Source organism: Pelmatolapia mariae, linkage group LG23, assembly GCF_036321145.2.
Source record: "Pelmatolapia mariae isolate MD_Pm_ZW linkage group LG23, Pm_UMD_F_2, whole genome shotgun sequence".
Lineage (NCBI taxonomy): Eukaryota > Metazoa > Chordata > Actinopteri > Cichliformes > Cichlidae > Pelmatolapia > Pelmatolapia mariae.
In genome coordinates, this window is record NC_086246.1 from 44,673,655 (window position 1) to 44,815,080 (window position 141,426).

Here is a 141,426-nt window from a genome sequence, read left to right on the forward strand (position 1 = left end):
CAAGCCTTTTGGCACAACTTCAGCCTGCTTGCATGGTGCATGGGGGAGAGGCGAAACTCTCAAGGAGCCAAAACTCAACGGCAACATCCTGGATGAAGACCACAGACAAATGTGTTGCACAAGCAATAAAAGTTGCTCTTCATGCTACAAGTGTTGCAAACTTTGACCTTTAAAGACAGCTGACTAACGGACACATTTACCCCCCAGTACCAGTAAACGTATGACGCAACACCTCCACATTCTTGTTGTTTGAGCAAAAACTATTTTTATTATGAAAGTTTTTTTTTTTTTTCTTGGAAGACAGACCACATAAAAAGGGATTATTTTAAATCATTTTATTTGAATAATTAGGAGGCCTGAGAAGTAAAAAACAAAACACCCCCCCCCCCCCCCAAAAAAAAAACATTTAAACTGTACCCAACAGACAAAACACCTTTAACTGTTAAAAGTACAAACAAAATAGTTAATACTTTATGTATGACTAACACCTCAGTGCGTTATTAGTAATGCAAAGCCAACATCTATAGTGTAGTGGATCTGACTGTAACCTAGCAATGATTAAGAAAGTGTAATAAGAATAAAAAATAACCAACACAGAATAACTGGAGTGCTCTGATTTTGTTTTTCGATATTTTGTTAGACTTAAAAATCTAGATTGCTTTAAAAAATATATGTTGGCATCACTACTACGAAGAAGCCATACTACTAGACATTGTGCTCATCACCAGTTCCAGATTTTTTTTACTTTATTTTTTTAAAAAGGAGAAGGGAGGAGTGGGTGGAATTGTCAAATAGCACTGTGACATGTAATACGACCAAGACTCACATTCACCTGCACAAATCTGTGCTTCATTTCACAGTCACACACAACCTTCAACAGAACGACAAGCATAAAATTGACGTGAAGTTTAAAAAAAACCCCAAAAAGTGTTTATTGTTACTTAGTCTTCACACTAGGCAGCGCATCACTCAGAGAGGTCATAGCACTGGCCACAGACATGATGCAGGCAGAGACGAGACACACACAGAGCTAGGTAAAGGGTGAAGGTAATTTATACATCACCCCCATCAGCTTTGACGACTTAAAATGCAGGCTGCCGTCGCTGCCGTCCTCGGTAAATGCTGAATGAATGCCTGGCTGGTGCACGTGAGGCACCGATTCACATTGAATACACTTCTCCAGCCAACCGAAAGAATAAACATCCTCCCATCGAACCCTCCATCTCGACAACGAGACCATTAAAAAGACTGATCTAGAATGAGCTTTGCCCGGAACAGTTAATACAGGGCAAGTTGTGCATGTGCAGACAGTATGGTCAGTTTTAAGGAAACACAAGCTCGTAATGCAGACACGAAAATGTTCAAGCATGGCATCAAATTTCTTCATAAAAACCTAAAAAGATTATCTTAAAGGGAGCGTGGCTATATTACACTCTCCAAAAACAGACGTAGTAGTGGTTGATCTTGAAATCCAACTCTAAATTAAACACCTGTTTCCATTACTTTGACCATATGCTGAACACTGAAAAAAAAACAACAACAACCAAAAAACATGTAAACTCAGATTACAGTGAGGAAAACCACACAAAAGAAAAAAAATGCCTGACATAATTTGGGTTGCTCTCAAAGAGATTATTGTACCCAGATTAATTTAAAAAAAAAAAAAAATCTGTTCTGATGTCCACAGTTACATTTGTCTTTTTCTTCCACCATTCTCATTTAACATCAGATAAAGCTAATACAAAGAAAAGAAACGTTTGACGGGGTCGCTGGCCATCAAGACGGGCTTTGTTTAACATCTCTGCATTTTCTCCTTTTGCACAGACCACAGCTTTAATTCTTCCATAGTTGCACAAACTTATTTGACGCACTGCAAATGACATACTGTCTGGATGTGTCAGTTAAGACAGAGTAACCAGCATCTTTAGACAAACACAGGTAAATCGTCTCTCAGCCACCCGTCCTGCGTCTCACATTTCATCCATTTAATTCACAGACCTCTTTTGTCCCTTTGGCCAACCAGCAGTACTCAAACATCAGTTAGCCTCCACAGTAAGTCACTCTGGGATTTTGCTGCTCCACAAAGTCTCTCCTCAGCGCGTAGCTCCAGCAACAGCGGACACAGATGAGTTCCACTTCCTCTCTCCTTGTGAGTCACCTTTTCTTCAGAATTTCGGCACAGCACAAGTTAGTGTGGAGCTTTTGCGTGAACTGGAAGTTAGCCACACACGATTAGGTAGCTGGTTAACCCCACTGCTCAGCAGTGATGGCAGCCTCAAGGGATTGCCTAATCTGGCTTGAATTACAATGTTATTATAAAAATAGAGACGTATGCACAGACACACATATGCGCACGCATACTTTAAGTCACCGTCACATTACACAGGCCTGTTTTTGGCTCCCTCATTCATTCTTCCACAGGTTTATCCACTACAACGTCTCCTTTAACAAAAAGAACTGAAACTCAATGAACCGGACATTAGCCTGGAGAAGAAGAAAAACCCATTAGAAAGCCGTTAGTATGGAACGTGTCCACCCCATTATCCTTCATCAACAGCCTGAAACCTCCTCCGAGTTTAACACACCCCACTAATAGATAGAACAACGGTAGGCTTCCTATTAAATACAGTATGTGCGGTGAAGGGATTGTGAAACTGGGCATAGGATTGTGTAAACATACAGTGTAAACAGCTATCAAAAAGGAAAAATTTGATGTTTGACTATTACTGAGCAAAAAAGCACCTCACTGTTGTGTACACCACCATCACTCCGCTCGTGTTTTTGCAAAAACCGCAAAAGTCAGCCTGTGGCATACTGACATATACGGGATGTACAGCGGAAAATGTAAATCCCCGGTTTTTCCCAACTGAAACATACCAGTAACTACACGTAATTGCACTGCAGCTCTGTCTTTCATTTCATAAAGCAGTAGAAAAACGTTGGTGGCGATGTCGCTTTGTACTACTTATAACCTCGGTGCTTATGCCATTTCCAAAAATTCTGAAGGCGGGCTTGGATACGAAGATAAGGTCAAAAATATACAAACTAAAATTCACATGTACTTAAAAATATTCAAAATAAATGCAAAAAAAAAAAAAAAAAAAAAAAAAGACATTCAAATGTAACAGAAACAATGTTGCTGTGCAATCATCTACTACATGGTAATACTGTGAACTGCACCATCCCGCACAAGAGAAAAAAAACAAAAAACAAAACAACCCAAAACATAATAAACAAAGATTTAAAATAGACTCTGTATGGCTCCAGGTAGCTTTGAGTGTCTACTCTAAACCAGAGGAGATAAAATCATGTATCACAAGTTTCTGTTGCTCTCTTTCTTTGACTCTTTCACAGTTTCGAGTCTTTAGTGTTTATGTGTATGTGTGTGTCTGGTGGACAAAGCATCGCCTTTCTGAGCGGATGTCAGGCGGCAGCGAGCAGACAGCACTGGAGGAAAAGGAGCAACTCTCATCTACCCGACCGTGAACGCGTCTTAGCTTAGATTCTGGGATTATCGTACCTCTGTGGAAAACAGACAAGACTCCTCTGATTAAAGTGAACCTCCCACTCATTGCTGTTATACCACCGCATACTAAACAGTGATAAAAACTAGACACATTCAGGAAGTGTAGGAATTGTTTCTGCTGGAATTGATTGCGAATAAGAGCCCTTACGTTTGCAACGATGCAATCAAATACGTTTGTTTGTGTGTGTATGTGTGCACATGGTAAATATAAATAACCATGTGACTTTGAGCCAATGCAAGTGATTGAAGTGACCAACAATTTAAAGTGTGAATCAAGTAAGTAAAAATAAGTCTAAAGTCCGGTGAGTTAGTCTGACAAAGTGTGTTTGTTTGTGTGATTGTGTATCCACCTGAATAAAAAGATGGAAAACTTGCTTTCAAGCATGGGGGGTGGATAGTTCACCCAGTGAAAAGGAGGTGGGGGGGACCACAAAAAAAAAAGGGGGGGTCTGTCCTCCCCCCAAAAAACAACAACAACAACAACAAAAAAAAAAAGAAATTGTCAGTCTGTCAGCAAGGAGAAGTCAAATGGCTCCAGTGAAGGTGCTGAACAGAAGACACCGAAAGCCAACGGGAGACATGAGCAGTGGTGCAGGTCCTTGTTCAGTAGTTAATAAATCCAAAACAGTCATTTTCATCCACACGGATTCGCATTCACTGTCAAATACAAACACACACACAGGGTACTCTGGTTAAGGCAGTGGTGGCAGGTGAGGCTGCAGCGAGGCCAGGGCAAAGAATCGGAGAATCGGTGGTCAGGGCTGATGGCAGTGAAAGCTCCCATTACTGAGTCGGCACTCCTTCCCCATCGTCCTCGTCTGTCTCCTTATCCCTCTCTCCTTTGCTCAGCCGCACTTCTAATCACAAGTCACTCAAATGACATCAGATTGGCTGGCACCTGTGAAAAAAGTCAGATTTTACAAAATGCATGTGTTAATCAGCCTCATGCATGTCTGTGTGTGCATATTCGTGTCTTCATACCTGTTGCCTATTGCTCTGACAGGCAGCACTCAGATGTTTGTACCAGAGCAAAGCATTCATTCTGTTCCCTGCCTGGTACTTGTAGGTGTTACCTAGGCAATGGAGACAAACAGAGTGAGGTGCCAGGTCTCGTTTCCACCTGTTCTCTCAACAAGCTGGGAAGATGGTTAAAAGCCTCACTTGACTTTGGTCTGCCCAATAAATTCAAAGCAAAGTCATGTGAAAAAATCTATGACAAAGTCAGATGATTTGTGTGTGTAAATGCACATTATTAACACCTGTGTATGAACATTAAGGATGTCAAGTATGACCAATCTGCAGGGCTTAAAGTCACAGGTTATAGCAAAAACAAATAAACATTTTTCCTCCCCCCTTTAGAGATATGTACTAATCTGGATAATCTGGATGTCAACTGCTCGATTTTGCATAATGGCTTTGGAAAATTACTTCCTTCTCTTGAATATAATGAAGCTGGATGGCACTTGACTTGCATGCCCAAAAGATACATCTAAAAAACTCTGCAGGTAAGTGCACTCTCAGGAATGTACAAACCTTTCTGTAAGCACTTTCAAGTGTTTAGTGCATGCAATTTTTCATGTGGGACTATTTTCTTCCAAACTACAAAACACGCTGAAAGCTTAACAGATGCAGCTCAGTCACAAGCTGGACGGATGTAGTTTGGAAGAAAGAAAATTCCCGCTCAGGTTTTCAAACTTGTTCTTTGAGGACTGCGAGGTGAATGTCCCCTTTAGTTCACAGAGAGCCTCACTGTTCAGCAACATTGTGGACACCACCCACATGTTTGCGTGCATTGGTGCAAAATTTTGATCAAAATGACTGAAGAAAAAAAAAAAAATTGTTACCACCTGAATTTCACAATGAGATTGTGACATTTCTTATCTTAGCTTTGGATCAGTTGGCAGGACATCTTGTATTCAATATGGTTAAGCAACTGTCATTACTGTATGAGTGTTATCTGATTATTTAGATTCCTTCAAGTTAAATTTATAGTCATTCAGAGCATTACAGTCATTCAGTGCATGAAGGTGAGCAAGAATAACAGATAAAGACTCAGAAGAACTAGGCCCCTCATGAAAACGACAATAAAATTGACAAAAACAAACAGTTTAACAAAACACAAACTTATTTTGGTCTGGTTTTTCACCTTCTGTATTGTGAGCATGAAGAGATGCCAAAAATAATAACTGACAAGCTTCAGCTTCAATTTAAACCTCCTGACCCACTTCACAATTTTAATGCATCCTTTTCACACATAGACTGTTCATTGTATTAATCATTTCCTCTTTGCTTTCTCCCTCTGGCGTGTTCAAGTCTCACCATGCTCAGAGTCGGTCAGCAAGAAGACGTCAGGGTGCTCAGGATCGTCAGCCATCATAGCCATCAGACCGACCACACACACGATCTTGCTGGACGTGGACTTGAACTGGTAAGAAGCAAAGCCAAAACATAATCAACCTTCTCTGTTTACACGCGGAAACGGAAGAAGTATTGACACAAGCATTGTGTGCATGTGTGTGAAATCCCAGCATTGCAATTGCACTCCACAAGGTTCTCATTAGCCTGAGTGACACACAGGACTGCGAGTGATGTCACTGGCCTCATTATTCAATGAGTGCTACCATCTGTCCGTCTGTACCCCCGCTGCACCACGGTCCAAAAAACTTCCTTGCACACTCAAACTCACACTCCCTGCATTTCCTTCTGCTTCTCTGCCTCTTTTGAGTTTCTGTAAAGTTTCAGTAAATGCTTTTGACCAACTGATGCTATACACCAAAACGAACACACTCACACACCCCAAGCCTACTTGTTTTTGAATAATGTCGTGTCGACATGGCATGAAAAATGTACATCTCTCTGTTTTCATTTCCCTTTTCCCCTCCCTGTGCATACCAAGTACAAAGCACATGAAAAAGAATCATTAAGTGTTTTTCTCAGACTTCATTTTGTAATTAAACTTTTTAAGACTGAGTAAGTAATGGCTATCATATGTCGTCTCCTTATAAAACAGTGTGTTTTGGGGTCATTTGGTACGCCGACTCTCACTTCTATCAACACCTGCAGTTTGCACGGTGGACATCTAAAACGTTTGGACGTCTCAGTGTCGTTACATTACGTTCCATCTGTTGTCCTCACCTGCTCGAAGAAAACACCACCTCTATAGCACCTGTTGCAAAAATGCTGCCCATGCATGCATCACCAGAGTGTTAAAGAGTCTGTATGTGTGTGCGCTTGCGTGTCTTACATGTTTTCTCTCAGTGGCCTTCAAGGATTTGGCAGGGTAGTAGTAGAGTTGGGTTCCACACAGAGCAACCCAGTATTTGGTCCAAGATGCCACCTAGAGGCACAAATTGAAATCTGATCACACACTCTAATTCAACCACATTAAGTCAATGAAAAACTACATAGAGTGACACTAACGTGGTAATAGACTCTATATTAAAGCCACAGGCAAGAAAGCAAATGACACTTATCATCTTTTACAATGTAATCTGATGCTTGCCATTCACACAGACTTGAACGAAGAAGCTAAAAAACTCTTATAAACTAATCATACCTCCAAAATGGCAACAACCTCTGCTAGCTGGACAATACACAGGAATGGCTCATGAAAAACGATACAGAGCCAAAAGGCACAGACCCAACCTCTCCAAGTCTCCAGATCCCAAATACTGGGAATGGACATTAGACTCGTGGAAATCTGGAGTTTGGCCCAAGAGGTTCAGATTTTAGACTTTTGGGTCCAGCTGTTAGCTTTTTGTGAGATGCAGAGAAGGGGGAATGGATGGCATTTCCATGTGTGGTTCCCACTGTGAAGAACTGATGAGCAGCTTTGATGGTGTTGATAGGTGGGTTGGGGGCTTTTCTGGTGAGTCAAAACATACCTTTGGGCTTTGTAAGGGTTACATTCACCCACGAATGCCAAACTGGGATGAGATGGACTGCAAAAGGAAAAGCAGCTGACAAGTGCTCAGCATATGTGGGAACTCCTTGAACAAGCATTTCAGGTGATGACCTCATGACGCTGGTAAAGATGTTGCCAATATTGTGCAACGCTGTTATCAAAGCTAACAGAACCTTAAAATATAAAACATATTTTAATAAAAAATAAAAAAAATCCTTTCTTGTGCTTGTGAAAGACTCAACATGCAATCTAAGGATCTTGTTCTGCAAACTACAAGAAGACTTAAAATTAATAGAAACGAGATAAAGAGAAAACGCATGAAAGAAAATGGGATCAAGTGAAGCCATTAATTAACACGGCAGGACTTTAAACCATCATCACTACCTATGACAGTCTTTAGTTATTTTAAGTTCATATAAAGCTCCACATTTATTTCCAGCCGAAACAGAAGGGGGTAATCTCAGTGTCACAGGGTCGGGAGGGTGAGGTTAATGAGAAAACATGTGGAACAGACAGAGAAAGATATTCTGCAGGTTAAGAAGCCTCTGAGGTCCGATCTGTGATTGACAGTATATATTTCCCATGTGCTCCTGCTTAGGAGTACATGAAGGTATGGGCAGCACATGAAGGCACGTGCGTGTCTGGTTATCTAGACAAATGTGTGAGTGTGTATTCTCACAGTTGGTTTCTTGCCCTCCTTGAGCACAGTCTTTCGCCTTAACACTCCTTGCACTGTGACTGCTCCAGGGTACAAGTGAACTGCAAGTTCCTCTGACTCAGCTGAGCTGCAATGGGACAAAGACAAACATTACCCCTTAAATATAAAAACATGCATACAAGAAAAAGAACATGCATATTTCCATGCACACCATACCATATAGATTTAGAGATAAACTAATAGTACAGCCAGATGCAATCTGCAAAGCTACCTTTACCCCTGCTTTCTGCCTATGTAGCCCCCTTTAAAAGAAAAAAAAACATATGTTTGTCTGTCTTGTTTTGAGAAAAATGAATTTCATAGATATAAATCTCAACACTGCTATCACAAAAAAGAAGAGCAAAGATGGGAAAAGTGGTGTGCAGATTGTGTCTGTCTGGAGGATCAGAGCAGGAAGCTCAGTGCAGGAGTCTAGCGAAGCCTGGTAGGGGGGGGGGGGGGGGGGGAAGAGAGAGAGACAGAGAGAGAGCGAGCGCATCCCTAACCACAAGAGATGCCTAATATGCAATGTCCATGACAACTGGACTAATGCTCCTGAATAGTCTGCTCCTCTCGACTATAGGAATGAGGATTTAACAGTTTATTTCCAGCAACAGCACTGTGACTGTGACTTTGGAAATTTGCTTTTACCTCCAAGCTGTGAAATACTTTGGAAACTAATCACAAAAAGAAGTCTAGGTTGACTATAATCTCAGGATCTGGAAAGATGATATCTGAAGCATATGGTAATATAGATTTTTTTAAAGGTTTTAATAAGGTGCAGCAAAATTCATCCTCAGACTTCTTGTCTGTTAAGTCAACGCTTTTAGCTTTAGCTGGCTGACGTGCAGACTCCAATACCTAGACCTAGACTTCAACCTCAATAAGTCTGAGAATGAGACAGGCATGCAAGAAATTCGAGAAGGCAGCAAAAGATAAAGAACCATAAGAATCCTTTTCCCTTCACCAGATATGTGATTTCACCAGCACATACACTCTTATGTCAAACTACAAGATTACCCCAGCAGTACACACACTAAGCACCAGCACACAGCAGCCCCTGGCAGGGACTCAAGGGTGGAAAGTGAGGGCAAGAGAGGCTTTGGCTCAGATCAAGTTTGTTCCGGTCGAGATGGGTGTACCTGCTGGGCCTCAAGACGCCTTTGTAGGGGATGCGGGCCACACGGGTCACTGGGCCCAGAGAGTGATAGAACCGAGTCCTGTTCAGAATAGCATAAGATAGGATAGGACAAAATAGGGGGCACGGGATACTGTTAAGGCTGTGTGGCTCTCTTTTTCCCCACTTTTTTTTTTTGTTGCCTTATTTAAATAGCATGGATTAGGGAAAGATGAGGAGCAGTTATTTGGTTAGAGGAGTTATCGATAGATGTGTTTTTTTGGGTTACTCAAAACTTTAAAAAAGGAACAGTGCTTTAAAAGAGGTTAAGATGATTTTCAAGCAAGTAGATTCTTCAGCTGAGCATTTTTTCCTCATAGTTTTGCTCCAGACACAGGTTGGCACGGGGGCTGCTAGACTTAAATGTTAAAGCAGTTAATACATTTCAGGCTGCTGGAGAAGCAGAAGCATCTTTACATCTTTGCTAAAGGCAAAGCGCAGCAGTGGACGGATGAGGCATGACTGCCGTGGCTGCAAGGCTAAAAGCATGGCGCGTGTGAGAGGGTTTCAATGGCAGATCGTTTTGCATAAATGTGCCTTGAAGCCAGAGCTTTAAAATTTAGATGATCACATCCAGGCTGGGGATTTTTTTTTTCCTTCAATCTGATTTTTGCATGTGGTTATGATGAAAAAACAGTGAAGACATGGATACATTAGCTTTACCTCTCAAAAGCTGGCCAAGACATCTCTTCACTGAGCTCCGAGCCCTCACTGCTCCCTGTATACATATAAAAAACATCACAAAAACATCCACTGAACATAAAAACTCTACTTCATAACTGTAGAGGTGTAAGTATTACCAAGTGAAATGCCACTGGACAGAGTCGAGCTCTCTGCTTGTCCCCTGGTAGGACTGTGGCTTTCCATCACGCTGTCATCCAACAGATGGCGAGAGCCAGCATTGGGAAATGTAGCACTTTTAAACTCTACTGTATTTGTCTTATGGATAAAGCTGTGGAGACACAACAAAGCAGACAGAGAGACATAGCAGAGTAGCACCAGTGTGTATATGTGTGTGTGTGTGTGTGTGTGTGTGTATATATATTTTTTAAACTATAGGACATACATATGAAAATGATTTCTTATAAAAGATAACAATAGAAACTGACTTGTAGCCCAGACTGTGACACTTCCTGTGTCCGTAGGGCAGAAGGTTCCTGGGGGATGGAGGTGTTGCTGGGACTTTGGTTCCGTCTGGTGCTACCGCACATTTACGTCCACAGAGAGGAGATGCTGACGCTTCCTGACCTGTAAACAGAGTAAAACCACAACAGAAGAATAGAGATGTCATGTACATGGTGTGTACAGAAAAAGACAAGTTAATTCTTTATTATTCTTATTCTTTTAAAGAACTTTTAAATTCCACTTGAAGTGAAAAAATGTAGGACATTGAAATGCACATTGAAAGTGAAAACATAATCTTTGCAGATAAAGACATTAATGACAGCTTAACAGGATCAATCAATTAAAACATGTTACTTTTTAACAACATTGGACAAATGTGCCATTTAATTTGAAAACAAAACAAAAACTATCATTTTTGTTATAACTGATATACTAATGTCCAAATTTGAAACTACTTGGACATTCAGTTCAGTTTAAGCGAGACTAAGCAGTCGCTGTGTATACAGGTAATTCTACATTTGAAGATCTGCATTCAAACTCACCGGCAAGATCCTCTTTGGAGGCGTTGGCTCGTGGTGTGCTGGTGCCCGGCTCAATCTTCTGTGACAATCTAAAGAAAAAAATGCAGCATAAATCAATTGAAAAATCAATTTCAGTACCCTATAATATGCTTCTGTAAATTCATCATGATGAAAAGAAACAGAGATGTTGTTTTGGGGGGGTGACAGAGAAAAGCAAGCAGTACAATTAGCAGGACAGTCATCGCTCTTTTTCACCTTGGCAAGGAATCATAACTATAATGCAAAAGCTTTGTTTGTTTGCTTCTTACTTGTAATTGTCATCCTCCACAAACTTTTGCAGCTCCTCAATATACCTGACTGAGTTGAGATACTTCTGTATATGAGGCAACACTGGTATATCTGAGAAAGAGAAGATACAGGCAGACATGAAATTAAAAACACATGTGTACATGTGAGCCTGTGTAACACAAGCTGCCAGCATACTTTACGTTGGCTAGAATAAGGGTCTGGAAAAAGGATAACATTAGTACTTTAAACCAAACACAGCTCCAGAGCAGCAGCCGCCTGAGTGTAGCTAGGAAATAGCTGTGTCTTAGTTTTAAGTACTTAAATGACCAACACCTATTTGAAACATCTGCATATTTTTAGAGAAGATGAAAAACAACCGTTTTCCAGTAAGCTGTGGTTGTGTGCTGGAGGACTTTTAAACCCGCTGTATGTAGAATCTTCCTCGAAGGGTATTAGCCAATTTTAAGCAAATATTTGTCCTAATTCAAATGACTCACTTCCTGCTTCACTTTTAGTGAATAACAGTTTGAATAAAGCCTTATGTGGGATTTTTGGTGCTGCAAATGTGCCGGTCCACATACGCGTTTCTGGTTGGACGGGGTTTTCACCTATCCCAGACACGCTTGGGGATGGGAATTCAGATTGCGCATCGCTTAAAGTGGATGACGTAAGCGTGTGCCGAATGTTAATTGGTTGACAAGAGGGCTGGAGAGAGGGAAGAGCGAAGTTCACTGCGAAAAAAACCCTTCAAAGATCAAAAACTACAGTATGAACAGCTCAGCCAGTGGCTGCAGTGGACGCTTTTCATGGTTTTTAACAATCAGTTTCACTTCAGCTCTTCGTACGTTATAACTTTTTTGCTTTCTGCGGCTGGCTGATGGACCAACAACAGCACAAGCAAGAGTGGCATGTACCAGACACTTTGTACACTGCCTCCATCTGACAACAGCGCCCTCTGCAGGCAGACAAACAGTCACCAGATGGGACAAACCCTACCCATGCCAGACAAGTCTTGCTTTATTTATCCAACGCTGGGTCTTGATGCAACCACCCCAAATGTAACCACAGTGAGAAACAATCTGCTTTAACCCTTCTCTCTCTATATATATATATATACTCATAAATATACATACTACACCAGCATAGGCATGTATCTGTTGAAGTCTCACCGTAGGTACAGGATCTCTGCAGGTCCGATATGATTCTGAGAATGTTATTCATCAGGTTTGATCTCTGTTCGTTCTCCAGTATGCTGCCCGTGGAGGGGTAGGCTGAATCTATATATGTCAGATCAGAAAGGTACATTCCTGAAAAGGGAGAAAAAAAGCAGATAGAAAGAGATGTCTGTTAAATTAAGAGAATCACAGCACAACTCCCTCATGCACTCATCCTTCAGCAATCCAAGAGCCCCCTGCAAGCCAAATGAGGACAGCGTCCATCTGTTGGAGGTGTTATTTTAACCCTCAGTGGAGAACACAGGGAGTTTTCCTGACCGAACGCAGAGCTCAGCTCATTAGAAAGCAAACATGTAGACACAAACAAGGCTGGACACTGCAACAGAGCCAGATTTCCTTGGGTGCATGATGCAAGTGTCATGCAGCTGTGGGGTTCTTGGAGTCAAATTCAGCTGGTAATTGCACACTGCTTGTTTGATATGGCAAAAACAGACAGGAATAAAAACCCTGCAAAACCTAATTTGCATATACTTTGCTCAAGCTTCAAAAAGACTTTTTCCCTCTGATTTTTTCCCAGTGGATCTGAACGAGTGCTCCAAGTAGATCTTCTCTTTAGCCTTTCCAACTCATGGCCATCTCTCCCCCCTAACTCTCAGTGCCTATTTCTGGCAGATTTGGAGAAAAGCTGAGACTCTTATTCTCATTAAATAAATATTAACATTAAAAGACAAACCCAGAAGCAGCTTGCCATCATTCTGAAGAGAGTTATTAACAAGTTGAACTGATGGTGCGCATTTCCTTACAGTCCCCTCTTCTTTTCATTTTTCTTGCAGAATGTTTTTTTTTTGACACGCCAGGGTCGAGATTGGGTGCAGATGTAAGAAAACTTATCACACAGCAGACTACATGACACCCACAACCCTCCCCTCCATGGAAAATGGTGTAATACACACAGCACTGCTGACACAGAGCCTAAACACACAACGGCAGGAGGAGATCCAACAGATAAAGGAGGTCACACTTTGTTTTTGGGAAATCACACACACACACACACACACACACACAGCTGATTAGAATTAGAGGGAAAGGGTGAGAACAGAAGAAAAAGTTTACAAGCGCTTTGCAACTCAGCAGTGAGTTGGGGAGAAGAGGAGGAAGAGAGAAATCCTAAAGGCTTAACCGCTATAGCTTCTTGTATGAGAGTATGTCTGGGATAACGGCGGTTAGTCATGCACAAATCCATACTGCCTGGAACACGCAGACAGAAGCATGAGTAGAGAAGCTGTGGTTTGGATGCACGGGCACTTTGTATACGTTTACTTGTAGCAAAACTTGTATGAGATGGAAATAAATAAATAATCATGGCAAGAAGGAAGAAATTCAATCACAAATCAGGGAGAAAATTCTTCCAAAATGGTTCAAGTAAGATCTTTTAAACATTACAGCTTAAACATGTATAAATAACACAATCAAGTAAATCACAATGGTGATAATAAACTTAAAGTAAACTTAGAGTAAACCTGGAGTGACCATTTGCACCAGTAGTGCCACGAATCATTTCTATCTGCCTGCTTTGGTCTCTGACTCTCACATCCAGCTGTTCTCTACAGGAAGAAGCTCCGAAACCCCAGCAGCATTACAATCAGCTTTTCTCGTTGCTACAGGGAAAAGCAAAAGGAGGGGAACTTCAAGTTGTAATTGAGGATGAAGAGGTCAAAGCAGTCCTGGACTCAGCGAAACACCTGAATTCAAACAGGCCTTGTCTCTTTTCTCCCTTATACAAAAACCACACAGGTCATTGTTAAGGATGGGACATTTAATCAGCAGCTCTGCCATTCTCTTTTTTGGTCTTTTTTTTCTTTATCACTATGACATCAGAGGTAGGCTGGGTAACTAAAAAAAATAAATAAATAAATAAAATGAAGGAGGGAAAAAAAAAAAAAAAAAAAAAGCAATCTTCAACACCCACACCCTCATCCCCCTTCTCCTCCCTTCTCTTCCTCCTTCCCCTCCCTCTTCTAGTCTCCCCCATGCTTTGTGAAAAACTCAAGGCATCAGTGGTGAGAGCTCAGTCTGTTGAAGTGGCCGGCTTTTGAACCATACCCCAGTCTGAGCACCAGGAAAGCTAAGTCCACAGGGAGAAGTGCAGCTTTGGGAAGCAGGGCCTTGACTAAAGCCTTGCATTGTGATTTATTGCTACAGAACAGGAGGAGTGAGTAGAGGAGAGAACCTCTGAAGACTTGGACAAAGAGAGAGACAGAGACATGAGTCCTGCGCACTGCAGCCCGGTGAAGACAGAATATAATATACACGTGAAACCATAACTGCAGGAAAACATCCATCTCACTACTGGTAACAAAAAGGTAAACGCTGCCCGAGTTTTATTCTGTTTTCAATTTTGATTTTGGAATCGGTGAGTGTGTGTGTCTGTCAGCAAGATGGTGTTTTGTGTGTGTCTGGGCAGCTGTGAGAGTTCTGGCTGAGAGGTTGGAGAGGTTAGGACGTTTCGTGACTGGAGGTTACATCTGCAGACAGAAACATTTAGCAACGCTTCTTTGGCTATCCCCTGGAGTCTGACTGAGATATACTGTGTACAGCATACTGAGAAGTGTATCGTGTATACATTTAACATATGTAATGTATATGAGGCCAAGAAAGAAATCTGGAGAGAATTTATGATCCTAGTTGTATTAAGGAAGGGCAAAAACAACTGAATTCAGAAAGTACAACTATTTCTGGTGTGCAGGGCCATGATTTACATCAGTTATGTAAAACGATTTAAAAAAATATACAGTCAATGAGTTGTTTCATCTAGATGTGAGAATGGAGAAACATCCAAGATTAAACTTGCTCTGAAAATGACATTAAACCTTACCTGAGGAGAAAGAAAAAGCCAGAGAGAAGACAAAAAAAAGAAAACTGGGACATTCCAGCAAAACACTTGAGGGAGAGTGATCAGCTCAGATGGACAGATTTGAGCTCTGCTCCTAGGCCTGTTTATTTTTTCTTGGCTTTTGGTTTCCTAATACAGTCTGAACCTGGCTGCTAACAGGGGTACAGGGATGTAGCCGAGTTAACCTGGTGGAAATCGGGGTTAGGCCAATAAGTTCCATCTGTACATTCAGACGTGGTGACATCTCATCTCATCTCACAGCCCCTTTTGGAAGGCTTAAAAGTGAGCAGATTGTTTCTATGGCAGTTTATAAGCTCCCCTTTCAGGGTCGTGTTAAGGGAAAAGATAAAATGCAGTGTAAGCCAACCTTAACCACATCCTCTATCAAATACACCCCATGGACATAAGACACTTCAGTCCCAAACTTGTCATGATGGCAAAAGCTTTGAACACTAACAACATCAATATGGTGCTCTTCCATATCAACAACTCACAATTATCTTCAAATGTTTTTGCTTACGTCCTGGTCTGTTGGTGGTATCTGTGGAAACATTCTGCTCGCTACAAAGCCACATCTGTGAATGCTGTAAAGGTCCGTGAGAGACACGCAGACCTTCAAAAAGCCAGTGTTTGAAGTAAAAGGCAAAATGAGCGATGGCGAAAAGGCTAAGAAAACACTGCACGAGCATGCTCATTTTTCCGCTTAGAGTAATAAATCATAATATCGATACCTCTAATAATTCAGGCTGGAAAAATAAGGGGGAGAAAAAAAAGATAAAAAGATAAAGGGGAGGCAGGAACAGCTGTCTGAGAAATATCCAGAACATTCCGTGCTGAAGCACCAGCATTCGGCTCTACCTGAACCGTGACTGCACAAAGGACAGGCTTTAAAAACGGGTCATTACTTACAATCCACGCATAAACCAACCATTCTCTTAGCCTTCACCTTAAGAGTTTTAAATCACAGCAGAAAATCTGTTTGATGTCTTTTCTATTTAAAGTTTGCAAAAGTCCCACGACAAGCCAGTCAGGCAGTGCGTGGCCTACCAGAGTCAGTTACCTGCAGCCCTCCCCACCAGTCCCTTTATAGACTATGCTGTAACTCAGCACGAGACTCATAGCTCACCCAGCCAGCACCAACAAACAGCTGCGGTGTTTGGGCAGCAGGCATGCATCCAATCGTATCTTGCATTTTTAACCCGTGTCAATGCTAGTCTCAACTGATTTTATCTGCAAAACGCAGCCAATTAGAGAAGCGGACAAAGATAACATCCTGGATAAAGTCTTATCCAAAAACACTGCTCCTGCACTACTGTGTGCACATGTTAAACCCAACCACAGAACAACAACTCTGACACATTACACATCTCTTAAAACTCAAACCGACATTATGAGCCACACAAACCTTTAGACTTTATAAGGACATACAAAAACTAGTGGGGAGGATAAAGTCAAGGATAGTCACAGGAAAGTTTGTTTGAACTGTGAAGCTCATTAATGAGAGCTTGGACACAGCTGAACAGACTGGTCACCGTAGGGAGGAAGAGGTCAGCCAGGAGGTCAGGGTAAATAGACGGGTGAAGTGGAGGCATGTAACTAAGTAGAGCCAGTGGACAACAAGCGTGTAATGCAGTGTGCAAATTTATGTGTTCTTCCTTGTTGATTTAGCTAATAGAAAGCATGTGTAGTCTGAGGTATGAGTTTAAGGCTAGGTGTGACTCAGAAGAGAAATAAAAACCAAGGAAAAGTATGCACGAGTGGCCAAAGAATGTACTAAATCAGAAATTTTAAACCATCCAGCCAAACAAACATTCATATAAATTCTTTTTTTTAAAAAATATTTTCCCCCTCCTTGCTCTCCTGGATCGCCTGACCTTCCTGAAAGTAATTTTTGCTGCACAAAACCTGAAGCAGCAATCCAGATATTCATTTATTTATCAGTTATCAACCAAAGAGTACGCCAACCAGGACAGGTGAAGCTACAGCTAATCTATCAACCTAGCTGGATGACGGGTGGGAAATTAATTTTCACCAAGAAACTGGGACTGTTGTGGAGGGTTACATCAATAAACATATAAAAGACACAAAATTAATACCAACCTATCGGTGGAGCACACACAGAACAGTTCCAGTTTCTCACGTGACCCATTGAGAAGACAAATTAGCCACGTCTGAATGAGAAAATACACTATATAAAGGAAGATGCAAGTTTATGGTATCATCAGTTGGTTTTTTCATGCACAAGAATGAATAATGCCAAAGATGTGTGTGTGCGTCGTCTATTCTATAGCAGGGGAAGCAAGAGGAAGAGTGTCATGTAATAATGACAATGTAATGACTGAGATTTCCAACACTAAGCACAGCACAGACAAAAGGATGACCCTGAGTTTCTGTGCATTTAAGTGCATGTTATGAACGCAGAGTAAGACGGGGAACCCGCTTTCCACAAAGACCAATTGATTTCAGGGCGGATGAGTGGGTGGGAGCAAAGTAGAGGAAGGGTGGGACTGTACCCTAATCTACAAATAGACCTCTGACCCCAACAACAGTCTCAGCCCACATGTTTATAGAGTTTCCTCTACAGAAGAAGGAAAACAGATGGGGGGCCCATAGGGCCTCAGGGTGGTTTTGGGGGATCACGCCTCACTAACATAGCATCATCAAGGACGACAGTTTAGTAGCTAGAAAAGCAGGAGGTTGAAATAACTTGTTGGTAAGGGTTGGTTTTATTACAAATACAGGCCACCATCAACTTAATATTCAAGTTATAACGTTTAGTGGATTGACTTAAGTTCCAGTAAAAACCTCCAGTATCCGTTTGTGGCTCAGGTTTTCTAATAAAAAGAAAATCCTACTGTAATTCTTTGCATCTGCCCTCATTTCCCTTTTAGTTTTACACCATGAACTGATATAAAACATTCCCATTACTTACTGTACCGCAATGTAATTTGTATTCCATTTTAGAAGCGGCATTTAAAGTTTCTTCAGTTTTGATGAGGCTTTTACGAGTTTTCCGTGTTTTTAGCACTCCTGTGTGAATGCTGGTTTTTTTTGGTTTGTTTTTCTTCTCATTAACTGCTTCATAATGTCAGCGCTTTTACTACATCCCCGCTCATGCTGAGTTATCCTCCCAAAGCCATTTATTTACTCACATTTTCATTCTATCCTTCATCAAAAGCAAGTTAGATCGTTTCTTTGTTGGCTGTTCTGCGTACGCTTCTGTAACCTATTGTTTCAGCAAGCGCAGGAAAAGTTTGACTTCTCATGTAACTCAGCTCTGTCTGATGTCATGAACAGAAAAAAAGCTGCTGCTGCTGTTTCCACGTTGTTCCTTGAATGAGAATAAACTTCTTTCCTTCACTCATCCCTATTTTCCCTATTTTGTTTTCACGTTCCCTTCTTTTTGTAACCAGTGATGAGGTGTTTGGAGGTATTTTGGACTTATTGTGGGAAAGTCTGAGGACCAGATGAGGGAGTGGAAGCAGAGGATTTTGGAGGCTGGGAAAAACATTGACTTTGAAAATATAAATAAATTCTATCCAAGTCATTCTCTCCCACTGGCTGGACTGCAATCCATCAAGTGAGAGACTGACACATTAGAAACCCACCATGGGCGCTGAAACAAACATGCTGCAGACTGATATTATACACATGTACAGGAGGTTACAAACTGAAGCAAAAACAAATATAAAGTTTCTCAGTAAGGTATTAAGCTCCCATGTGCCACCAACACAGCTTTAAAGGCACCAAAGATTTTATTCTCCAACTCTATGGAACATTAAATTAGGGATAAACATCATTATCTTCATAGTTATCCCCTTGTATAGAGTTTTAATACCGCTGCGTAACATGTTGGCTCATAATGTTCTATAAGCTTCAAATCTAGTGACCTCAAAGGCCACAGCATGGTTTACATCAATCTCATACTCATACTTACTTACATACATACTTTGGCGCTCTAAGGAAACAAGTAAACCCAAACTATGACATCTCCTCACTGCAGGGTTCAAGCACTTAGGCCTATACTTTTCTCCTGGTTTATGGAACATGTACTTCTCCACTAGCTGAGACTACAGTTAAACTGCTTATGTAACCACTTGAGCAGACATCTGGATCAGTTCCGCCATCTTCACATGAAATCACAATCAACTGGCTCTTCTCAGAATTTCTGGACATAATATAGAGCAAGACTGTGTGTAAACAGCCTAACAAACAGCACACTTGTAATTACACATCTAAGTTTCTCCACGCAGTTGTTCAGATTTTTCTTTTAATTTATCACTTGTCTGTTTGGCATTCCTTCTAAAGCACACACTTCATTCACCTGTAACCAGACACCTACAGGTGTATGACAATCTCCATGCAAGCAGTTTATAGTAAATATTTGTAATAGTTTTCTTTAGGTGACAAATGAATATATGTTTGTTGCAATTATGCACAGTGAAACCCAAGGTTAAGAGTGCCTGCCATATGGCCATCTCTGTGAAGTCAGCCTCAACAATCATTATGCTGTCTATCCGAATATTACAAGCTAATTTTTCCCTGCCAGGAGCAAAGTAAACAGATGTCTTACTTAATGACTTCTCTGGTCATTTCCTCTCTTACAATCATAATATAACTATAACAGCAGCCTCTACATGAACAATCTAAAAGGTAGACGAAAGCCAGTTTCTCTCCAGAGGAAACTGGCTGTCATTGTGCAGTCATTGTAAATATAGTACGCCAAGACCAATTTGAAATGCAGTTAATTCAGCATGGCGCCAATTCTCATTTTGTAATTCGTAATTTTGTTTTTGTATAGTTTTTGTTTTTTCATATGTGGGCAAGTGCGGTGAACCCCTTTATGTTTTTTTTTGATCATTTACAAAGTGACTAAAAAACAAAACAAAATATAGAGCAACTACAGCTGAAGTGCAGAATTTGCATTTATAATAGTGTAATGGTTCATACAGTGGAATGACTGTGGATTGAAAATAAATTAACCCAAAGCACAGACAGGGGCATACAAAAAGAGACATGCAGACAGGGGAGGGCGGACAATTAAAGAGATACTGTAAGATAGATAAGGAAGTGCATACCCTGCAGTGCATGACAGAGGTGCATGAGATCATACTACTGCCAAAAAGATGGAGGAAAAAGGCATGCAGGGGTGACCGTTTCAAATCCTTTGTCAGTCCTTCACTGGTTTCAAATGGACTACACATGATTTTTTGCTAGTAAGGCAGCACCAACAAAAAAATAACAATCCTATTCATATTAAAGTAGAAAATTGGTTTAAATTTTTCTTATTTGGTATACTACTTACAGTCTAGTTCTCCCATGTGCTTTTAGTTAACTGTAACTGAAAAGGGTGGAAGAAGCACTAAACAGAGGGAGCAAAGAGGAAGAAAAGCAATGAAAAAAAAAAGGGGGGGGGGGGGGGGGGGGGGGGGGGGGAGTCAAGAGGATGGGCCATTCACGTTGAAAGAAAGTGCCAGAGAATTCTGTTAAGAATAAAAAGGAATGAGAGTAGTTTATGTATGAGAGGATTTGCCTCAGGTTATGTTCACGATGACTGACCTGAAAGGCAAAAAGGGCCATGACCCATTTTCTACCACCATTACTTTCTTCCATCTTTAACCTCCTACTGTCTCTCAACCACCTGACAATACATTCTAAGTGAAATAATACTTGCAGCCTATAACTTGCACATCAAGTTCGTGACCTTAAGCTAACTTGGTACTACACATTCTTGCTTTCTGACTCCAAAAACACAATGGTAATGTCCTGATGGCTGCATCCATCTTTTATACACAATGCAGCCTGAGGAGAAACAATCAAGCAGTGTGAACTCATGCATATCTGGACAGATGTGTACTACTGCACAAGTATAAAAAGATACGTTACCAGATGTTCTTTAAACACAGGTGAGCTTTGTGTTTTTCTTTTAACAACCCTTACAGGCCTGAACCAATTTAGATGTTTTTTTTTCTTCTTACTCAAAGGGCACTCTGCTTGTTCTGGTGAAACACTGTCAATGTTGTACCTTTACAACACACTACTGACCTCTCAGTATCTCCTGGAATGTCTTTGATATGCTACGTTTCCATGAAAAGAGACTAGGCCCCTCATACTCAGAACCACATCACAGAAGGAAATAAAATGAAGGTAGGAGCTGAGAGGGCGAAGGGAGAGAGGAAAGGGACTGTAGGTAGGCGGTAAGGCAGGCAATAATTGATCGATGAGCTGTGATGTTACAGTTCTGTTAATGCCCCGTAAGCTTTATGAATATGAAGACTTTGTGGAACTGATAAGTGTAAAAAGTCAGCCACAGTTTAGGAGAGAAGACACTTGAGGACTGATAGTGCTGATGCTGCTGGTAAAGTCATTAGCAGCTCTCACCAAGGTCAGCAAGGATACAGTACCTGGTTACGCTGTCAGACACACAGGCTGCTGGAAAAACATACAACCATGAAAATGAATAACATCTCTGAGTAGTCATGCACACAGAGTATTCAATCATACAGACAGACACACGAACTTAAACATACCATTAAAAAGGTACACGCACACATATGCATACACCCTGCAGATCTACAGTACTAACTGTAATTCTGCCCTCTTTCAACATTGTTCCAAGTGACATAATTGCCAGAATTCCTGAAGAACCACAATGGCGTCATGTGGGAGACACACAGCGCCTGAGTTTCAGGGTGGAGGGTAGGCCTTAATGATGTGGCATAGAGAAAAGACTGACTGTGAAGAGTGATGGAGTGGATTAGGAGGGATAGACAGTCTTGGCCTTGCATAGGACCAGGTCGGGTGTTAGATTGAGCAGTATATGAGACTGTGAGAGCGCTTTTTGTGTTTGTATGCTGATGAGAAACAGAACAAAACAAAACAAAACAAAAAAAAAATAATCACAAGGGGAAACAGCTTTGCACATATTATTGATTGATTTCTGACTTAATCTCACATCCATTAGTGACTGTCCTTGGAAAATATAATTTAAATAAAATATAAATAGTACCTCTTACCCAACACCTGTGCTGGCATGTTTAACTGTGTCAAAGGAAACTGCATTAGGATCAGTTTGTGGTTGGTGTGTTTCAGGTGAGGCCAGTGCGAGTAGCCAACTTAGTTACAAAGGACAGTAACATATCTAAGCTGTGGACCCTGTGGACAATTAAGAAAAAAAAAATCCTCAAGTAGTAAGTCAGAAGCCAGGTATTTATATTTTAATGTCATGGTGGAGCAACGTGGAATAGACTTTATATCTAAAAAAACAAAAAAACAAAACAAAACTATACAGCCAAGTGGCACTGAATTTCCTACTGAGGTGCATGGCCACAACATATCTTTTACACCCTCTTAAGGCTGAAGTACTCCCTCAATTGTATGCAAAAGGTTTTTACGCTATGCTAAAAAATGCCAGCAGCTTAGTGAGGTGCTTTTTAGCAGCCTGTGCTGCATGCTAACCACCATTTCCTGTTGCTAAGAACTGAAAAATGCTCAGCTACGGATAAAATCTGTCTCATTACTGTCACTTTACAATCACACTGGAGGACAGGTGAGACAAATACGGTAACGATACGATAACAATGGAGCAGATTATACTGCTCTGTTCTCAAACTACCCATGTCTGTAGCAGATGACATCCCCAGCATGGCACATTATTGTTAAAAAGCTTGTTGATACATTTAGCTTGATGTGGGTCTGCCATGTAAGCATCGATCAACAAGAATCAGGTAACTGTAACACATTAGGTTGCCATTTTGTGTCATATCAATAAAAGTATCTGTTGCGGGGAAAAAGAAACTAAGAAGAGACTGTGCTTTGCAAGCCCCAACGTAAAAATAAATGAAGTTACCATCCATTTTCTGCTGCTTGCTCCAGTATCTACAGTACAATCCAGAAACTGGAAGATGATTCCTGTGGTCAACTTGAGAAGTACCGTAATTTCTAAAAAGTGTTCCTGATTCCTACAGTTGGGAGGAAAAAAACAAAACAAAAAACAACTTTAAGTAGGATCTTATAGAAGCCGGGAGGATGGGAGTTTGCCAAGTCTCTGTCCTAGACTAAAGAAGACAAACTAAATTCAAGGGAAGGATGAAGATAAAGATAAATCAGCAACAGTTAGATATCATACCTCCTTAATAGGGGGAAACCAAGAGAACCTCTGAAAAATGGGGTGTCTGTCAGCAGGGGAACTAACTAAGACAGAAAGCAGACGTAAGCCAGTTGGCTGGACAGAAAATGTGTTCTCTCTTTCACTATTTCCACACAAATAACAGTCTGTGGGAGCAGTACGTGACAAATTCTCGACTGGATACTTTCCTAAACAATTACAGATTGTCTGCTGATTTTTTTTTTTTAAGAAAAAAAAAAAGCTTCAAATACTATTTCATCAAAATTCTATAACCCTCTGCTCTGGAAAAGCAAATAATTAACAGTCCTGGTATTTTTATTCATTGTACACAAAGAAAAAGTTGTTTCCTTAACTCCTAAGGTCTTGTGTTCTTTCAGGGAGGCCTGGAGGGAGTACCAGTAGCTGCCCATCTATCCATTCAGTCAGCCAGCAGCAATGCAAGGGCTGATGTGGAGTCTGTGCGCCTTGCTCTGCCTCTCCCTCTGGCAGGAAAGTTACTGCAGGAGCTCCAGGGAAGCCCGGAGGACCAAAGAGCCTTCTCTCCACAGGAGTAAAAGAGCTCCTCTGGATCCTGATGCCAAAAAATGCTCTTATACCTTCCTTGTACCTGAGCAGAGAATCACAGGTAGAAAAGATGATATTTTTTGAAAAGTACCCCTAGTACAATATGGTTGAACTAGTCTCTCTTTTGCTTTCCATTACATCAAAACAGCTTCTTATTAATCTCTTAAATCATATCTGTCATCAGGTCCAATCTGTGCCAGCACCACAGGCCCAGAGCCAGACAAGGAAAGAGTGACCCGTATGGAGATTGCAGATGTGCGGGAAGTGCTCAACAAACAGCGCCGTGAGATTGAGACGCTGCAGCTGGTGGTAGATGTGGATGGTAACTTGGTGAATGAGATGAAGCTGCTGCGGAAAGAGAGCAGGAACATGAACTCCAGGGTGACCCAACTATATATGCAGCTGCTACATGAGATCATCAGGAAGAGAGACAACTCCTTGGAGCTCGCCCAGCTGGAGAACCGTGTCCTCAATGTGACCTCAGAGATGATGCGACTGGCTTCAAGGTATAGGGAGCTAGAGGCCCGTTTTGCCACAATGGCCGGAGTGGTCAACAACCAGTCCATTCTCATATCTGCACTGGAGGAGCAGTGTATGAGGACGCTGGGACGCAGTGAGTTGCCTGCAGTTCCCCCTCTGGTGCAGGTGGTACCGCAGAATATACCAGTCAACAACCGTTTCACCAATGAGATACAGAGGGACAATAACAACAGGGAGTTCTCCCGTGGACCACGCATCAACCCACCTACAATAAGCCCTTTTGGGATTGACCCTCCACCACCGCAAGGAACGCTTACCTCTGATGGTAAGTACAAATTTAAAATGGCAGGCAAAGACTGAGGAATAACTGAGGACTGTAAAACAGTCAGGAATCTAATGACTTTTAGTAGGCTGACACTGAGCAAAAGTAAGATGTCTTAAGTAACTGTCAGAAACTGTGCTAATTGTACACACAACTACTAAAGTATAATTAGCTAGGGATCGCAATTCAAAACCTAATTTCTCGCAACAGTTGGTACTGTTGAGGCACAGTTGGCTCATGCTTGGCATGCTACAGAGGCAGTGAAATCATACATTCCTATGATCCCACTTGGCTGCTTGTATTGGCAGCATGACACCGAGCATATGCACTAAATTAGTGGGATGGGGATTAGGCCTCTTTTAACAGCATTAAGAAGACTTGGTATAATGGGAAAAGATATATCTTCAATTGGATAAGTAAAGGGGCAGGGTATAGTTAAAGTACCCATCCACTGGATTTGCCCAACAAGTCTGAGAACCCTGCACTAAAACAACTAATCAGATAAAATCCTCTAAATAGACAATGCTCCTTTGTTCTTTTCTTCCAAAAAAAAGTTGACCAATCCTGACATCTGAGAAAGATAATCGCCAATGTGAAACTAATTTGCAAGGTAGACTGCTACTTGGAAACGGCTCCTAAAACTTGGTCCGCGCGCTTGTATTTTGACTGGCGATTAAAGTATGGGGAAGAATGTTGAAAGGGGTTATACAATCCCTGAAACGGTGAAACAGACAAAGGGGAAAGCAAAACAAAGCCTGTCTGAAAAATGATGGGTCAGAAGCAGACAAATTTAAGGGCCAAGATAAACGTATTTTTGACAGGGTCACAGTTTAACTACATTATCGTCATCATCATATTATCAAGTTTAAACCAATACATTTCACAGCTTATTTGTAAGTTACCCTTTACTTTCAGTCATTTGGTATGCATGTCTATGACGAATTATAATCTCTCTCTCTCTCTCTCTCTCTCTCTTTCAAACTATAGTAAACAATAGAGTCTGAACATCCTCGGCTGGACAAACTGTATGAAAGCACCATTAAGCACCATAACCCCCCCCAGAATGGGGGGAAAAACAAACAAACAAAAAACCCCAAACAAACACATTTTTATATCAGGAAATATTTCAGAAAACATGCACCAATACCATAAAACTGCATCTCTGATATGGCAAAGTATCACCTATTCTGGGCTTTACATATGGCAGAGTTAAATAATGACATAAAATACAGGTGCATACCATTTTGGAAATAATTAAGTCAGTTTTTCTGTTTATGATCATTCGGGCGGCATAGTTAGACCTTAGCATTATGATATTTTTGCTTTGTTTTAAAAAGGCATCAGCTTACAGTCACTGCCCTGTCATTGCAAAAAAGAAAAAAAAAGGAAAGAATTAAAGTCTATACAAGAGTTAATGCCTATACAGTCATTTTAAATGTGCGTTAATCCCAAGTGTCTGGTTTCTCACAAAAGCCCACATCAATCAGTGAAACACCGTTCTTCTTAAATCACCGACCTGTCGCCACCTCCACTGACATTCAAATAATGACATGCTTCTTTTAAGCTCAAAGAGCAGAGGAGTATATTTTAAAAGCCTCCACATAGAAAAAAAAATCTCCAAGAAACACAAAGGTAGAAGACGGCATGAGGTGAGGAAGTGCTTGTGGGAGGTAAAATTGCAGAGACTGAACTTGTAAATGACAAGAAGACCGAGTATCCTTTTAACTACCTCTAGCTCCTCATCTACCTTACCAAGCTGTAACTGTCTGATTAGTTATCAGCCGAATAAAGTGTATTTGAACTGACAGACATACTACAAACAACATTCTGACCATATCCTTACTGACCTTATCCATCAGCTGCTGTTTTCACAGACTCTATTAGTGCTGCTCCTTCATGATCGAGATAAAAAGTTATAATAAGATTTAATTTTGTTTTTTCTATAGAGTTTTTATGGATGAGTTTTTCCAGCAGACAGGATAGATCTAAAACAAGGAGGAAAAAGTGTAAAACAGAAAGCCACCACAGGTCCTAGCAGGCCCTCTCCCATGTAGGTTCCATACAAGTATAAATACGCACCGCTTCACCACAGTTTGGTCTAGATGAACCAACTACTATGCATTATGCTGGGTACCTATGTGCTTTTAGAGAGTCTACCACAGGCCTCTAGGCTAGACAGACAGACCCAGCTTGTGTTGATACTGGTTTAATAAATATTCACAGAGAGAAAGAAGAAATGTAGCGGGTTTAGCTTCAGCTGCTTCAGCTCAGCTCTGGTGCAGCGCCACCTCATAGCTTTGACTGAAGGTGGAATCTAGGTGAATATTAAATAACAGCTTTGGTGTGCAGATGAAAGCTTATGTAACTTCAGACTGTGGGATGTTTGGGTGGTCTGAGCAAAGATGTTAATTCCCAACTTTGTCTTCCCTTTTAATCTAGTTTATAATGACTTCTGTATGTGAACTACAAAGAGTGACATTTAAATCAGGACATAGTCTGGTCTAATTATTCAGAAGTTTCCAACTGTGTGCAAGTCAGATAATTTGTGTTGTTTAAAAAATAAATAAAGAAAAATCAAGATTCTGTAAGTTCGTCAAAGATATGGTAATACATGGCTTTTCAGTGCAAGTTACGGCTCATCTTAGTATCATGCGTACCCTTGACCTCAAAATTATCACCTATTAAAATCACCACTTGGGTTTCTCAATATTAACAATATAATTTATATGCAGATTAAAATATCACAAATGAGTGTTCATCAATATTAATGTTTAAATAAGAACCGCTCATTTATCTTCCTCTTCTACATCATTTACAACACCAGGTCCCTTCAAGGACTGCTACCAGGTGCGAAAGGCAGGCTACACCACCAGTGGCATGTACCTTCTTAAGGCAAACAGCAGTGACCGACTGATCCAAGCCTGGTGCGAGCATGGCCTCGACAATGGAGGATGGACAGTTTTGCAAAGGAGGAAAGATGGCTCTGTTAACTTCTTCCGTAACTGGGAGAACTACAAGGTAAGTTTACTGAAAAGGAGTTTAATGAAGTAACAGCAGGTCTAACAGGACATGTGATAAGAATTTGGCATTTCCTTCTTAAGGACACAAATGTACAATAAGGGTAGGTTTAGGGCCACTAGCCAAGAATATGTAGCTTACCCAGCAGATGATCATAACATATATACTGAACCTATGTGTGGCTAGTTGCTTATGCCAATGGCCCAAAAATAAAGTGACACATAAAGAGACTCTGTATCACTCTTTTCACAAGTCCCACCTTCAAGAGAGCAATGCCAACAAAATTAGTAAGTGTGTGCAGCCCACCCCCTTCCTTAGCAGCCCAGTCTCTGTGGTTCATTTTAAGGTCACTAAGCAAGCACTTGTTCAAACAGTGTAAATAGCTTAGTGGTGGATTTCCTCACACTGAAACTGCAGCCAAGAACTGAATCCAGGAACAAATGTATGCAATAAGAGAGCCCCAAGGGCTGAGAGGGAAACGCAGCTCTCCTCTCAACCCCACTGGAAATGACCCCTGTGTCTTTACTTCCCATGTCTCAGCCTTATGAGAGAAGATGACTTTTTTTCCCTGTGTCATTTCTATCAAAATGCCTGACCTCTGTTTTCTCTGTATGTGATGAAGGCAAATTGCAGGAGTTCTCCTTGAGTCATAAAATTTGGATTCATGTATTAATAAGGTCATGGTGATTGGATTAGGGACAGAAAACACTCTTGCAGTTCTCCACTTGCTGAATTCAACTCTCCATCTAAAACACTGCCAAATCATCGCTGGCTTTGCTGTTCAACAAATTTGTTGAGTGAGAAACCGCAGATCACAACCTTAACACATTATCATTTCAATGGGAAACAGATTTGATTTCAATTCACTTGATTGCAAGGAGAAAACTCTTATAAACATAGCTCCCTGGCAAGAAATCTTAATAACCTCACTCCATTTTAATGTTTGTGTTCTTTGGAAACGATTTGCCTTCACTGACCACAGAAGCAAAAGATCTATTCATTCACCATTTAGCTAAACCGCAGTATCCAGCTTACGTAAATTAGTACTACACGTACAAAAGTAGTGACATTGAAATCACAAGTGAAACTGTCGTACCGTCATAATGTGGTGCCTGTACCCTGCAGAAAGGCTTCGGTAACATAGATGGCGAACACTGGCTCGGACTGGAAAACATCTACAATCTTACGAAACAGGGTGATTACAAGCTGATGATAGAGCTGGAAGACTGGACAGGAAAGAAGGTGTATGCCGAGTACAGCAGCTTTCATCTGGAGTCTGAGAAGGAGGGCTACCGGCTGAGGCTAGGCACCTACCAGGGCAATGCTGGTGACTCCTTTAGCAGTCACAACGGCAAACAGTTCACTACGCTCGATCGTGACAAGGACTCCTTCTCTGGTAGGGGAACATATTGGTTACATTAGTCTGAAATAATTCATGCATTACCATTACTCTGATCTTATTTTCTGAGCCTGGGTTCTTCTCTTCATTAGGTAACTGCGCCCACTTCCACAAGGGCGGCTGGTGGTACAATGCCTGCGGACAGACCAATCTGAATGGGGTGTGGTACAGCGGGGGAGTTTACCGCAGCAAGTTTCAGGATGGAATCTTCTGGGCAGACTACGGGGGCGGTTTCTACTCCCTAAAATCAGTCCGCCTCATGATGCGGCCAATTGACTAAGACCATGAACTGTGGGTCTTTCAGATGCATCTCAGTCTCCATCCTTATCTTTCTCTACCCATAAATAAATAAATACTGTAAAGGCAGAAGTAGGAATCTCTGCCACAGCTGAGGAAGAGGTAGTGACATGTTTATGGCCAACAGTCCACTCTGTGGCTAGTTAACTGTTATGCTGACATGAAGACTGATACCACTGCCTTCCCCAAGTAACTACTCTCCACCTCCTATCAGTGTGGACAGTCCATGAAGTTCCCTGAGGCCTTTTAGTATGACTATGTCCTATTTTACTCACTCTTCTTGAGATTAAGTATGTTATAAAGGGAAATTATTATTTACTACAGTGATGAGATTTCTTCTGAGCAGCTAATGGTGACTTATTGAAAGTAGTGTTCCCCATAGGATGGGGCATTGAATAAACTGCGATGTTTAATCGTGGTAGCATGGAAATTAATGCAATCTAAAGTAGTGCTGAGAAGACCTGACAAACAGTGAGAGGAAATAAATAGTTCACCTACTGTCTACTGTTTCTACTGGATTTTCTGGACTTCTGGGGCAACAACCGACCCCCAGCACCAAACCCACAAACCCACCGACCGAACAGAAACAGAACCTGTGCAACAATGTGCTTGTTCAATGTGCATATGGCTGAGACGGCTTTAGTATGTAAATATCTTTGGCTTTATTTGTGAAAGTTAATTTAAAAAGGTTGTGATTCTACTCAGGCCAAATGTTCACAATGTCATCACTCTGCCGTTCTTTGTTATTTATCAGTATTTATATTTAATATAGTCATGGCATTGTTATATCTAGCCCTGTAACAATACAATTCTTTACACTTTTCTTATATAGTGTAGAAATACATTAGTAGCACTTCAACACACACACACACACACGACAAAACTAACCTGGAGTGGATATCTAGTTGACTTTAGGATGGACAAGTTGTGACATGAACTACCAGCCATCAGAGAGGAATTAAATTCTTTCATAAACAATAAAATGTCTCACTTTTCACTAAGCTTCTTGTTCTAATAAATAGCAAGAGTTTCATAAAATCATTTCCCACACGAATACAACTGCAAGTCTCACTGTGTAAAATATTAGCACAGCAATTTTATTTATAAAGGATGACAGCATCGCCTAAAATAAGCCACTTTATTGGATCTGATTTAGTTGCAATCCAAGCTGTCATAGCACTGAATAAGATCAGGGAGACTTCCAAATTAAAGGAAGCGAACAGAACGGAAATTAGCTCTGACCACACACGGGGACTGCATTTACAAATTTACAGTAGGTCAGATGTGAGACAAGAATTGTCATTTATGTCCCCCTGTTTAGCCGGAGATACAAAGCCATCTCAAGCTTTTCAGAAAACTTAATAAAGCAACATAAACTGCCATAATTAAACATCTTCCAATTTGGAGACAAGTCAACAAACTAGTATTGACCAGTCATCTTAAATTATGCCTCCACTAGACTCTTCTTTAAGAAGAACTGTAAGTCAGAGCAGACCGAAGCTATGCACTCTAAAGGTCCGGGGCAGATGAGGACTAGCCGTACTAGAGCCTGACACAGAGGACTGTAGGTTACAGGAATTGGTTATGAAAACCTCCCGGCCCCAACCCCGCTGGCAGGATTTTTGATGTGAGATATTTGACACTTTAAACCTGCTGTTTTCCATTACATTAGTTATTCCAAACGCTGATGCTCGTGTCCCACAGCTACCACTACTCAGCAACAGCAAGCTGGAGTTGGAGCACCACTGAGCTTAATTCTGGCATTCTGTAAAAATCTCTCTCCCCTAACAAGAGGCCAAAAACAGAAAATACATGCTACAGCATCGCATTAATAAAATTACACTGGGACTATCATAAATATTAACAAGCTCTTGATCAGTGACATCCTGTTCAGAGAAGTGTAGCACCAAGTTACGCGAACACAAAGGATATTTTTAATCCGTTTGTGCAACCAAGCAGATCGCGGCCAGCAGCTGTTGGTTCAATTGTGTAATTGAAATTGAAAATTTTATTATTTTTAGCATTTAAAATTAGATGCAAATCAAATAGGTTTTATTTTCTTCCATGTGTACAGTACCTATGATCCTGTATTAGATATTAGATCACTTGTCGAGGAGTGTTTAGCAACACCAAAGACACTGGTGGCAAAGTTTTGCTAATGATGTACTGCTTTTGGTAGACAAGGTGAAGGTGAAAGGACAGGAAATATTTTAAACTGCATGTATGGCTTTATTCCTAGAGTTAACCCATATGTTTCTATGGGCTCTTTGTCCCTACGTGATTTGCTAGAGATCAAGGATGTGAGCTTAGACAGGAGGCAGCAGTGTCTGCCAAACCTAATAGTAGGTCAGAGATCAGACTGTTGTGCATATACACAGTTCAGCACAAATGTGTCACTGTAGAGCCAACACATGGCTCTTTCTCCAGACCGTTTATTGCCAGTGATAGGCATCACACCCAAAAATAATGGAAATTGAGCACAGTCACAAACATGTCGAGAAGCCGTTCAAATAAAGTTTAGAAAACGAAACCTTTTGGTAAGGAAAAAAAACAACATGGTAATTTCAGCCCTCTGTTCTAAGTTGGGACTTTAATTTACAGCAACACCCAAATTCAGCAGGTACTGTGTTTAGACACCAGAGAGGTCAATATGCGAACATCAAGAGAAACCAAACACAAATTTATTCCTTAAACACACCCAACACTTAGCTGGGAGTGATGCTCTGGAACAAGCACTGCGACTTTCAGTCTCCTGCTCATTCATTCCCGTTTTCTCCACCCTGGAGGAATCGGGAGAATTTACGATTAAGGGAAATGTGCAGGAGCAAGAAAGTGGCAATTTCTCTTTCTCTTGAGTGCCAGGTTGGCTCGATCCAGTCCTGAGGCAGCCAGTTGGTCACACATCCACAAGCATCATAGACAAGTTTATACTGTAAGGAAAGACCATGCAACTCCCACATATATGCCCTAGAAAACTCCACCCCAAGACAGAGCAACAAATGACGAATGACAAAAGCTTACCGAAAAGTACGTTTCCTTCTGATTAACATATACACAATGACGACACAGTTTAGATGTGCATTTGTCTTATTGTTTTACAGACATCCATGATGGAGCACAGTGTGGGAAAATGGGTCACCTAAACTTTCTTTAATGGCAAACAGACTCTTGCGCGCTGCGTATTTCCTTGTGTCTGTTTGTTTGTGCATACTTGAGTGTCCAAGTCTGAATCACACAGAGGTAGCTATGATACAAGGCTGATTGAAAGGGGGGGGACTGCGGTAGGTTAAAAAAAAGTTATTTAGCCAACCTGAAGTCAAAACAAGAACAAACAGTTCAGCTATAAAACCACACACGCGCATGAACGTTTTCCTTGCAACTCGTAAGGGATTCCTGTGTGATGTCATGCTGTGGAGCCAGAGGGAGAAAGGAATATGAATATTCAAGGAAAGGAAAAAAAACAAAAACTTTTTAACGTGTCCTACTGATTCATGTGTTTGTTCCTGCTAAAGGGAACTTTGATGTTTCATAAGAGAGCAGAACATTTATGCTCAACATTCACTATTAAGCCAAAGGGAGGGGGGGGGGGGGGATAAATGATGTGTTACAAAGATGCGAAAGCTTCTGAGGAAACAGACAGCTTACTGAAACAGGCGGGGAAGAGAAGTAGAGCAAAAACACCAACAATAAATGCAACTGCTTAACAGACTGACAAATGATTGTCGTAGTGACGTAAAGACAAACGCAGGCAGGAAGTTTGGCTTTTCAAACCCAGACGCTTATCATTAAAGTAACCTTTAGCCCATAAAGATAAGAAGCTGAGTGCAAGGCATCTTAATGGATACTAAAAGTAAACTAGGGATTATTTATTTTTGTTTATTTTAGTGTTTTCCATTGAAATTTTTATAGACGATGATAAAAATCCCAAATATGTGAGTCACTAGAACCATTACAGCTACTTCTGCAGAGAAGGGCTAAATTATTGAGCAAGTTCAAAGCTATTTAGAAATGCATCTTCAATCATTTTGGTTATATGGTACACATTGTGTCAAACAGAGGTGATTAAAAAATACTATTGCTAAATAAAAAGTCTTTAAAATGCACAACATCTAGTCTCCCATGGGGTAACAAACTATTGAGATATACAAGGTTTGAGGTTACTCAAGAACATTACTCACACTCAAATGTTGGAATAAACCACCTTGCACCTGTTGTACAAGCAAATACAATAACTTTCTAGTCACCCATTTATTCCTCGCTTTATATCTACATGAATCAATTTTTAATTTACAGCATATGAGCAATTTGGATAAAACATGTGGTGTTGTGTTGAGTCAGCAAAATTGCTAAAATGGAAATCTGGACTTCCAACTGCCTTGTTTTTTAATCCAAAGTTTATGGTTGGAAATAAAAGTGCTTTCAAAGCAAAAATCCTACATTGCATCAGCTTCTCTAGCTTAAACCAGACCAACATTAACTTTTATTTTATCTTTTGCCATTGTTGATTTCTAGAAATCAAAATCAGGCAAAAGTGCTAAGCCTCATCATTTCTTTATATTTTGAAAGGAAAATTGGAAATGGGTGTAGTGATTTCTTAAAATGAGCAAACATAAGTGGAAATACAGTATAAAAAGACAAAGAGGGTTTGTCTTCAAAAATCAGTATTTGGTATGACCAGTTTTATTCTTCAACACAGTCTGAACTCTTTTAGCTCAGCTTTCTGGTAATTTGTTTAAGTAGTCTTCAGGGATAGTTCTCCAGGCTTCCTAAAGGACTGTTGTACGTCTTGCCTGACCCCGTCGTACATACCGCAGATGATCTGAATGAAAGCTTTCAAGTTTGGATTCATCACTCCATCAGACCTGTTGCCACTGATTTTCAGTCCAGTTCATGTGTAATTTGGCATGCGTCAGGCGTTTCTCCCTGTTTCTCTTTCTTAAGAATGGCTTCTTGACAGCCACCCATCCACTGAGACCACTACTAATGAGGCTTTGGCAAACAGTAAATGGATCAACTGAAGGGCCAGATGTACTTCACAGGTCCTGTGTCAGGTCTTTGCTGGATTTGTATTTCCTCATTTCATGACTTTCAAATACTGTTCATCTGCGATATGCGTTTGACTAATAGCTCTTTGGATATCAGCTTTGGTGCAAAAAATACTGTCAAATTGTTATCTTTAAGCACTTTTCTACAGGCAGTGTGTCACAGCAACACAAAATGTGTCCCCATCTCTTTAGATGAAAATGTTCAGTTATGTATAGACAATATTTGTCCACCCCTTGGGTTGGATGCCTTTTTGTGCTTACAGAATTCATAGCTCATTGGTTTAACCGGGGGAAAAAAGAGAAGAAGAAAAAAAAATCCATCTGAACATAGTCTGATAACAATTTAACTAATTTTTCCTCCAACTACCATTTCTTCCTCAACACTACTAAAAGAAAAAGCTTTATTTCTTGGAAGTAAAATATAAAGAAATGAGGGGGGGTGCAAGCTTTTTTGCACAGACCTATATTAGACTAAAACTTCACCTTTCGTAAGACGGGTGGGGGTCGCAGTAGTTACCCGCTATGCATGCATGTAGATTTGTGTCTGTTACCTAGGTATGGTATACAAGAAACCATGCTCTGGCTGCTGATGTAGTCTCTCAGGCGTTTATAGTTGTCTTCTTTGGACATCAGGTAATCAAGCCGGTCAAACGTTGCCTTGTCCTTACGATTAAGTAACTACACACGAAGACAGGGACAAGGAGGGAACAAATTAGGGCTAAGATGTACAAGTGGAAAGATTTTACCATAAAAATATTTTTAAAAGAACCTCCTGTGGTTTTGCAGACCAGAGTTCAAGAAATTTCCAGCATTACATCACAACATCATTATGTTATTATGTAACTTCTACATCTTCACTGAGAACACTGACAGACATGTTTGTAAAACAGACACCGATTTAAAATTGAATAATGAATTCAAAATGTTCACCATCCATAAAGATCGTGTCAAGTTCGTGTACAGATACTTGGCATTTCACTGAGACGCTGACATCTTTCTAAAAGTAATCAGAGTTCAAGGGAAGTGTATTTGTTAATGTCTCATTTTCCTTGTGAAATTAAAGTTTCTGAAAGTTTTAACCCTTTTATTCATTATGCCATGTCACTTGTGCTACTTTGTTTTATTATTCTCCGTTTATGTGTCCAGTGTTTTGGTACAGGCTTTGGGGAAATTCCTGCTTATTGACAGCACTCTACTAATAAACTTGTGACTTCAAAGCACAGCAAATATTACTCACCGCCCAAGTTTTGGTTAGCCTGAAGATGGGAGCACTTTGTAACGCTGACACCACTGCCATTACCGCATGGAGGTTGTTCATGTCACACAGTTTCTGTGAGTAGTAGTAGAGTACATCAAACATACATTAAGTTGAATTTGTACTGCAAACATTCGTGTGGATAAAACAAAGTCATGTCCTGGGTGGACTTGTGTACCTTGGCAGTGCGAATATACAGACTCAGCACCTCGGCTCTGATCTTCAACGTCTGGGCATGGAGGATCTCTCGTACCACCCAGAAACTTGTCTAGGAAAAAAAACATAAATAATACTCACAAACAAGGACTACAAATGACCAAGTATTACAGAAAATCCCTTTGAAGTAAGGACAAAGGGTAGTTCTGCTTCACAAAATCTCCTGATTTTGAATCGAGAGCCAAGACTTGAAGACCTGTGTGACAACTCTTAATTAAAACAGTTATAAAGCTGAGCAGCAGAGCGCATGGCAAACTGCAGAAACGCTACATTAGTCAATTGGAAATTAGCTCTAGAGTAAAAGAAAGACCTTCAGAGAAAAATCCAGCTGATACACAAGAGATACGCACAACAACTCCTGATACTTCAGCTAAGAAAGCAGGAGGAAACAGGGAATACGTGTGTTTAGAGTAGTTGGCTAGACCGAGAATGATGTCGGAAACCTGTCTCTTTAGGGAGAGCGCTGGCAAACCAGAGCTCTGATTACACATGCACACAGACAGACAAGTCAGTGAATCAATCAGTGTTTAAGCTCCTGGGAGAAGAAGAGAATGGAAAAAGGAAAAGGCAGAAGAGTAAAAGAAGAAGAGGGGTAATGGGAGGGGAAGTTAGCTTCAACGCCACAGGGCTCTAAGGGCTTCAAAGCCAACAGCTGTCTGCACATTGTGTTCTGATAAGAGACGAAGACTGACCATCCCTACTGTTTCTTCTAACACAAACAAAACTCTTTATCTCTTTCAGTTTCTGAATTACTTTCTGGCTTTTCCACTTGCACATTAACTGGCTTTGCCTATGTGGTCAACATTCCTCTTTGTGTGTGTCCATCTACAAATTCAGTGTGTGTGTGCGCCAGCTTCACTGTGCTTTTAAACAGCCAGGCTGTGCATAAATCCTAACCTATAGCTGTCTCTGCAGACTTTTTCCTGGAAACAGCACTGAGACTTTGTTTTTGTTTCAGAGGTGAGGTGAGGAGCTCAGGAGTGAACAGATAAATTCATTCTCCCTCACCCTGTCCTGTCTTATAAACACATATTACTATGAGGTAGGATTGACAGGAAACAGAGCCATGTGCTTTTAATTTTCACCGTTTCAAATTAAGCTTTATGGAAAAGGATGATGAAAATGGACAGAAGACACACAGCACAGATGGTGGACCCCGACTCCACTGGCGTCCACTTTAATATTCATCTACTGCTTTGAGGAAATGACCTCCCATAAAGAAGCAGCTCCCACTTTCAAAATTAAAAAAAAAACTGAAATCCTGTTACATTTAACTTTCGCCTCATCTGTGCAGTAGAAAAGACTTTCCAGTAAATGACTAAATTTGATTCCAATCTGGGAGCAAAGCATGCTGTAGCTTCACATTTAGGTTCCTCAGCGGTCTAACTTGATATCTGAGGTCAATCTGGACGGAGCATGGCTCCAAAAATCACGATCCCTTTGGGGTTCATTACAGAGCATGTGCCTGTGTCTGCTTCGGCCTCAAAAACTGTGCAATGATGAGATCACTCATGACAACAGCGCTCTAGATAGTTGCATTCACAAAGTGCTCAAGTGTGCCTGAGAGAGGGCTTCCCAGACAGGGTCGTGTCTGTAAGGGGTATGCCTTGAAACAACGATGATGTTTTTGGGACTGTGTTTATGACCGTATCAATGCCTCCAGATGGAGCTACAAGGCCCCAAGATCTCAATAATCATAAATAAGAGGAAGCAGACAGATCCAAACATGAGCTGATATGTGGAGTGACCAACTAATGACCCGAGGAGAGAAAAATAAAGGATCGCGACGAAGATTTGGCTAACGATGGGAACTGCAGCTGATGATGGTAGGATCCAGTCACTGATGTGCTGCTAACGTCTGTTACATAGTAAAGATGAGTTGAGTTAGGGAGGGGGGAAAAAAAAAATAAAAAAATCACAACAATTCTAATTTGTTTAGGTTCATCTTTATTAACCATCTGATTCCTTGTTTATTCAATAAAAACGTCCCAATTTGTCTCTACAGAAAACTAAAGACCGATTAAAGTGCACTCATCATATTGTATCAAATGAGCTGGCCAATTCTTTTCTGCTTCACTGGCTCCGAAAGCAGTGTGCCAACAAAACAAAGACCGGAGGACAGAGAATATGGCTTTAGCTCAAGCAAAGGGGCTTTCTGGGACTCTCTGTCCTCCCAGTCCAGGTCCCATTATCCAAAAAGCTCATTTTCCTTGGCTGCCGGCAGCTGTGTGTGTTCAGCTAACATCTTGAATCCCCGTTTGGGGTGTGCTATACATGGAGAAGTTTCCACAGCAACGCATTCCAGTTAGATAATCTCATATTTGTACTGGAGGGCAGTAAAGAGGGTCCCAGAAGAATTTGGCAAAAACACTGGAAGTGGATTAAAGGGCACTGCTACCCCTTGAAGCATTACCAACAACTTCCTGTTTGATGATGTCACGGGGCACTGAGGGATCAAACCAGACGCACTCCTACAAGCACACATGCAAAACCCCATGAATGCCAGAAAGAAGGAAAAACCAAGGACAAGAAAAAATGAAGGGGAAAAAAAAAGCTACTTTTCCTCAAAGCAGCATCACCTGGGGACCATTTATGATATATATAACTCTGTCACTAGCAGGGAGGTGACATAAGGGACTATAAAGAGCTGCCATGACAAACAGTTTAAAACAACCACCTCTGGGAAAGCAAGGTTGATGATTTGGTACATGGAAGAATGAAAGCAGGGGATGTGATGGAAAGAAGAACTTTATTCCCTCCATTCCTGGATAGCCAAGACACATAAATCTATAAACTTAGAGCAGGACTGTTTCTCATCCTTTTTTTTTTTCCCCCTTCTTTTTCTGTTGAGGCTTTAGAATGACTTGAACTAAAAGGGCAGTAAGTGTAAATGGTGTTCCCCGTCTCACCTGGTTGAACCTGCAGGTAAAGGCCACAACATTTGGAGCAGAGCTGTGCTTCTCCTTCTTGTTCCAGCCACAACTTGACAGCTCCTGAAATCACAGAATCGGGGAAATAAAGATTATGTAGCGAGTCACAGATCTTTTTTTGCATACGCCAGCATTTTACTCAATGTATTAAACAGTCTAGTCAGGGTCACACTGTGGGGAGAGTACCAGAGGTAGGGAGCACAACGTAACAGGAGAGAAACACAGACGAGAACGGGAAAACCGCTGAAGACAAGATCGAGGCAAAGGTTCGGACAGATTAATGAACTGCTGCCCAAAACAACATGTTCTTCATCGGTAAAGTCTGCGCTTTCCACTGATACGCTTTTTCATCTAGACGAGGAGTAATTGTTGTTGGAATTTCCCCCGCAGAGAAAACAGCTGGCTGAATCCTCAACAAAATCAACCAGATCTTCAAAAATAATTAGTCTCCTGAACAATAAATTGATGGATACAAATGACCTGCTGGTAAGCTTATCCATGTTCTAAACTCACCACTTTCGATAACAGACAAACAACACCTCAAGGAAGGTATTAGCAACAAGCATGCAAGGATCCAGTGAAGAATGAGGCCAGAACACTGTAAACAATTGCCTTTGACAACAAATGAGTGTAAAATTAATAACGTCAACTTTTCTTTAAACTGATGCAAAATGTGTGCCTCTCAATCCAGACAAATATTATCAAAGACTTAAAAGGATTCTTTGTAAAGGGGTGCAAAGACAGTCAGGACTAGACACAAGAAAACAAAGTAGCAAAACAGAAAAAACTTGAGTGTTAGATTCTAATCATTATTTTTCTAGTCATTATTCCTCTTTTTGTGCCATTAAAAATAAATCTGACGCTCACTTCAACCAACTGATGGCAGTTGTGCCGTGGCAAAACCAAAGCACAGAACAATGGTAACAATTTAAACTAAGACATTTAGGTGCAAAGGTGCCTTTATTGCACAATGGGGATTTAAATAAGTGCAAGCAATGCATTTTGCTGAGCTTAAAAACAGAAAGACATTAAAATGTAAAAGTACTGATGTAAAGAACATTGAGTTAAAGAAAAAAAAAAGAAAAAATACCAGGACACACATGTAAGAGGATGTAATTGGCACTGGAATGGCTTTTGTCATCGTGGATAATTTTAATGTGGGCAACTGAAATGCCTGCTCATTGATTTTCTGTCAAAACTTTCTAAATGAATCACTTCAGCACAAAGAGGAGCAGCAGCTTCAGCTGCTTTGGAAAATAATTAGAGTACACGTTATCGAAAGAAAAAAAAAGTGATTTTTGGAAGGTAAACAAAGAAAATCCCTTCCTAAAAGACTAATTTCTTTCTGAATACCAGGCCAGAGTGAGTGTGGCTTTCAGCTGATGTCCTCAGTGATTAGGTAAAGCTGGAGACCACACACTGCACTGCAACAGGAACCCGGGCCCTCGTATGGCCCCTGCAGGTTGTCCACAATCCAGGGACACTGACATAACAGTAGGAAAAATGTTGTGCAAGCTCTCCCGCTAATCCCTGCCAGCATGGCTGACTTAGGCTACAATATAAGCAGCTGAATGAGACTGCTGCTCCCCCACACAATACCCCCTGTGAGGCAGTCAGACTGTCTGGAAGTAGCAATCTCCACCCAACTACTCGCAGCTCCCTGAACTGGACCGTATCACCGTGTCTACTTCTAAAGAGAAGCTGTGCTCATTCAACGGTGAGTCTCCAAGCTGAAGCCGCCAGTGGGAGCAAAGATACAACATATCAAATACAGATGTTAAAAGCAGACACTCGTGCGTGGGCGAGGTGATGCTTGGGATCCATTTTGCCTGAGTCAGGATGAGGATACGAGTAAAGGAAAAAGGAGTGCAATGGAGCGAAGATGCAGGCACAGCAGTGAGGCTGTAAAATAAAACACTGCAGAAACCCTAACACAGCATCTTCCCACAAGGTTTTATTAGACCACGCGGGGACTCCGGTGTGTTTAACTGTGCCGTCCCCGTCACAGGATACAGCTAAAATAGTGCCCTAATTGTTTATTTTACATCAGTCCTTTTCAAATAATTGCTTCCTTGTGTCCTGACATAATGCCAATCATTTTTCTCTCCTTCACTTCCACATCACTTTGGTGATGACTCCTAAAACAAACACACAGTTAGGAAGTGGTAGCGTTAGTGTGCTCAAACCACCACTTGCCCACCCAGGTAGGCTGAACACCTGAAAAGGGGCATACGGACAGATGTTGGTGTTTTGTCGTCACTCAGGAAGGCTACAAAATTTAAACAACTTGTACTAAACCTTCATCACTAAACCACCTGGGCCAGTCTTCTAATTTAACCACCCATCCATGTTTGAAATCATTTAAGTCCAGTTTCCTCATGTGAGACCATTAGGCCATTAGGATTTTATTTCCTTTATTTTTCCTAGGTCCTTTATAGCCTCATTTCACACTAAGGTACCACAAACTCTGACAACAGTTGAGTGTTTGGAGAAGGGCTTTCACAAAGCAGTTCTGGTAAAGAGAGGGTTTAAAATTCTGCAGTAAAAGAGTGCAGTAAAAGAAAAAGAAAAAAAAACGTCTGCTACGCCAAGCCACAGACAGCCTGTCGTTTCCACATGCTGGTCTGGCTGAGCAGCATTTTCATTAAAGCACAGTCCCGTGGGGCTGATAGGAGCCGGATACATTTACATTGTTGGGTCTGTACACTTAAAGTAAGAGCTGTTAAAGAAATCTGATGTGACCTCTGGCTGAACGATTGATTATATGACCTACAAGTGACAAACAATAGCCGAGGTGGTTTAAAGGGTATTCATTAACCAAAGACATTAAAATAAATGAGGCACCATCATCAGCCACAACAAAACTTTACACAATCTTAAAACTTCTTAAAAAACGGACCATATACATCTTCATAATCACCAAAGTTTGACTTGGTTTGTTTAGCAAAAGCTAAATAAAACGATAAGCTGCAGCTTGGCCACCATTTGCGATGAGCTCGTGTGAGCCATCACAGCACTTCCTTTTTTAAAAATTTTTATCTACTCTGTTAATGGAAACCTGTGTCGAGATGCAAGGAAACAGTCAAAGCCCACAGGCCAAGAAAGGAAGAGCTGATGAAGATGAGAAACAGAACGGAAAGAGAAGTAAGATGAGAAAGGGGAGGCAGTGAAACTGAAATGAAGCTTGATAAAAGTAGAGAGGAGACTGTCGAGATAAGAGTTTAAGTGACAGGAGGGCCGATACTGGACTCTGGTTGTCTGTGCGCCAATCGGGAGTTTAGAATCTATTGATTTATTGATTTGCTATTTTGTTTCTGTTGTCTTAAGACAAACACTTAAAAAAAAAAATACATTCATCTCAGACAGTCATGAACTATAGACTTGGCAGGAACTCAAGCCAGCAGCAGCAGCAGCCCCCATTACCTGGCTATGCACACACCATGGAAAGAATTACTTTTCTAAAAGTACTTTTATTTATGTAATTCAGTACACGCATTTTATGCTTTATTATACTCAAACCAGAAGAAGCCGTGTTGCTATAAAGAAGACATCAAACTGTATTTGTTAAAGATGATATATGCTTACACAAAAATCAAATATAATTAAGACCATATTGCAGTGAAACTGGACTAAATCATCTCTGACAATGGAAAATTTGTCCATGTGGTTTTTCTGTCTCTACTACCAAAGCATTATTTTCTCCAGCTTTCACTGTGATCAACATGTCCAGATCATCATGCTGACAGGCTGCAGTGTAAGAAAGATTTCCCCCGGCGTTTGTTGTGCAGCAATTAAAGTTTAATCTCTACATTAGTCCTGTGCAGATCTACAGGGACCTACAGAAACCTTTATGTGATGCTTCTGTTATAGTTGTAACTGTATGGACAGCAAAAGGGGGGAAAAAGGTTTTAGAAAATGTTTCTTTATCTGACATCCAGTGCTGGAAGAGACTAAGCCAAGATAGGCCTGAGAAAGACAAACATTACTTGCGTCCAACTACAAGTCAGCCTGTTCTGAGGATTTCTGCTCTGGGTTCTCAGACGTGAGGATCTGACATACTTTTCAGCGGTACGTAAAATGCAATCTGATAGTTCCCTGAGAGTTGGAGCAAAACCTGCCAGCCAAAGCCACAAAATTACGTACTTGGCTGTTGTCATGACTGTGTGTTAAAAACAAAAAGGCAACCCTCTCCCTCTCAATCCCCTCTGCATCACTCAACTACTTTTTCCCCCGCAGCTTTTATTTCATAATATCCAGCTGGAGATCTGATTATGAAATTAGAAATACCCTGCTGGGATTGAAAAACTGAGAAAAGGAAGGGTGAAAAAGTCAGCCACTGTCGTTTTATTTCACCTAAATTCATCTATAATTTACCTTTTTTATTTTACTTTTTCCCCTTTTGTCAGCTGATCAACCATACTATAGCAAGCAGCTATACATTCCAGTTCAAACAATAAACACCAGCCAGTGCTGAAATCCATTAGTAGTCAATACTTGTTCAAATGAGAGAAAAAGATTTGCAACAAGACCCCCACATCCATTCCTCCCGCTCTCTCTGTGATCCATCTTGTCATTTTAATGGCAAACCAACAGCCAAGGAACATAACAGAAATTCATTTGGGGGTTGTAGCTCAGTCTGGTCTGCAGTATAGATTATTTTACCATCAAAAAAATAAATATCTTCTGGTGTTTCCATTATTTATACCTGTGCTCCAAACTGAGCACAAAGACACTGACAATGCTCTCAAGCTCTGTTAATTTCTCTTTGCACTTTCCAGTTTAAAAAAAATAAATGCCATTGCACTGATGAGGGTCCATTACGTAGTGGAAGTAAATTACAACAACCCTCAGGTCTGGCAGAGGTTTATGAGCTGTCACTTACGCATCATAAGAAGCAGATGTGTTTAGATTCTGTGTTTGTCTCTAAAGTCTGCTGTGAAGGACAGACATGTTATACTCTGATCTCTTAAACCTGACGCTCACGCTGCTTTTCCAATCAAAAGATAAATAGAATAAACTATGTTTCCTGTTTAAAGGGGCTGGCCAGACATTATAGCATCTCTCCACACCATTTTTGCTGTATATATCCACGGGTCCCGTGTAATCTTTTATAGCTATTGTGACAGACTTATCTTTTCTTCTTCATCCAGATGACTTGGCTAGACCTCTCAGGCTCCTCTCCATACATATGCTTCAAGTCATGACCGAAATACTCAAATTACTGAGAAGCTCTGTTCTACTATAATATTGTCATGCCAGAATATCTGCTTGTGTGTCATGTATGCATGAAAGTTCTCTCTGCGGCCTACTGTCTCACACAAGCTCTCACATTATTATGTTAAGACAGTTATGATGTGTTTATGGAGAGAGGAAAGCGAAAAAGCTAGAACACAAACACCAAAAGGTCAAGTCACAGCTACTTTATGGTCATTTCAGCCATTTCATGTAGTTAGGGAAGTTATTAGTTAATTAAGTGCAGGACTGGAAGAACAGAGCAGCTCAACCTTGAAACTGCTATTGGACAAGCTTGGATTATCTAATGTAAAACTGCCATAAAGACATCTATAGGAAATTAAATAAAAAAATTTAAATCAAAGCAGTTTTCTTTAAATGCACCATTCAAAGTAATTTCCTTCTGCACATCAATACGACTTCAGATGCTTCTGCTAGGTTTAATTCTCTCCCTTGAACCTAATCATCACCAAGTGCACATTTCCATTGAACTTGCCCAAAGAGAAAACATCAAGTTAAAGGGAGGGCTGGGTCAAACTGACCCACTGAGAATCACTTGTGATGACGGATGATGAGATAAGAGAGCTGGGTCTGTGGTTATGAACCAGAATGTAAACAGCTGTTTTCGGAATCTACATCCTGAGACGTTTCAGGTAGAACCTTTACTCCAAATTACTGGAATTGTGGCATAGGTCATTAAGCCGTCATGCACTGGCACACAGTACTGAGTCATCGCTCACCAAATTTGGCTCTTTGCAACTCTGTCCTGTTCCTCAAAAGGAAAGTTAAGTTTAAGGGCAGATGAGATCCAGCAATTAGTGCAGACGGGCATGTACAGCATGCCAGTGCCCTGCTAGAGGTCATTTTGTAGAGCTCATCCTATTCCTCATTGAACAAAGGAGCAGATACCGTCCCACTGATGGGTTTTGACCTTCTACAGCCCTGTCCAGCTCTCCTAGAGTAACTGCCTCTCTCCATGCTCTTGAGACCGTGCTAGGAGACACGGCAAACCTTCTGGCGATAGACCGAATATTGACGTGCCGTCCTGGGGGGCTGGAGTACCTGAGCGCCTCGTGACACTGACTTTAGCCAAATGTAAAACTAGTCAACACTCAGAATAGATGAGAAAGGAAAAAAATGATAGTGGCCTGCACCCTTAAAGCCATTCCTTTTTTGGGTGTTGTGTGTAGTGGACCTGTTGTTAATTTCATTAACACTAAAACAGTTGAAACAGATTAACAACCCCCTCTGCTACTTAACTGACCAGATCAATATCCCAGATGTTTAATAGAGTTCATGCTATACATCGATTAAAAAGTTCTCCTTTTATTTTTTGAGGCGCGTAGGTTTTGTGTGTGTGTGTGTGTGTGTGGGGGGGGGGGGGGCAAGATTACACAACTTAAGAAAAAAAGTAATTTAACAGTTTCCTATTTGGCCAGTGAACAGAGCGAATTGGCAGGAGTGCCTGAACACACACGCTTGTTTTTTTTCCTCCATCATGTGTCTGTGAGGAGGGGAAGGAAGGTTGACAGCACTGGAAACTCTCAGTTCTGTTCAGGCTTGGACATGTACATTTATTTTTTTCAGCAAGTTTCCTGAAACAAAAGCACAGTGAGAGCATAAAAAGCCTTACCAGTCCACTCTACCACCTGCCAAGATCCTGCTGGGTCACTCTACATATGGTACACTACGGCATTCATCACCCTCTCAGCACGCCCCTTCAATCAGGGCAGTGGCTCCTTTCCAAATGCCCCCTCTAGTTCACTTCCCCTTCGCTCCCACTTCACGTCAGTCTGCAAGGTACTTCACAACAAACCAAACAAGACAGACAAAGCCTGCTGCTACTAAGGAACTTCCGTCTCTGTTCTTTTCCCTTTTTCCACTGCTCAAACACAAACTATTTGCGAGACTCAAAAGAGCATGCTGTACTATATGAAGCCTAATTCATTAAAACGTGGCTTGATATCAGGCCAGAAAGGTTATGAGCTGTTAGAAATGCAAATGTTGCACATATGCCGCAGCAGGAGTCAGACTAAGCCACACTACAATGTGCTTGTGGTCTGTATGCAGTTTTTATAAGATCACTGCGGTCAACCTTAAACATAGGTTATCCATGCTTGCTGTCATGAAAGAGCCTGACAGCCAACAGGGGCAAATCATGAGGTCGAACATTCACAACAGAAATGGTGTGCAAGAATAGGTGAGATACAGATGGCTTTTTTTCGCATAACTGACATATGACAAAGCGTGGGAGCTGTGATCACAGTGGCTAACTAATCTCAAAACATGACAGTTAGACATAAACCACATGTACCCTATGTATGAAAGGGAAAAGAGAAAACATGGCAAGGGGGAATTCCTAATGTATAATGTGGTTTAAAAGTCTGGGGGCACCAATGGAGAAATTTACCTTGGCCACCACTGCAATTTTCCTACGTTCATTTTTAATTTATTAATCAGTTTATCATAACAAATAATAAGCTTTTAAATGTTTCTAAAAATGTATACCGAGTTTAGATTTGCTCTGTCCCCTTCTCCTTGATGACAGTTTGTACTTGAACTTACATGGATTCAAGTTTGCACAAAACCTAATAACCCATGTTATCCCAGCATGATCTGACCATGACCCAAAGCACTTGGCAGTCTGAGTTTAAGTGCTCCATAAAATTTCAACAAGTTTGTGGTCAGGCAACTGTGGAGGAAAGCCCATGACAATCAGCACTCCCTGGATCTATTTTGTAGAGAGGGACTGATATTGCAACAGGCCAGTGACCCCAAACAACATGAAAATGCAAACCAGAGGCAGGAGCATGACTGATGACAGGAATACTGCTGCTCCTTGGAATACACTGACTGCACACTGGCCAAGTGTCCAACTCCAAATTAGGCAAAAAATATCGACAAATTTGAATATTATGACTAGCCTTTTTATCACGGGTTTAATAAATAGTCTTTTTCTTTATCTCAGTCATCTCTTTATACACACCCTTCAGTTCATGGCAAGAATCTCTTGGATTTGTTAGTAGACTACTTTTTTCCAGTCATCCACTAGAAATACTGGTTAAATACCGGCCTCTCTCCCTAAGAAGCGGTTAAGAGGTCACTACTACAGGGTTTTTAACTCACCGAGCTCTATCTATCTGTGATGAAGTAATATTTCTATCTTTCAGTGAATAAAATTAGCACATTATAAAAGCCAAGTAAACCTGACGCTTAACCCAAGTTAGCCAACATGCTCAGTGCCACAAATTTGCTTAAATTAAATTGCTGACAGAGAGTGCAGTCTTACATTTTCAACAATATATATGTGAAAACATGTGTTTTTAAAGATTTCAAATGCCCCAAAGGACTGAAAGTTGCTCATCAGTAAAGTAAAAAGCTCCCTTGAGTCCTCCCACTCAGTTTAAATAATTGTCATTCCGTTAACATCGTTTTTCCTCTCCACATTAACTGCTCACCTCTGGCTGGATGGCTTTGAACACAGGAGCATCCATGAGTGTAATCTGGCCCTGAAGGAGAGCAAAAAGGCACCTGTTAGATATACTTTGCTCAAATTGAAATATTTATACAAACTAACGTTTGTCACAATTCCTCTAAGTTCCATGTTGCCATAAAGAAGGTTGATGTAAAAACAATTCAACAACTGAAATGCTGCTTTTTTTTTTTTTAAATTGGGCTTGTGATAATGCACAACCCATTACTCCTAAGACTCCTTTACTTACCTGACACCACCTTGAAAGACATTAATATATCAGGGATTGATTAAATAAGACCAAGAGTGACCTCTTGTGGTGGAATGGGACACAACAAGACACAAGCGCAAGTATTTAAAAAAGAAAAAGCTCGCAGACGTTCAAAAGATTATGTTCTTTTCATGTGAAAATCCTGTAAGGTAAAGCTAGTTCGACAAAAATGTGACATTGTTCTGAGTTTCTTTTTTTTACTATTATTATTATTTTTCCAAAGATGACACTGAAAAGTCACTGAAAATGGGGCAGAGGCAGCTAAGGGAACTGTCAGCAGCTGCTTGCCACTGCCAGACATCATCAATTATTACTGATGCAAACTCTGACCCCATTTCCCCCTCCATCACCCCATCTCCTCCTGTCTTAAGTCAGCACATCGTATTTTTGTTTATATGCACGTTTATAACCCCTCATTTATGCAGGTTAATCAGAAAAGAAGAGACTGTAACAGAAACACAGAAAATTCACTTACTGCATATTCCTCAGGAGTGACCTTCAGCACATCGAACACAACTGCATCAAAACTCTTCTTCAGCTCTGAAGATGCCTTATCACTGAGAGATTCTGAGCTGCTGCTCTTCTGGAAGTCACACACACAGAAACACACACACAAACTGATGGCTGGGCTTCTGAGAATTGGATTACCAAATGAAAAAGAGTGGTGATGTTGGTAAGGTTTTGAGATTTGTAAAATGAACACCAAGAAAAACTAAACATAATATATTAAAATGTTATTATTTAATATGTCAACTGACTAATACTAATATATAATAATTATACACGAAAACCTTTCATAGTTAAGGTATACACAGGCTGCATTTTAAAACACTGACGTGGATGAGGCCTTACCTCAGAGACTGTGGCAGCACTGGTGGAGATACTGGATTGGCCATTAGGGAGGTCCATCATTCCCGCACCATCTAGCTCTAATGCAGGAGACCATTCATCATCCTCAGCTACAGCAAAGCCCGCCCGGCCCTCTGACAGAAAACACATACAAAATGTATGACAGTGAGTAAATTGCGCACGATATCCTGATCATTAATAGCAGCATTCAAATTGCTCATCTTGCAAACAGAGCACCATCTACTGGTTGAAATGGGTTGATTTAGACATACTGTCGCAACTACAAGGAAAAATGTACCCTCTCGAAATTAGTTATGATGTAAAGAAATGCTGGTTAAATGGTTGTGAGGTTCAGCTATTGGTCCAGAATGCCTGTGCACACCATATGGATGTGCACATTTATAGTCTGCCTTTACTACGCTTGAGGAAAGACGGGACAGAAGGAGCTTAAGGTGAGCATTAGGAAAAGATCTTCTGTGAAAGGGGCTTGTGGTCCGTGAGTGTAAACAGCTTACCCGACCAATTCACTGGCTCCCATCCAGGCCAGATTTGCTACCAAACATTTGTCTTTGCTGTTGTTTTCTCTATACATTGTTCTAAAGTCTTAAATCCATTCTACACTTTTATTTTCAACCTACATAGAACTATGTAAACGTGTGTGTGTGTGTGTATGTGTGTGTGTGTATGCGCACGCGTGCGCGCGCATATGTGTAAAGGGGTTATTTAAACGTTTAATAATAATATGAATTGTAAATATTAAACTGGAGACAATCTAATCCTCGTACATCACTGAGTGATATCGTATTAATATTCTAGCACAATTTAATATTCTTGTCTGCTCAGCACTCAAAACACCTTGGAGACCATTATTAGCCAAAAGCACACTGAGAAGCAATAATGAAAAATAAGGAGCTGCTCAGAATACTGAAGGCCAGCAGAGGCCTGCAGGTATGTGAGCGCCTGACTGCCTACTTGTTTGTCTTTTCATCAAGTGGCCTGTTCCATTAACTTCCTTATACAGTTCTGCCAAGACAAGACAGATATACCGGCAAACGCCAGCATATCATGTAAACTATCCTCACATTGTTTGACAAAGTGCATAATCCTACAGGAAGCAATAGCTGGCCTGTGTTTACAAGTCCGAGTCTGCTGTATATAAAAATACTACATCTGTAATTATCTTATTTCCTGGCCCAATACCGATGTGTGTGTTGTCCTTTTATCTAGGTTCAAATTAGACATTTATTAAAAATATCACTTGTGAGGTTAAGCATCAATCTATGTTTTCATAGACTTAATAAAATAAAAAATTAAGTTCATCCTCAGTCAACTTAAAAAGCGAGACATTCTTTAAAGAAAAAAAAGGCCACACTTACCAGATGGGTGTCAGATGTACATAATGCTTTAAGTGAAGTTAGGCTGTTGTTCTGTTTTCGTCTGTCTATCGAGTTTTATCGTTCTCCAAGGCTGGTCTCTGCTGTCTGTGTGTGAATGAAAGGAACAAAAGAAATAAGGGGGAAAAGAACAAAAAGCAACATGATTGTTCTGAACATGAGTAAAAACCCACACAGTGGAAATCCTGTCTCCCTCTGTGCCTCCAGACTCTTTCCATAACTCACATCAGCCAGTAGGTGTCTCACTACGATAAGGAATAAAAGCTTGTGCTAGACTGGAGCATGGTATATCTCCTATTCCCTCCAGGTTATAATGATAGTCAGTATTTCTGTTTGTTACCTTTCCCTAACACTACATTAAGATTTCCACAATCCAAAATAAACTTCAGACTTTGGCTAACATAAGCCTATAAAGACATGACCTCAAATAAATACATAAAATCAAATAAATAAGACAATGAATGTTTGTCTCACTTGGGTTTTGTTTTTTCCCCCCTGCTTCAGCAGCCCGTTTAAAAAAAAAAAAAAAAAATACATACAAACATCTCTGTGCTAGGAAGACAGAAATAGCATCTGTGTACACAGCTTTAACAAGCGCTCACATCTGTCCTCGGCGTGTTATAGTCAAAGTGTTATCAACCCAGAGCAGTGTAAACAGCCTCTGATAACAGCAGGTTTCTGCTCATCTGCTGTCACTCATTTTGTTCTGTTAGAACTCCTTAACCATAACCATCCTAGCTAGTTTACATCTAGTTTTACAGCTTCTTCCGACATCCACACCTCCCGCTATTAACAATCACTTCTGACTCATTGCCTTACCCTATCCAATCCCAACTAGCTGGTGCTCCTGATTTAAATGTCCTTGTGTCTGACACACCTGACAGTCAGCTGAGCTGAAATATGCTGTGTTTGGTGACATAACTCCACATAGGCGTGTCATAATGCTGGGCTTTCTGAGGTTCAAGCCCAGGGAATGTTTATAATGTCAGCTGGCAGAAAAACATGTGCGCACTAATAAGGTACAGGTGTGTGTCTGGGAACAAGATGGGCTGACGTCTCAACATCACAAGTATAAGCCTTGCAGAGGGCACGACTGGAATAAGAAGAGGAAGAGAGCAATAACAGAGGAAGAGTGACAGAAAGTAGAACTACTCATGTTGGAGCTTGTAGGAGAGGACGTGTCGTTAAGCTAAACGTGACTCATAAGACTGCATAGCAAGTGGCGTTCAATCAGACTTCGCTCTGTGACTTGGCTGCCTCTCCCTCCTTGTATTCACTGAATTCCAGACTACCTTCTGACATTCACATACTGCAGTTCACACACAAAAGGCCCAGGCTGCCTCAGTACTGAAGGGCATAATGCGTATTAGCAAGTGTTTTTGTGTGTGTTGTTGTCATGCACATGCCAGCGTATCTGTGCACGTGACAACGCATTCCACATCGTGCACTGACCTTTTACATTCCTACCTCCAGCAGCCATGAAAACAGGTCTTCCATGACCTCGATTTGACATGTCCTAGGTCCTCCTTAAACTGCTCATTTCCTGTCCTTTTAATCCTCACCTCAACCTTATTTTATGGCAGCATTATATCTTCAAGCTGGAAGCCCTGATTAGTAAGAAATGCAAACATACTCTAAGATAAATAAATCTGAGGGTTTGCGCTGCACGTGATAGTTTGTGGGAGTGGAGTGAGAAATGAAAATTTATCAACTATTGATAATCAGATTTAGTCATTCATTCGTTAGAAGCATGGAAAGTTCCACGTCTTAATCTGGCAAAAATATGATATATACATAGGGGTGGCTGTAACTCTGCTACAGTACCCATACACCCATGGAACCGCTCTAGATGTAAGATGTTTTGTGTAAGACACCCATGACAAATCTGTAGCAGTGCATCCCAGATGGCCCAGCATCATGGAAACAGTAAACACCTTTGTGTGCTTTGACTCACATATGTGTGTGTTACTTTTGTCGTATGTTGTATGTCTGCTTACAATAATAAGAAGAAAGTAAGGTGCAAACTATCATAGGAACGGGGCTAAAAAGGCTCGTTTCAGACGACGGATAAACTGGGGGGGGGGGGGGGGGGGGGGGGGGCACTCAAGGTAAGATTTAAATAAAAAATAAAAAAAAAACAAAGTTCTTTAGAACAATCATGTAAAGCTACTCTAGTGAAGTGCAAGAACAAAAAGAGAGAGTTGGAAATGAGCACAATGGGTATGTACAGGACCAACACAGATCTGTGTGATCGAGGAAAGGTCACAAGCTGTGAGACTGAATAAAGGATCACACGAGACTTGTGTAGCATTTAGTGTTAACAGAAACGCTGAGCCAACCCTGCCAGTCCCCGTCTAAAGAACTAAAGGCCTTTTCTTTGACACCCAACAGTCCTGCAAGCCAAGCATCGCTTCTCAATCTGTTCTCACTATTAAACATTAAGTGTGTGTGTGTGTGTGTCTGTCTCTCTCTCTCTCTCTCTCTCTCTCTCTCTCTCTAAGGGAGGTCTTGTTAGCAAGCAAACAATAATGGAAGCATTTCCTCCTTAAGCGCACAATCATTTGAAAACAAGTCTTTTTCTCCTCCGCCGTGCTTTATGATAAAAACTGCAGTACCTCTTCTTCGTCACGGTCTACATGCTCAGTACAGACATGTGCTTTCTGCTCTGCCTAGCAGAAGTGGGGCTTGATGCGTTTGAAAAGCATGCCGCAGATGCGCCAAAGTCAGAGAGCCAAAGTGGGTCAGTGTGTTGAGGTGTGCACTGAGGGATGTGACAGCCCATTAAGCTGTGCTGCTGTCTCCTTCTCTTTAGTACACAGTACGCATACATACCATTCACGCCGTCCAAGTCTAAACTCTAAGGCAAATTATCCCACCACCATTCAAATATTGTCATAGGCCTCTTTACCATATGAAAAGAAAACGTTCCGAGTGGGTAAATCTGTAGATGAAACACTTCACTGCACATTCAAATTTTAAGATATAAAAACGCAGGACCTACTACCTGTATTTTTAAATTCACTCAAATAATCTAAACATTAAAAAGAAGCTACAAAAAGCAGATAATATGGTCTTAACAACAGGGCAAATTATACAAAAGTAAATATGCTTTGACAAATAACAGAGTAACATAACAATTACTCAAAATTACAGCAGCACTTAGCAATGGAAGTTATATAAATTATTACATGAAATAGCTCTATATGGCTGAGTTCTTGCTGCAGTATAGTTTTAAAATATTATAAGTAATATCTTGTCAGCCTCACTCCTCAAAAACCCATATAAACTCCTATTGCAGACCATCTGCAGCCAAGCACACACATCAAGTGCAAACCTTGTCTTCCGTCTTGCCTCCAGACTTCTTACATGACTGTATTTCCTGTTCACTACTGCTTTACAGAAACAGAGAAAGTGTTACTTTTAATTTTGCTCATGCATTATGTGAAGCTTGCTAATCACCAGAGAGCTTGTTGGTGGCATTTCATTTAATGTAATGCCATGGAAGACTGAGTCGAGGTTGTTCTCGCTTTCTCTGGGCTCTCATCAAGCCTCCTGGGGGACAGCAGGACAGTATTGATCTGGAGCTAAGAGAAGCCCGGACGATCTCTCTCTCTCTCACTCACACACACTCTCGCACACGCATTACAGCAGCGTGTCGCCATGGATCGATATACACCGCTTTCACTCAGCAGGTTGGCTGTATAAGCAGAAGTTGGTGACAATGCCTGCGGAGGGACGATAATGTCTGTGTGTGTTGTCGAGGGAACACGACTAACAGCCCCTTCACATGATCACTTAACATGCCAGTGATGTTCAGCCCTTCATGAAGGTCAATAACGGGACAGTGGTAACTCCATGGAAGTTTAGACCAGCAGAAGTGGATAAGGGAAAACATTTATAGGAACAGGAGGACTGAAAGCAAAAACTGTCATAGCACTACAATTACACTTTGGTGTGAACATAAAAGCAATGTTCTCCATCCACTCAAATTTTAAACACCAGTCAGGGGTGCAGGGAGTTTCTGCATTTTATGACAGACACACACACACAGGCTATACTTTTGAGTAATTCCCCAGTTTGCTATTACAGCATGCACAGCATGTGGTATTCCCGTTGCTCGGTCGATACAGTTTTTATTAAGTTCGCACAAGAGGAAGCGAGAAGATAATTCTATACCCCAAATACAGCCACTCTTCCAGACAAGACGCTTGCATGTATCTAATTTATTAGAGCAACATAATGCAAACAAAAAGAAAATAGTTTAATGGTGCCGTATCATCTAACAAAAGTACGTTTTTTGGGTTTTTTTTTTCCTTCTTCAGAAAATCAATAGGCAACGAACCCAGTGACACCACAGATTTTCCACAGACAGTGAATTAACAGCAATGTACCATCTACCATAGTGGGCCATCATTTTATGAGCATCTGGCTCTATTTGTGACGGGAAATTACTGTGATGTAGTGGAAAGATAGACAGCCGAGGACAAAGAGGATCTTAAAAAGGTAGGACATGAAGCACAAAAAAGTGATGATCAATTTTACACTTGTAAATACACCTGCACTTTTTCAAAACATTTAACTTTTAACCTTATTTGAGTCAAATCCCCCCCTCCAATCAGTGTGTAGTGTCTGAATTTTAAAAAAGGCCAATATAGTTTCATCAGCAACAACACAAAATGTGTATTTTATATCAGGTAACAAAAGGTATTCAAGACAACTGTCCATATAAAATTATTTCTGAATTATAATGAATGCATCACAATATAAAGTAATTACTTTCTGTACGTACAATTAAATGCCTTCAACAAGTCTTTCGGTTGTCTAAACATTTTTATGGCCGTCAGCTGATTGTGATTCTGCTCAGCTGATCGAGTTTTTTGCTTTTTTTTTTTTTGGGGGGGGGGGGGGGGGGTGTACATGTCACACATCTAAACCTAATTCTAAGCCAGTGTTGATGTTTTTCTTAAAAAAAAAAAAAATGTTTTAGATAAACTTTCCTCCCTTGCTCTTTCACCCCTGCTTGCTTGATCTCTACAGCTTTGAGGGGGATAATTAGAGCTCACGCTTTAAAGACAGGGTGTCTTCTGTCTTTTCTCATCGCACATCCCCCAGTGACACAGGCAGGCTCTGTAGGTACAATGCTCACAGACAGAGATAACACCTACAGTTAACATTTTACAGTGACCTAGCTTTTACCTACAGCTATAAGCAACCTCTGAAATAATGAAATACTACAAAACCTCAGCTGCCAAAAGCAAATACAAGGCCCAACTGGTCTTTATAACTGTATCTGACTATCCATCAAATGAACTGAAAAGAGGATACAGTGCCAAGCTTGTGAGTAGCGGCATGTGGCAGGGCCTCAGAGCGGCAGGCTGTCACGTGTGGGCAGGGAAAGGGCCTACAGTTTGAGTGTATCTGTGTGTGTGCTGACTTCAGCCTGATTTGTGGCCCAAATGGGAGCAGGCAGGCTGCCCGGGACCAAGTTCAACTCTGCTGCTGAGGCCTGGGCGACCTGAGCATGGTGACAGTTGAGTGGGGGGAAAAAAAGTAGGAGAGGAGGGAGAGGAAGCGAGAAGCTGGCAGCAGTACTGTTGTCTGTGGTCATTCCCTGCATGGACTATTAACAAGGAAAGGACATGGTAACAATATAGGGCAACAGAGCAGTCAGACAGAGCAGTAATGCTTAGAGGAAACTGATATGATCTCTATGTCTTCCTCTATGAGTCTCTGAGGGCTGGCACAAGAGTGAAACCTCTTGTTGGACACCAAGTAAAGACGCAAGTGCTGAGTGAAATCGTTATATTATGCACAGTGTTGGGGAGTAACGGAATACATGTACCGCCGTTACGTATTTAGAATACAAAATATGAGTAACTGTATTCCGTTACAGTTACCGTTTAAAAAGGTGGTATTCAGAATACAGTTACTTTGGTGAAATAAATGGATTACACGGCGGTACTTTCCTGTTTCATATTGTCGCGGGTCAGGACTGTTTGGGTTTGTTTGACAGCTACGCTCTGTTGTTCCAGGAAGCAGCGTTACGGTTGCCATGGTTACAGAGTGACGCTCTCTCTCTCTCTGCGTGTTTCCTGGGTGAGAGAGCGCCTTTTTCGTTGTTGTTGTTGTGCTGAGCTAAAAGGCAGAATGCTACAGGCATGGCCCTAAAGAATGTAGCCTCATGGGCAGTGTAGTCCGTGCTGCAGGGAGAATGGACTACCATACACGTTATGTGTCTGTGAGCGAGGGAGGGAGAGAAAGGAAAAGTCCGAGCTGTCACGGAGCAAAAACGGGAGCTGGAAGCATGTAAATATAATAATAACCACTGCAGCCAAGAAGAGTGCCTGACGAGCCCATTTGTAAGTAAGCTATTAGGACTCAACTGTACACCGTGTTCGTGTTTTCCTCCGGAAAAAATAAGTTCCGTTGGAGCAGCCTTTCAACGCCTCTCTCTGTCTCTCGCTAGCAAAGTTGACCCAGACAACAAAGTAAAGCTAGTTTTCAGCTACGAGCCCGACACGGAACCCGACGTATTAGCCAGATGTCCCTTTACTACGGTTCGGAGCCGCGGACCTTCAGTAACAGTAATAAATCACAGCAATAGTACATTCACGTAGTTGTAAAAAGCATGATAATATATTAAGTAATCCAAAGTATTCAGAATACGTTACTCTCATTGAGTAACGTAACGGAATACGTTACAGAATACATTTTGGGGCATGTATTCGGTATTCTGTAATGGAATACATTTTAAAAGTAACCTTCCCAACACTGATTATGCAGTATACACATTAGTGTTACTGATATTAAAAAGGGGGGGGGTTAAAAATGGTGTGATTTAATGCTATTCGATACAGTTATCTTCACTTTTTTCAACAATGGTCCTCTTAGCTTCTGTAACTACAGTCTGCTAAATCATATATAAATAAGGTTAGCCACTTTCTACTCTCATCAGTAACAACATGGACAAAAAAAGCAAAACAAAAAAAAACACACTGATAGCTGTATGAACAAATTTTCAGTCAGTATGAAAGCCTCACAGGTTAGGCATTTATTATTAATCAATCAATCACACCTTAGTGACAGACCCTGGTGCATCACAATGAGCGGCATTCCACCACAGATTCTTGCTTAAGGACATGATGACACATCAGTGGGCTGAGCGGAGATGACGTGTGGGTGGTGGCAGTCTCAGAGCTGAATAAAATCATGTGGCTAATAAACTGCTTTTGCAGAAAGGAACCATCTGTCTGGAGCCAACATGTAGTGATAAGTTGGCTTGATCAACTTTGCCATCTGAACTGCATAATGCAGAGGCATTTTAGTGACAGATCATGAAAAGACACTTTGGGGCTAAGGCGATATTTCATCATGTATGCAGAAGAAAAAAGATGATGCAGTCTCTTATATAAAGTCATAATCTATCAGTGTGTGGTAACTGGTTTGTGTAAATATGTAAACAAGAGACACATGAGCAGGGCCCAAACTCCAGCACAGCAAGCCACTGCACCTGTAATGTTGCACGTGTAATTTTTGACCAAATTTTCAGAAGATGGGTGATTATCCAACTTCTTATTTTTTTTAAAAAAAAAAAGAAGCACAAATTCTTCATTCTCAAACTTGGGAGCTCTAAGGTTAAGATAAAATAAAGAGGCACTATAGATCACAGGATAGTGATCATTAGGCATTAGGGCTGGGCCATATCATACCATTCACGGTAATACCGGTATAATGTTGGGCAACGATAAGAGAATGAAATATCGCGATAGAATATGGGTAAAACGCGCATGCATGTTTTCATACGCACATGGCGGAAAAAGCATGGCGGCGACAGAGAACGAGAAGGGCGAAAGCGGATCGTCGAATGGAACAGATGAACCAGAATTGGTTTGTAAAAATGCTGCAACTTCAGTGGTGTGGAACTGGTTTAGCTTTCATCCGTCAGATACACAATAAAGCACTATTTTTGGTAGAGCATGCTAGCGGGCCGTCGTTATTACCATGTTTTTTGGAAAATACGGCACACTTAAAATCAATCCTTTGATTTTTCTGAAAATCGACAGTGCCCCTTATAATCCCGTGTGCCTTATGTATGAATTCTGGTTGTGTTTACTAACCTCGAAACGATTTTATGTGGTACACGGCGCTCGAAAATCTGTCAAATGTTTTAGTACGACTTTGCTAAGCTACGAACCCCCACCGCTTGATGGATTGTCGGAGTATTACGGCTATCGTAGGTAGGAGCCCCGCGGAGTGATACGTACTGTGCTTCAACATAATATTACCGTATTGTGTGTGTGTGTGTGTGTGTGTGTGTATAACCTCTTTATAAGTTTTGTGGATATTATACATGGTTATGCTCAGGATATGTCGGCCAATTTCCACTGGAAATGCCTTTTGGTTAAACTGTCAGCAAGGAATTTGCATTTGCACTATTACATTTTTATATAACTTCCATGCACAATGTCATATCGCCCTGCTCTATTAGGCATATGTTGTGCCCACAAGAAAAAGATTTTAACCACTGCAAAAAGCAGCTTCTATGCCATCAGACATGTTGTCAATCCTTTAAATTAAGGCACATCTGTGGGAATCTGGATCTGTATTTTCTCTTGTTTATAGTCCAGTAGAATAAAAAGGACCCCCGTATCATCTTCTCAGACAGTTTCACACAGTTAAAAGGAAAAGAAAAGGTCTTGCTACCTCCACTTCAGGTCCCATGCTCTTTTAAAATGGCCTGAGCGTTTTCTCAATGTGAAAGAAATGCTTGGTTTCCAAGTACCTGTTCAAAGTGGTACTGCACGAGTATTAGCCAACTTCTCCTGTCAGATGATGCAAACAGACTGAGGGCTGTTGATGTCGCCAATAAAGCAGAAGCAATGAGGAAAGTAGCAGTTTCAATAGTTTCCACTGACTTTTTCCTTTTTCCTTATTCCCAGGTATTTTATTTGTATTGGTGGTTTGCAACGCTAATCGTTTCATTTCCCCTTCACAAAGGTTGCTATTCCCCTTGCTATCATTTAGGGCCAATGACGCATCACGTTGGAAACAATAAAATAAAATTTCCATCATCCGGAGATTGTTAATGCTAACCCCACTTCCGAACTGACTCAAGTTCACATTCAAAGAAGGTAATTGTAGATTACAATCATATTGACAGTTGGACAAAAAAAGTGCTTTGGAAACCATTACTTTAGGATGCAAGGTGTGGCAGGTTTTCCTCTTGCCCCTTTTTCTGTTCTTTTTTTGTTTTGTTTTTTTATATCTTTATTAACCACATAAAGATCTCATAAAGTCTTTGGTTCACAAGTTTATTAGGTAGCTTTGCTTTATCACTGTATTCTCTGTTTGTGTACATGAGGGAGTTTGGGAACCTGCTGCATTAAGAGAAAATAAGAACCATTTCAAATACAAGTAGGAACATATATTCTATTATTATAGACTAATTTCATGCCGTTAATGTTTCTCAGTTGTTCCATGAAATGTAAAGTAACAGGCTGAAAGACTGGAGAAAGAATTCTAATCACATGATAAAAAATGAATCATTTACCTTCAGGTGCACAAGCTTTCAGTCCAGCCTGACGTGAGCACTAAATTTGAAACTACAAAAAGAAATCATCTCCTTCTCTTAGCATCTGTTTTGCCTATGCACAGCTTTAAGTCAGTGCTGTAAATATGTCATCTGAAATTTTAGTCACAGGAGTTTAGTGTAGAGTTTTTTCCTCTCCCTCTCAGTCCATGGCTCCTATCTGTTGTTTTTTTAAAAAGGCCCTGAAAGTTTACTTAACAAAAGAACAAAAACCTGCAAAAGGAACAAAACTGTAAGCTTTGTGGGCGCTTTACTGATGACAAAGCAAAACTTACTGTGGCCGATCTTGAGAGCAAAACTTGAGCAAAATTGCTTGGCTTTTATTCTGATGCCCAGATAAAAACCTGGGTAATAGTTCCTGCCTGAGTTTGAATGATTTCAGTCAAACTTTTTCCTAAAGGTCACCTGGTGTTAGGGCTGCTCAATTAATCGAATTTTAATCTAAATTACGATCTTGGCTTTCAACGATCATTAAAAATGACTGAGCCGATTATTAGCACCTCCCTCGTGCTTTACTCTCGCGCTGCTCCGTGTGGTAAATCGAGCGCACCTCTCTGCATTTCGAACACCCGTCACAACAATTAAGAGGACCCGAGGGAAACTCGGAAAGCTAAGCAGAAGTTATTTGGAGAGGAGAGGATGATGGCTGCTGAAGAAAGAATGCCGTTGGTTGAAAAGAGAGGTAAAACGACTTCAGTGGTGTGGAAACATTATGGGTTCGCGGAGTCAGACGTGGATTAAGTAGACATAGTGTGTAAACTTTGCTACGGTGTCGTAGCTGCACCACAGAGCAACACTACAAATTTATTCAATCATCTGAAGACCGCTCACAAAGTGACATACGATCAAACAATGAAGGAGCAGCAACTTTAGTTGCCATACCTCAATGTCAGTTTGATGCAATTGTGCATTGTGTGGCTACACAGCTTGCCTTGATATTTGGTTATTTGTATGCATAAATATTATGCAGTATTTTGAAGTTCACTAAACATTAATGTTTACATTTTTCATTATTTTCTTATATTGCAAACATTTGCTCTGTTATCAGTATTTGCACACTATTTTATATTATTTTTTGACAATCTTTAAAGCCATTATTCAATACATTGTTATTGTTAAATAAATATCGTCAAATAATCGAGATCTCAATTTCAGTGAAAATAATCATGATTATCATTTTTGCCATAATCGAGCAGCCCTACCTGGTGTTTGAAACATTAAGTGAACTACTGTTAAACTGTAAGAAAAACTTGCAACCCAGATGCTGAATCTACGATTGTGAGGATTTAATGAAAATCAGTTTCAAATCACACACTAATTCCCATCTTTACAACTTGTTAACCCAGTCTACGATGTTAGTATTAAATATGTGAACATATTTTCCTTCTTTAAGTTGAAATGACCACATATCAATGGTGGAGCAACAAAGAAATGGTCCATGCACAAAAATGAGACTCTGCCACATCTACACTGATGGTACCACAAAAAGAAAAACACAGCCTTTCCCAGGACTGGATACCGGGTGGGCCCTCACAGCTAAAAGACACTGCATGCTGCAACCTGACAAACCATACAATTATGTCAGCGCAGGAATACACACAAACTCCCACAGTGCTGGTACAACAAAACCTCCTTTTAGACATGCCAAACTCTATATCCCTGCACAGGAAGCTGGTCAGGAGGGGACACATCTCCAAACCATAAATGCAGAATCATAGTTGCATTTAAAGAAAAAAAAAGGGCACAAGGTCTTAATGCTTCTCCATCAACAACTGTTATAATTTGAATTTAATTTGTGCACACGCGCCAACCATCAGCTTTTGGTGCCAGTTTTTTTGGCACAAGTATGGCTTTATAAGTGACTGAAATTTTAAATTAATTAGAATTATCCATGAAGGATAAAACTATTATTTTTCTGCATTGCCTTTTTCAACACTGCTCTCATGTTGTCTTTTGTTTTTGTCTTTACAGCAAGCACCAAGAAACACTAATACTATTTTTCTATTAATTTCAACAAATGCATATTTAGAAAGACGCAAAAGAAACCATTCATCAACAAACAAGCGTTGTATTTTTGGCCCTAAGCAAGCAGGCCTACCTCATAGCCAAACTTTAACCACAAAAAAAAAAAGTGCCTTTATGAGGCAGGATGAGATCAAAGATCAAATCAGTGAGCTTCTTTACTGAGAGCGTAAGAAGGATATTCTCCTTCAGTGTACTGTATAATCCACTAAATAAGACATTCCAAACAAACAGAAGATTTCAGCATCCCTGCAACAATGAGCTCATCTTCCTCCTACAACCCCGTCCTCTTTTAGTTGTTCCTTATCTGTGCACACTATTGACACAAAAGAGCTGCTCCGAGCCAAAACTTAACGTCAGATTCAGCAGGCTTTTCGAAAACAAACACTCTGCAGGCTAGCTATTGTCAGAGTTACATCCTGTGTGTGTATAAGTCTGCAAAGCCAAGTGTTCAGTATGACAAAAGAGGAAAGGGCTTTGGCTTTAAACACAGACCTTAAGTTTCAGTTTTTATCTACAATTCAAGTCACTTTGAACTTGCTTAACTGAGCAAGACTGAGGTAGCGGGCTTCCCATACAGATTAACATGTACTCACACAGAGTGCTGCATGCATGACTTCCCCTTAACATGGCACTGCCCTATCTCCAGGGCCTGATAAAACGAGTAATTACAACTTAAAAACGCACAAAAAAGGGATTGCTGCTGAGAGAGAGAGGCCGAGGGAGAAACTAACAAGTGTGCCTGTGAACACATACACAGCTGTTCGCTCTAAGTCACTAGGTCAGAGGTCACAGGGGAGACTAAAATATGACACCCACACACTGGCCAAGGGGGAGAAAAATGAGGCAATAGAGGACGAGAATAACCAGAAAAAGAAATAAATAAATATCAAACTGAACCCATCTGAATCATTTGCAGAGACGGAGACTCAAGCAGCAGAGGCAGATTTTTCCAAATCTGGTCATTGCTGTCTCTCATACTAATTTGGAAAGTACTCTGTATTCCCATCTGATAGCAGCTATGAAAGATTGATTATTTTATCTTTTACTCACAAGACAGAACAATGCAGCGCTGTGCTTCTAGTTAGCTTGTGTTTGAAAGGGGAAAAGCAAGCCTGTATCAAATGGAAGAAGAGCAACAGCTGAGACTCAAAAAACAGCTGTATCTCTTCAGTCCCCTCCCCCCTCCGTCCCCTCATCTCCGCTCTCCCTGAATGAGCCCCTCACACCACTTTTCTGATCCTCCTCTCTCTCACACAAACGCAGAGAGAGGCATGGCCAGGGGCTAGCTGCACACACACAAATTATAATATGAAGTGCCTGAGTTACACCGGCACTGTTGGTTCGAGCCGCTGTTCTCTCAGAGGACAAGTACAGACAGGATCCATGTGGTACTAAACATTCATCTATTGACTATAAATAGGAATGACATTGTTTCCAGCGGCAATGTCACCCTCCCTCTTCTCTTGTAAATCCTTACAACTCTCCCACCTTCATGTGATTCCAGCTGTAGCACAAAAGACATCCAAATAAACATTCAAGTTAGCGTTTCACATGAAAAACAGAATCAAACACAGGTCTGTCCATCGAGGCAGCAACCACTACTGTCATAAGAGCCAGTTGTGAGGGAAAGAAAAATCTGTATGCCTTAAAAGGATGGTGACGCATCTTATTACATATAAATGAGTCTGGCATTGCTCACAGGTGTAAATAATTACAAAACAGAACAATTGTGAAGGGGAGGAAAGCTGTATATAGGTTTGGGCCTTCTTTGAAACACAGTACCATTCGGCACTTTTTCGGACAAAAGTTGTTCTCTTAGTGGGTGCTTTTTTGTAATTTTGAAAATTACAGTCTAATTCAAGTCTACTTTGATAATACATGACATACAGCAGCCTTGTGGTGTTTAAAATAGTAAAAAGCAAATAAAATAGACTAATTTCATATTTTGAGTGAAGTCCAGCTGTAGATCAAGCATCGCAGCAAATCAGCATGCTTGGACCCGTAAATTCTCAATTTTCCTTTCTTTAGATTTTGATCAATTTTGTAAATCCTGGTTTATGATAAATGATTATCTAGAGGATGTTCACTGGCTTGTGAGTGCCAAGTCGTTAGCCAATGGGCATGTGTGTTTCACAATTAGCCCCTTTTCTCAGCATATCTCACTCCAAAACCCTGAGATGGTGATTGGGAAAATCCTTTCCTGGAGGCTTCACAGTAGTAACATCCATCTTTTATATCGTCTATGGATGTGAAGCATATGTAGTTGAAGAGATTTTTTTAAAAAGGAAGAAAGAAAATAAACTTTCTTATGTTCATATTTGTCTATTCTATCCATTTGTGTCAAATAAACTCCTTGTGACATTAAGGTTTACCATTTTGTCAGTTTGCCTTTTAAAAGTATTCAAGTTTATCACTTTAGATATTAAGCACATTTCTTATTTAGTTAAATTCCACCATTTGCTCTCAGAGTGGAAATGTTAAATGTTTTCATAAAAACCTAAATAAAATAAATAAATAAAAAAATCCATTAATCTCAACACCTGCAACAATTTCGCATACATACAAAAAGGCTGCATAGAATGAATTAATACCCAGACTGACAGTTGGTGATGCAAGATGTGCAACTTCAGGCATGTGCAAGCAAGTCTGTGTGCAAGCCTAGACCCAACTTGTGGGAAACCTGACAAAGGCGACAGGAAAGAGATCATTCTCAGTACCACAAATCTAAATGGATTCTTTGAAATGATAGAGAAACACATCTGCCTGGGATATGAATCATCTCTACTCATTTATCAAAGAGGTGCTGGAGAGTTAAAAAGGAAAAAAGAAAATAACAGGTGGGGAGGATACAGCACCTTATTTTCATAGTGTGCTTGAGGTCAAAAAGCCCACCTGCTGACTATCAGATGAGGAGGAAAGAGTAGAAATGAAAACATTGGGAGCAGAATAAAGCGAAAGGAAGATGGAACAAAACACAGAGCTAGAATCGTGTTTGTCTGTATCTGATCTATTGTCTTTGGCCGGGTTCAAGACCAAGTTCACAAGTTTCCATGACATAGCTGTGGCTCAGCTCTCAGTTTTGCACCCAAAGCCAAAAACACTCAAGGTTCAGACAGATGGATGAGGCTCTGTTGTGAGACCACAAAGACTTGTCTTCAGCGCCGATATAGACCGGTGGATCAGGACAATATGCAGGGGGAAGTGGAAGGGTGAGGCATCTGTCTGTTTATGTTCAATACAGCCTGAGGGGTAGTACATCACAGTCCTGTTTTTTTAATTTGGAGAACCAAACATCACAAGTCTGTTTACACTCTTTATTCCAAAAAACCCGAGTATACATAATGATCCAGTTTAGTGTGGAGTTTATAGCTGTGGGAATTTTAAAAGACAGTATAAACTAAATAAGTAAGTTTTATTATTACACAAAATCAGCGGCAATACATTTTGCTAGACACATACTTTCTACAAGTAGTTTAAACTAAAATCAGCGACCTCAATCTCAACTCCAATTGTGCCCACCATTCCCTTACCTTTGGTGGTTAAATTAATCCTCTAATAACAACATTATCTCGCTTTAAACACTGCTCAAGTGCATCCAGTTGGTCTTCCTGGTTTTGAATAAGCGTTTTAAACTTTTGCAGATCTCCACGCAACTCCTCTGAAATCCCTGCCATTAGGGCTGGGCTATATCATACCGTTCACGGTAATACCGGTGTAATGTTGGGCAACGATAAGAAAATGAAATATCACGATAGAATATGGGTAAAACATGCGCATGCGCAGTGCTTTTGTTTACATACGCACATGGCGGCGACGCAGAATGAGAAGAGGGAAAGTGGATCGTCGAATGAAACGGATGAACCAGAATCGGTTTGTAAAAATGCTGCAACTTCAGTGGTGTGGAACTGGTTTGGCTTTCATCCGTCAGATACACAACAAAGCACTAGTTTAAGTAGAGCATGCTAGCGGGCCGTCGTTATTACCGTGTTTTTTGAAAAAATACGGCACACTTAAAATCAATCCTTTGATTTTTCTGAAAATCGACAGTGCCCCTTATAATCCCCGTGTGCCTTATGTATGAATTCTGGTTGTGTTTACTGACCTCGAAACGATTTTGTGGTACACGGCGCTCGAAAATCTGTCAAATGTTTTAGTACGACTTTGCTAAGCTACGAACCCCCACCGCTTGATGGATTGTCGGAGTATTACGGCTATCGTAGGCAGGCGCCTCGCGGAGTGATACGTACTGTGCTTCAACATAATATTACCGTATTGTGTGTGTGTGTGTGTGTATATAACCTCTTTTTAAGTTTTGTGGATATTATACATGGTTATGCTCAGGATATATTGGGCAATTTCCACTGGAAATGCCTTTTGGTTAAACTGTCAGCAAGGAATTTGCATTTGCACTGTTAATTTTTTATATAACTTTAATGCACTTAAAAAAGCTGCTTGTTTAAGTGAAAATACATTGATGTTTTTGGGGTTTTTTGCACTAATAAAGTTGAGGAGTTGTAAAGTATTTTGTCTAGGGTCAATTATATCGTCAGTTATATTGTTATCGCAAATTTTCAAATGTATATCGTGATAAATATTTTTGGTCATATCACCCTGCTCTACCTGCCATTATTGCCACAAAACCTTTCAGAATATCTTCAAAGATCTCTCACTTCCTCGTTTCTGAGCAGGAACACGTGCCAATCCTCGTCCACTAACTCAGCAATTTTTCAACTAATATTCTGTCTTATTAACATTGGAATCCTCAGGCTCAGCAAGCGTTGCAAACCTGTTACTCCGCCCTGCCACCATCTTGACACTATGGTAGCTAATCCTATTTGTGAAACATGCCTATAATTAAAGTAATTCTGAATATTTTATCCTACAGAATCATATTAACAGAAAACCCTGCTAATTGAAAGCTTTTGAAGAGCCAGATTATTTCCTTCAGGGTTACTCAAATGTAACCTAATTCCCAAATCATAAGATTGCCAAAGAAATCTTCACATAATTCTTTAAGCAGATCAAGGCTGCATTGCATTTCATTTTGCATTTAGTCCTCAATTTAGTCAGCCTTTAAGACTAAGGCTTTTTATTATAGGATGTCCCTGAACTCAGTTCAAGAGTTTATGACTCCAAATGCCTATAACCTGACACACAAACCAAGACCAACACCCACGAGTTTTGAAATAATACTGGTCATGGAATAAAGAAATAAAAAGGAAAATAAGTTCAGTGAAATTAATTGCATAACTTTTGTGAACAATTAAGCTTTAATTCTTTTTTTCTTTTTTTTAAATCTTGTTCTAAGTCTACCAGGCCTCTTTCCTTTACAGCGGTGCATTTTTGCCTCTTCTCAATAGCTCAAAGTCACTTGCCGTTCAACATAATTTTGTGACTAACCAGCTGTTAAACTCCAACTAACATAAAATTTAAGGTTTTCACATCTGTGTTTTTCCATTTTTTCTGAAGTTTGATTATTTTTTGGCATTCAGAATGGATGATTTTTAGTTTAATACTGTCCACGATAATAGTACTATAAATGTTTACACAGTACAAAAATGTCATATCACTGATATTGCGAATGCAAGACCATGCGTTCATGTTCCCCAGTGCATGCAACAATGAAACAAGCCAAGGTGTGTCTCTGAGCCACAAGTTAGTACCTAAAAAGGGAGTTACTTCATCAACTTGCAACAAAGTATGATTTGCAAAAAAATAAAAATAATTACTGTTCCCACTTAAGTTGGAAACAGAAAAAACGTGTTTTATCACTTAAGGCAAAATCACTATGAAGTACAACCAGGGCCTGAACGGGGAGATGCTAGGTGCTAGTGATGTGCAACCCAAATGTAAACAAATGAGTCAACCGAGAACCACTAGCTGCACTCACTTGCTGAGCTTTGTATGACAGGAAGAACAAACAGTGGATGGAAATTACTGATGCAGTTACATAGTGGAGGTGCAGGGCTTTAAGCAATTGGTTATTATTACAAGCTACCTTTGTTTTATGCTGCATGCACTATAATACTGGAGCTGATACTGGCACCCTGTTTCAATAGATTCACACTTCAAATTAGGAAGTGTGTCATCAGTGACAACAGCTCTCTGCAAAACACACTTGCTAATTTTGCTGACTACAAGCATCAATAAAATGTTCCGTTTTTGGTTTTTTTTGTATACTCAGAAATATCATTATTGCAAATTCTATTCAATTAAAATTCTGTGATAATGCTGAGGCTATATGCACAGCGTATACTCTCAGTAATTAGCGTTTATAACTGTTTAGTGGCAGGTATAAAAGGAAAAAAAATTGAAATTTTCCTCAGTTTTAAATAAATAACTATTTAACCGTCGTCCCCACTGCAAATGGAGCCATCTCAATTGGAAAAACTTATTGGAAGGGTTACGGAACAAAAATGAGAAGGGCCCTAGTCTTTTCAGTCAATGTGAGTTCTACTGTAGGCCGGAGAAGTGACCGTATAGTGTGTGCAGAGCCGGAGAAACTGGCACATAGAGTAGTATGGATAGCACACTGAACATATTGATTAAAACTGACACAGTGTATGCCCAGATTTTAAGGCTTGTCCTGCTAGTTTGGTATATGATGGACAACAACTATTGTACTAACAAAGTGTCTCAGGTGGCATTTGAACTCTAAATTTTTGTTCCTGTTCCTCCTATTTAGCTTATAGGAGCTAAAGCATTAATACATCCCTTATATTTATGGAAGTATATTCACACAGATCAAGAGATAGACAAAAGGCACTGAAAACTTACCTCAAAAAGCAAAAGCCTGTCTGATTGTTGATTCAACAGGTTGCACCTCATATTTCTTATATTGTATTCCAACTGGCAACAGCTAACTGGAAATACTGAAAAAGGCAACATCTTCAAAACTTTAAGCTGATAATTCAACACCTGCAGCACTTACTTTGATGATTTCAGCTTTAGGGTGACTTACTAAAAATACGATCAACATACTCAAAGCATAGCAAAAGAGAGATGAAAGCATCTCAGCTCAGTCCCATACTAGAATGGTTTACGAGAACTAATATTGTGCCGTTATATTGCTAAATCAATAGTCTGTGCCTCAAGAAAGGCCAGAATGAGTCTACATCCACATATGCACCGGTATTTTGCTCAACATTGCTTTTTCAGTGCATTTTGGCCTTTCATCCACATATAAAGAGCATATAGGATTAGTGAAAACTAAGCTTTTGGAAAACTCCTGCCAGGATAAAGACCTTTGGAAATGTGCACTTTTTTTAACATTAAAAAAAACAAACAAACAAAAAAACGTTGTACGTATGGATGTACCCTTAAATATCCATGCAGTGCAAGACAGCACAAACAAATAGGACGATCATCAGTTTAACATATTCAACACCAAATGCTGTGTCACAGCTGCAGTGATGCAGCAATCACAACGGGCAAGTCTCGACACTCTGGTGAAAATTTCTTTTACTGCAAAAAACTAATAAAGAAAAAAAAAAAAAAAAAGATTACCCGATTTCCTAAAAGTCCAAAGTTTAAAATGAGAGTTGTCTTTAATAATTTATTCCAGGTTACTTAAGAATTTATAATCATTATAGTCAAGTAACGGGTTAAAAATGTTAGTACTTAGCAGCACCGTCAGTAAGACTCCAGCCGATTAGCAGCAGGGCTAGTTTCAACTTTTTGTGGCCTGTTAAGTCTTATCTTCATAGCATAATATTTATTCATAGAAGGAAAAGGGATGAGCTCATTGTTTACTCAATTTCTAGCAATGTAAGGAGGCATACTGTAAGCAACAGTCAGAGTGCACTCCAGTGGACAAGCTATGGGATTTTTACATTACCAAGTGTCCACTTACGCCCTATGTTCTGTTTAAAACAAACAAACAAATAAATCTCCATATGATATACTCTGATACAGTTATATCTACGACAGGCCGGTAAAATCAAAATCAATAAAATGAGTCACACTCAACAACAATGGATGATAAGTGATAGACATGTTTACGAGCTTCATATTTAGAAGAAGACATAAGCAAGCAGGAAGTGGAGGTGGTGGGGGTAGATAAATGAAAGTAATACAACATACAAGGTACTGTAAGTCTTGCTGCCTGATAACTGGAAGAATGAAATACAGGCTGACGGGGCAGAACTAAAATAGCGTCATGTCCACTCAAAACATGAAAGCATAGTGAAAGAGAAAGTGAGCAAAGTTACACAACTAAGAAGCAAGGCACTAGTAGTGTTGAGAGAGGGGTGGACACCAGCCTAGTCTTTCATGTGTGAGCCACTCCCATGAGTGGTTAAATCTCAAGGCCTCTAGCAGCTGCTCGGCCTATGTACCGTGTGTTTAGCGGGGTGTGTATGTGAGAGATACAACCACCAGCCAGTTTCCGTTTCAATACTGCCTGTGTCCGGCGGCCCCCAGTGGCCTCTACTTCTCCTAAACAAGAGCTGTGATTACAACAGAGCAGGAACCACATGGCAAACACACTCATAACAATAAGAGACACTTTTACATGACTTCCTCAAAATTTGTTCGGTATACAGCAAAGGGAGAAAATATAAAGTCACGTTGCTCAATCCTACGCAGTGAAACACGGTGCCTGCCTCTGAGATTCTGCATGCATTATCCTCGTCTCTTATCTTCTTCTCGCGCCGTGATGTACGCAGGCAACTAGGCAGGCTCTAGCCAAGCTCATATCTACAACACCCACTTCATCAACTAACTGCCAGTAACATTCGAATCACCTCATGCATATAAAAGTTTATCAAAAACACAATATATTATTATCAGTGTTCCAAAACTCCTTGTCAAGCACAACGACCTGTTGTATAACTCCCAGTAGTAGCACAGATCTTTGGCAGCTTTGTGGCGTCTGCATGCAATGCAGAAAATGAACACGCACATAACCAAATTTGTACTTGCAGTGACGGTGCCAGGGCTGGGGAGGCATCAGAGGAAGAGTGTGACGACATGTGACTTCGCAGTTCCATCTGCGCTGAATGGATGTGCCAGACACATGCATAAAGTTACCCTGGCAACTGAGCAACGGCGCTGGTTGGAGGTCAGAGAGAGAAAAGGAGAGATGCAGACCAAAACGCTCCTAGAATATGTAGAAGGAGCCCACAAACCGACTGCTTATTCACTCAGAAAGCTGCACTTTGCGTTTTCTTACACAGACGCATGCAGGCTGCGTCTAGGAACGTTACACATAAACAGCAGCCAACGTGACGCAATGTAGAGCAGAGACACACAATCTGAGAAAGACCAGGGGTTACACTTGATGACGCAAAAGCTCTACAATGCTTATCCCTTTCTCCTGTAAACACACAGCTCCGATTCTGAGAGGGGAGTTTTATTTCACTCACACAGATGTAATCTCCGACTAATCACATTTGCAAGCCTTGGACGGAGCAGTTACGCTGCAGTGCTGAACAGATGGGCCCACGTAGATGAAGCATTTCTGGGATTAGCCTGGCCCAGACGGCGGAGGTGGCATGTAGAGTTACCAAGGGACAGTTTCTAAAAAATAGCTGGGGCTCAAATTACATTACAGAGAGTCGCTGAATATCAGTGATTGGAAATGGAAGTGTATGTGATGATGTTAAAAGTATATCCTCAGTATAACTGATTTTCTCGCTCAGACTATAAAGGCACTTTGTTTAAATTTTTGGCATACAGCTTGCTAATGCACAAGATTAAGTGGAATATATAAACTGAAACAAACACGATATTTTTGTATACAGACAGGAAGACACAAAGAATCAGATTAACCACTGAAAAAAAGAAAAGAAAGAAAAACTCCCAATAATCATTAAATACAGCATTTATAAATAGGGTTGCAGATGGGAGTTGTGTTCCTCTGGACCAATGCAAAGCTCCATGTAAGGTAGAATAGTAGAGCAACTATATTTTATTGGATTACATTCCTAAGCCCTAGGGATGCACTGATTGTGAAATTCTGGACTGACACCAGTGATTAAAACATTTCAGCCGTTAGGCTGTGCAGATACAGATTTTGTTAGTTTGCATTGTTTTTGTAATGATTTATTCTGACTTCTTGTGCCAAAGAAATTTATCTTTGTTATAAAATTAAATAAATAACTGTCAGGCCTTGATTACATTATCTTGGATCAATTCATTTAAATTTATTAAACTGGACCCCAGATACAAACAAAAGAAGAACACGAGCCACTGTCATCAGTGAATGTAATCTCGGGGTGTTTACTACATATATAACATTTTTTTTAAAAGAAAAAAAAAAATCTCTCCCCGTCACAGAGAATTTGCCCTTCAACTAAAGGGAAAATCACCAGGTCTATAATAATAATAATAATAATAGTAAAAATAATAATAATAATTTATTGGTTAGAAATATTTTAAGTTTTATGTTGAGTTGACTCAACATTAAAATACATTTAAGGTTGTCAAATGGTTAAAAAAAAAAAAAAAAAAAAAAAAAAAAACCACAACAACAACCAGGAAATACTTAGATTTCTGTTAAGGTGACGGACTTTTTGCATACAAAATCATGCTCACACACATAGCCAGCTGCCCCCCACCCCCACTCCAAAAGGGCTGGTTTGAGCCATGAAAATCCCTTTTACTTATAGGCCGATGGCAGTCAAGACAAACACAATCCTACTAAGCCCAACATTTAAGAGGAGCTGACTAAATGATTCAGATGCACCCTTTAAACACACAGACTACTGTCTTGAAGACTAAACTTTCACTGTTCTCAATGCTTCCCCTTTCTTTACTTTGAATTAAAATGAAGTCAAAAACCAAAAAGAATTCCAAGCAGTTTCTTTCTTTGGCATTTGGAAGTCTGAGGATCTCTGGCATTTGGAAGGAAATAGTTTTCCAAATGCCAAAGTTTTCTCTTCCTTTAGGCTCAACATTAACTGTAAGTACTCAATGACTATGGTCTTGGAACTGGCATGACTGCCACAGTAATACTACCCAATGGATAAAAAACCTTCTGCATATATTTAACTGTTACAAAGGGCTAAGGCAAACAGGACTGTCAGTCATTTCTCCATAATGCGACACTGCAGCACTGTAAAGGCATGCTAGTCATGTGCATGAACCAGTAACCTCTGGGTCATATGTTAAGTGTTGGGAACAGCAGCCTCACACAGCCACACCAAATATCATATGGAACATTCCTTAGAGTCCTTTAAAACAGGGCGAAAGAGGCGAGCAACAGCAAAGGGTCACAGAGGACGCTCACAAAGACTGTGCTGCACAGGAGGACTGAGCAGAGGGAGGCTTTATTTAATAGTGACTCGTGCGTGGATTCTATTCTTATCTCTGGATATTCCCAATCTCTCAAATGAAAGAAGACTGAAATATAAAAATCAAGCATGCTGGGCAGCTCTCAATCTTACCTTTCAACATTTCAGCTGTGAGCCAAATCTACACACTAAATTTTGGCGTACCATAGCTGAAGCCTGTCACTGCCACACAGACAGCCTTGATCCACAACCACTTTACATTAACGGAGCTAGACAGTTACTTGGAACATACAAAGCAGCTGGCTGATTTTCAGTGTAGAAGATAAGATGTAACTGCTTGATTTAAACCTCCTACCAACTGCACTTCCAAAGTTTCCTATCAGTGAGGTTGAGAACCCCTGGTGGCCCCCTTTTCTCAGACTCCAAATAACCTCCCTGTTCTTCTTTTGTGGTTATTCTTAAACTAAGACATGCTTTAGAAAAGACAAGATAGACGTTGCTTGTGCACTGTATTGTTCGTGGGTGAACCCACACCACACCCAAAGCACTCCCCAGAGGGGTGCTTTGCAGGGGGTTCACCGCCAATGAGCCATCCCGAGCAGAGAGCCTGCAATGGCCCGTGGCTGCTCAGTAAGCTGTGCTGGTTTAGCAGCACAAACGGGTCGACATAAACTCCCTGCCCCGACACAGAAAGTCAGATACACTAATCGCTAACTACCTAGCTCTCCCCACTCTTCTCAAAGGTTTCCATGTGAATTAGCATGATGCATTTACTGTCAACTAGCTTGCACGTTGATCTATTGTTAGCCTCACATTAAACCCCTTGGTACTGCTTCTTGATGTGTGTATTTATGTGTACGGTGGGGCGACCTGTACATTCACGTGAGTGGATGAGATAAGAATATAATAGCTAAAATACAATACTGCACCCAGCTACAGAGTCTGCGTTACAAAAAAAGACGACCAGCCTCACTCGCGTTTTGCTCCAGTATCTCCGCGTCCGCTCCTCGCAATGGATGCCGATTTACTTTGATAAGCATCCTGCATTTTTAAAACAAACACACCCAAACCGCTCGTCAGGCTTGACGCTACGTTAGCTAGCTATCTCGACGGATGGGAAGGGATTTCTTTGCAATTGTGTCGCTAACGATGGCAAACTTGTCCCGTCGTGTTCTGTAACTGTAACTCACCGAAGTGCGCCGTTTTGCTCTTTCTTCTTCTGGTATTCCAGCGGGCACATCAGCTGAAAGCAGGCTGCTAACCGTTTTTGTTAGGCTAACACTCCCGGACACGACGATGCGCCTCGCAACAGCTGTGTTCTGTTTTGAATGAGGGCTGAGGAGGAGAGGAGACGCCGCTAACGGGCGGAGCTTCCCGGGTGCACAGCGGGCCGATCTGCCCTTTATCCTCTGCAGTAGCTCTTAATGTACGGAGACCTTTTGCTACTGTTTATATCATCCGCAGGTTGTCAATGCACTTCCAGTTAAAGGCTTGGCAGATGGGATTCGCACAGCCCGCCCTCTATTGTAGTGCCGGACTTCTGTTTGAAGGGCTGGTTGGCTTCAAAAGGGCTAAAAGTTCATGGGTTCTCCTCTGACTCCCTCTTGTGGACAAGACACCATTGTGCTTTTCAAAATTGTTGAGAAGACTATTTTTTTCACCCTAGTTATAGTGTTTGTGTCCCCACAGTGGAGATGGCGCATTTTATGCGATACAACTGGAGTTAGTGATGACTTCTCAGCAGTTTTCACACTTTGCGATGGCATCTGGGCAGGTGGGGCAGTTTTGGCCCAGGCCACATGTTTGACGTCTCTGCTTAGAATAGTATAAGCTTAATATAAAATCTTCAAAGCAACACAAAACTAGGTGTGAAATAACAAAAAAAAATAGACTTTAGGGGAAAAGGAGAACTAATTGAAATGATATTAATGATATAACTAAAGTAAAGGTTTTTTTTATCTGATGGGTATATTTGTTTCAAACTTCTAACTTTATAGGCTCATGTGTAGTCATTTATACACCATAAATCACAGAAACATGGGGAAAAAAATCAACACTTGCACAGAAATGAGATGAATGTACCATTTTTATTTTTATGCAAATGTTTTGAATGTACTGATGCACTTAATCATGTTTTTAAAAATAATATATATTATCTTCAATCTTTGAACCCTGTGAACGAGGTGGGTTTATTTGAACAAACTATCTAACAAATAATCTAAACCAAAACAACGATAATTCAACAAAAGTGTGCTACTCCCCAAACTTAAGCTGCCTTTCCTTTTGTAAACCATGCAGCTCCCTTGCTCGATTTTTCAGCTCCTCTGCTTTCTTTTCATCCTTTTCTGTACCATCCCCAAGTTTGTACATGCGACTTGCATTGGCACAGCCCCACACGTGTCCCAGCTCACAAGCCCTGTTAGCGTATTTTAGAGCGAGAGCCATATCTGATGCCAGCCCTTTGGAATTGCCCTGAATGAACAAAGCGCTGAGGTTAAAGCAGGAAGGAGCGAATCCACCTGCGCACGCCTTCTCATAGTACTGCCGAGCTGCTTTCAGGTCAGGTCCTCCTTCCATAGCTTGTCCGTCATGGGCTAAAAGACCAACATTATGGCAAGCGTCTACAGACTTCTTTCCTCCAGAATTGCAGGAGTGCAGAAAACAAGAGTAGGCTGCTTTTAGACACTGGGTGACTCCACCTGGTGGAGAAAAAAAAAAAGAGTAGGGGACTGACTTAGAATTTTGTAATGACATTACTTAAGTAGAAGTAACCTTAGAGGTCATTCATGCTAGTAACAAGCTGCAAAATGTATTAAAGGATCAAAATTACAAGTAGTACTTAAATGACTGGTGATGATATGTGCACTATATTATGCACAGTTGCTTTAATAGGTCATCACTTCAGAAGCTTATCCTGGAAACTTTTCAGCTTTTACAGTTGTGCTGACACAAAATACTGTGACAGCTAAAGGAACCACGGACCAGTTAGGCTTAGTGGTTGCCCTTTCATGAGCATTTCTTATAAAATATTAATTTGAATAAAATAAAATGGCACAATATTTCGATTTCACATTGAAATGTAGTAGGGTAGATATAAAAGTCTAACAGAAACTCAAACCCTTCAGTATAGTGTTTAGTATTTAACACTTCAGAAAAGATAAATAAGGAGGTTAAATATCCACCTTTGCCGGTGACATGGTAAGCACCGAGTTTATAGCAGCTCTCTCCATGCCCATGCGTCTCACAGTTATGTTTGAGCACTTGTGCTGCCGAATCGTAGTTCTTCTTGACCCCTTCCAAGTAGTCAGCGAGCCTTTGGCACCCTAAAAGCATGAAACAGGGGGCAAAGAGTGAGGAAAACAGAACTGCATAACTACCATGTGTTTCAGCACCACAGATCTGTGAACAGCTCAGAAACTTTTACCTTCAGGATCTTTCTCCTTGTAGCACTGGAAGCTGTACTCCACGCCTAAATTATCCAAAAACTGCTTCACTTCCTTCTCGTCTTCAAAATTTATAAGTCCAGCCATTTCTCCGCTTTACTTGAACTAGTTTCGCCTCTGCAACAATCACATGTGCTCAGCTCCTCACGGCATCCACCGCTGCTGCTTGACCTTGATGACTGACTTTGATATGCGATGCTGAAAAAGTTCTTCCCAAAACGCAAAGGTCTATTTGGCTGCTTACCGCTAAATGTGAAGTCATTATATGAGCAAAGTGTGCTTAATGGTATAATAGTGTCCCTTTGAAAAGCAGAAGGACTCGGTCACGCTTGTCTTCAGCTCATCGCTTCCTGGTTTTGTAACCCTTCCTTGCGGGCTTCCGTAGTCCAGCCCCTTTCGTTAATGTACTTCCGGTGCTATGACCTTTGTTTACTGTCTGTCTAGTCGGTCTAGTTAAAAATAGATCCAACTGCTCACAGTGGAAACTACATGCCAAACAGGTTTCTAGGTTCAGTCTTTCGGTCGCTTCAGCAGTTGGTCGACATGAATTCCCCCGCATCTGTAAGCTTTCGACGTTTTTGCTCGCGGGGTGATTTTCTACCACCGAGACAACAAGTGAGCTAGCTAGCTGGCTCTCCGTTAAGCTCCGTTGTGTTCGTGCGTCGTCACGTTCTCCTGGTACCTCTCAGAGTGATCAGCAGCTCCTCAGACTCTCACACAGGTGGACACTGTAAACTGAAAGGGAAAGAGGTGTCCGAGACGACGAGCAGGCTGGTTATATAATCACAAGTCTCGGTTGCACAAGCTAAAAATATATTTTCTTTTAAAGCCTTTGCCATGGCCTGCAGTTTCCTAAACACGGTAAGTCTCAGGTGATTTATTTGCTTTGACAGTTGTAGAAAATTGTACTCGGTGCATCCACATCAACACACCTCTTGGTTTTCAGGATGAGGCGTCTCCAGCGGCTCTGACAGACCTGTGCCTCACCTATGTGAGCCAAAACCTGGAGTGTTTCTGCGTGAAACGCCCTGATGGCTCCTTCTGTTTCAGGGAGGCTGTACTCTTCCCGCAGGAGCTGGCAGACCAGCTGCTGGCCAAAATGGCCACTGAAGGTAAACCTTTAAAGACGTTTACGAATAGTCAAGAGTATTGCTGCAGCTTAGCGCTCTAGTTTCTACATACATACATTATTCATTGGATCATAAAAGGTCACCATGATACTCATGAGGATGAAAAATCTTAACTTGCACTTGGGGGAAATATTTGAAGTGAAAGCCACTTCAAACTGATGGCCAGTAAACTAAATCCTTGCCCTGGGTAAAAAGCCATTGTTGTGTAAGGTTGTGCTTGATTCCGAAAGATAAATTCACTCTGCTATAGGTCTGCTGAACGACAGCACAGTGGGTGTGTTTCGGAACTGTGAATACTTGCGGTTGAGACGGGCCTGCATCCGTACAGCACGGATCTCTGCAGAAGCCTTCCAGAAAGCCCTGTGCCCTCACAGATTGCTGGAGTTGGATGCTGCCCGGGTCAATGCAGACCTTACCATTCCTGATATCCTGCAGGGGCTGGCCACTAATAAATATTGTCAGGTAATATGAGAGTGTGTCAATTTTTTGTGGATAACTGCCCTTTCTTTCCACAGTATGAAAGTAATTTAAACTTTCTCCCTGCAGGAGTCCCTCCAGCGACTTGTCCTTACAGGCCTCACCATGTCCTCTCTGGAGGAACCAATCTGGTATCGCTTCAGTGCCCTCCAGGGCTTGCGTTCCCTCTCTCTAGCTAATGTAGACTTCTACGACTCTGGGCTAGGCGATGTGTGTTCCCTGCCTCGGCTGGAGAGTCTCGATCTTTCTAATACTTCAGTCACAAACCTGAGCCCGCTGCTGGGCCTGAAGGAGCGGCTGCGCTCACTGACACTGCATCAGTTGAAAAGGCTGGAGATGAGCACTGCTCAGCTGCTGGGAGTCATAGGCCAGTTGAATGTATTGCAGGTTAGTGGTTTCATTGTGTGTCTAGTATTAAACCTGTTTCTCTGTTTTTGTTTTGTTTTTTCAAAAACATTTTAAGAAAACTCCATCGCTGAGGTTTCATAAGCCATGCCTGTTTGTGTGTGTGTAAACCTTTGCACATGCAGCACCTGGACATTAGTGATGATAAACAGTTTACCTCTGACGTGGCTCGTCAACTTCTCGGACAGCCGGGGATTCTGCCCGCCCTTGTTTCCCTAGATGTCTCAGGGAGGAAACAGGTGTGTTCATCTGCTTTAATATTTTTATTTGTTTCTTGGTTAAACCGCAGTCAAAGCACACATATTTTAAAGTCGAGTAATTTCTTATATCTGTGAATGTTACAGGTGACAGATGCAGCTGTTAAGGCATTTGTTGAAGAGAGGCCAGGAATGACCTTTGTGGGACTTCTGGCCACAGATGCTGGTTTTTCAGACTTCCTATCAGGAGAAGGAAATCTAAAGGTAGGTATAGAATAATCATTAATAGGCACTAAACAAAAAGTGAAAACATCAGGTTTGCTGAAGTATCTTCTGTGTGCCATCAGGTGACTGGAGAAGCTAATGAGACTCAGATCTGTGAGGCACTGCGGCGCTACAGTGAGAGAGAAGGTTTTGTGAGAGAAGCTCTCTTTCATCTGTTTAGCCTCACTCATGTCATGGAGAAGCCAAGGCCTGACATCCTAAAGGTAAACACATTATCATTGAACCTCTTATGTTATTATTTTACTTAATCCTTAAAAGAAATTATAGCATCATATTATGCTTAAGTGGTGCCTTTGTCAGCCACAGATATCCTCCTCAAGTGAAAAAGCACTATACCACCATTGTATCTCTGCACAGTTTAGTTACTCCTCATTCTCGACTTCCTGTTTCTTTAATTTTTTTTCTTCCTCTTTCTGCTTTTTTTCATAGCTGGTAGTTTTGGGAATGAAGAATCACCCGTCCACTCTGAATGTCCAGCTAGCCGCGAGCGCCTGTGTGTTCAACCTGACGAAGCAGGACCTGGCAGCAGGGATGCCAGTTCGACTGTTGAGCACCGTCACTCAGCTTCTACTGGAAGCCATGAGGACTTTCCCCAACCACCAGCAGGTAGCTTCATGCCTGGCTGCTTTTGCTCATTCCCAATAAACAGTTGGTTTATAACATAGATTTTATTTAGCAGGTTGCAATTGGCTGATACAGTTTACCTGCACAGGGAACTTTTCTTTCTTCTTCTTCTTCTCTTTTTTTGTCCATTATGTCACAGTTTCTCAGAAAATGGCTCTTTGCATGTTATAATGGCATTCACTGAAACAATTTTCCTTTCACACATTAGTGGATTTCTTGATTTTAAATGTGTGGGTTTTGTAACTCGTAACATAAAGGATGAAATGGTCATTTACAAAAAAAATAACAGCTAATAAGGATAAATTGGAAATTATAATTATAGATTATGAATCTTTTTAAAGGGCACCAAGTTTTTCCATTTTAAAAGCATCAAGATTGCCGTTGCTCTACATGGATTTTATAGCCAAGTTTTTTTCTTTTTGTTGCCTGTTTATACAGTAGACATTATTACATTCACTCTCACAACCTGCTTCTGCATACATTAATAATAAATCAAACTTGGTCAACTAAGTTGCCAGATAGATGTGCTAAACAAAAGTAAGAAATCAAGTTTAAAGGTGAGCACAGTTTTAGTCCAATATTCTTGAGGGTAGTGGCGGCAGCGTGTCAGCTTTGGAGAACACTGTGTTAGCTGGGTCGTTTGGTAACACCTGTGAGTGTTGCGACAATATGAAATTTAGAAAGATTTGAGGAACTTCCCACAACCACAATAAGTAGTTTCCCTTTTTTTCACAAAACACACGTAAATAGTGCACTGTGTAATGTTACGTTTGTTTGTTCCTCAGTAACAAGATTTCCAAATCAATACAGCCTGTAATGGAAACAAATGCAGGGATCTGGTCACAAGCAGAAATGAACCATTATAGGAAGTGACATGCACAGCTGGATATTGGACAAAAAGATTTGTTAAGGCGATACACATTTTATTCTAAAATTATGGGGAAAACGTGCTTTGTGTGATAACTGTTCAGTGTTGTGATGATGTACAGTTGAGGTTGGGTTGTGTTTTAGCCACATGCTGAATAGGCAGTTTTTATAGATAGATGGATACTTTATCTATAGAAGCATAATAAAGAATAAAAATGAGTCCACAGTAAATAAACAACAGTTAAAGTGCCACAGGTGCATAGTGAGTAGAACTTATGCTGTGTGATAGCACAAGAAATTTTGCTCTTATATAAAAGAAAATAAAAATGGGGTCAATAAAGAATAGTCAAAAGTAAGACTTAGATTATGTGAGAGAGTGGTGCAAATTACAATAATAAATAATATCTACACTATAATTCTTAGAAATATGATTTGAACGTTACTTCTTGTGTTTTTCTGTCAAACATTTCCCCTTTTGGATGTTTCAGACAAGGGACAAAAGTCCCTTGAAAGGTTGTGATGGGAATCGAGCATTTAAAAAAAAAATATATATATATCTGTATCCATCCACTGTGGTGACCTTTTATAAATAAGGGAGTGTCCAAAAGAACCTTTGTTAGTTCTGTTGTTTTTCAAGTGTATTTTCCCCATGTCGTCCACTAAAGAGACTCTGTCCACAAAGTCAAGAGGAAAAAAAAAAAGGATTTAGCATATGCTTTCTAAACTAGCTCACATGTTTGCATGGGGAATTAATGTTTCTCCTATTGTAGTAAGCTTGAAAATGCAGTTTATCTGTGAGCACTGTTATATATTAATTTTCCATTATATTTTCCTGCACAGGCTCTAAGTCAGATATAATATTTAACCAGCCTATTGTGACTAAACAGAACTGATAAGAAGATAAAAACATGGGAGCAGCAGTAGCAGCAGTCTGATAGCTTTTAGGTTCTGCAATCATGGCTGTTTTCTCTTTTTATAGTTGCAGAAAAACTGCTTGCTGTCTCTGTGCAGTGATCGCATTTTGCAAGAAGTTCCATTCAACAGGTGGGAAACCCCTCATTTGTTGTGTAAATATTGATCATTTTGTTACTAGGTTTTTTTTATTATTTTATTTTAATTTTTTAATTTTCATTTTTTTTTAAAGGTTGTCAAAGATTTTAACTATAAACATGCCAAAATGTGATCAAAGTTAATTCGTAATTCTCGGTTTGTGACGTAACACATTTTCAGTAAAGGTAGAATTTAAAATGCTCTGCTTCCTTTTACTGTTTAAAGGTTTGAAGCTGCCAAACTGGTCATGCAGTGGCTTTGCAACCACGAAGATCAAAACATGCAGAGGATGGCTGTGGCAATCATTTCCATACTCGCTGCTAAGGTACATTTGGTGTTGTATTAGTACCACATATGCGGTTATTCATGCATTGAAAGTACATCTGTAGGGTATTTTCTCTGAGTGCTGCAACATTTGCTTCTTTGCAGTTATCCACAGAGCAGACGGCCCAGCTGGGAGCAGAGCTGTTTATCGTGAAAGTATGTTTTGAGTTGTTCTTTTTTTTTGTTGTTTTTTTTTTTTAAATCTTGGATGACTTTCATCTGCCTTTACTCATTTATCGAAAAAAGGCTGATTTTCAGTACAATGCATTCTCTCTGCCCTGCAGCAACTGCTCCACATCGTGCGTCAGAAGGCAACTCAGGGCGTGGTGGATGCCACCCTCAAATTTACACTGAGTGCACTCTGGAACCTCACTGATGAATCGCCAACAACCTGCCGCCATTTTATCGAAAACCAGGGGCTAGATCTGTTCATTAAAGTTCTAGAGGTACATGGAAATTATGTGAACATGTAAAGAAAAATAGGCAATGCTACATACAGGACAAATTTAAGCAGATTTCTATAGGAATTCATCATCACACTTAATGATGTGTTCCTCCGTATAAGTACACATGGCTTCGGGGCAAGATGACTCACTGTTGTTTTTATCCCTACCTCCCCCTCTCTTTATCTGCAGTCGTTCCCCAATGAATCTTCTATTCAGCAGAAGGTTCTCGGGCTTTTGGTGAGTTTACTTCTCTTTTTTTCATCCCGAAGCTAAACTGAATCTAGAATGCATTAACAAAATTAAGGAATCATTATTCCCTGCTCGCCTTTTGATTGTTGTAGAACAACATAGCAGAGGTTGGGGAGCTGCATGGAGAGCTCATGGTGCAGGGGTTTCTGGACCACATCAGCAGTCTGCTGCACAGCCCGGAAGTGGAGGTCAGCTACTTCGCTGCAGGCATCCTTGCACATCTGACGTCACGAGGAGAAGAGGCCTGGGCGCTCAGCCCCAGTCTTCGGTCCTCACTGCTTGAGCAATTGGTAGGAATAAGCAAGCTTAATGAGAACTCTTGTGCATAAATACGGTTATTGGAAATCTTGGTTTTTAGCGTGATGCGTTTGTGTGTCTGTACAGCATGCTGTCATTATGAAGTGGCCCCCGCCAGAGTGTGAAATGGTGGCCTACAGGTGAGATACAGCTTCTCTTCAATAATGATGGAGTATTATAAAAAGGATGCCAAAACAGGAAACCTTCTTGCTGAGAGGCGACTATACTAACTATTGTGTCAGCAAAATCTCAAATTTATAGATCTCAGAGAGCCAAATCTTCCAAACCTCATGTTAATACGTTACATTCAGTTCAATATTTTGTTTTTTGTTTTTCCTTAATATATTTGGAGACAGATCCTGTAATCTCAGGGCACCTAATATTATAACGCCAAGACCCTACAAACCAATAAATTGAAGCATTTGGTGACAGTGGGGGGGAAACCGCCTTTAAACTCTAAAAGACCTCTAGTAGAATTGGGCATCCTTTATCCTGAGACAGACAAAATAGATATGAAGGTGCACACAGAGATGATAAATTACAAACAAGGTAAAGCACAAACTGTAAGCAAGTGTAAGCAAAATTAAATGCCAATAGTAATAGTGACATTTCAGTATAATGTGGATTTAGTGTAAGACACTAGGGACAAGTGCGTAGTGCATCCCAGCCTCCAGAGCCTAGCATAACAAAGAAATGGTTCAGTGTCACCTGATCCAGTCCTAACCATTGTGTATCAAAAATGAGCATTTTAAACTTGATCTTAAATTACAGATTGTGCCCGTCTCTCCCAAAGTGAGTAGCTGGTTCTACATGTAAGGGGCGCAATGGCTGAAGGGTCTGCTTCCCATTCTAATCCTGTCACAGAATAATTGTCATGTTCCTTCCTTCTTTAGGTCATTTAACCCCTTCTTTCCCCTACTGGAGTGTTTTCACACCCCTGGTGTCCAGCTGTGGGCAGCCTGGGCAATGCAACATGTCTGTAGCAAGAACGGTGAGACATAGATCCATGCAAAAATAAAACCAAAGATTATTCTAGCTTAATGTGATGCCTCACCTACTCAAACCCCTTGTGGATACTTCTGTGTGTGCAGCTTCTCGCTATTGCAGCATGTTGTTGGAGGAGGGTGGTCTGCAGCAGCTGGAGCATGTTCACAAACACCCACAGACCCACAGAGACGTCAAACTGCTGGCTGGGAGCATACTAGAGAGCCTACAGCGCCACAGAGCTCGCACCGGCCAGCCACTACACACACACATAAGTCGCCGCCCACCGCCGCAGTAACCTCACAGAGGTAAGGCATGATCAGCAGCTAGCTCACCCTCGCAGAGGTTGAAGATTGATTATGCTTTCATTCTCTTTCAGAAAATCAGAATCTCTGGTGAAGAAGAGGAAATTAAGCTGGGTCCCACCGTGGATGGGAGGTGGTGGTCACATGTGTGTGTTTGTGTGTGTGAGAATATATCTCACACACAAACATGGACTTACAAGAGTCTCTAAAAATGTAAACTGAATTAAGGACAGAGGCATTGCAGTTCTTTGCACACAGTAACCTTATTTATTTTCTCGCTTTTTTTCTCTTTAAAAAAACATTTCTCTGTGTGCTTGTCAAAAAATAAGAAAAAAGTAAATTATGATAAACTGTCTGTCACTAGAGCTCAAATCAAATCATGAATTTGTGTTTGGGCCTTTTTCAGTCAGCTTTTGGTATCAAGAGGAATTGTTTTTTGTTTTTTTTTAACCCGAAACATGTCAGTGCACACTTACAAATCTCAGTTTGGGAATAATTCCCCAAAGCTCAACTGAGGGCCAATACCCTGATACCCTCATATGTTACAGAGTACTATGGATGTCTGAACTGGTTGATTAGCTCTTAAATTTACGCATGCATTGCCCTGAGCTCAAGCATGGGGGTTAGGGTTTGTCTGAATGCTTATACTGTTCGTTTTAGGAATGCCTGCTTGTTTGTTTATGGCAGTGCTCAGTTCACTGAAACCCCCGCCTCTGGGTCTGCAATACTACTGCTGCTCTACTCATCATTTAGTCTTTTATCAGCTAATGCCTTTGATTTGATGTGACAGGACGCTTGCCGGGGGTGTATTCAGTGGGTTCGGGCGTTCCAAACATTCAAACGCATAAACTAAATTATAGAGAAATCATCTTTTTGACAAACTCGATTGCATTTTTTTCTTTAAATTTTCTAAACATTGGGGAGCCCTAAATCAGTCCGCTTGGTGGCAGAGCCAGCAGTGCTGGCTCAAGAGGACAATTTACATGATAAGCTGAGTACTAAAGTCACATGTGTCTGTTTACGTCCAAATATACTTTCCTGGACACAAATGGCAATAATGATGTGGCCAGCATAGTGAGGATAGGTGTACATCTGCAGTGAGTCACATCTGTTTTCTCTTTGAGAAACTTGTGTATATATTTATATATAAGTATGTTTTTGTTATGCATCTGAGTGTCTTAAAGACAGACAGCACTTCAGTGTGAGCATGTGTGCATATATGCGCTTGTACAAGTGTCTGCATCTCAAAGAGTGTATGTATTTGTACATAAGGATACTGAAGGGGGGTGGGGGGGGGGTCGTTGTTTGGAGTGATTGCATGGAAATTATTCTACTGTATGTTCCGATGTTTTGTTTTGTTTTTCAGTTCCATCTGATTGAACAAAGGGAAGAAAAACTGTTTATACAACAATAGAGTGGAAACATTTAAATTATTTAAAGGCATTTCTCTGTTCTAAAAGTGACCGGCCGTGTGATAACTGCATCCTACAGGCTGCCATTTTAACAGTTATGCTTCTGCCGTTTAGACTTGCTGTAACAGCTTATGAGACTGGCTACATTTTTGTTGTTCATCTCTTATTGCAGGCCTTGTTATTTACTATGCTATCAACACATACCTAGGAAAGAGTACTGAGGAGACATGAAGCCAAATAAAGTACAATTATTTTTGCATTTTGAGAATAAAGTCGACTCCCTTAATCCACAAACTAAAGGTAGGAAAGTGACCACTAGCTGCCAGAATGGAGGTGATTTTTCTGGTCAAATTTTATTCTCAAAATGCAAAACTTTTGCTGAAACACTTTGATAAATAACACTTTCTAAATAATTTGAGATACATTTGTTTAGCAGGAATGCCAGTGACAGGTCAGGAGACTTGAAAAGATTACTGGATGTATGGTAATATAGATAAATATAGAACATTAGGCTCCAAAATGATACTTAAGCAGCTGTCAGCGAAGCATACACACCTCATCAGCTCAGTGAATTGTGGCCCTATTGTATTCTGTAAATCAGTTGTTGATGAGCTTGTTAATGACGCATGTGTCCCAGGCTAATAGTGTTTCCACAAGGATAGTCTTAGATGACAGAACTTTTAGGGGTTTTTTCCCCCAAAGTCGTGTAGTTTAGTTGAATATCGCCCTGCATAAAAGGCCAGTTTTTAGTTTTTTCCACAAGCATTTTAATCCATTGGAAGATGCAGAAAGTCAAGGTACTGTATGTGCTGTGATTGTGCCATGTTGCTGCTCAGAATCGCATTTTCAAATTTAGAAATAAAGAATGTACATTGCCATAAAACTGGAGATGACCCATGTGCTGTCTTTATTTATTTAGTTTCATTTCAAAGATGACCCTGTTCCTGATAAATCAGCAAATATAACAAATTATAAACAATCTGCACTTGTCAGTCTGATCCTGAGTCACAAAAGCAAGCGGCCACTATTGAGCACTTGCATGGCCTAAATTAATGTACTGGCACCGGCTGAGATTCACAAAGACAATCAATAGATGTTAATTGTTTATCTGACATTGGGCAGAAGCAGTGTGCTTCTGCATTCACATGTCGGTACAACAAAGAAATCCAGTAGCTCAAAGGAGTTTATTCCCCAGTGTACCGCGGAGCTCTCTTCTCTATGAAAGCTGCCATACCCTCTTGTCGGTCCCGTGTGGGGATGACCTATAAAGAGAGGACAAGTAAATGATGATTTAAGTGGAGCGAGTATCAGAAGGTCCGTGTCAAAGCTAGGCCCAGCTAGAATTTAATTGATAACAGCCTCAGCATCAGCTACGTGTTGGGTTGCCTTAGAATTTAACTCAAAAGAAAATTCCTGAACCACAACAATTGTGCCAAATTAAAACTAGTAAGTGTTTCGGAAACCATAAGAAGTGGAAGACTTACTCGAGCATAACACATCCTCTCTATCGCCATTGCTGAACCGATATCAACCTGGAAGAGAGAACAGTCCTTAAATTCACTGATGTAAAGATCTTTGAAGAAGATCTTGGATTCATAATGTACCTCCAAGCCTCTGTTCATTGCCTCTTTAGCCATCCGCACTGCAATAGGAGCCTGAGCAACAGAAACAAAAAGGGTTAGATGCCGATGGTATTATCTCCTTCCATCCTAATCAGGAGCCCAAACCACCTGGATTGGCTCTACTTTAAATATAGGACCTTTGGAATATAAACAATGATAGACACAAAAACGCTCACCTTCCTTTACGTTTTTGTCTCTGATACTTTACTTAGCTACTTTATTTCGCTCTACCACTGACGCCCCTATATGTTGTTGTTTATTCTATTTTTTGTTCAAAAATTAAAGTTTGAGAGAGAGAATCAAAAATCAAAAAATATTAAACTGTTGATCAATCAATGTAAGCAATGCATTTCTACAGAAATTTAACTGGAGGAACTCTTTACAGTTTAATCACATGCAAGCAGCAGTACATTTGTCTTTAAAATTCCAGGAAAACAGAAGTGCCAAAATAAAGATCTACACCCTCTTATTATTTCCTCTGTGCTCCCTCACTTTGATTCAGTGCAAGATCCTGTTAATCAATCAATCCGTGCTAAGTCGAGCATAAATGTGTTGGAAAATGTGAGTGTATGGTGCTATTTGTGGTCCATTTCTCCACTTGACTGCCACTCTAACCCCACTGACTGTGGGCATCTGAACTGGAGTGAAAGATATATGGAACGACAGAGGCCTGGAGAGAGGGACAAGCAGAGGGAGATGGTGAGAGGGAAGGTGGGAAGAGGAAAAAAAAAACAAGACGGAAGAAAGGAAAAAAGAAATGCATTGTTTTTGTTTCTTCCCCCTCCACTGCATCCAGAGAAAGGGGAAAGGGAGCAGATCCTCCTGCCTGAAGGAGGAGAGATGCAGCAGTATCAGAGCTGTAGCGGCATGAAAAAAGTGTGTTTGTACTCTAACCTGGGGCAGTATCTCCCTGGCCAGGCTGAGTGCCTCTCTGTAGGCAGCGTCTCCCGTCTGGTTCTGTTCTACTACACTGTTTATGAGCCCCATTTCCAGAGCTGTCTGCCCTCCCACACGCCTGCCTGATAACAGACAAGGAGAGACAGTGACACACAAAATCCTTGCTCACTGATGAGCATTCAGTGCCACTAAAATCACATCAATATTTCTGAATTACTACCTGTGAAAATGAGCTCTTTGGCCAGAGTGACGCCGATCATCCGTGGCAGACGCTGACTGCCCCCTGCAGGACAAACCACCTCAAGGTCAACTTATCACAGCTGCTTTATCTCTATTTACATACAGTCAGTGCATTCCAGGGTCATTTCAGTGACCTCTGTTCGTCTTACCCGCCCCTGGGAGCAGCCCCCGTGTCGTCTCGATAAGACCCATCTGTGCCGAATTTGCTGCAACACACATACACACACAAACAGAGGACAGATGAAGGTCTAAGTGCCATTAAGCTGGAGAGAGTGTAAAATCTGACTGATGTCTCTGTCAGAGCAATTGACACAAACACCTGCTCACCTAGCTCATCTGTGCTCAACCAATCACTGAGCTGCTGCGCCTAATATAACCAATCACCTGAAGGTTCAAACGCATGAACAGCTGGGCAGATGTGGCCTCATTAGTCCCCAAGCTCATCAACAGATCATTAGAGCGCCATCGTCTCAGGAGTATGTTTTTAGCTTGACCATTGTGTATATAACACATTTACATTCACTCAAAGCTGTTTAAAAGCTGACAGTTTAATTTCCCCCTAAGTTACTTATAAAGAGTTGGGAAAGTTTTGTTTCATTTTAGAAGATATTGTTTCAGTAAATTACATGGTCATTAACTGTGATAGCTGAAATTGTGTAAATATTGTGTGAATAGTACAACATATATTCATTTAAACTAAATAGTACAATAAAAAAATTAACGTCAGTCTACATATAATGGAAACTTTTAAAATACACAGTATTTTGAAATCTTTTCAGAAATGTTTTCTCATTTTTTTCCTTACTTAATAATTATCTTTTGCGCTCTAAGATTATTTTTTGACCCCCCCCCCCGGGGAATCCTGTGTGTCCAATGAGGAAATTGTCAATGAAGAGAAATGATCCCAAGTTGAAACTGCTATTCTCCACCACTGATCTAATATGAGTGGATTAGTGACAGCTGTAAAGGGAACATGACATCCCCTTTCTAACCTGATTAGCATCACCTGAAGAAAGAAAGCAGATCCGATTCGGAGTTGACAGGTGAAGGTCCAGAGGTCACTCACCAGCAGCGCGAAGGTCACAGGCCAAGGCTAACTCCAATCCACCTCCCAGTGCAACTCCATCCATCGCTGCGATGGTCGGCGTGGGCAACAATGCTGCCAGGTTATTGAAACAAAGTGAGCAAAGTTTACAAATGGATAAACACATTTAGCTTGAAAAAAAAGACTGACTAATCACTCAACCATAATGGTTTTTTTTGTTTGTTTTTTTACCTATTTGAGTCATGAGGGAGCGCAGGCCGTGAACAAACAGATCGGACTCAGAGTTGTTCATCAGAGCTCTCTCCTTCAGATCGGCACCTAACCATAAATCATAACGCACATGGTCACACATCATTACTGCACACTTTGATCACACCTTCCTGGCACCAGAGATCACTCACCTGCACAGAAAACGCCCGGCACTAAACTCCTGAAGATAACCACACGTACCGCTGAGTCATTGTACAGAGTGGAAACCACCTTCCTCATCTGCACACACACACACGTCATCATGTCTCAGTGGCTGCTGCATATGTGTTTAATGTGTGTGTGTGTGTGTGTGTGTGTGTGAGAGAGAGAGAGCGAGAAAGACGTGGAAGTCTGCTCACCTGTGACACAAACACATTGCCGAGAGCATTTCTGGCTTTGTGCCGGCACATCAACACTTCTACGATCCCTGAGGAAAAGAAAGCAACAACAGCAATAAAGGGCAACGGCTAGAAATTAATCTTGCTGAGTTTTTATAAACGTGCCGTATACAATTCAGTAAAAATGTGGGTTCATTAACTATTTATTTCCGCCGTGACCATGATGGAAATCAAGCCTATCAAGCCATGGAATCGGCTTTCTACAGTCATCTTAGTCTGGAAGACACCTAGTAGGCCTAATACATAAAACATATCCTGAAACAAAAATATTTAATTTGTAACAAAAGCCAGTTGAAACCTAAAACGTTCACATATAAGTGTTAAAATACTCTGCTGTTAAAAGAAAATTAAAGAAATTAATCAGATTCTTGTGGGATATATCTACTGATATGCTACCATCTCATAATGGCCTGAAACAGGCAGCATAATGTTCACCGTGACTTTTCCAGAACCTCCCATGTCTGTCACTTGTGCTCAGGGTGAACTGCTGCTATCATCTGTGACAAGCACAGGACGCCAGTGGTGGACCTGCCTATTGGGCTCCACGGGCAGTGAAAACAGAGCCCACTGGAGGATGCTGACCTTTATAAAGTCTATTTCTGATTGCTTGGCCAGAGATATTCACACCATTGGCCTCCTGTAGGTCAATTTGTAGGGCTCATCCTGTTCATAAAGGAGCAGATATCAGTCCTGCTGATGAGTTAAGGACTTCTATGGCCCAGTCCAGCTCTCCTAAAGTATATGCTCGATTCCTGGAATCAGTTCCATGCTCCTGTGACTGTGCTGGGAGACAAGGCAACCCTTCTAGCAATATTGTTGTACCATCCTGGAGGATTTGGACTACCTGTGCCACCTCTGTAGGGTGCAGGTATTGCTCATGCTAACAGTGGTGACACTGACCCTAGCCTTATGCAAAACTAATGGGGAAAAAAGTCAGGAAAGATGACAAGGGAAGAAACTGCTAATGACCTCCACCTGTAAATGCATTCCTATTTTGAGCATTGTCTCATTGTTACTCCTCTGTTGTATCTGTTCTTAATTTAATTAACACTAAAGCAGCTGAAACTGATTAACAAACCTCACTGCTACTTACGGTAATTGACCAGATCAATATCCCAGAAGTTTAACTGACTTGATGCTACACTCTGATTAAAATGTGCTCCTTTAACTTGACACATGACATCTGTAAAAATAATGTCGAACATACAAAATAAACATGGAAACAATAAAGCTACATAAAAATATGTTCGCACAATGCGAAAATGGCTTGCTTGTGCGCATGAAACTTATTAAAAATACACATTGCTATGCATTAAACACATAACTCCAATTAAAATGTATTAAGAGTAGCAAATTAATGATTTAGTCAGTGAAGAAATTTAAAACTTCGTGCAAAATTAAAGAAATAAGGGGGGCACTACTTTTCAACTCCCAGCAGAATGTGGTTACTTTCTTACTATACGCCTAAATAAATGTTTATGGATACTGACTGGCAGTTCTGATAAACAGTAACGCGTTATGCAACTATACTTAAACAATTGTTCTGCTAATCAGTAATAAAACAGTACTGGAGCTCGGTGTTAATATATAACCCTAATTACTGATTTATTTAAGAGTCTCCATATATCATTTATGTGAAGTCTCCTTGTTATGTTAAAAAGTACAGTTTGAATTCATGAGAATAAATTAATGCCCTTGAACACAACCGCCCGTTTCAACAGTAATCTAGAAATACGATAACCTGTGGGAGTTATCGACCAGTCACCAGACAGCAAGTAAGCACAGAAATTTGACATCTGCGAGGGGTTCAGTGAGACTAAAGCGTTGAGAAGATGTCAAACACAAAAATATGTTTCTGCAAACTTTCGTGTTATCATCATACAGTTATGCAAAAAGTGCCCCTACCATCGTCTTTCCCCACTAACCGCTTTAAATCCACCTCTACGGCAGCCGCCGCCTCAGTGTGCTGCCTGCGGCTTTGTGCGCGACTGTATCCCGTCAGAGGCCGACCGCCGCCGGCCAGGAGTCGCGCTTCTCCCTGCGGAATCACATGGGAAGTTCGGCTGTGAGTTTCCCTCTTAATCACAGCCCCGTATCTCCACAATGAGCACCTCGGCCCTGTCAGTCTGCAGAGGATTGTTGTCATGCTTGTCTTTTACTTTGCTGAGCAGCTTCTAAAAGCAGGAAGACCGTGCAACAAAAGTTAACGCTGCAGGAAGTTTAATGCTGCTTTCTTCCTGTGAGAGGAGGGACTTGGACGCTAATGACCCTTTTTCACGCCAGCATGCTGGAAGCAAAGTGCAAGAGTGGCTGAAACAAGGTAGTGCCCACGAGGGTCACTCTTTTATGATGTAACAGTGAAATGTTTGAAATTAGTGTCATATTTTTAAAACGTGGGATTTTTATGCTTCCTGATTACAGTCATTATTTCCTTCTAGAAGAGTAAGACTGAAAATTGTGTTGTGAAAGTTTATTTTTACTTCTTCATCTCCCTGACACACACCCACACACACACTCAGTCTTGACATCGTCTGAACATGAAATCAATTTTCACATTAAATATATTATGATTTAATTTTAAGTCCCTCCAGTGTGACTGTAAAGACATTTAGATCCCAACCATATGACAACAAACACACGTTGTCCTCCAGCCTGTTGTCCTGTCTCTGGAGTGTCCAGTCTCTGGCCAGACATCACACAGCTTGTTGAGGTAAGGTTTTCCGTCAGACTTCTCGTGTCTAGTTTGACCATGCATTATTGAGCAGGTCTTTACAGCTTATGCAATCACGAAGCCAGACAGTTGCTTTGATGGCACAACGGCCTGAGATTAGAGTCGGGTCTGTGTTTCTATTTTAACTTTCAAGTACATCTGATTACATTCAAATCAATCAGATTACATCCAGTGTGCCACGGCACTGTTCAGAGTCCATTTTAATGCGGCCTCTCTTTGTTTACCCTTCCTAATTAACATGGATGCCAATGGCTCTGGGCAATGAATCATATTAATTTGTAACTGAAATGTAAATTAATCATCGGTGCAATGTGTAGTTGGCTGTGTGTGCTGCAGGGTGTCAGGTCACGAGAGTGGGCAGGAAGAAGTGGGAAAGTGAGATTGAAACTATGCCCATAATTGCACAGATGCATATTTAAACACACATTTTTTAATTATATAAATTCCACCGCTAATCACAGACAAATTGAATAAATAAAAGAAAGGGGGGAATGGAGGAAGAAAGAATGACAGGTAACATAAGAAACATTTAAATATAAATGTTCAGTTGCTGATAAGGCTTCATTTGAGAGGCAAAGAGACAGAGAAAAGAGATCTGTATTAGTCTGTAGGTTCTGTTGCAGTGAGGTGGAAAGTTACCTGAGGGATTTGGAGGAGAACAGGTTGTCCAGATTTGATGTCTGGCAGGTTTGCCTTCCTCTTCTCATGTGTGCCTTGAGACGGAAAACTGATAGAAGATGACACTCACAGTTTGAGTGTGAGGGTGTGTGAGTGACAGAAACTGAGCCTGATGGACTCTGACTGATGTAGACAGTCTGTTCCCAGAAATGATGCACAGGTTGGACTCGCATCACTCTAGCACTCTGGGACAAAAGCAGGCGAAGATTATTATTCCACCATTACTGTTTCTTCTTCTTTCTTTTTCTTTTTTTTTTTTACAAAAAAACAGAGAAGTAAGTATTTGTTCTGCATTTTCATGACTTTGGTGGTTATTTCCAAGACCTACATTTTCAGACTTTATCCTCTTTTAACAAACATCACAGAAACAACACACTTTATTCGGTGTCAACCACACATTGATTCCCCTCCATTCCTGCAGGGGTCAGCCTCGTATCAGAGGGCTGATTCGAGGTTTGTGAACTCTGTTCACAAGGGCCTTCATTTGCCCTCTCAGACATGCCTTCAGCATTATCTTCATTAAAGCCCAGGGCTGAGTTTGTGCACAGTGGGCTGGTGATGGCTGATGAGGCAGGGCATGAGTCAGAGGGAATGAGTGGCATTCAGTTACCAGATATGTCTGGGAAAAGTAAGAAGGTACAATGAGCTCAACAGGGCGCGTGCAGTGTGTTTGAGCTTTACATCCAGTGCTTCATCACACTGACATGCTGTAATACTAACACATGTGATTCTCTTATAAACACCTATAAAGAAACAAGGTCTTAATTTACTTACATAACTATGGAAGAAACAAGAATTGTGCAACAGTACCCTCTTTGTTTATAAGTATCTCAGTATCATAAGTCTGTGTGTGTGTGTGGGGGGGGGGGGATGTGTGCAATGGAAAGAAGAGTGATGAGGTAAAGAAAATGAGAGCAGATGTGTTTTCAGGTGATCCTGATTTGTGTGTGAGGTGATTTGTGAGGGGGCAGAGAAGGATGTTACGTGAGCACACTGAGCATAGAAGCAGGGTGGAGTGGATAAATATGCTCTGATGATACTACAGATTGATAAAGCTGCGTTTGCTTGCCAACAGAATCCTATCAAAATGTAACTCAGTTACATTCATCAACTACAAATCAGAAGTGTAAAAAAAAAAGGGAAACATCTGGTAAATGTCTATATTTTTACCAAAAGCCCCCCAAAACCAAAAAAAAGTCACACAATGATGAGAAAGAGGAGAAACATGGTAAATGAGGGGTTCACAAATGTCTGTTTAAAATTTCATGTAAGCCCACTTGCTGAGATATTTCCATCTGTATCTGTGAGCTGGGCTGCTGCACTGGCTCCATGTGCATTTATTAAAATGAACATGGACACTAATCTATTTTTACTCAATCCCACATACTTCATCCTGATGCCTTATGCACTTAGGAGAGCACCATTGTTTAGTATCCCACAGCTGAAAACTGAAAGCTGCACATTCACATATTCATTTTTGCTCAAAAAAAAGTCTATGTGGCCCAGCTGTTTAGGAAAATTATTGCATATGTGATTTATTTATGAGGGATATATTTATTTATATCCTTGGTAGGATTCATGTGACTTGGAATTGAGTTCCACAGATGAAGTTTAAAAAGCAGTAATCTTGACATTGCTGGTTTTAGTCTTTTCACTGAATTTTTAAACTATATATATATATATATATATATAGCTGGAGACATGCTTCCAGTTTAGGTGTCTAACCCTTCCATTACCACTGGGACCATTATAGACTAGAACATCTGCTCCAGCTGATCCTTCAGCCCCTGATTCTGGTACTAATGATGCATCTGGATAATGTAGTGAAAATATTCATGTTTTTGGAATAAACCAGGTGTTTGAATCCTGATCAGAGTGTGCATCTAGCAAGTTTCCACAGTGCTACTCAAGTATACCTTGGAAAATAAGTAAACATACAGCTAACATCACCCAGTCTGCTTCTTAGAGCACGTGTTTACCCTGAGAAGTTAAAGCACATTTTACTACAATCCTCATTCATCCAAACATACACAACAGGAACCTTTCTATACACACCTTGTCTGACATTCACACACACACACCTACACTATGATCTAGGATATTTTGACATGGAGACTGGAGAAGCAGAGGAGTGACCCACCAACCTCCTCTAACTCCTGAGCCAGATGAGCCTACATGTTGGAGAACCTTGACCATAGTTATGAGCAGTGAGCTGTTTTTATGTGTTCACAATAATGGAGAAAGATATCCTGTTTACAGTGGTACATGCTCATTTTTCACATGTCAAATTATAAGGTCAGCATATGTTTAAGTAACCCAGTCAGCCTTCTGAGTGCTCCATGCACACAGGTTCATTTAGTTTTTGGGGTTTTTTTTTATTCTTGACTCTTTATGATGTCAAAGAGAGCCAATACTCATAGTATGACCAGACCTGCTACACATCTGTGGCTGTGAGCACTCTCAAACCTTTTTGTGAGAGACAGGCAGTAAAAGCTGTTTTAAAGCGAAGGAAGTGAAATAGATTTTTTTTTTCTTGACAGGAGCTGCACCAAAGCAGCGTTAAATATAAATAAGGAACCCTTTGAACTGCAAAACACTCAAATATGTTAATGTAACACAGGATTATGTTAAGTACTCAAATGCTCCCTGGACAGCACTGCACATGAAAATATGATTTTGACCTTTTTCAGATTAGTCCTCTTTATGGCCATGCTGAGCCTTTACAGGCTGTAAATAAAATGTAATGTCCACATGTTCGGTCTCTTTATACTTAATCTTCTCTATCCATAGCATCCAGTACGGAGGCAGTCTGTGTGACTGATAGATGATTGTACTCTTGGCTCAGTTACATTAAAGTGATGGACTTGGACACAACCTGAAAATAAAGAGCCTCGGCCTTATAGCCTGAGAAATTGTGCAAAATGGGAGAAGAGTTACAACCGTACTGAGCCACAAAAAGAGAAAGGGAGAGTGGAGTTGTAGCTATATGCTCGCGAAAAGTGAGTACAAAAAGAAAAACAATTTGTCTTGTCATTATTTAGCCCAGCAATTTCTCCAAAGACAAACAAAAAGATGTGAAGTAGTGGATCTGAAGGGAAAGGTGAGTGACACCTCTAATGGTAGAGGTGGTCCTCTCCTCGGGTTGGGGATCAGACGGTCTGTCTGGCACTTGACAGCTGACACTGAACACACCCTTATTAAAAAATAAAGATACGCTCACACACTCCACACAGGTGCACTGTCACAAAGGCCGGGAACATCCATGCAGACGAGCACGACACAGACCGCATGCCGCTCTCACATGACCGTACGAGACAAGACATCGAATGCCGCGTAGCCTGGACACATGATGTTCACTCAGCTCACGCACGCATGCAAGCACATGGATGTACACAAGCCCCTTTGGAAGCTGACACCATTTTGAGCAGTCAGGGAGGAAAGTCACATTAATGATTCTGATCACCAGGCTTTACCAAGGCAGTTAGCCGCGAACACGATCCAGCTGGGCCATTTAGACAGAAATCCACGACAGAGGGAGCAGACGGGCCGAGAGAAACCGACACTGATCAAATAGGCCCATTTTTCTCCAGGCCGCTCAGGGCTCGGTGGAGCTTTACTTCAATAATCATACATCAGACTGGAGATAGATAACCATGCTGGACCACAACAGCTCTGAAATGAAAAGATGTAGGTGTCAGAGCTGTAATATTTTACAGCTTGTTATCTGTGTGAACTCTTATTATGAAGCAGCGCCTGCTTGTCTCCTCTGGCCACATGTTACTTGACTGACTTTCCTTTCTTAGAAAAATATCATCTTAAGGGGCTGTGCAATTATCCAACCAACCTTTGATCATTTATTCGCTTTCAGGCTACTTGTAGCAGTCCTGACTCCAGGTTGGAAACCAGTTGAGCATTTGTAAATATGCTTTTTTTCCCCACACAGCAGTGAAATAAAGGTCACTTGTCTTAAATACTGTTTTAATTAAAGTAACCTTATTCTTGTTTTCCTATATTTGAGAAAAAAATTTTTTTACACTATTAGAATAACTTGAAATTGGGTTTCTTGGAGAATAAACTTTTTAGGATGAATAACAGATTTATAAGACAGTAGCTCTGAACACAGATGGAAAACAATGAGAGACCACAAACAAAGAAAGAGTTACTGTGCTTGTAATTTTTTTTTTCATTATTTTTAAATAAAAAGGATTAAATTTACTAATTTAAAGTTTTAAAGGTGTTGGTGTTTATGCTGATCTAACTGGCTCCTGAAAATTAATATTTACCCTATTTACCCTTGGTTTTTTTTTAAACCAAGATTAAGGTTCTTCATTGATTGCAATAAAAATGCCACCAGGGAGTTTGCAAAGAACTCTGACTCTCTTGATCTCTGGTTTCATGTTCATACCAGATTGGGTTAATTCCGTTTAAGATTGTTGAAAGTGGCATTTTATGCTCCTCACTTCATGTTTTCAGAAGAAACAAAAAATTTACGCTACATTTTAGACTCCTGACAGCAGTCACCTTTGACAAAACACAACCAGCTATTTCTTATATGCATGTTTAAGCTCCTGCTGTGGTTTAACTATGCTTCTAGCTCAAATGAGGAAGTCCTGCCCTAAACCCTTAACCTTTGACCTGACATATGTTGGATAGCGATAGTGTTTTTGGGGTGAAACGGTCTTCCCTGTAAGAAAAATTACAGGGCATTAGTATTGCTTCATTTGAATTTGGATAGCTGACAAGATATTTTTACAAACTAAAATATAATTTAGGGTTGTTGTTTTTTTACTAGAAGCAAAGGGGATTTGTAGCTGAGCTGCGGCCAATTTAACTACAGTTGGATTGATGAAGTCCATACCTCTATGTGACCCCTTAACGAAGAAGCCTTTGACCTAATTTCTCTGACTTTTGAACTATTTCCATCTCTGACACCTGTCACATAGCTTTGCATTACACCTTTCCTTCATTCATCTCCCATTTGAAAGTGAACTTTTGAATGACACTAATGGGAGGTGACAGTCAACGTCCTGTCAACTTCCTTCCAACTGTAAAACAACAAAACGTGTGGCATGTGGATAAGGGAGAGTGTGACTGCCTGACCAAATTAAAATCTTACTATGCCGGAAAAAATTAATAACTACGCGCGCGCACAATCCAATTTGAATGCATTATGTTGTCAACAAGCCGCTGGGGGAAAAGACAAGGGAGAAATTAGCCAGTGGACCACATGAGATAAGGCCTGTTAAATTTGTGCATGGCTAAGAGACTGCTGCTTTCAGACAAGATTATGATTGAGTTGTTTTCATTATTATTATTATTATTATTATTTTATGCGCGCACACACAAACACACAACGGCACGAGGAGGAGGGGCGCAAACCGTTTTTCTTCTTTGAGTTTCACCGGATGGTCGGACGGTTTGCTCTCTGGACGTCTGGTTTTCTAAAGAGGGCAACACCTGCTGACGTCACCACTACAAATTGCCCATAGCCAACACACACACACACACACACACACACACACACACACACACACACCACAAACTGGACTTTTGTGTGTGCAGAGCTGCAGTATACGCGCGGATGGAGAGTCAGAAAGGGAGGGCGCACAGAGCGAGACAGCATCAGTACAGCGCGGCAGTGAGCCACGGTCACACAGGGCTGAGTGAGCGCAGTGGAAGGACGCACTTTCAATTGCACTCCTGAGGGAAAAACACGACTTGACTGCTGGACGGTGGCGCACATCACTCAGACAAACACAGTCAAGGACACATGTGAGCCGAGTGCGTCTCCACGGAGAACATTTCGCGGACTCTGCGTTCAGGATTCAGGGATTTGTTTTAATTAATTAATTTATTTATTTTTTTTGCGTAAATCATGGTATTTGTTTGGAAACTAAATAAACAATGCTCTCTGATGGAGTCGACTAATTCACAAAGATGAGACTCGGAGGGAGTGATCGACAACATTCAATGGTTCTTTGGTCCCCTCAGGTGGGACAAAGTCCGATAAGCTGCACAAGTCTCACCCACTGAGCCCGAGAAGCGGTCACCTTCTGAAATGATGTCTGGTGGCGACGTGCGTGGTGCGCCAGCGTGCGTGTGAGTGACTGACCGATAGCCTTTCTGAGAAAGAGAGAAAGAGCCTGGATATAAACAGCAGCCGGGATTTCAGGCAGCGACAGCCAGACACTCACCGGCTCTCTCCCAGCTACTCACACCCATGCAGGATGCCCGGAGAGCGCCGGAGAGTCCTGGTCCAGCTCAGCCCGAGTTCATGACGCTCTGGGCGGTCTCGTCATGCGTCTCTTGCCCGAGCCCAGTGCCCAGTCCCTCCGACTCCTCTTCCTCTTTATCTTCGTGATGGGGGTGGCCCCTTCACCGGCTCTCACTGCCGGTTGCCCTGACAGATGCGTGTGCGACGACCAGCTGGTGGTCCAGTGCGCTGGCCAGGATCTTACCCAGTTTCCCAATGACCTCCCCCTGGCCACCCGGCAGCTCATAATCTCGAACAACCGCATCGGGGACCTACCGGCGCTGCAGCTCAACTACCTTTCCGATCTGGTCTATCTGGATTGTAGCAACAACTCACTGACAGAAATCTCCGAGTCCACTTTCGGGAACTTGAGGAAACTCGCTTATCTGGACTTGTCATTCAACAGCCTGCTGCAGATCGAGGACCGGACTTTCGGGCCCCTAGCGTCTCTGGTGATGCTTCGGCTGACGGATAACCCGAGTCTGGGGGAGATCCACCCGGATGCCTTCGCAGAGAACATGGCTCTGCAGGTGCTCGATGTGAGCCGGAACAACCTGACGACCCTCAACATTAGCAGCCTGATCGCCCTGCCTGCTCTGAGGTCTCTGGGGCTCAGCGGCAACCCATGGAGATGCGACTGTGACACAGAGGACCTCTGCCTTTGGGTGCAGATAGAGGGATACAAGTTCCAAGGTGAGGTTGTATGTCTACACAAGCGGGCATTTATGATGGTTTTAAACACTTAAAAAATGATAATGTATTTTTTACTTTTATATGGAACATAGCACAACACATAAATTGGTCCATATATGCATGTTTATTTTTCAGTTGGCAGCAGTCTTTTGTGAGGTGATCACTGTGCGTTTGGCTGCTCTTTCCTGGAAAAGAAACTATTCTTACTTTTAAGACCTTGCGCTAAAGGTTTCATCATTTGTGGATGGCTTAGCTCCTGATGATGGGCCACTTATTGCACTGTTGCTCTCCTTTTATTCTGATATGTATACACACATATTTCCAACCTCCCCCAGGTGTGCACAGATGCACAGTCAGATGCTCTTTCTCTTTCTGAAAAGCACACACTCACAGAGAGAAAGAGAGGGAGAGAGGCTCCAGAGCTAAGAGTTTGACCTCAGAGTCAGAACAATCTGAAGATTTTGTTCCCCTGCTGATCTCTGCAACACAGTCCCTCCAAACTGCCCTTCACGTCTCAATAATACCTTGAGTTTACCCCAACAAATAAGCAGCCTCATGTTGTTCTTACCTGGAAGGCATCAGCACCTCAGCTGTAAAATCCCTTAAACATAGAGGAAGAATGGCCCACGAAGAATTTGTGGACTTGTGACCTTCTCAGAGAGGACAAGCTCAGGTGATCTTTGCTCATAAAGGTTAATTGAGCTTAACTGTAAGCAGGTGAAATGGGTTATCGCTCGGGACAATGGATTGCTGTCTTACAGCTGGTGTTCATCCCCATCAATGTCACCGCTTTGTTTATCTGAGTCCTGAAGGCAGAGATAATGCTAAGAGGATGATTGTGTCCTTTTGTACCTTTTTTTTTACCAGCCTCTCCTGCTTGCACACACACACAGACTTTAATGAACACACATGCAAACAAAGTGCCCACTTGGGTGTACTGGAGCTCACATTGCTGTATCTGTTGGGCCCCTCAGTCCAGATGGTTAATGATGATGCTCTAAAAAATTGGCCTCCTGTACTCTTACTAAGGACAACACGTACATGTGTGAAGCGTGTGTGTTTGTCTGTGAAAGATAGAGTGACTCACCCCACTTAGTGTGGAAGCTAGAGGTTAAGGGGGACCCTCAGGCCAGGACCCATGGGAAATTTGAGTATTAAGGGACACAGAGCTTTAGAGGAAGGCCACATAAAGACAGCAAGTACCCAACGTTGTTATCCACCTTCAGACATGCATAGTTACTAGGAAAATCAGAACACATTTTCTAACCCAAAAGCTTCTGAACTGTAAGTGACACAATCCAACACCCACAGCTGAGCCACTCTGCCTTAAAAACACTCACACCTGTAACAGTTAATAATTATGAAATGACACTCATTCATCATCACACCGCTCTATAAAAGTTAGAAATGTGATCAGTGGAGTTCAGACTTTGTTCATTGAGAAACACATATCGCACACCCTCCATCGCTCAGGCTGACAAATCAAGTATGAACGTGGCACTCATAAACAAACACGTAACCAGTTTAACGAAGTGAACGGGGTCAAGCGAGCATGCGTGTGTGTTAGAGCATGTAGTTGTGTTTCTGTGGTCATGAATGCCTCCTGATCAGACTGCAGGGCTGTGAGTCTAAAGCACAGAGACTCCAGCTGTCGCTACCTCTCAGTGTGAATATGAATCAGGTGCATGCAAGTGTGGATGCTTGTGAGAGTTCGTCTTCAGACAGACACAATAACAAATTCAGGATTGTTTTCAGTTTTGCTGATGATGATGTTTAAGGTTATAATTAATACCTGGATTCAAACCAAATTTAGTTTGGTTTGATTGTTTTTGTGTTTCTGTTACAGATATTGTGCATTTTGTCGTTGTTAGGTATTTACATGCCCGTCATTTTTAAGAAAGTCACCCAGTTTTTCTTTTTGTTTGTGCTGGTTATGTGTGACTGACAAAGGCTGACATGACTTGACTCTGGCAGCCATAAAAAAAAGAGAGACAACGAAAGAGAGAGAGAGGAGTGGATGTGTTTCTTTAGTAAAGTCATGAAAAAAGCAAAAAGACAAACCGTCAGGAAAGTCTCTGTCTCAGAGAACGAGTCTGAGCTAGGGGTGCAAGCAGTCGGGTTTTATGGTTGATGTTGTAAATTTCTTCCTGGTCAAGAAAGACTTCGAAAAAAAAATGTTAGATAAAATGATATTTTCAGAAAGGGAAGCTTAATGTGATTGTGAAACAGTTGCTGTTATTAAAAAGGGTCTAAAATTAACCAAGAGAAAAGAAGTAAAGATACTTTTAGTTAATCATGTATAATATTTAGACTCTAAATTGAAGGAGTTCTGTCATAATGGCGCTAGGCGTGGGGTTTGGCGGTGGAGGTTTCAGTTACAAGAGAACTGGAAGGAAGAAGACCAACAGCACCACCTGCAGATTTGCACCCCAGGAAATACTAATTTAATAAACCTTAATTATTTTGCAAATTGGTAGTTAAAGCACACAGACTCATTAGTGGCAAGGCAGAAGTGTGACAGATTAATTTCAATAGTTTATTTGACAAATCAGTCGCAGTGAGACACATTTGGTGAGTAGCTGGTTGCAACCCTGAGTGAGCCCTTCTCAGTGTAGATTGTCTCCCCAAGTGGCCCCCAGCTAGTTGTATTAATTAGTTATTTTGCCTGGAGTGGTACTTTAATATGTTTTTTAGCTTTGTGACTGTAGTTGGCTTCTTTTATAAATATTATAATAAAGTAATATTTTAACAAATTTTGTGGGTTTTTGTGTGGTTTTTAACTTGTTTTCTTTTGTTGGAGCGCTTATTTTTGAGTTATCGACTTGTACAAATAAAGTATTGAAATTCATCTGTCACACCTTTGCCTTGCCCGTAACAAGTCTGTGTGCTTTGGTTACTAATTGTTGATATAATTTGGGATTATTAGATTAATGTTTACTGAGCTGAAAAAATCCCCTGGTGGCGTTGTTGGTTTTCTTTCCTGCAGTTGTTTTGTAACTGCCCCCTGCCACAATGACATAGACTTATCACTTAACTCAGCAGTTTCCTCAGCTCTGTGAAGCATTTTAGCATCTTTCAGCTATTTTCTTTTACATTCACTGATCACTTTATTAGGTACACCTTGCTATTACTGCGTTGGACCACCTTACGTTTACAAATATGCCAAAAGTGCTCTGTTGGATTGACATCTGGAAACTGTGGAGGTCATTTGAATATAGTACATTGTCATGTTCAACAAACCATTTTGAAATGATTTGAACTTTGTGACATGGTGCATTTTTCTGCAGGAATCAGCCATCAGAACATAGGCACACTGTGGCAATAAAGAGATGGAGAGCAATGACTAGTCAGCAGCAATACTCAGGTAGGCTGTGGCAATGAAAGGATGCTGAGTTGGTACTAAGGGGGGCGAAGTGTGCCAAGAAGATTTCCCCAGCACTATTACACCACCAGCAGCCTGAACTGTTGAAACACGTCAACTAATGCATGTGTTCATGTTTAGACTAAATTCTGACCCTACTGTCTGCAGAAGAAATTGAATTATCAAACCAGGCATTTTCTAATTTTCTATTGTCCAATTTCGGTGAGTCGTGATGTCAATTGTAGCCTCAGTTTTCTGTTCTTAGATGATAGGCACGCCACCCAGTGTGGTCTTCTGCTGCTTCGAGGTCTGAAGTGCATTCCTCAGTTGTTGCAGGTGGTTATTTAAGATATTGTTCTCATGCTATAAACAGCAGTCTGTTCATTCTCCTCTCGCTGGATATTTTCTCATTTTCAGACCATTCTCTCGAAGCCCTAGAGATGGCTGTGTGGGGTAATGCCTGGAGATCAGTTTCAGTTCATTTTGCAGCAGTGAGTTTTAGAGAACCTGATATTTATAGAGCAAATGAATAAATCAGAGCTGAAAGGAAAAACAGTAAATGTCAGACTATCAGTCATCAGGTGGACAAGCGTGCAACTCCAGTGTAAAAACAGCCAGTTGTTCACTAATATGTTAGCCACATTCATCTAAAGCCACTTCTGGCATGTGTAAGCTGCACCCAAGAGAAAAAATAAATAAATGCAGTTTTAGGGAGAAACATGATATTCACGGAGAGAAAAATAACCTCAGTTTGTTACTTTGTTGTGTTGTGCACATAAAACGCTGTAGTGCGGAGACATTTGTCAGTCATGGACATAACTTCTTACATTACAGGCAAACTTCTCAGCAATAATAATAACTCATTCACTTTGCCGCACTTCACAGTGTGTCGGGTGCAGATGATTTGCTGCTTTTGGGACATGTACTGTATAATGATGCTTTGAATCACACGTCAAAGCAGCTGATGTTCACACGCCACGGTTTGCATGAAGTATTACCTCCAGCAAAGAGGAAATGGGATTTTTTTTCTGTTTATCTATCAGTTTCACTAAAAGTGGAGTGTGGCTTAACAGAGAAATTATATAGATGTGGATACGGAAACTTTTTTACAGCTGCAAGACAGGGCAAGGTGGGAGAATATCCAAATCTTTGCAACCACGTATCAAACTGAAAAAACATAAAACAGAGCGATCACCTTGCTGCTCTGAAGAAGATATCAGAGAATCCATGGACTGGATCCATGGACTTAATTCAATTGAAGGTGTGCCGTCTCGGACTAGTCTTGTTTGTCATGGCAATAGATCAAAAAGAAAAATGTACGTTCAGGAAGATTTTTGTATAACATTGTCTGTTTGGTCATGCGTTCCAACAACTCTGACTTACCTGTCATGCTCTGATCTCCATTCTCTATTATGAGTTGTCAGTACTCGGGGAATGTACTTCCTCTTGTCATAATAACATTTCAGCTTGTTAAATGCCTTGCTGTACTCACTGTAGGGTGATATTTGACAAGTGTCTCAGCTAAATACACAGACTCTGAGTGGCTTGTCCTGCCTTCGGGCTGGCAGAGCTTGTAGTGTTATGACTCCAGTGTTGGGGAAAGTATTTTCTGGCTGCTCATCAGTCCCCTGGACGGCTGGGAGCCCAGAGGCAAAGAGCCAAGGCAGGGGGGCCACGCATGGGGCAAGAGTTAAATATTTATAAAATGAGAAAGACAAACAGAGGTCAGCCAGTTTAAAGATGTCACAGTGAAAGAAAGACGTTAGGTTTCTCAAAAATTGCACCTGATTTTGACTTTAATGAAAGCGAATCTTTAATTACTGAAGAAATTAGATGAGATGAGAAGAGAGAGAGAGCAGCTGAAGAAACACAGGAAAAGAAGAAAGGACAAAATGAGAAAGGACAGAAAGGGATAATAAATCGGGCAAAGAGATTAAAATGAACTTTGGGTACAGCAAGGAGAAATAAAATGAAAAAAAAAAACAAAAAACAGACAGACTATTGAGGACTTACCAATCATCTATGCCCCAGATCTGTCACTCAAACCCATTAAAACATTCATTATGACAAGGAGGCATCGATTCAATTTAATACAGGTAGATGATGCATTATTTATCAGCTGGAACCATTCCTCAGACCCATCTGGTGCAGAGAGGCATATCAAATTCAACTGGTCTCCTTCAATAGTGTAGCCTCTATGTATTTTTATGTCTCTGTGCATTTTACTGTGTGAGCTCGAAAGCAGGATTGATGTGATGCTTGTGTGGGTGTGTTTGTGATGTGATCACCTGAGGCACAGAAGGGAGATAGCACAGGTGTGTGAGTTCATGTGCATGACTGCGTTTACATGCTGCACGTATGTGCACGTGCGTGTGGCAAACCAAGCATGTAAGCCAAGAGAATGAAATTGGAAAAGAGAGCGGAGAGTGTGAAGATGACGGAGCAAAAAAAAAAAAAAAACTCAGGGAAATAGGAGGATGTAGAAGATGAGGGAAACGGGGCTGAAGAGGAGAACAAATGCAAACGTGCTAGAGCGGGAATGAAAAGTGGAAGGTGATAAAGAGGGGGGCAGTGATAAGAGATAGAGGAAAGAGAAGAGAGATGGAGCTGCTGCTATCTGACCTTCACTCTCTCTCTCTTTACTCATCCTCTGCCAAAGGAAGAAGGGATCATATGGAGAAATGATAGATAGGAGGATGGTGGTAATCTGACTAATGCCATATTTGAGAAGAGTGTGAAGGCGTGTGTTATTCAGCCCTAGTGGATGTGATGGAGAAAAGGTCAACTATTCTTAGTCTTCTTTGCCTTCCCCAGTATGATGCATTTAGCTGGCTAAACGGTGAGATATCCGAGCTTCGCCGTGAGGGGAGGGCCCCCAGAATGTCTTATGCTGGATTTTGTAGGCTTGTAATGAGCATGACTGGGACAATTTGGAGATTTAAATATGTCTAGGCATTTTAGGTAAAGCAGTAAAAATCAAGTCTCCGTTTTTTAAATGGAAATTATAATGTATGCATCGTTCCTTATGTCTTATCTTGTGTAACTGTTATTAAAAGTACAGCAGAGTCTAAAGTCTTGATCCACCCCTCGTTTTTTAAATATTTTCCTTTCAATGAGCCAGACTGTCTCAAGCAATAGATCTCCAGGCTTTTTGAAGGGTTTTTCTTTCAAAATTGACTGTTTTTCACTCATTTTCAGTCCCCATACCTGACCAATTTCAGAAGAATGCTTTTTCTTTCTTTTTGCAACTTAACATCAACCTATGAATCATTCAACAATAAAAACGGGCCTACCTCATGAGCCAGTGTTGTGTCTACACAGTAGCAAATAACCTGTATTGAATTGTATCTGTAGGGACTTTATTACTTGCAGCCTGTTGCAAAAACACATTATTTGCTCCTATTAAAAATACCAAAGGAAACACAAGCATACATTTATATTTTTCCACCAACAAGGTGATCCCGATAGAGCTATGTGAAAGGACCCAGAACGACTCGGATATGGCTGCTCTCAAAACTTTTATTTATTGTGCACTTTATGGTGTCTCTCTGTCACCTCGAACTCTGCTGCTGTCAGCTGCTTCAATCAGCTGCCTCCTTCCTCCGATCCTGCCGGCTACTGAAATAGGGAAGTCATCCACCACAGCTCCATCTTTATGGAGGTGCTTTCCAATTCAGAACAAGCCAACTTTAGTATTTTCCATAGACTGTGAATGAAAGGTGGACATAGCCATACAGTGTGTGCAAAGCCCTTTTTCTGAACCCTTGATGTGATCCTTTTGATACCAGATATCAACAGCGCAGTATGGATCTTTAACATGCTTCTTGTCATTACTGGGGCCCGTGATTTACAAAATTAACATAATTTTGTATTCAGAAAGACTTAAAGTTAGTGAGTGGTGCCATAAAATCACTGAAGCAGTGGGGTGGTTTTCTCTTAGACTTCTATACAATGTGATTTAACAGATGTCTACTCCTACTAATCATTAGAAAGAATTCAGGTTTTACGCCAAGATGGCGTTACTTTACAGAACCTATGCACACTCTATGATGTTGCCTCTGGGTACAAATCTGAGACATCAAAACAAGACTGGTGAATTGCAGTGATGGTTCCGGAACAATTTTATTATCATAATATACAAATAACACAACAAATAACACAGTGATATCTGATAGTAAATCTGCAGGTTTTGCAGTATGGTCTAACTTCAATTTTCACAAATCCCTGAATGAATGATAGTATGTATTAAGGACATTATTGTCCACTGTAATCTTATTGATTCATAAATAATTCTTTAAATTCTGTACTCTTCCTCCACCTGGAGGTCAGAGGTCATAAAGGCAATACAGAAGAATGGGTTGTCAGAGACGTATCATCAGGGTAGCTGATTAAAGGCTTCAGTCAAGGTCTCTGGTTGAATAGTGGCCTCCACTAAGCGTGTAAACACACAGAAATATGTAAAACAGACTTAAGTTAATTCTCTGTGATTGAAGGTATTAGAGGCTGCTCGTATCTACAGCTTCCACATGTACAGGACCAAAACTGTACTAATTACCATGTGCACTGGCGTAATTAATCTGTTTATAAATAGCTCTGCTCCTGTTTCACAGGATAGCATCTCTGCCCCTGCAGGGTAATACCTCAAAGATCTGATCATACATGTGTGTAATGTGAACATACTGTAAATGCACGCATGAACTTAAAATGCAGAAATATAACCTGCGTCTTAAGGTCCTTTAAACTACAGGCATCTCTTGTTTTGTGTGCATTCACAGTCCAGTCAAAAAAAAAAGAAAAAAGCAGTTGTTATTCCACTGCTCGTTGCCGTCTTCTGCGAGTGAGCATCAGAGACTAGTGAACGAGTTAGAGTGAAGTCAACGAGTCAACAGCATTTTTCAGCAGCATCTCATCCCCACATTAGCAACACCTCCGGGGAAGCAATGAGCCCACTTTCCTGTCAGCACCGAGCCTGGAAACTACCCAGCTGATGATTGGACACTGAGACTGTATCACCCAGTCTCAGTGACTGACACTCACAAATACTCATGACCTCTGATTACAGATGCATATGCACACACATACACTGCTTATAGTCACTGGATTGCTAAATTGTGCACTCTTTCAAATAAAACAGGAAGTCTTAGTTCCCATTCACAATTCCTGGAAAGCTCTGCTTGATCTGAGGCTTTTAGAGAGGTGCTTACTCGTGTCTTGGGCTTGTGTGCCTTTATATCCGATTGTCTATTTTAAAAAGTAAGGTGTTACATGATTGACTGCTCATGTTTATTTCCTCCTGTGATATTTTTATCCTTATAAGCACTGGCCAGGTGTCACTGAGCTGCAGGGATTTGTGTCCGGTCATTAGCACACTGACATGACATTATGGTAACACGGCGACGTTATGGAATGCACAGCAGAAGTAATTGGGTAAAGGGTATGAAAAAATAGGCGGATGTACACCATGCAGGAAAACAAGAACCAGACAGCAATAACATTTTACCAACTGCATATTGCAGAATCTAAGTGTAGGGCAATATGAAACCACCGGGTTCAGGCCACACTACGTCATAATGAGTGTGTATGCCTTGCCCTGCAGCTTGTTTAAGGTGTGTTTGAGAAATGGGGAAACTGCAGTGCAGTGAGCATGCAAACTGTCAATTTTTCGAGGCTGCAGTAACTGTCCTGAAACTGCTGGAATTAGACTGCACTCAAACTACTCTGCAGGAACAAAGAGCGCAGGCACACATCTCTTTATCTTTGTGCTCCACACTCGCTCTCTGCTCTCTCTCTCTCCGAGCCTCACTCATGCACATCCACACGGTCCCTAACCTGAAAATACCCCTGGTTTAGCTCTCGGGGTATTTGTTTCATTTTGCAGAATTGTATAAGTGCTGCACCTACTGAGAAGTTTTAATGAGACTGTTGGGTCTGTTCCCACAAACCCCGCTAGTTCTAGAGACTTATTCATCATGAAAGAAAAACAAGGCAACAGCGTTCGATCGATTACTTGCGCAAGGGAGGCCTCATCTGTGTCCAGCACGAAAATGACCCCAAATCCGGCCTCCTCTCGCTGCCTTTTATTGAGAGACAGTTCACACAAAACACAGCAAAGCAACGCCCACATAGTTCTAAGGCATTATATGTATATGTGTGAACTTCTGTATGTAGGTAAGAATGTGTGTGTGTGTTACCTCCTGCTGACCAAAGGGTCGTAAACGCAGGAAGTTTACATCAAAAGAAGCAGATCTTCCACATAGGATGTATCTGCAATAAAACCTCCCCCAGCACAAAGTGGTTAGAGGTGGTTAGGATCAAAGGAATGGCTTTGATCCTACTGCTTGAACTAAGACTGTACAAATTTAAGAAACACAATGGCAACATTCAACAATTAGACCTAACAGAGACAATGAGCAGGTTAACTGCACAGGCAAATGGAAAGAAGAGCAAATGTTAGCACAAGTTTGCAAGTAACACCCTTTTATACACATTTAAGTTTTCAAAAAGGTGTGTTTAAAATAAATTAGCACCTGTACTGAATGGGTACTATAACTGGACCTTTAATGAAACAGTCTTCAGATTAGATATTAACCGGAGAGAATGGCTACAATGCCTAAAATGCTGGACTTTAAACAAGAAAATTAACAGTTTTAACTACATTCACCAAAAGTACCAGCGCATATCTTATTAAAGACAAAATTCAGTGAAAAATAGCGACTGTGAAAAACAGGGACAACTACTGAAAATGTCAAGGGCATGCTGCCAGAGTGATGGCTGAGTGATGGGATGAGTGAGAAAACAGTGAGTGACAAGGAAACAGACGGTGAAGAGAGACTGAACGCAGAGTGAATCATCCAGGCTGCCACCTTTTCCTGTATTCTCCAGTAATACTCAACATTATTTTCTCTTATCTGGGATTGGAAGCGGCAGTGAATTATCTCCAAAGCGTAGCCACAAGTGTACAGGATAAATGTATTTGCGGTCGGAAATTCAGACGTCTTCCTGTTGAACGACACAGAAACAACTGGCAATATTACCTGTTTGTTTAACCACCCTGTATAGCTGCTGTCATGGCTTCTCCTGTAATCCGTTCCTATTACCTGTTTTATTCTAAAAGTTATTTCCTTATTACTCCCTTCCCTCCACCTGTGGCTTATCCTTTTTCTCTCCCCGTCTGTGTTTAGCCATTACTTGATCTTTGCCTCTCATCCATTTGGGGATCCCCTGCATTTTTATTTATCTCATTGTTTACTTATTTGACTCGTTGCTCAACTTTGGTAAATCCTGCTCAACTCTGCAGTGCTTTTTGTGGTCATGTTCTTCCAAAATTTACATTAAAGTTGCACCTTTCTTGTTTAACATCAGGCTTTGTGTATGCTTTTGACAGAAGCCCTTACACATGACACCTGCCCAGTTCACACCATGTTACAGTCTAAAACTCTTCACTTTAGATTAAGTACAACAGGCTATATACACTCGCTGACCACTTTACACCCATGATGCACATCTCCAATTAGTCTATTGGATTGATAACTGATTATTGTGGGCTAATTTTCATGTTCAGAAACCAGTTTGAGAAGATTTAACTTTGTGACATGGAGGGTTTTTCTGCTGGAAGAAGCCACTGGTGTGGTCATAAATAGATCAGGAGTCTCTGTAATTATTTGACTGATTCATTATAATCTGGGTGTTACAAGGGCATACAGCCAGTTTGTGGGAGTCAAAATTCTGGCTGGGTCGTAGGGGATCAAATATTTACTTCACTCAGTGACCTGCAAATTAATTTTTAACTTTTATGGTTTTTCTTTTGAGTTTTTTGGTTGATATTTTGCCTCTCTCCATTAAAATGAAACAGGGGGTCAAAGAATTATTTACCCCACTGTATGTCTTGTGCTAGGATGAACTCATTAAGTTCCTATACTTGCTCATTTTAATTAAATGCAATACAGTTTTCTTCCATTTAATGCTAATTCACAAGCGCTAACTCATGGCACTTTGCAAGTAAAAAACTAAAACTTACCTAGTGTTTATGAAAAAAGTGCAGATCCAAATTACTATTACTGCCAGTAAATCTTATTGATCTGTATCATATTGTGTTTTAATCAATGAGAAAAGGGCTGCTTTTCATATAAAATCAATAGGAAGACAATAAAGAGAGTCATGTGAATTTAATACGTTTTCCCAAAGTAAGACTTAACTTTTGCTTCTATTAGGCTGCCTGATTATTGTTAACTTCACAGCTAACACTAAATAACAGGAAGATGGCAGATGCATCGTATTTTCATGCTTATCTATTGTTTAAATATTAGAGTTTTCTGTTGAAGGATTGTTTTAGTGTGAGACAGTGTTCTTGTTTGTTCACTTTGCTCATACGCACACAGAGGAATACAAGTGGAGCACGCTCAATCAGTATACTGACTTTCATCACACTTTAGAGAAGAACAGGCAGCAGTACCACGCAGCCAAGAACTGTGACCAGAGTTTGAATTGTTACAAGACACATGAAATGTTGACGGAAGAAGAACAAACGAGACCCAAATACCCCGAGGGACCTGTTTGCTGTTGTGAGTCTGCACAGCCTCTGATTGCACCTCACTGTTCCAGCATCCGGTTACGAATGTTACATTGCAAGAGAGAAAAGAAAATACCTCACCTCATATACGCAGGAAAACAAATCCTCACACCAGCCTCGAGGCAAGATTGGCAAGGTAATGAGACAGAGCAGACCAGCTAACTGGGCCAGAAACAGTGGAAGACGATGACAGAGGGACAGCCACGAACAGTGAAGACACATAAGGAAGTTTAGTGCAGTTTTCCAACATATGAAAACCTTTCAACATAAATAAGGTAACATGGATAAAAGATTAGTGACAAGCAGATTAAAATAATAAAATAAAAACAGAACCGACCTTCCATACTTCCTCCACAGATTATTTTGTCCTGAGCTGTCCTCAGGCTCCTGCTGCAGCCCTTCCAACGATACTAAGAGGCAGAATTTCTCAAGCATGTCTTGGGTCTTCTCCCAGTTAGAAATGCCTGAAAAACCTTAGTAGATACCGGGATCCCAAAGGGTAGTCAAACCTTTATCCATGGAGCTCGGCTGGACGCAGCCCAAACAAGTGGGTCCACCGCCTGTAGATGTGCCATTGTGGCCTGCTGCATTGTGGCTTGGGCAGCAGTTAAAGGAGGCAGCAATGGTGATCTGATCCCCTGGGTTCACAGACAGCCTATTTAAGGCCTATATATATTTTGTATTGTAATAGTGAATTACTGAATGACATCAAAAGTCCTTTGCAACAGACAAAGGCCATGATTCATTTCAATCAGGTGTCGTCTTTAGTGTCTTAGTGGAGAACAATCCTCGAAGAGCCAGTAAAGTCTTGTTTGGGTGGGTTTAAAGAGCCCTGTCCCTGCTTTCTCCAACGCTTTCTGATAACTAATTTCCACAAAGGAGAAATATAAAAGAATTTCTTCATTACATTCAGGAATGCGCCTGTTTTACTTTCACATTTCCAGCAGTAAATGTCATCCATCGGTCCAATTTTGGCCTATTAGCTAAGGTTAATGCCATTTACAAAACTACCAGTGTGGTAAAATGCAAACAGCATAATTTCTGTATGTAATAATAAAGTATATAATCTTGCCCTTTGCGCCCACTGAACACTCAGCATCAACCACTGTATTTGTCCGCTCTCAGTATTCTCTCCCAGCTTTTTAAATCAGGCCTCTTTTTCATGCCGATCACTTCTACGATTACTTCTAAAGGGGAAGCGAGCAGAGACAAGAGAGGCGCGATGTAAAATCTCTGTGCGTCTATTTTCTGATTGATAGGCAAAAATGGATGAAGAAAAAAAGTGTTACATGCAGAATATGTTTCAGTTTATCCTCAGTTGTTTATTTGCCACTGAAAAATTGTGCACCTCTGACAAGTAATCCTGTTTTATGGTGTTAAATACTAACTGAGTGACCTCATACTCTCAGCACTCACATGGACAGCTGTTAAAAAGAGAAAAACATCAAAGCTATTTGGTTACAGAAGAATACCAATCCATCACTTGACACATGCAGCAGACTTGACACAACAGCATCAGCATCTTCTCAAGAGTGGGAGAAAGCCCCCGGGGGAGGTGATAAGCAACGCTGTATTGATCAGAAACATAAAACCACTGCAGATATATGTGTTGTGAAAGTTCCTCCGAGCAGGTTTGGGAAACCTTTTTCAAAACACCAAGTTTGCTTTGTTTGATTCCAGTTTTCTAACCACCAGTATAATGTGTCTCGTGGTTATCTTGGGCAGAATAAAACACTTTAGGTTTGAGGTTCATTTGGGTGTCCTTCTAGTTCTTACTTCAAACTGCTGCTTCTGCAAATCCCTGGCAAGTAGTCTGAGATGTATAGATCATATCCAGTCATTCTTTTCCCATTGCTCATTTCCATGTCCAGACCTTTGGCTTCATTGGTAGATGACTGCAGTTTAATTAACACTGTTAACAGCAATAATCCATCAGAGGAATGGAGCGCCGGAGACTTCGCTCATATTCTATGTTCTGTCTATCTCGTGATTCTTATTTAGTGTGTGCATACACTCTTTCTCTGTGCATTTGTTTGCATTTTTCTCCCTCCGTCCCTGTTTTGTGCCGTTATCTTTCTCTCGGTTTTTAAAAGTGCCCATCTCGATTTGCCCATCTATCTCTTTTTCGGTCTCTCATCTCTCTCGTTTTTCCCAGCTTGGAATAAAGAAAAAGAAAAACACACAAAAAGCTCTTGCCCTTTATGTAGAATACAAATGGAATCAAGCATGCAGGGAGGGTGGGAATGAAGAAGCATGGGAATTAGCCGTGCTTCTAAAGTCAGATGAACTGATAGCAAACAGCGCATACTGTTCTTGTTTCTGATTACACTATTAGATGCATGCAGAGCGAGTCCCTCTACCCTCCACCCTCTCTCTTGTTAGCGGTGTGTTCATATTAATTGATATACACGAGGGTACTGTATATGCTAATGCAAATTCACTGTAGCAGAATGAACTGATTCAAGGAGGCTAGGACAAGCACGGACAAAGAGATTGGGACCTATCTGGCTTCAGTAGTTGACCCTAACCTTTGACCTCTCTTTTGTTAAATCTTAAACCCCATAAATAAGTCATTTACTGTTTTAAAAGTGTCAGTGTTTCTGCTTTTCTGTGTGGATGACAGTTACTCCGGCTGATTATCATTTTCCCCATTACGAGCAGCAGATGTTTTGTCAGAGAAAACACTCGTCTCCTTATCTTCTCCCCAGTGCATAGTGATTTGTTGGTGTATAATGGTGTACACAAGCGTAGGGGAGCGTTTATGTGCCCCAGGCTTGCAGTCAAGTCACCTTTCCTTGCATACATGTGCATGAGTATGTGTGCAGCGTATCAATGATCCCGTGCCCTAGACACCAAAGACCCCCATTACTCAGAGGAAATCTGTTGTGTCTCTCGGGATCCTTTATCACAAAGGTTATCAGTGCATTTTTAAAAAGCTGTTTGTTTGGATCCTGGCGTTTGATGTTTGCATACCTTTTTCTCCTGAGTAATTACATTTTTTCCCCTTTTCTCTCCCGATACTCTGCCCTTCATCCTCAACCACACACTGATTATTCTCTGCCACTGCTCTCTTTTATGATATGTCTTTCCTCATTAATCTCCTCTCTCATTACTCCTCCGCTCTCTTTCTTCTTTTTCTTTCTCTCCTTCACCTCCAGATGAGGGCCAGACAGTTTGCCACAACCCTCCGGAGCTGGCTGGCCAGCGGTTGGCGGAGGTCGGCATGCAGTTGCGGGCAGATTGCCACCAAGGCCTGGGCTACTGGGACTACCTCTTCTTCATCGCCATCGGCTTTGTCATCTTCTCGGCCGGCACGGTGTCGGCTTGGGTGATGGGCGTGCTCATGGTGCTGTACGAACGCTACAGCAAGCGAAAGAGCGAGGAACTGGACAGCGATGACGAGGACGAAAGGGGAGGGATGGGTGGAGGTGGGGGAGGTGGAGGGGGTGGTGGGAACCAGGGGAATGGTGATCTGAGCAAGCCTGGCATGCAAGTGTGACAGACTGATGTGAAACAACATTGGAAGAGGAAGAAAGAAAAGACAGAGAGGAGCAACTTGAAGTGATGAGAGGAGTCTGAGACCAAAGGCTCTGCTATGAACTAAGATCTGCCTGTCTCTCTTTGTTACAGATTTAGATATTGCAATATGCTCCTTAACATATAAGAAAGTGAGTGTGTATGCGTATGTGTTTGCGCGCGCGTGTGTGAGTGTGTGTCTGCGAGAGAGAAAGAGAGACAGACAGAGACAGCAATAAGGATGACTATGCCTTCACTTCAGGAGAAACAGAACGACCTCTGAGATTATTGAGAGCAATAACCCCCCCCCCCCACCACCACCACCACCACCACACACACACACACACACACACACACACACATACACACATACATACAAACAAACATACACACACACTTTGCACAGATAGTCTACGGAGCTGCTGGTTTCTCTGAGTGGGTGGATGTACCTTTATACTATATGTAAAGTACTCTTCAGTAACACCCAGTAAAACAAGACACGTGAGTGACGCATTCAAACACACACACACACACACACACACACACACACACACACACACACACACACACACACACACACACACACACACACACAGTATAATCATACAAAATACATAAGAAGGTACTGGGAGTCACAACGAGAGCTTTGCCTTATCTCCAAAGTTAAAGGGGGATCTAGTTTCGTATTTAAATGTGATTTTCCTGAAAGCCTTAAGGCAACTCACTTGAAATATTCTACAGTCACCGCTGTTTCCTATAGACAGAATCTGTCCACAGAGAACAAACACACATTTTGGGTCATAACAGATCGAACAATGTCAGACACTGTCAAAATAATGTGAATGTACAAAAAAAGAACAAAGAGGTGGTCCAACTAAGCTTGCCGTGTTACTCTTAACATTAAAAGGCACCCTGTGGAGCTGTCTAAATGGTAAATGGTGCTATGGAGCAACATTTTCTTTGGGACATTTGTCAGTTTTGCTGTACTGGCTGACACATAACGTGCTGAGGGTTTTAAGCAAAACTAGAAGGTTTCTAGTTATCAATGCATGCCCATGTCTTAAGTCGGCAGGTATTTATATAAGTATTTATATAAGCCTAGAGGATAGATGCAAATGAATTTATTTGAATGTAAAAAAAATAACTCCCTTTGTTGACAAGAAAACTGCACAGGGTGCCTTTACAAAGCAACTTAACACCAGCTGAAAATCAGACTTTGTGGTTACTATATCCAGACAGTAATGCAAATTTGTAGCCCAATTTTTTCCGGAATTCCTGACCAGAGACCTTTTGGAGTGTTGGGACCAAAAATGTCTGCAAGAATCTGAAACACTCTGTGACATCTTGAGAATGAGTTTCCACAACATATCCTTGATGTTGACCTAAAGGAAAGCAAAACAAAGACAGATTAAAAGATGTTAAAGTGAAATCACACAAGTTGTAAAAGACAGAACGGTTTCGACCCTTTTAAAAAGTACTACTCAAACATTCTGGGAAATGTGCTGAATTAATAGTGTTAATTTCACCTATTTATTTGAAGGTAGCTACAGTTTCCCCAGTATTTCACAAAAATCTGATGTTGTCATTTCCTGCTGTTTCTTACTAGAGCGGATGGTTCACTTGACATTTAAAGACGTGCTTTTACGTGCCGTTGCCCCAACGTCTCCAACTCAGATAGGGGCTGTGCAGAACAGTGACTGAGGTGCTTTTCAGCCTGATGTTAAGTTGCTCCCAAAGCTCGTTTCTCTGTAATAACAGACAGGAGAAGTCTACCTATAGTGACACTAAGTGACTGTCAAATCTCATGTTTACTGTGTGTATGTCTGACTTCATGTTTCTGTGTGTACAGTATATGGTTTGCCACACCGTGAGTCGCGCTGCAGTAGTTGCTTGCCGTAGTCTCCATCTTGCTATTGTGCACGTGGGAGAAGTTTGTCTTTCTCTTTGTGGCAGGATGCCTGTTGTGAAAGTCAGACAGTGTTTGTCAGGCTTTCACCCAGGAAGTCTGGAGTTTGAGCAAAGTATTCAATTATTATTTTAAACTTAAAGTCAAAGTTTAATTAGTTGCATTTGAGAAAAGATGCTTTTGTTGGTTAAATTACACATTGCCACAACATTAGCCACTTCTTAAGCTGTTTTCACACATGCACTGCAGCCCTCAGCTTTTATAGACTGACGGAGGTGAATGTGAGAGTATAAAGGTTTAACCCTGTCACATCAATCACTATATGCTCCCTTGTGTGTCTGTGTGATGTCCAATTGCACACGTGAGAAAAGCGTAGGCAACTGTGCGGTGAATTGACCGTGAGCAAGTTGATCTGCTGCTTCGTGCACGCTCTACCCTCATAGCACCTAAGGCTAATCTGCACAGAGTATTCCTCTGTAGTAAGAATTATTTCCTACATGTAAGAAAAGGCAGCTTTGGACAACGTCCCGACCTGATTCTGTGTGTGCACGTGTGAAAATGGCTTTTGAAAGCCCTGAAGCCAAACTTCTCCCGTGCTCTGTAGTTGTAGAAGTGGGGCGTGTTCATGGTGGCTGCACATGAAGACAGCACCAGGGTGATTGACTCAGTGGTACATCCACGGATGACTCTGCTTTATGTGGCTAGACATATCACTTAGTTGACCCCATATCACGTACGCAGATGGGCTGCAGCCTATAACCCAACTGTCAGAATAGAAGTGTGCCTCTGGAGCAGTAGTAGTAGTGATATTACTGTGTGTGTTCATGTATGCGTAACTGTATGTGTTTAAATGGGGCAGAGCGATCATAGAGCATCTCTGTTAGCAGCGTGGATGAGTGATTCATGAGCACAGACAGATCCAAACCGATTCCTCCTTCATCCTGCTCCGCTTCCACCCTGTCTGTCAGAGACTGGATAGGCGGTTAGCGATAATAAAACTTTAGATAGAGGTGGGGTTGAGCAAGAGCGGGGTCACCATGTGAAGCAGGAATTCATCCTGACTGATGTATTTAGCAGCTGTATTGAAAGACTGATTGATAGCCAGGCTTTTATTGATGTTGTGGGCTAAGTGGATCCAAATGCCCGGGATGAATGGGCACGGTTAAATGATGAATCTCCAGAGGGTTTGGCAGAATGTACGCATGTGCGTCACTGTGTGAGTGTGTGAAAGAGTGCATGTTTATGTTTTTTGTGGCTTGGTTTATGATCATAACAGTATATCCTAATGTGGGTGCAGATGAGCGACAACAGCTTTTTCATTTGTTTATTTTTTTTTTTACAATGAGAGGTTAACTTCCAATGGAAATTTGTCACATCTTCACAGACACGCTTCCTCCCTCACTCAATCACAGGAAGCTGCCTCCCATTTAAACACACACACATGCGCACACATAGATCTTCCTACATGCACAATAAATCTCAAGGGCATCACTAAAGTCAGAGCTGCAAGCCTGAGAACATTAACACTCCTGCTTTGGTCTCGCTTACCATGCATCACTACATCCTCTTATCCTTCCCCTTCATTCTCAATCCGACACTGTCATCAGCTCTCACATGACGCCAGCCCACAAAGACACACGGATACACCTGGATCTATAATTTATCTGCTAAATCTTTAGGCTGTCAGGGCAGATTTTAAAAGGACCTGTGGAAGGCTGGTATCTATGTTTCATCACATTCATAAAAAGGCATTTGACCTACCATGGCATGACCTCACAACCTATACCTAAACTTGCAGACAGCACTTTCTGTTTGGTGCATACATCTGTTTTGCTGGGCTGATTGTCAGTTTTATGCTGCTGACAAATATAGAGCTGTTTAGCAGACAGAAAATGTGAGTCCTTTATCAGCACTAGGTCAGAGGACAGGGGAGTCAGTCAGTGTGCCAAAAGGTGAGGCGCTATACTGGTGTGAAGTCGTCACAGGGCAGAGCACAGGACAGGGTAAAAATATCACTGATCTAAGAGGGCTTCTGTTTTGTGCACACATGTGAGCACCATCAGATTGTGTAATCAGCTGAGAGGCGAGTGGAAGTTTAAAATGTTTGGTAGGAAGCTACTTTGGCTTATGAATCTCATCTTAAAGGCACTAATGCATCTACTGAATGAGCATGAGTTTGTGGAAAGGAGTTGGAAACAATTTAATATATTATTACTGATAAAATCACTGCAGTGGACTCTGTTCTGGGTGTAGCTGATCAAAGCAAGCGTGGAAAGAGAGGAGGGGGCTTCTTTGTAACTTCTCCCCTCCTCTCATCATGTTTTTACACATGTAGTGTGTGAGGATGTATCTCTGTGTGTGGCTGGAAAATTCACAAATTACTGCCCGAGAAAGCAGCGTTGGTGTGCTGTTTAGAAGTCAGAGGTGCTGTGATGGCTTGCTGTTGAAGCTGCAGATTGCAGATGTCCTCAAAGGCGACAGCACAGTCCCCAGTGTACGTGTGTGTGTGGGGGGGTCTGATTTAGATTCTGACAGACCTGCTGATATACTGTGTATCATGTTTTTTTGTTCCTTTGCCATTTCTTTTAGATTTTTCTTTAGTTTTGTACATCATGGATCATAAGCAATAAAGAACTTAAGGATGAAGTCTGGATGAAAAGTAGTTTTCTAAGATTTTACTTGTTAATACTGGAAAAATGACTTGAATTCTTGTCTTACGTGAATAAAAACTACTCAGTTAAAAACTGTAAGATTTTTTAATACCACAAATAGTGGAGATCTTTTGTTTAACAGCACTGAGTCCTGGGTCCAGTGCACCTTTGCTGGATGTTTGCAGTATAACATAGTTCTGTTACTGATTTTCATAGCACCACCACCACATTCTTTATTATTGGCATTTTTATAGCAATCTCAATTTGGTTTACTCGTATTGTTTTTAATGTTTCCGGCATATTCTACCATTTACTAACTGAAATGTCCTGTCTGCTTTTAAAGCATTAAGAGGAAATTGTTTATGCATGTATACCAGTGTTTCTAATAATGTGGCATTGATATCAGCTGGCTTCTTTGGTCAAATTCTCTGCAGTCGCTCTTTGGTTATATTTCACTGAAAGCCCTAACGAAATCCCTACAGCCCCACCTGTGGGTGGTGGGTGCACAGCAGGGCAGATGCATGCAGTTGCTTTGGGTTGCTTGGGAGTAAGGCCCAGCCACCAGACCCTCACCCTCAATCCCCTACCCCATGCCTGGCTCCAGGCCGGACCGGAACCACGGTGACTCTATTCTGTGCAGCGGGTCACTCTTAGATCCTCACCCAGAACCAGTTTGCCTTGGGCCAGGGGCAGATTGACCCACACAACATATCTCCTGTGATCACTGGACATGCAAATCCCTCCACCACGTCAACGTGATGATTCAAGGAGGGGACTACAGATTTAGAAGGTAGCAAACTGGCAACCATATGTTAGCCTACCATGGTTTGCTATTTTACTTCTTAACTATTATTTAGAAAATTAATAACACATTGTATTCAAAGTGAAACTAGCAACTGAGACCATTAACTCATCAGGACAGTAAATAAGGTCACAAATCAAGTTAACAGTACGTTCATTTCCTCATAAAAGTTGCCCCTGCTGGCCATTTAGAGAAAAAAACAGGTTCACGTCCACATTGGCTTTACTTTTGGAGGCTAACTCTTTGCTATGCGTATGGTTTATGAATGAGCGATCTGGGAAACCACTGGCTAGTCTGATTAATTAGCATCTGGAGACGACGCCAGCAATTCTGGGCTTATACTGAAGCCAGTAAAGATCTGTTCCAAGATTTCCTGTTCCGGGCATCGTTTATGAATGCAGGTAAATTAGAAAAAGATGATTAGAAAAAAATCAGTGTCAGACAATAGCTAATGGTTTTTTAGATTGCATTTCAGCATGCCGTACCTCTTTTAATCTACACAAAAACTGTTCACTTGCATACATTTTGGGAAGTTCTTTACCAAAACTCTGCAGATTTGGCATATTCATGCTCAGATATCTGTTTATAATGACACAGTAGCAACTCAAGCTGTTACTACAATAATAACCACACAAGTTATTAAATCTACTATGAGTGAAATCCCGAAGGTTCTCACTTTAAACTGTGTAGTCGTGCTCTGGTACTGATGCGCAGGTGTGTGCTCCTTTGCTGCAATTGCCTGTGGGAACTCAGTTTCACAGATAGCTCTCAGTGAGGTTGGAAAGAGCAATCTTAGATTCAGTCTCTCGCTCTCTCACACACACACTGAGGGAAAAATAGAAATAGTCCACTCTCATAAATCTGAGCAATATTTGGCTCCATTTCCTATATATTAGACACAGTCTGTCTGTCTGTCATGTGTGCCTCTAGAGAATTTAGAGACTGCACGCCACACACATACGCACTTCACAGTGGCACTGGGATAGCATCAGGGGCTTAGAGCAGGAAGCAGAGGCTCACAGATGACTTTGGTGAATGCACATATGAATGTTTTTTCTCCCCTCTCTTGCCTGACAACTTTTCTTTCTCCTCTTTATCTGTCCTCACACCCTGCTCCCACCTGCTTGGCTCGGAGCACCCCACCCTTCCACTTTCCCTTTCTTTCCACTCCCTCCTCCCTTCACTTCAGTTGTGCTGCCAACTGCTCAGCCGCTCCACTCACACCACTGGCAGAGAGCGAGCCCTAATCCCTCACACGGCCCTCAAAACTGTGCCTGCTGGATCTTAGAGCTTTGGCGCTTCTAAAAGCTTTCCATGAGAGAGACAGGAAGGATTGCAGGCTGACAAATGGACACAGAAAGACCGACAGGCTTGCAGACAGACGGACAGAAATGGCAATTTTATACAATACTAAGAACACAAAACCCCAGAAGCACAACAGCAACGCAAGAGCCAAAACATTTTGTGTTCACACAACCATTACTGTGTGCGTTTGCATGTGTGTGGGTGGGTGTGCGCTTTAGTTTGTGTGTTCAGTCTGATCTGATCCCGTTATTTCTCTGAGGGTGAAGTTAGAGTGCAAGCATGAAGCACAGAGACCATCTAATGCAATAAGTCAATATTACAACCCATCACTGCACACACACACACACACACACACACAGCACAAAATAGCCTTCCAGAAGAAAATGTGAACATTTTGTCTTTGCAGATCCTTTGAGTTTTATTATTCTCCATCATATTCCCTGTACTCACCACTGATGCACAGCTACAGTGGAAAAACTGTAAAAATCAAAGGAGGAATACTAGAATATGACCAGGAGGAGGTGATACATCAAAATCAACAACTGTTTATGCATCACTTTCAGCGCAACCCCACTTTAAGAGTGTCCACAACCACACACACGCTAACATACAAACACATGCACACTTATAGCATAATAACTGGGTGCCATTGTGTGGGAGCAGAGGAGAGAGTGGCAGTTAGCAGGATTCCCTCTGCTTGCTTCCCCTTGAATGACATTTAAGGGGAGGTGTACTATAAAGAAATGCACAACCAGTAGAAAAATCCTAATATCTTAACCTGAGTTTTATCTTCATAATTGTGGCTGTGTGGCAAAGATTGTGGCAAAGTGGGCTGTTCAGATTTTGAAAGCTGCAGCCTCTAAAGTTCTTTCCCCTGACACAGACGAGAATGCACTGTGACTTCACCCACAGGTTTTCCCACAAACACATGACATAATGCCAACATAACATTTGCTCATAATTTTTATAATTTGCAACATTAATAAGTAATTATGTTAACTGGTGATGACAACATTGCTCTATGGCTGCAAAATAACCAGCGCAGATGAAGCCTTTGTTTGCATTTACATTGTTCTACTGCAAGTTTACTGCAGCAAAACAATGACAATAGTTATTTTATTTTACTAAAATAACTATTTTGCAATCTTGCCATGAAGTGCTTCATGTTATTATTATATAATGCTTCCACTATAATGAAACCAGCTTATCAGTCAATGCTTGCAAGCCTAACTAACAAGCTGTTAGCATCTATAGACTGTAGGGGCACGTCACACAGCAACACAAGTGGCTGTTCAAGGAGCTGTAACTTCTGTGTTGACTTCATTTTCCAACCTACACATTTATCAACCCAGACATGAGTCCGAATAGCTACAATAATGGGAACGAAACTCAAGTTGAACTGTAATTTTCCATTAACACCGACCCTCTTACAAGAAGTAGGGTGCTCAGAAGCTTTGAAAAACATGACCTTTCAGTCAGTAGATGGATGTCTTTGAAACAGACCAGCCTATAGGTACTTGAGCAAAAGAGGAGAAAATAATCACCGTCACACTAGATGTCCATTCTAGAAAAAAACATTATAGTACAATTAAAAGTTAAAGTGAGGACTCTTTTTTATATAAATCTGTATTTGTTAGATTAAAAAAATCTTTGGATGAGCCAGAACTAGTCTTAGTTCATGTTTATGCTGCGATTTCAAAGGTTTAAGACTGGGGACTGGCACGATCTTAGGAGTTTCAGGCGTGTCAACCATTTTTTCTAGCACATCAAGATGTGACATAGTTGGGGTAGAGGTCAGAGGTCAAAAGTGGACCAGAGACAGATTTCAGTTTCATAATTGTAGAAATGGCACACTTCGTATATTTTAGAAACAAACAATGTGCTCTCACGCAAATAAATAAAAACAAGTACAATACAGAGCAGCAATTTACCCAAGCCTTTCTGACACACACACACACACACACACACACACACACACACACACACACACACATCCTGTTGATCGCTGGCCTATCTTGGTTCTCTCACTTGCAGTAGCGCTCTCTTTCTAGTCTCTCATCTTTGGCTTTACACACTCCAAAACACCAACACACACACACACACACACACACACATACAGACTATTGTACAAATCTTCACAGAACTTGCCTGTACTGTATGACTAGCGGTTCTGGCTATTTAATACTGCAGTAACTTATATTAAGTAACATTTTATCTTTTACTATCAATTAAATCAATAGACTGATGTTTAACCAATGTTTGTGCTTTCATTCTTTTTTTTTAACAGTGTGTCTTCTCTGTTTGTCCCTTTCTTGGGTGTCCTATGGTGATGTGGAAAAAAGTACACATCCTATGTCAGCACAATGTGCAGCAGGAGAGCAAATCGTGATTGATTTAGCCTCTGCACCAACACCCTGGCGCTGGAGATGGCAGTGACAGAGGGACTGAGGGCTGGGAGAGAGAGAGAGAAAATACATAGCGTTGTACCTGCAACTTCATTCAAACAATGTCAACCCTAAACTATATTTTTGTTTAGTTTATATATCAACCTCTTCAAATTCCCAGTCAAAATTTTCCATCTCCTGCGTGTCCCCAGTGATTTTCCCTTCTCCTTCTTGCTCTTATTTCTTTCCCACTCTGCCTCACTCTCTTTGTCTTTACCTCCCTCCCTTATCTCCTCTTGTCTTTCTGGCAGGAACAGTGGTTTTATTATCCAACGTCACCTCTGCCAGGTTGGGTCAGATACTGCAGTGGAGCTGTCTTCACTTGGCACTTAACATAGGGAGAGGGAGGAAAAACAGATACACAGCTGAGGGAAGTAGAGGGAGTGACACACAGGTGGAGAGTTTATCCCTCTGCTGCACTATCTGTAGGTGTGAAGGTTCAGGCTTCCAGCCCAGCAAATTGTGTAAAATATTTGTGTTTATGCGTGTTTGTGTCTGCATAGATGAAGTGCGTCTCAGTAGTGTTTGCTGCAGCTCCACTTGATGAACGATGCGTCACTGTGGCTGTGGGCTTTCTGGGAAGAAATGGTTGACCAGACACAGCACGCCAATGCAAGAATGCCAGGCCTGGTCTCTACTGTTGGCTCGGAGGAGCCACAATCGATCCTGACAGCTCAGTGTGTCACCAGGTCACACTGCCACACTGTGGAAAAAAAACAAAAAAACCTCATTTCAATCAACTAAAGTGCACTTTTCTCTTTTAACCATTTTAAGGAGCAGAAGATTGCAATAAGAATACCTGTTCTGCTTTGTTCTTTCTGTCAATCCAGGTGCATTCTTAGTAGTCCATTACCTCAAGTTTATTTTGTACTTTCTGCTACAGCTATAAAGATTATGCCATCCTAACCAGATAGAAAATGATCTGTAAGAATGACTGTCCGTTTTAGTTGCTTTAGACATTCCTTCTGTGCCTTTTTCCTGTCTGATGCAGTAGGGCAGCAAGAAAAATACTCCCCATCTGCACTGAGTAAATGGATAACCACAACTCTTAAAACTGTTTCACTTCACAATATCTGCCAGACCAGTCTTTGTTTCAAAATCTAAAAAGTCTTTCATAACTTAATAATTAAAAAATAATAAGCAGCATATTTGGTATGCTGTAGAGATCATGTCGATCCAGGGGCTTGGGAATATTTTGGTTTCCTACCAGAGGATCTGTAAGAAAAGGCTACAGGAAGGCAAGTCTACGCATTTTGCTTTGAGTGCTGCCTCTGCAACCCAGACCTGGACCCATGAATACATGGATGGATGAAGAATAAGAAAAATTAAAGTTCACAGTTCTCTAAATGCAGCTTATTTGCTCATAATTAAAGATACACTGCTAGACGTCAGTAGATTGCAGATTGCTCTCAACTGAGGTTTATTTTCTTATCCTTTCCAATTCACGTGCACAATCCAAGCATGTTTTTGTGCACACTATATTTTTACATATTTCAACAACATATCAACATTTAAGGTCCCAGTATAGCTACCGCAATGGTCGCTTCGCTCACTGCCGTGACCTCGTCTCACGGTCACCAAATCAAGATTTGCATCCCATGGCCGACGCGCCAAGATCGACACATGAGGTGACGTCAAAATCAGCGAGCATAATGGTCTCATTAGCAATAAATCAGGAAATAAAGATGAAAAAACAAAAAACACCAAACAGATATGTGCCAATAAAATATTTTGCAGTATTTTAAGTTTTACACCTGAATGGCCTCAAAAACTGGTCACCGTTCATCTTCAGTGAGTGTACGCTGTCAGTCCACTGTGAGCTGTCTATACACCAGATGTCCACATCGACTTATTCTAGAAGAGGCTGTAAAACTTTGTGAATGGAGTCCAGTACGAGACGATGAATCTGTGAAGCTCATTTATATCCGATGACAGGGATACTCAGGTGAGTTGTTGATATCTAACTTTTCTGTCAGTAAGTGCTGCTGTTTATGCCACTATTAGCCTCTGCTAGTTAAACGTTCCTTGAAGTGGATGTGACATTTGTGGACATTTTTGGAAATAAACTCTCATATTATGTGAAAATGTAAACAAACTGTTTATCATGCTCGAGCCTAACATTAGCTGGCATAACGTTAGCTTATAACCAGCTGTTGTTCTTGTTTAACTGGCTTAATATCAACTGTCCCGAGACAGAAGGGTTGCATGTCTAATCTGGTGACAGTACGCAACTGTAACAATATTATATATATATCTGGCTGATCTCTACTGCACACATGTAACAAGATTTGGCAGAAATACCACGTCCATCTCGCTCACCTTATTCAAGATAGTGGGGAAACATGGCAACTTCCACAAACCCACTCATATGTATTCTGAATTGATTAATTATTCAAGTTGATAATACTGGATCAGGTTTCTGGAAGGTGTAATTACACAATAATCAATATATATATTTGAGTACAGCATTTTCTCTCATAAAATAACCATAAAAATGACTGACCGTACCTTTAATATTTCATATTTAAAAAACATAATTACAGCCATTATGTATTGAAACTTTAAACTCATGAGAGAAATATTAAAGAAAGCAGAAACTGAGTCAATATTTAGACTTTGAGAACAAGCTAGTTTTGGGAAACACTGCAGTTATCAGAATGCAATACAACAACAATCTTTGTGAGATCCTCCCTATCTATAAAAGTCATCTCATAGAAATCACAGAATGTTATGGCCCTCGTATATAAATGCTGGTTTTGTTGTGCTCCTGTTGCCTTATTTCCATCTACGTTCCCTTTTCTCTGTCCTAATGTTAAATGTCAGGCTACAGTGTTACATTTAATTACATCCTGTTTTGCTTTTTTCTTGTCTTTTTGAGGTTTTTACCTCCTGCCTCCACCTGTGTTTATCTTGTCTTATCTTCCAGACTGTTTTTGTTAGATTGCCCATACTTTCATTGTCAGTGGCTTCTTATTTTGAGTTAATTAGGCTGCTGAACATATTGGTCTCTTTTTAAAAAATAAATAAATAAATCCACCTTTACTTTTTTTTTCTATTAAGCGTTTCCATTGCTTGGGTCTTCCTTTGTTAGAGGAGACCTCCAACTCTAAGGAATTCACATTTCATAGCATAATCTCACAAGATGTCACTGTTTATGATACAAGAGTCAAAACATATTTTATCATCATTTATCATAGGTGTCAATTCCATTAAACTACCTTTACGTAAGTTATTACATTAAGACATTATGCACCAGTGTTTTCACTGTGTTTGCCATTTTAATTACACACATCAAACAAGCAGCAGCCGACTGTTTAGTTGACAGTAACTAGACGGCTGTCACCTTCAGCCATTACAGCCAGCTGGGATATGCTGCTCTGGGTTTTTGTTTTGATTTTATCTTGCTCCTGAAGTGTGTTGTAATTATAGTTACAGCCAGTGAGGGTAACCTAGAGGAATACCAGCATTTTACAGGCAAAACTGGCTTTATAAAAACAAATCAATATTAATATTTTTCATTTGAGCTTTGAGTCAGAGCACTATAAAGCTGCAAAAAATTAAATAAAAGTAGGGATTTCTGTTTGGAAGCAGCTATAAATTCACTACAAAAGGCCTGTGGTTGATATCACTGATTTATAATCAGTGGTATACCGCTTTTAGATAAATTTCAGACTCCAACCCTCCCTCCCCCCACCCCCCTCATCTGACTTTCTGACCTCGACCTACTGCCCTGCTGCCCTCCTGCAGACCTGATGGAAAATCTCTCTAAATGCCCTAAACTTTGACCTTTTAGCAGTTTGTAAGAAGTCACATGAAGCAGGATTGTCACACCTGATTTGATTCTTGAAGCTAAACTCAAAAATCTCCTTACATTATGGTGGTTGTCAAAGGGGGAGGGTGGGGGGAGGGGGTGTATCTGTGCTGAGCAGCATCAGAAGGTGAACCAGCCAGATTAAACCTCAGAATAGCAGCTCAGTGTTCCTAGAATAAAGCTCATCTTCCTCCGAGACTAACAGCTCATTACCACAGGAATGCCTCCAAGGACCCACCCCAACCACCTCACCCTGCCTTCATCACCAAACCCCCACCCAACAAAATGACCTGTTGTTGGGTGGAGCATCCACATTGTGACATGTTTCTGTATGAATACACCTCCACCTCCCCTTCACCACTATTATCAGTAATCTTAAGTAACTCCCGTTCCTCCTACTTTTGTATTCCGCCTTTCTCTCTATTAGGATAGCTGCCACCCTTATCTCAGACACATGACTCTTCTGTCTTTCACCAGAATCCCCGACAACCACACACACACACACACACACACACACACACACACACTCCCCTCCTTTGCCTCCGCTCCCCTCTGTCCCTTTGCAGGGTGCCTCTTGTCGACACCTTTCCTGATTTGGAAGCTTTTGATGAGAATTCCCCACCTCAATCTCTTCTGTTTCCCTACTTAACCCTCCCAGGGGCTCCTTAGATCTGCACACACTGACGCAGACACACACAAAAACGACTGGATCATGCCCAGTGCGTTGGCACGTACTGGAACATGAGCATGCACACACACTTCGTTATAGCCTTAATGAGGTCTCATCATGTCTTTTACTCTCTCTCTCTTTCTCTGTCCTCTTCCCTCTCCCTCTTCTCTTAGCCCAGTGTCATAATTTTTATTCTGCTGCTCTACTGAGATGTCAAATTAAAACATTAGCTGAGACAACCATTTGAGCTCCTGAAAGAATTTAAATTAACATAACAAACTGGGTACTCTTTTGTCAGACTCACAGACTTTTCAAAGACACAAACAAACTCTGGCAGACTGACTAACTCTCCCTATGAATGCAAACTATGTTATTTTATGTCTGGTTTGCCCCAACAATGTTTTTGCAAGGACACGCATTAATAAGGGAGTGAGTGTGAGTCTTCAGTGTGTGCATGTGTGCCTAACTGGGCAACCCCAAACCCCATAGATGGCCTCCGTGATATGGATGTTGGAGCAGTAATAAAGGGCGTGCCTATGAAGGAAAGGGCCATGATGTGGAGGAGAATGCCTCATCATGAAGAAGTGGTTTTTCATGATTGAAATGAATGCCTTGGCATAAAAAAGTACACTACAAGCATCATGGGTCACACCTGCCATCTGCTGCATCTCAGTCTCATTATTTGAACAGCCATGTCTGAGTGTGGACGTTAGTATGTCCTCTAACTCGAACAGAGTGTGGAGTCAGCATAGGTTGATCTTATCCACACACTCCAAGGTAAAATATAGTTTTTCATAGTTAGTTTTTAGTTATTCTTTACTGCAGCTATATGTTTAATTATATTTGTTTCCATGTAGTCTGGGCGAGGTGTCTCATCTGCCCGTCCTGTTTACATGTCTCCCTGGTCTATCGTGTGTGTCCATGTGTTTCTTCAGCCCGTCATGTCTTGTTCCCTCTTTCCCGTATCCCCTGTGTTTAAATCTTCCCCTCTCTCTTTCTCGTTCTCCCTCACTCCCTCTTTCTGTCTCTTGTGTCAAGCTTGCATGTCCCAGTTTATGTCCCTCCATGTTTCCTGTTTTATTTTGAAAGTCTTGTGTCTCCATGTTCAGTGTGTGCCGTTTTGTATCCCCCTGTGGCATCATGTTCAGCTCTGTTCCCCATGTGTTTCCACTTCCCTCATTAACCTTCTGTGTATTTAAGTCCTCTGTTTCTCTTTGTTCATTGTTTGGTTGTCTGTTTAATCTTGCTTAATGTCTATGGATTTTTCTTGTCTTCATGCCCCTGTTCATGTTCATACTTTTGTCATAGTTTTCATGTCTAGCTCTAACTGTTCACAGTTTGGTTTAGCTTTTGGTCTTTGACTTAGTTCCTTAAGTCCTTTTGTTTCCTATGTTTTGCTATCAGCCTAAATAAACATCTCGCTTTTTGTTACACTTCAGTTTTGTTTCCTGTGCGTCTGCTTTTGGGTCTGCTCCTCAAACACACCAGTTGCTCAGCCATAACAATAAGACTTCCTATTTAGCATGAGACGTGCTTGGGCAGTGTGAACTGACTGTGAATTTATTTAATCTAATGATATTTAATAATTCTAAACATTAAAACATTTTTTAAATATACTGAGCACACATAGAAAGATTCAGACAATCGGAGTAACTGGGAATTTTCAGTTAACATATTAGTAATGTATTGGATTGACATGAATGTTTTGCCAAGAAAATATCCTCCAGAATATTATAACAGCGCCAGTGGCCTGAATGGCTGATACAAGGCATGATGACTCCATTTTTTCATGTTGTTTACACCAAATTCTGGCCTTACTATCTGAATATTGCCACAGAAATTGAGATCCTTCAGACCAGGCAGTTTTTTTTCCTTTTCTTTTGTTTAATTTTGGTGAGTCCGCCTGGTGTGTTTTTAAGCAGATGTACCCACACTACCAAAGTAGTTGGTGTGTGTGTGTATATACAATTACAATGGTATATGCTCATATTACACATGGCATGATAAGTTTCAAATATTGAGGTCGGCACATGTGCAAGTCTGAACTGTGTTCTCTCAACACAGTGATGGGAGCTGGAAACAGCACCAAAGCCTCAGAAACTATTACCTGAAGTGTAGGAAGGCTTACAACTACAGAATAAAACAGGAAATGACTTGAACAATAATGGGAAAAAAAATCCAAAATCAAGTAAAAGTATAAGCATCTCAAGCACACTAGCTGAGTGTGTCCACTTTGTATTTTTCATCATTGAGTGGGTCTGCACGAAAAGAAATACCCAACAGGGGTAAGCTGTTTAACCTCAGGGAATGTAAAGCATTTATGCTTACCTTGCATTTTTGCCAAAACACAAATAAAAGACAGATTCTTACATGCCCTTTTCTCAGAAACTGCTGGCTTAGCACTTTGCGAAGGCTGGTTTAGTAGCTGGGCTTGTGTGATGGATAGCCTCTTGATCCTGTTCCAGGTAGAGGGGTAGTCCGACTCCTCCCAGGAGACACTGAAAATAGCCAAGTAGAAGCCCACTCAAATGAAACTGCACGCTGGAGCTCAGAAGGTAAGAGTGAGATGGACAAACACAGCGCTGTTAGTCCAAGCTCTTGCATATCTGTCAGCAAAGAACGGCTGAAACACCAGCGCAACACTCCTAATGTAAAGTTTTCTCATTAACCAGCAGTTTTCTGGTATCAAGGGAATACCGTCATGAACTCAGTACTTTTACTCCAACCCAATTTCCCCTTCTGTCCAAGTCCAAGTGGTGTGTTGATGAGTTTGACTGCAATGTTTATCGCTTCCCAGGAGAACAAAGAGTACGCCCACAACTAACCACCTTGAACATGCTTACTGCTAACAACCTCCCTAAAGACGCACCTTCGTTCCCCAGAAAGATGACACAATTCAAGAAACACCCAAGAAGATATGGATTATTTCATTATTTGCAAATCCGCCTTTATTTACTGTGATTAATGTGAAGGAGTTAATACCTACTTAAAACACAGAGAAAAACATTCACTTCAATCATGATCAAGTGATCAGACCTAGGGGTAAAAATCCTGTGACCCAAAAACAAGATATAAAGTGATCTAATGAACCTGGAAAAAAAATTAAAGGGGGAAAAAAAAAAAAAGGAGGGTCAAATATCATACTGGAGGCTGCAGCTAAAAACAGCCCTTTATGGATCAATACAGGAGAGCAGAACAGAAGATGCAAGAAAAGGAAGAGAAGAAGAAGAAAAAAGAGGCGATGCAACTCTGCATTTCCTGCCATCCACATGAGCCTCCCTCTTTTCTGAAAGATGCCTTTCTATTGATCCAATATATGAACTCGCTCTCTCTTCCTCTCGCTCTGTGTGTGTTTCTGTTTTGTGAACCTAAAACCATCTACATAATCACATGGACACATGCCTCCGTAATGTAAATGATTCAATTTTAGGCCTAAAGGCACATATTAAAATTATGACAAGGTTAAGGTTAGCCAAGTATGATAGTATGGTAAAGGTCAGAATAAACCTCTAAAGGATGAATTTCAAATCAGTGCCATCTGAAGTCATGGATACATGATTGTGTGTATGTGTGCATGCATGTGAGAGAGAGCAAGAGAGAGAGAGAGAGAGCAGATGCTTATATCTTTCGACAAGCCTGACTCAGCCAGTCTGAATCTAAAGTATGTTTGGAGTTTTTTGGCAATGAACTTCACTAGAAACCCAACAGCTTCACAAGCAAATTCAAATTTCTTCCCTACTAGAAATGTAATGTTCAACCGTAAGTGGTATTATTGCAAAGTGGAAGCATAACAACTCAGCTACAAAGTGGCAGATGAAAGTCACAGAGAGGGGTCGCTGAGTGCTGAGGCACATAGTACCAACGCTCTGCTGACTCACTAACTGCAGAGCTCCAAACATCTGGCAATAACATCAGAGCAAAAACTGTGAGCCTCGAGTTCCATGGCATGCATGTCCATGGCTGAACGGCTGCATGTAAGCTTTACATTTCCAAGCACAACATATCGGATAAAGTGGTGCAAAACATGCAGCCACTGGACTCTGGATCAGAGGAAACCTGTTCTGTGGAGTGATGAATTATGCTTCTCTCTCTGCCAGTCTGATAGACAAGTTTGTGTTTGGTGAATGGCAGGAGAATAGGGCCTGCTTGGTTCCAGTGTGCCAGCTGTAAAGCCTGAGGTATGGGGTTGCTCTGAGCCAACACTGCAAAATCAATCTTTATGCCTGCCTTTACCAAGACAATTTGGATAATTCTGTGCTTCCAAATTTGTTGGAACAGTTTGAGAAAGGCCCTTTTTTTGTTTCTGACTGTGCCCTGGTGCACAACGCAAGGTTCATAAAGGAATGGTTGGATGAGTTTAGTGTGGAAGAACTTGACCAGCCTGCACAGAACCCTGACACAAACTAGAACAGATTTCAAACCAGATCCTCTCATCCAACATCAGCGTCTAACCTCACAAATGCTCTTCTGGGTGAACGGCCAAACTTCCAAGAGACACACTCCAAAATCTTGCAGAAAGTATTCATAGGAGAGTAGAAGTGGTTATAGCTGCAAAGGGGAAACCATCTGCGTATTAATGCCTATGGATTTAGAAAGGGGTGCAATTTAAGCTCCCATAGCTGTATTATATAGATGGTCCAATACTTTTTACCACAGGTAAGTATAAGAATCTCTCCCTACAAGGGGGAGACATGAACAAAACTCCTGTTATTTATTTTAAGTCATGTTAAACTTGGCTTGTTGGCCTTTTTACAGAAAAGGAGATGAGTTCATCTGCGATGAGAGAGATAACTCGTGACTGCAGGCAACAGTGCTAATGGATTTAGCACAGTGAGTGCCTTCGCAGTGGAAAGCATTTGCATGCTGGAGTGAATTGTAGTGTAAGTTACATCTACTGTATTCTTATATTCTCCACCCACCTACTGTTCAGCACACACACCAAAGGAAATTAAAAAACCAACAACAAATAAAAATAAAAAATAACCACAAAAAAATACAACAAAAAAACGAGTTGACGGTAAATATTCATTAATCAGGTATAAGATTATGACGACCTGCCTAATACTGTGCTGGCAGGTGGTCCCCCTTTTGCCTGGAGGCATACAGTAGACGCTGCCCCCTTGATGCATCATTAGTTGTCATAACTTTGTCACAAAGGAGAAAATAATTTAAGAAAATCTGGCAAAATATCTTAGTAAAGTGTACTTTACCACCTTAAATTAGATTAATGCATCGATCATTTTAATTCCCAGTTACAATTGCACTTAAATGCTTGAATTTAGTGGCAGATGACGATTTATAACTGATACATAATATACACCGATCAGCTGTATAACATTATGAGCAAAAGAAGTTCCCCCTTTTTCTGCCAAAACAGCCCTGATTCGTCAAAGCATGGACAAAGCGTGGTCTCCATGGACTGGTCTTGTTCGTCCACATATGTTCGATTGGACTGAGAAATGGGGAATATGGAGTCCGAGTCAGCACCTCGAACTCGTTCTTGTGCTCCTCAGTTATTCCTGAATCATTTGTTATTTGTGGCAGGGTGCATTAGACTGCTGAAAGAGACTAAAAACACAGCTAATATTGTAATAGTAACAAAAAATTTAGTCAGTGTGGTTAATTTTACACTTTAAACATCTCAAAACATTTCCAACGTGTAAAACATGATCATTCTCTCTTGGTCACGCAGTGATTAGCGCTTTCTTGGCTGTAAGAAAGTCCTGAGTTCACGTGCGCTGGCCATCATGTGTGGAGGAAAAGTCAAGAGATAACTGAAGAATATAGAATTTATCTTCTGGAAACCATGAATGTGTGTACAAAATCTTATGGCAATTTATCTAACAGGGAATATCTGAACCATTGTCCTCTCATCTGAAGGTCATGGTCCAATCTGATGATTTTCTGGTTTGCATGTTGACGGGAGATCCCCAAACTGAATTAACTGTGTATGAGTGTTTCCATGAAGTGATTTAAATGGTCACTCTGTACAAATACAGTATAATCACTTCCAGTCCCTCCACTAACATTGCTAGAAATAGTTTAATAAAATCCACTAGACAACCCACCCAACAAGAGGCTTAAAAAAATCAAGTTACTAAATGATCAAGTAAGCATCTTGTACAAACTCTAGCATAAGCTGACACTGTATCCATAACTCTAAAACTGATTTTCTGTAACTTTCACATCAAAGCCATCTGTAATTTAAATGCTCAAACTGGTAACTACTTTGTAAGGCCTGCCAGCTAAATGTAGGAGTAGTGCAGAGTGGTTTCTCTGTGTTGTGTCAGATTCAAGCACTCTCAGAAGTGCTCTCCAGCTGCGTTCAGCACAGGCACTCTATTTATAAAAAGTGCATTGAGGCGTGGGAGGAGAGCATTATGCTGTGTCAATATTTCAGATGGTATAAACCTCGACGATGTGTTACTCAAGTGAGTGAGTAGAGTGGAGATGCCTGTGTGTCTGGCTACACACAAGGACATACACGCACACAGTGGCCTGGCCTATAATCGTCCCTATTTAAATTGCTAATTTCCTCTCTCCCGCAGGTGCCTAACTGTGTTTGAAACTAAATTGCTCGTCATAGCAGGTCAATCTGAGCCTAATGAATTCAGCTGTTCTCCCATTACACTTATTGACGCTGAATGGCGAACGACAGGTGCGCTGAGTACTCAAGGGCTTGAAAGCAAAGCCTGCAGCCTCTTCTTGCCTTCTCAGTGGGTGCAGATGAAGTTCCACATCAGCCTGTGAATATTTAAGCATTTGGCTTGAATGAGATTTGACCAGCGAACATCTCCATTACAGGGGATATTTTACTTAGAGGTGATCATTGGCTTACTGACACCACACAACTAATCAGACTAAGTCACCAATCCCCAGAAGCTCCACATCAGCCCTGTTCTGACTTTAAGGACAAAAACTGAACAGGAGCTGCACTTACTTCATTTATGGGGATTTATGACGTATTTTGCTTTGTGCATGTGCATGAAAATCAATTTAATTATGCTGGATTACAGCCATACAGTGCAGAAGCAATGCTGCTTTAGGATGGAGCTCATTTACATAAAAATAAATCACAATGCACAGGCACATACGCATACGCATACTCCTAATTCCCATATATCACGTCGAATGCAAAACGCCAGATTTAGCAAAGTGGATGTTAAATATAAATATAAACATGTGATTGTACCACCTAATGCTTTAGGACAATATTTCTGTGGTTTATCAAGTTTTACTTCTAGGTTAAAACACTTGTGCACAGTCAAACTCCACACAGGCTGTTCTTTTTGTTTACAGGTGACTGGCATAATACATTTTAGGTCAAGTACTGTGCCAAAAGTCTATTACGTACACTTTAAAACTAGAAAAATGTTTCCCCTGCCAATTCAAAACAGTTAATGATAATTATGAATAAGCTTAATTTTTCTCCAGTGCCATCCAATACGACAAACTGCGAGGACACAGGAGGACATCGCAGAAAGATGATCAAACTATTTTCTCTACAATTGTACTTCCTTCAAAAAATCCTTCACGCATGTAGAAAGAGAGAACAGAAGAAGAGGAAAAGTGAAAGGCAAACCTGAGGTGAATGATGTAATTGTTTCTCCTTGTGTTTCAGAGAAATGCATTAAGAGGCCTCTCTCATACGTGGCAGATTTAGAGTTCATCAGCAGCTGTGATGTAATGCTTAATGCATGGCTATAAATTAGCTGATACACACATATGTGCATGAGAGCATTAGTAGAGAGCAGCAGACCAAGCATATGAAGCATGGAGCTCACTGCAATCAAACAATAGTAAGCAAGGAGAAAGGAGCGAGAACACTCCCCACCACCAATCGAAAAAGTACTGGTGGTTGCCAGCGCCACTCCTCAGACTCCTAGTAGACGTGTATATGGAAAAAATCCTACTTCTTCCTTCAGAAAACTTGACCTCTGATCTTGACCTTGAGGTTGAGGTCACCAGGATTTGAACTCATCTGAGATTTCCAGTAGATGCACCTATAGTATGAATTTCAAAATCCTACATTGTCTTGTTCCCGAATTATTGCATTCACAAATTTGGGTGTCCACCCTGCCCTCCCACCCGCCCAGTGGGATGACAACAGCATCAGATATTTATGGTTGAGGGGTAAAAAATGGGTGCAGTATAACTTTCCTCACCACAAAAGAGGAATCAATCACTGCTGTTGTTCATGGACGTGAAGTATTATTTGGATTTTCATACACCTTTCTCCTGGTTTGGTGCCATTTTCCACCAACCATGTCACATTCAAAGTCACTTTAATTACATTTCTTCCCCATTCTGATGATCGGTTTGAGTTTCAGCAGGTCATCTCCATATAAGGAAAATAGGAAATAATGGCTTTGACTTCATCTTCGCTGGCTTGATATGAAGAGTTTATAAAAGCCCCGACTCTGACCTTAAAGCAGAACTATAAGACAAGGAGAATAAATAATAGCTCGCTCCTCATTCTGTAAATGTCAAATCCATAACCAATAAGATGCTTTCATTTCTTTCTCTCATTTAAAAACACATTTAGGGTTTTTGCTGCAGACTCGATCTGGTATGAGCAGCAGTTCATGCTGATGGCTCACGATAGCTGTTTTTGGGCTGAAGCATAACAGACATTACTGAGTCTTTCTATTTTATCTGTGCTCCTGTGCCACTAAATTTTATCTCCAGGTTTTTTTCCATAACTGTTGCTAGTAACCAAAGCGGCTTCATCCAAGATTTATAAAGGCCTCTTTTACTCCCAGAACTGAAGCACTGCTGTGTGTACTCCACAACAGCATAAACGTTACATCTCAGTAGACACAGGAGAGTATTTTATGTTGTAAATGACAACCACCCTCCGTTTTGTTTTTTGCTTCTTTTTTTTGTGAGGCTGCATTCCTCTTTTATGGTTCAAAGGCTGAAATATATCACTGTCTCAAGGAAATGAAGTTAATCTAAAAATGTGGATTATGTAAGGGGAGTCTTAGCTCGAGCTAATCCTCTGCTGTCTGCCTGCCACCCTGTTGCGTGATGGCTCGGTTATTGTGGAGATGATGCGGTGTCAGGTGAACGTTGTTATGTTGTTGTCCAAAAGAAACAGAAACATTGCTGTTGTAATATCTTTAGCCTCACATTCAATAAATCTTAGTTGTTGTTGTTGTTTTTTTTAAGTTTGCATATACTTGGATTTACATAAAAATAAATGATGGCAATACTTAAGTACATATGTAAGCAACCCGATGGCATTTAGCACAAATGAAGAGTTTGCACACAGACAGATCAGCCAAATTCTCCCTTTCTGACAAACTAAATGTACACATTGACATGTTCACTGCACTTTTACAGCTGGGGGAAATGAGCAGGTTTGCTAATGATGCAATGCACCTGATTTATTGATGTTTTAAATAGTACTTGTGCTTATTTTTTTGTTGTTGTGTAAAGAGGGTGGATTTCTAGTCTATCGCAGGTGGTGTCTGATAAGACAATTGGGCAGTTCTCCACTTACCCACCTCCACTCGCTTTCTCTCTCAGTATTCCCTTCTTCGCCTGCTGACCACTCCCTGTCCACAACCATTGGACTGCACAGGCACAGCTAAATAACCAATTGGCTGCAGGGAGAATTCTGATGCAAAAGACTAGTTAATTATGCTAAGCCAAGAAAGTGATAAGGAGGCGGTTTTAAAAATTTAAAACCTCCTAAAACACACAGATACACACCGAGGCAGCGTGGTTTAAAGAGAGGCAGACCCTTTGAGGAATAAAGTGAGACTATTTCGTCAGAATAAGCAAATATGGGATGTGCAGGAAATGGAGAAGAGTTATAATTAGGATACTCCCCTTTTCTCATAAACTTCAACCTCGGTTATTTAAATGTTCAGTGTTAAATTCTCCCTTTTCTATCTCAGTTTCAGAATAGCATAATAAACATTAAATTCAAAATTCCACTAAATTCTCTAGATGCCGGTCCTTTCCTCCCCCCACTCGGCTTTCAGTTCCTCCTCTGTTGCTGGTACTCTGCTGGCCTTTCCCCTCTCCTCTTGTTAGCTTATGTCTGTGGGCGGATAACACTGCTTCACTGATCCACAACTCATGAAACACCACTCATTTTTCCTCCTCTTTTTCATCTCTGCCCAAAACTATCTGAGATTCAGATAATTTGTGCAGCAAACACATTAAATTACAGCCCAGAGTTGTTTTCCATCTTTGGATTTTAGAGGAGCAGCATCCAGTATACTTTTAGCATCATTCCTCCTTGCAGATATATTCAGAACCTATTTTATTTTTGAACTATTTAGAAAACTATGACAGATCTGAGAATCTGGGTGCTTCATGTTCTTGTTGATGGCTTTTGTGCGTGTTGTTGTGAATCATAAAAAGGTTGTTTTTTTTAACCATTTTACTGTTTCCAACAATCAAATCTGTTAAACTCAGTGAAAGTCCAAAAACTGCCTATGTAGTTCTGCAAAAACACTGGAAGCATGAGAACCTGCTGGTGCAGTTCTGCCTGCAGTTCTGCCTGCCAACAGGATCTGCAATGTGCTTTCCTGCAGGATACTGAACAGACGCGAAGGGAGAGCTTGATCATCAGGAGTATCTCCCTACATAACGCTTGCTTGTCTTTTTGCTTCATTTCAGACATGCTCTTCTCCAGATATTAGTGTTTTGCCAGCTGCAGAGAGGTGAGGCATACTACTCACCTCTAAGGACTCAGAAACCCGAGAATTGGCTTCTCCCATTTTTTTTCACAAAGAAAATGACCCCTGCACCTCATCAGAATGACTATTGGTGTTCAGAACTAACCAAAGATGGAAGGAAAGAAGACAAAAAAAGCTAGAAAAGCATCATTCTGCTAATGATTTCTGTACTTGCTTCAGTTCTTGGTGTGTAGATTTGTGCCAAATATATCACCCGTGCTAAACATCTGCATCTGCAAATGTAGCATGCAGAATGTGCCTCATTTCAGCACAGCCAAACTTAAGTTACATAACTTTGCTTCACTGACTTTAACAGTAACTTATCTTCTAGATCAAATTCAGAATTCAGAAAATGAAATGTTAGAAGCTCACAGTATGTTGGGCTGAGAAAGGAAGACCCCTCCTGAAAAAATGACACAGAGAAAGCAAGAAAAGGGGAGAGTGAGGTGGGATGGGACGGAGTAACAGTGGTGGGGGAAAGAGGAGAGATGGAGTATCTGTGGGAGTATAATTAACTCCATGGTCTGGCTCTCTGCAGGCCTGCGGCATACTGCTCTGAAATGCTGATTCAGTACACAGATAGACAGAATAGCACGGGCGGGAGAAAGGGGTGAGGAGAGGGAGGCAATAAGAGCAAAGGATAGTAAAGGAGTCAGAGATGGGGTGTTGGATTGAGCATTAAAGAGGAAATTAAGCAATAGATGGCTCAGTGGAGTAAAAAGTCACCAAAATTGAAAGTAAAACATAGCAGAGAGTACAGCCGTTTAACTAAGAGTCAAAGAGTTGTCTGAGATTCACTGAGCTGTGTGCAAATGTATACTTCATAATCTGAGGCAGGTTATCTGCAGTCAGTACTTGACTTTATGAAGTGCTGAACATTTGCAGATGCTTCAGAAACAGCAGCGCAAACCCTCAGCCTCACGACAACAGCGACACCTAGAGGTGCAAGTGCAAATGTGACCTGGACTGAACCCGTACTGATGCAGTTAACCCCTCAGTGCACATTATATCCTGTTGTACTCATTCCTCTTAAAAATAAACAGACAGGAGCAGATAAACCTGACAAACTGAGAATTCTCGGGATCACAGTAGCATGCTGGGTGCTGACTCAACGTCACTGAGGTTAGTCACAGTTAAAAGTAGTCAGTCTGTCACCAGGCAGGCGGGCAATGGCTGCTCACATCTATAATGCATCAGCTGAGTGTCAGGTAAACTAGAGACAAGGACAAAACAATGGAGGGAATGAATACTGGAGACAGATGACAGGATGGACTTTTTTTTTTGTTTTTGTTTTAACAAAATAATAATTTCTGACTTTGTGCTGCAATATTCAGCGTTGATTTTCTGCAGGTAGGTTCATTCAGTTTGAA

General features: G+C 41.0%; 6 protein-coding genes across 7 annotated transcripts; 3 read left to right on the top strand and 3 right to left on the bottom strand.

The window, feature by feature from the left end:
- Nucleotides 1–367: 367 nt before the first annotated feature.
- Nucleotides 368–74,541, bottom strand: ralgps2 (Ral GEF with PH domain and SH3 binding motif 2). 2 transcript variants are annotated; one of them, XM_063465865.1, is made up of 21 exons: nt 74,217–74,541; nt 50,161–50,265; nt 48,788–48,918; nt 48,411–48,518; nt 47,651–47,701; nt 38,940–39,023; nt 35,993–36,082; nt 35,797–35,889; nt 35,111–35,237; nt 12,408–12,545; nt 11,259–11,349; nt 10,972–11,039; nt 10,414–10,552; nt 10,105–10,256; nt 9,968–10,022; nt 9,270–9,347; nt 8,110–8,215; nt 6,771–6,863; nt 5,846–5,951; nt 4,508–4,599; nt 368–4,424 (listed from the first exon to the last, which is right to left on the bottom strand). In XM_063465865.1, the coding sequence occupies exons 3-21, from the start codon at nt 48,845–48,847 to the stop codon at nt 4,395–4,397; spliced, it is 1,761 nt and encodes a 586-aa protein (XP_063321935.1). In that variant the 5' UTR covers nt 48,848–48,918; nt 50,161–50,265; nt 74,217–74,541; the 3' UTR covers nt 368–4,394. The 2 variants fall into 2 exon arrangements, with proteins under 2 accessions (XP_063321935.1, XP_063321937.1); XM_063465867.1 differs by lacking the exon at nt 9,270–9,347 and having other exon boundaries at nt 74,217–74,539.
- Nucleotides 14,504–30,511, top strand: angptl1a (angiopoietin-like 1a). Its single transcript, XM_063466724.1, has 6 exons — nt 14,504–14,776; nt 23,812–24,059; nt 24,183–24,803; nt 27,625–27,818; nt 28,944–29,214; nt 29,310–30,511. Exons 2-6 carry the CDS (start codon nt 23,870–23,872, stop codon nt 29,495–29,497), a joined length of 1,464 nt encoding a protein of 487 aa, XP_063322794.1. The 5' UTR covers nt 14,504–14,776; nt 23,812–23,869; the 3' UTR covers nt 29,498–30,511.
- A 572-nt stretch (nt 74,542–75,113) lies between the features above and the next one.
- LOC134621001 (cytochrome c oxidase assembly factor 7) lies at nt 75,114–76,556 on the bottom strand. The gene is made up of 3 exons (XM_063467392.1): nt 76,451–76,556; nt 76,209–76,349; nt 75,114–75,725 (listed from the first exon to the last, which is right to left on the bottom strand). Exons 1-3 carry the CDS (start codon nt 76,554–76,556, stop codon nt 75,280–75,282), a joined length of 693 nt encoding a protein of 230 aa, XP_063323462.1. The 3' UTR covers nt 75,114–75,279.
- A 663-nt stretch (nt 76,557–77,219) lies between these two features.
- On the top strand, nt 77,220–86,409 carry zyg11 (zyg-11 family member, cell cycle regulator). Its single transcript, XM_063467388.1, has 18 exons — nt 77,220–77,330; nt 77,416–77,581; nt 77,850–78,061; nt 78,146–78,463; nt 78,607–78,720; nt 78,826–78,942; nt 79,026–79,166; nt 79,393–79,569; nt 81,434–81,498; nt 81,730–81,829; nt 81,934–81,984; nt 82,113–82,274; nt 82,464–82,511; nt 82,616–82,813; nt 82,908–82,960; nt 83,714–83,811; nt 83,912–84,112; nt 84,184–86,409. The coding sequence occupies exons 1-17, from the start codon at nt 77,307–77,309 to the stop codon at nt 84,100–84,102; spliced, it is 2,235 nt and encodes a 744-aa protein (XP_063323458.1). The 5' UTR covers nt 77,220–77,306; the 3' UTR covers nt 84,103–84,112; nt 84,184–86,409.
- A 65-nt stretch (nt 86,410–86,474) lies between these two features.
- Nucleotides 86,475–92,212, bottom strand: echdc2 (enoyl CoA hydratase domain containing 2). The gene is made up of 11 exons (XM_063467390.1): nt 91,878–92,212; nt 89,934–90,001; nt 89,727–89,814; nt 89,557–89,643; nt 89,347–89,439; nt 88,430–88,486; nt 88,261–88,323; nt 88,038–88,162; nt 87,126–87,176; nt 87,006–87,053; nt 86,475–86,783 (listed from the first exon to the last, which is right to left on the bottom strand). The coding sequence occupies exons 1-11, from the start codon at nt 92,116–92,118 to the stop codon at nt 86,706–86,708; spliced, it is 999 nt and encodes a 332-aa protein (XP_063323460.1). The 5' UTR covers nt 92,119–92,212; the 3' UTR covers nt 86,475–86,705.
- A 6,989-nt stretch (nt 92,213–99,201) lies between these two features.
- Nucleotides 99,202–118,171, top strand: LOC134620691 (leucine-rich repeat-containing protein 52-like). The gene is made up of 2 exons (XM_063466956.1): nt 99,202–100,327; nt 115,416–118,171. The coding sequence occupies exons 1-2, from the start codon at nt 99,679–99,681 to the stop codon at nt 115,754–115,756; spliced, it is 990 nt and encodes a 329-aa protein (XP_063323026.1). The 5' UTR covers nt 99,202–99,678; the 3' UTR covers nt 115,757–118,171.
- Nucleotides 118,172–141,426: the final 23,255 nt, after the last annotated feature.

Bases quoted from the DNA above. Each gene is read 5' to 3' on its own strand.
- angptl1a (XM_063466724.1), top strand. From the start codon at position 23,870: ATGCAAGGGCTGATGTGGAGTCTGTGCGCCTTGCTCTGCCTCTCCCTC. The intron at 27,819-28,943 runs GTAAGTTTACTG...TGTACCCTGCAG, and splicing joins GTAACTGGGAGAACTACAAG to AAAGGCTTCGGTAACATAGA. The intron at 29,215-29,309 runs GTAGGGGAACAT...TCTCTTCATTAG, and splicing joins TGACAAGGACTCCTTCTCTG to GTAACTGCGCCCACTTCCAC.
- ralgps2 (XM_063465865.1), bottom strand. From the start codon at position 48,847: ATGATGGACCTCCCTAATGGCCAATCCAGTATCTCCACCAGTGCTGCC. The intron at 47,702-48,410 runs GTAAGTGAATTT...GCTCTCCTTCAG, and splicing joins TCACTCCTGAGGAATATGCA to GGCCAGATTACACTCATGGA. The intron at 10,257-10,413 runs GTCAGTTTCTAT...GTGTCTCCACAG, and splicing joins TGTCACAGTCTGGGCTACAA to CTTTATCCATAAGACAAATA.
- LOC134621001 (XM_063467392.1), bottom strand. From the start codon at position 76,556: ATGGCTGGACTTATAAATTTTGAAGACGAGAAGGAAGTGAAGCAGTTT. The intron at 76,350-76,450 runs GTAAAAGTTTCT...TCATGCTTTTAG, and splicing joins CAAGGAGAAAGATCCTGAAG to GGTGCCAAAGGCTCGCTGAC. The intron at 75,726-76,208 runs GTGGATATTTAA...TTTCTCCACCAG, and splicing joins TTACCATGTCACCGGCAAAG to GTGGAGTCACCCAGTGTCTA.
- zyg11 (XM_063467388.1), top strand. From the start codon at position 77,307: ATGGCCTGCAGTTTCCTAAACACG. The intron at 79,167-79,392 runs GTAAACACATTA...TTTTTTTCATAG, and splicing joins CAAGGCCTGACATCCTAAAG to CTGGTAGTTTTGGGAATGAA. The intron at 82,814-82,907 runs GTAGGAATAAGC...GTGTCTGTACAG, and splicing joins CCTCACTGCTTGAGCAATTG to CATGCTGTCATTATGAAGTG.
- echdc2 (XM_063467390.1), bottom strand. From the start codon at position 92,118: ATGACAACAATCCTCTGCAGACTGACAGGGCCGAGGTGCTCATTGTGG. The intron at 88,487-89,346 runs GTGAGTGACCTC...TGTGTGTTGCAG, and splicing joins CTGTGACCTTCGCGCTGCTG to CAAATTCGGCACAGATGGGT. The intron at 87,177-88,037 runs GTTAGAGTACAA...TCTGTTGCTCAG, and splicing joins CCAGGGAGATACTGCCCCAG to GCTCCTATTGCAGTGCGGAT.
- LOC134620691 (XM_063466956.1), top strand. From the start codon at position 99,679: ATGCGTCTCTTGCCCGAGCCCAGTGCCCAGTCCCTCCGACTCCTCTTC. The intron at 100,328-115,415 runs GTGAGGTTGTAT...CTTCACCTCCAG, and splicing joins AGAGGGATACAAGTTCCAAG to ATGAGGGCCAGACAGTTTGC.